At 43.4% G+C, this 144,179-nt stretch overlaps 1 protein-coding gene across 2 annotated transcripts; it reads right to left on the minus strand.

Moving 5' to 3' along the window:
* Positions 1-940: 940 nt before the first annotated feature.
* RXRG (retinoid X receptor gamma) lies at positions 941-61,059 on the minus strand. 2 transcript variants are annotated; one of them, XM_005890189.2, is made up of 10 exons: positions 60,678-61,059; positions 44,000-44,247; positions 22,479-22,623; positions 20,025-20,204; positions 11,198-11,358; positions 10,952-11,081; positions 9,560-9,692; positions 8,166-8,257; positions 6,521-6,626; positions 941-1,232 (listed from the first exon to the last, which is right to left on the minus strand). In XM_005890189.2, the coding sequence occupies exons 1-10, from the start codon at positions 60,724-60,726 to the stop codon at positions 1,085-1,087; spliced, it is 1,392 nt and encodes a 463-aa protein (XP_005890251.1). In that variant the 5' UTR covers positions 60,727-61,059; the 3' UTR covers positions 941-1,084. The 2 variants fall into 2 exon arrangements, with proteins under 2 accessions (XP_005890251.1, XP_070222796.1); XM_070366695.1 differs by lacking the exons at positions 44,000-44,247; positions 60,678-61,059 and adding an exon at positions 29,199-29,335.
* Between the last annotated feature and the right edge of the window lie 83,120 nt (positions 61,060-144,179).

Below are 144,179 nucleotides of genomic sequence, written 5' to 3' on the forward strand. Positions count from 1 at the left end.
AGTGTGTGTGTGCTCAGTTGTTCAGTCGTGTCTGACTCTACGACCCCATGGACCACAGCCCGTCAGGCTCCTCTGTCCATGGGGATTCTCTAGGCAAGAATACTGGAGTGGGTAGCCATGAGCAGGGATTGAATCCAGGTCCCCTGTATTGCAGGTGGATTCTTTACCATCTGAGCCACCAGGGAAGCCCGTTATTATTGCTAGTTAATGACAAAAATTCCATTCTTTTACCATTACCACCTCCCACGGACTCCCACGACCCAAGTATCTTCCCCCATCAAAAGAACATCTTCTCTGACCTAAATAGGAAAAGAATTTGAAGAATATATGTATGTATAACTGAATCACTTTGCTGTATACCTAAAACTAACATAACATTGTTAAAACAACTATGCTCCAATACAAAATATAAGTTGGAAATTAAAAAAGAACATCTTCTCTTGTCCTTATGCTCCATTGCCCCCAATCAGGACAAGGCTATTAGTACTCATTATTCTTAGGAGTGAAAAAGCAAAAATACAAAAAAACCAAGCTGACTCTGAAAGACAATGTTTCTTCCCAATCTCTCCAGAGGCTACCCCAGGGCAAAGCTGGTTGTGCCCAGCTTAGACTTGGGGCATCGAACTGTGAGATTTACGGTCTCAGGACCCCTGCCTCAACCCCTATTCATAACCTCCAATACCGTTCCTCCTGCATCTAAGATAACTTCCCTGCAGCATAATAATTCACCTTATGCTCCAAGCAGTGCCAACATCACATACGTTACTTTATTACGCATTCATTGGCTTTCCAAGGCAAGTGAAAAAATAATTTAAACCAATTATGTACAGAGGCTTGGTTAGTTTTCCCAGTAACTTCCAGAAAGATCCCCATCCCCTTAGATAGCAAAGAAGGGTTACGTTTAATATCTATACAAAACTCCACCTATAAAAGTCGCATGTGTAGAAAGGTTTCTTTATTATAAGCATCACGTCTGGGGAATGGGCAGGGATCAGGGTGGGAGGCGGAGGAGCATGTGCAGGGTGGGGTCCGCACACACCTGCCCGGGCTAGTCCTGTGCAGGGGGGCTGGGGGCTGGTGGGGCTCAGGTGGTCTGCAGTGGGGTCTCCAACATCTCCATGAGGAAGGTGTCAATGGGTGTGTCCCCGATGAGCTTGAAGAAGAAAAGGTGCTCCAGGCACTTCAAGCCGATAGAACGCAGGGCTGGGAGGCGCAGCAGCAGCTTGGCAAACCTGCAGGGAAGCGAGGAGACCTTAAGAACTGGGGGTTAGCTGCTGGCATGAGGCCTCTTGTTTGGTCTTCTTGACCAATCTATGGTTAGAAGAAAGAGCCTGAGAGAGGAATCGAACACAGCCGGAGAATCTCTAATCTGGGGGAGCTTCAGAAACAGGCTTGAGGTCTCATTTAGCTTCTTTAGATGGAGGTTGGATCCTGTGACCTCTTGAGGAACTCTTGACTTCTGTGGTCACATCCCAGAATTGCCCTCAGCGCCCCCATTCATGCCAAGTGAGAGCTAGTCTACTTGCGATGACTCACGGCACCAATCCTACCCACGAGATGTTCCTTACGTTCTTTGTGTTCAGAGGTTCCTGGGAAGATCTGCCCAAACACTTAGAACACAGCACACAGATGTGCTGAATCCACAGGGGTTGTCACCATCGGGGAAGGTGCTCCAGGCATTCAAGCATTAGAGCGCGGGGCTGGGAGGTGCAGCCACAGCTTGGTAAACCATGCATCAGGCACTGCAGTTGGCTCTGGGATCCAGGGTGAGCCCCTGCTCTCAGGACCAACAGTTCTGATCGCCTCACCAGACTATGCATTTCTTCACGACACACTTACCTTAAGCAATGTGACCTCAGTGTGCCTCAGTTACATTTTTGTTACCACTTTATAACCACTTTGTACATCAGCTTCTTAGTCTATTGCTTACCTTTGTTTTATTTTTTGCCTAAGAAATGTGGCTTTCTTTTTTAAATTAAAAAAAATTTTATTAAAATATAGTTGATGTACAATGTTGTGTTAGTTTCAGGTGTGTGCAGCAAAATTACGCAGTTATGCATATGTATATATACATGTATATTCTTTAGCTTATTTTTGTTATAGATTATTACAAGGTATTTAATATAGTTTCCTGTGCTACACAGTAGGTCCTTGTTGGTTATCTATTTTATATGCAGTAGTGCATATCTGTTAGTCCCAAACTCCTAATTTATCCCTCCTCCCCTTTCCCCTTTGACAACCATAAGTTTGTTTTCTACGTCTGTGCGTCTATTTCTCTTCTATAAGTTCATTGGTATCACTTTTTTAGATTCTACATATAAGCAGTATCATACGATATTTGCCATTCTCTGTCTGACTTACTTCACTTAGCATGATAATCTCCAGCCACCGTGGAGAACACCACGGAGGTTCCTTAAAACACTAAGAACAGAGTTACCATATGATCCAGCAATCCCACTCATGGGCATATATCCAGAGAAAACCATAATTCAAAGAGATACATGCACCCCAGTGTTCATAGCAGAACTATATACAATAGCCAAGACAACATAAATGTCCATCAGCGGAGGAATGGATAAAGAAGATGTGGTACCTATTTACAATGGGATATTACTCAGCCACAAAAAGAAGGAAATAATGCCATGTGCATCAGCATGGACGTGCTTACTAATTAGGAAGAGAGGGAGATAGGTAATAGTGGTCTCTGCCCCTTGTGGGCCCACAGTCTGTTAGGGGAGACAATACACACATGTACACCCACACACTTACTCACACATGCCTCCGTCACATGTGCACACACACACCCTCATCATTCTCACAGATGCGTACACACACACTCACTCACACTCTAACCCACCCTTGCACACAGAAGCTTGCACACACACATATTCTCCTCCATTCTCATCTGCATTCACACACTGTACAAACACTCAGGCACACAGACATGTGTAGACACACTCACACTTTTCTATAATTAAAGACCTTTAGTTGCAGGGCTCAACAAAGGGAGAGAGACTAGTGTGTGAAGAATTAGCCTCATTCCGACACGTCCCTCAATCAAGCCACATTTCCAACCTGCTTCTGTGGCCCTTCTTCATCTCTCAAAGTCCTTGTAGCCAATGAAGCTTACTTGTAATGTTATTTATGATAATGACCAGAAATTAAATAACTTTACTCACAACTTTCAATAAAAATTACAGGAACCAAAATCATGTTAGCCACTACAGCTTTAAATCAGCAACTTCTGGTTGGGCTGGGTCTTCCCTGGCAGTCACAACATTATTTCATGAGAAATTTTCAAATTGGAATTTTGATACTCCTTGAAAATGCATATAGGTCTATATTTGTGCCAAAAGAAGTTTTAAAGAAATGTGGCAATATAAGAAAAATAAAGTAGCACCATCTTAAGAGGTAAGAATTCCCTTTCTATATGGAAAAATTAAAGGTCTATATCAAGGCCAGCACACACCTTCAAAATGTTTGATTAGGAAGCTTCTGAGTGCATCTGAATGGTATCGCCAGGGTGTGAAGAGGCCATCAGATAAAGAACAAGGAGGCTGAGCCCCTGGTTGTGGCTCCGAATGGAAGTTTTATGGAATTAAGCAAAGGAAAAGGCTTTACACTTCTTTATAAAGTGTAAAATTAGACTGATTATTTCTGAAAATGTATTTTTTTTTTACTCTAAAAAGGCCAAAGTTTCACAATATGTAAAATACTAAGCATTTTAGATGCAAACTATTATACACAGAATGGATAAGCAACCTACTGATTAGCACAGGTAACTATATTCAATATCTTCTGATAAACCATAATGAAAAAGAATATATATATACAAACGTGTATAACTAAAATCACTGTGCTGTACGCAGAATTAACACAGCATTATCAATAAAATACATTTTTTAAAATGCTAACCATGCTGGAACACGGCTGTCTCTGCCTTCTGCCCCAGGTTTAGAAGCTGAGATCAAGCCTGGAGAAATAAGCACGCTCACTAATAGAGCCACCGGGTGGCAGTCGCATTTCTCTCTGACAAGTTTGGCAGCAAGGCCTTTGAGGGTCCCTGCTGTGCGAGAAAGAGAATGTTCCTGCAAGCTCTGCCCTTTCCTGAGTTTTGGTCTCTGCTTTCTGGCTAGAGCAAGCAGAACTCGGCCCTGCAAGGTGTACTTCTGAAAAGTCTCCACGGAGGGGCAGCCCTCCACCACCGAGAAAATGGCCGTGACAGGCCCTGCGTGCCAGGAACACCGTCTGCCATTTCACAAACCAGAGGTAAGCAGCCTTTGACACACTTCCTACCTGACTGAGCCAAGTAACATCCTGATGGACCTACTCGGTCTCAGGGCGGTCACTGTCTGTCCAGGCTGCACTGGACATACCAGAGGTACCCTCTGCACCCACTTCCTGAGCCCCCAGGCCCTGCTTCAGGCCAGGCAACAAGTGTTCTCACTCGTGCCTGGAGGCAACTCAAGCCCCTGGCAGTCCCTTTCCTGGGAAAACAGGCAAGTTCCAAAGTTTTCAAAGTGACATTCATCAGAAACAACAATATGTCAACCACAGGGTAAAGACTAGACACATTAGGGTCCATCTATCCTCTGAAATATTATAAATTCATTGAAAGCCAGAATTTTGTGCTAAGGGAAGAAAATAGTACACTGAACCAAACGATTTCAGATCTGTAACTATACATTTCTAAGTATACATATATGCATAAACAAAGCTACTAAAACTATACCTCTCAAATTTACAATCAATATTATCCACTTAATTTTTTAAATACATTCATTGTTAATAGAGTTAATGTATTTTTTAGATACATTCATTTTTAATAATAAAAATAAATACATTTAAAAATACATTTTAGATACATTCCTTATTCAAAAAAGCATGCTTGGCTTTTATAATAAGACAAAAAAAAAGAGTTTTGTTTTTTAAAGAGGAAAAGGATGAGTATGAGCTGTCCTAGTTCTAATGCCTGGCTCACAACATGTGCACACACAGAAAACCATGTGTGATGCTGCCTCACAGCTGGGAGACCCCGTGAGTGGCACCAGCATTCTGGTGAGTTTTCAGTCAGCTCCTAAGGGCCGGAGGCTGAGCTGATGTTGGCAGCCAGGCCCTGCTTGCTGGGTAGAGTTTTTTCAATCTTACCCACTTCAGGTATAGAAGAGACTGCCAGGCACCCACCAAAATCCACTCTCCCCTTCTTCCTTGGCATCCAGCTGCGTACATTCTCCAGATGAGCCATGTGACCGAGTGTTAGCCAATGGAAGTGAGTGAAGGGAGATGGGCCCTTTCCAGGTCAAGGCGTTGCTCATAGAGTCTCATCCCTGTGCCCCTCCTCCTCTGCCCCTCAACCATCAGCATACAAACACAACGTGACCAGGGGACCATGGAGCCCCAAAAAGGAGGAAACCTGGGTTCCCGAGTGATGGCGTGGAAAACAGTCAGTGCTCTAGACTGATTATCCAGCCAGGACTGATTTGTGAGGAGGAAACACATTTGTGTTCAACTACAGACATTGGGAAACCTGTTGTCACAATGTACTCTCCCTAACACACGAGGCCTGCACATTTATTGTGCCAACAGGCTGGATCCCACTCACTCAGATGCATTCATTTCCTTTGACAAAAAAGCAGAGCTCAGCCTCTTCTAGAAAACTGATAGGGGCTTATGATCCAGGACAAATGGGCTAATGGAAATTAGATTTCATAGGGGAATAAAAGTCATCAGTGGGAACTGGGAACACATATAATTATTCCTAAAAACAAACTAATGCCTTTAAAGGAGTTTATTTAGGTTTCGTTTTCAGTTTTCTGTGAGATTTGTGGATCTTTTTCTCTCTTTTTAACTAGAGTTAGCAGAGTAAGGAAACTTTTATTCAGTTGTACTTGGGGGGAAATGTTTGGGAAAGGTATTCAACGACTCAGGAATACTGGCAGATGGTCTGAGATCTTCTGACCCATGTTCTCCTTTTCAGACAAGAAGTTCAGGCCCAGCACCTTGCCAGAGCCTACAGATGGCACCCTCAGGGCCAGCGGTCACCCCTCTTGGCTGCCAAAGCCTGTACCTTCTACTGCAGTAGGGCTCCCATTGGGGCGAAGTGGAAAGCCGTGTAGTCACTTTGGAAAACACAGGCTCTTTGAAATCAAACACGCTTGTGTTCACATCTCACTACACCAGGCCCCAGCTCTGTGATCCCGGGCAAGTTCCTCATGCTTTCTGAGCCTTGAGACCTCTTTAGAAGTTAGAGATAAGGACTTCCACAATTATTCACTCATTTGCACGTTCACTCAACATTTAGAGATGAGTATTACTTGCCAAGAATGGTGATGGGCTCCAGAGTGCTAGAGTGATGCCACAGTGGTGAATGGTGGATACACAGGAGAGACAAGACCTCCAGTTTCATGAAGCTAATGTTTGAGTAGCTTTGCGCTGGTTGTGAAAAAATCTAGACAGAGCCTGCTGACCATCACCATCCATCAACAGCTATGTTGTTAACATTCTTTCAGGACTCCCTCACCTGCCTGGTTGTTCTGGATACTTTTGCTTGGTGTAGGCCTCAAGGGTGGCATAGACCTTCTCTCGTAGAGTCTCTACCTCAGACGGGTTGGAGAGACCCTTGGCATCTGAAAAAGACAGCTGGTTAAACCTCTGGTTACACACCTCTGTGGAACACCCTGTTACAGAGGCTGTCCCCATTCATATAGGCCACCTCCAGTAGAGTTACTAGAGACACAGTGGATGAGGGGCACTGTGAAATACACAGAGCTGGTGCTTTGTGTCTACCAATCTACCCAATAAACTCCTGAAGCAAAGGTACCCACCGCTGACTCCAAGGAGGAGAGTTTCCTTCTATCTGGGCCATTGTACATATACAACCTTTACACATTTATTGACTAAGTGCGGGCTGAATGAAAAGACAGGGAACAAAAACCAGACATACCTATGTCCTGCTTCAACTAACTGATCACCTAATTCAAGAGATGAAGTGCATCTAACTGATCACCTAATTCAAGAGATGAAGTGCATGCATCAGTTACTATGTAATTCTGAATACTCATCTTTCCTGACCCGTGGCAGCCTCTGGTGAAAGCTGAGTCTTGCTCCTCCTTGCAATGCTTGTCCTCCTTGAGCCCCCAGGACATCATTCTCCGGTTCTTCCCTGTCTCACCCACTGCTCCCTCGCAGGCACCTTTGCTGTTTCTTCCTTTCCTCCACAAATTCTAAATGCGGCCGTGCCCCAGGACTCAGTCCTCAGCCCTCTGCTCTGCCTCTGCTTACTCCCTGGATGAGTTCACGCCAGCCTCAGAGCTTTCCATGCTAGGTATAGGCTGACAGCTCTCAAATGTACATCTCTGGTCCTGCCTCTCCTCTGAACTCCAGAATCACGTGAATAATTGCTTCCTGGTCAGCCACTCTTGGACATCTACATCCATCTCAGAGTTTCACGTCCAAAGACCTGCTTCCTAGCCACCCACCCTTAGAACTTCCATTTCAGTCAATGAAAATTATTTTCCAGTTGTTCAGGAAACAAAAATATTTAATGCCTCTTTTCCATATCCTATGTACAATCCATCAGCAAAATCCCATAAGTTCTGCCAAAAAATATATGCAGAAACTAACTACTATTTTTTTTTTTTTTCATGGAAGTAGTTAACTTGAGGCAGTGACCCAGGGAAGAGGAGGGAGGGACTAAAAAAAGAAAAAGCAGGGAAAGAAGAAAAGCCAACACAAGAGTACATGATCGGACTGATCATGGCCATGGGCAGCTGGGACTCATTCTCACAGGGACCCTCTAAGGAGGTATGTGGAATGTACTGCAGAATTGTCCACCTAGGGAAGGAAGATGGAAGCACCTATTTACTCACTAGTTTCTGTCACCCCTGGAGAACCTGACCACATTTTACCACTTCCTTTACTATCCTAGGCCTCTGTGATCTCCCACCTTCCCCGCTGACCCCCAACATGTACACTTCATGCCCGTTTGAGACACTTTTCAAGATGGCTCAAGGAGCAGAGGCCATGCAGAGGTGACTCGGTCCTCCCCACTGACAGGTCTCCTGGCCCTGCCTTCTCCCCTCTCTGTCTCAGCTGAGCTAGAGGGCCAAAGAACATCAGCACACTGGGGGCTGACCAGGGAGGAGGGCTAAGCAAGACGCTGTCACCTGGGTTAAACAGCACGATGGCTCGCAGGCACCCCAGCTCTGACTTATCCATCTGCATGTCCTTCATTTTGGAGACCAGCTCAGTCAGAACTCTGTTCACAGGAAACAATGACAGGTAATGAGAAAATCATGAGCACCAGACCAAAGGCTGATAAAATGAATGCAATCAATATTTATTATGTACCCACACCCCCCCCACATTTTCCAGTCAATGTGCCAGGTACTAGGGGCACAGAGATGAATCAGACACAGTCCCTGATCTCAAGGAGCTCACAGTTTAATCAAAGCAACAGACACAGAAACAGCACAGAGCAGCAACACCAAGCCAGTGACTGACATAATCAAAGTCCCAGGAGGAAGCAGGGAACTCAGAGAGGGGGCTGGAAAAGCAGCCTAGAGGTTTTGGAAATTGGTAGAAATGCAACAGGCAAAGCAGGGCGAGGGCACTGCTTTTCTGGTGTTCACTGACACAGTAGAAATCTCCAGGCACCATCAAGAGGACTAAGTCCACTGAAGACCACGTGTGGAACTATTGTGGGAAAAGGCAGGGAAGGAGTAGAGACGTCTTAGATCGACATGCATATGGTCCTGGAAGACCATTTAGGGGTTGGAAAGGGACCACAGGTCCCCAGCACTGGGTAGAGACTATCTTCAAGCTCACCCTTCCCTTTCCTAGTGCATCTCCATCCTGTCACCCCAAGTCATTCATCTCTACCCATTTCTCATTTCCTTAAGTCACCTGGCTTAATTTCCCTGAGGGCACAGAATCCCAGACTGAGGCCATTGCTCCCTCAGCAGGCTTGCCCCAGAGAGATGCAGAGTCCAGCAAAAACCCTAGCTCATCTTTCCTGGACTCCTAAAGTCAGATTCTAAGCCTTCATTCCTGTCCCAGCCCTCTAAGATAAGCAGTTCAAACTCCCCACCCCTAATCATTCAGTCATGTCCAACTCCAGAGACGGTAGCCCGCCAGGCTCCTGTGTCCATGGGATTCTCCAGGCAAGACTACTGGAGTGGGTTGCCATTTCCTTCTCCAGGGGATCTTCCTGAGCCAGGAATAGAACTCAGATCTCCTGCATTGCAGGCAGATTCTTTACCGACTGAGCTATAAAGGAAGTCCAGTCTTACTAGGTAATGTTAGTAACACCGTCTCTTCCTTGGAAACCCACGGGTTTTCATCTGCCAGTAACTCTGTTGGCCTCTGACCAGCTCTGTCTCCTCGAATCAACATTTCTTTTAATCACTTTCTCATTCCCCAGGTTTATGCTTTCATGTGCTTAATGGTCTCTGCTTCCAACCATATATGTACAGCTGCTTGAGCTATCCATTCTAAACACACAGATGCACACATACACACACACACACACACACACATGCTGGAAGCAGAAGAGAAACACCTGTCAAAGATGGAGCCAACCCCAGCGCTGTGGGCACTGCTTCGGTGGACGTGTAATCCCGTGGCCAGAAGGATGCCATCCTGCACAGAAACCGAGCGATGGGAAAAGGAGGCGATCAGCAGCTCATTCCACCCTGCAAGGATAAGGAGGTGGCCTTGAGGGAAACCTGACCGCACTCTCGCTTCATGGATAGTCACCCAAGGCATGTATTATTATCCTTTGGAATAAAAGTAGAATCAGAAATCCAGTTCCAGACAATACTGCTAATTAGTGAAGAAACAAACGATAAGACTGGGGTGTCCTGACTTGGGGCTATGCCCATCCCCCAGTTTCCCCCATGCTGCCTAGAATGGTAGCTTGAGAACAAGGACTCTTTATCCCCCAGTCCATCAACAGATATGGATTGAACACTTAATGGGTTATAGTCACTATGTTAGCTGCCGTGGTGGATAAAGCAAGCATACCTTGCAGTCTCTGCCCCCAGGACCTGACAACCCAGTTTTATTTCTTTGGCGTTGTCTAGTATCACCCAGCATGGCATGAAGCTTTCCATCGACACTCAGGGAACACTCATTATTTGATAGGAATGAAATGAGTGCGCTGGCTTCCAAGGCTCAGCCAATCTTCATGAAATTTCTCTGTTGGCTCCGTGACAAAGAGGAGCTTTGGCATATGTCAACTGCAGTGTCCCAGAAATGGGAGGTGAGAGAGATTACAGCACATAGAATATTAAAATAGGAAGGGACCCTGGAATCCATCTAGTACCAGTCTGAGAAAAAATCTTTGGCTTCCCTCAGTTCATCTGTGAAATGGGAATATCTCTATTTTCCAATTTCATAATAATAATGAGGCAGAGCTTCAGACTGTCTTCAGTAAAAACTATTTAACTCTCTTCGAAAATTAAATGCAATTTATAAAGGCTATGTACAATTTGCATGGAAAAATAGTTCTTTCCTGGTTACTATAAGGATTCTAGGAAGCAGTTTAAGAAACCCAATAGACAGAAAAGTCTCTGCTTCTTACTAACTTTCCTCTTTTTGAATTTTTATGTGTGTGTTTAAAAGTTATTTTTCTCTGATAATAAAATGCATGTAGAAACTAATACGAATTTCACTGTGTAAAAAATGTTTTAATATCAAAAAAGAAAAAGTCTTATTCCTCCATTAACAAACTGTTTTGTTTGGGAATGAAAAGTTTGGGAGAGGGCCATCTAAATTTAAGAGATTGTAAGTAATATAAAAAAGAACAATCTCACATAGTATTATCCTGTCTCAACAAGATGCACCAGCTTGGATGGGTTCAACTCCACCAGGTCACTTGTTTTAGGACCCCAGGGGCAAAATGGCAACCCAGTGCTTGTCCCAAGAAGAAAGGATCTTTGGTATCACTTACCTGCCCGGAGCAGAATGACTTGGTCCTCCAAGGTGAGGTCAGAAAAGTGGGGAATACGCTTGGCCCATTCAACGAGAGTAAAAAGCTGCTTATCAGCAGCGTGGCATATATTGGTGACAGGGTCATTAGTCTAAAAAAGGAACAAAGTAATCTGAAGGGACAGATTCGAAGACTCAAACACGTCCCTTGCCCATGTCTAGCCCCATCTAAGATATGGCAGCTGGATGGAGATCTAAGACCACCTACCGAATTCTCCGTGTTCATGTCACCATAGGATTCTGTCTTTGGTTCAACAGCAAGTTCAGCTTCCAGAATCCTCTCCACGGGCATATCTTCATGGCCACTGTTGGCACACTCTGCCTCACTTTCAGCCCGCTCCCGGCTTCTCTGCCTTTCTTCCTGCACAGCTGGCAGGGACAAGGAAGTGCAGGTGTTACCATGTGCCCAGGACAACAGTGGGAAATTTAGTTACCTCCCTAAGCCTCCGTTTCCTCATCTATAAAATGGGCACCATTATGGCAGTGAATCAGGACATTGTCCTTTTAACAGATGAAACCAAGAAAGCAGAGCGTTTGCTTATGCCTGTGCAGAAGTGTGGATTTTTCAGTCCATGTTTTCCAGTTCATAATGGTGACCTCTCTAAGAAGTATGCACTTTAAGCTTTAATTACCTCCAATTCTGCCCTTTCTTTAAATGAACCACCATCTCCTTGCATGCTGTATGCCATGTCCTTTCTCCACCGGCTACCTCTAATAAACTATGAGCACGCAATAGTTAAGTAACAAGCACATTACTCTAAAAACTCCCTCTGTCAGATCCTATGCATCATCCTTGGCATTCACGTCCCATTAGGTCTGCCCCTAGTGCACCAGCCTGAACACAACATCACCTGATCTGACTTGTCAGGGAAGATCTTTAGGGAGCCACGCGGGCATTTAGTAAGCAGGAGGCTGGAGGAATGTCACCTAGATGACATTTCAGAATCAGTAGATGATTTAGGGGGTGAGGAAGGGTACACAGGCAGAGGGGGAGGCTGGAATTTTCTCAGATTGCCAAAACTTAGGGTTTTCATCTAGAACCTTCTGGGTCTGTGCATGAGAATGTCAGCCAGACCCCTTCCCCAATTCTGTCCTCTTCATTGGGAGGACAGTCTCTGTGAGGTTAGTTTCAATTCTCCCAAAAGCTTTAGTTTTCATCTTATTCCTAGTAGCAATAAACAGAATTCAATATTAGCACACATCTTTTTAAATCCCAAGAATCAAGAAAAGTATACTCTAAACAGTGGCTAAGCGGGACCTCAGTGATAACTACTGCATCAGAGACTTCTATGTCTCATCCCCTCTCCTTCCCTCCCCATCATGCACTTTCCCAGGCACCTCCTACTCTCTGAGGGCAGAGGGAGCTGCAGAGACTGCAGAATGAACTGGGACTGGATGCTGGACATTCAGTTTGTCACGCAAGGGATATTATCGATCTGTCAAAGTAGGTCAGAAAAGGGTCTGCCTCACAGACACAGCTGATACATCACAGTCTCAAATAGAGACGCACCAAGAAGCCTCAAGATGAGAATACTACTCAGGGGTTGAGAGGGAATGAGGGTAGGAAGGAAGGAGTAAAGGAAGAAAAGAGATTAAAGCAAGGGATTAAAAAAAGAAGAAACAGGAGAGAAAGAGAACAAAGATGAGAAAATAGCAGAAGAGCAAAAAATCATGTACTTGGAGTCAAATCTTTTTCAGAATGGGCCTGACCATTTCCTAGCTAGTAGCATCAGACATGCTACTCAGCCTACAAAGCCTCAGCCTCGCTATATGTAAGGTGGGGCTTGTAGTACTTAACCTAGATTGTTTTCTGTAGATTAAATGAAGTAATTTAAAAGTTAAAAAAGTAGCGTTTTTCCTCCCCTTGGTCTCTTTTTACACTCTTGGACTCTGCTCTGGTCCTCTCTCCATCCCCTCTTTAGACCTCCTCCTCTCTCTCCTTGTTTCTCTTTTCCCCTCATCCTTTCTTTCTGTCCATTCTGTGAGCCCTCATTCACTGACAACATACAGAAACTCTCATATGTGTTATTATATTCAGTTGGATTTGCTGGTTAAAGTTGAATGCTTCTTGTATTAATTTTTTAAGATAGGTTAATGGGCTTCTATTTGTCTTAATTTGAAAAGATGGGAAAGCAATATAAGTTCCTTTTGTGGTCCTCAATTGATTTCTTCTATAGATTTGTAACACTCAAGGAAAATAACTTTCAAGCTTCACAGAAAATAACCTTGGCTTCAGGGAATTAGATCCTAATCCCAATTCTGTCATTAATTGAGTGATCCTTTTCTAGTCACTTCTTTTTGTGTGTGTGCCATGAATCTTCCTGTCTTCAGTAGGAGTCCAGTATCTCTGGTTGGAGGAAATTCTCTGTGGACAGACATTTTGAGCTACTGCTACTCCATACATCAGGCTACATTTAGAGGACAGAGGGATCTAAAACAGGATTATTCTTTAGTCCAACATATATCTATTGGGATGTACTAAAATAGCCAAAATTTATCAAGCTCTTTCTCTGTGTTAGAATTGTGCTCAACATTTTTCATAGATTATATGTCATTTAACCCTCTGAAGAGCTATCAACCACAGAGAAGTTAGGTGACCTGCCTAAGGTCACAGAGCTAGAAAATGATGAAGTCAGCATTGTAGGTAGACCGAGGCTGGCTGGCTGAGCCTACCTCTAACCCCTCTTTACTACCTCCAAGGCTGTAGGCTGGTTGGATTAATAAATCCACAGGGATATCAAATGCTGCCTAAATTGCCTCAAAATAATCCATTATCTTACTACCCAAACCACATTATATGACCCAAAATTGTGGAAACAGACTGCCCCAGAACTCTGAGGATTGTTTGGTGGCCTGGATGCCAGAGGGTCTTAATCCTATAGCAGCTCTGACATTAGCTTGCTATGTAAGCTTAGGCAAGACTCTAGACTCTCAGAACTTCTTCTTCTTTCAGAAAATAAATGTGTTACATCAGACAACAGCAAATGTCCATTTCAGCTTCACCCCAATATGTACCCTGATCCCAGACAGGTGAGTTCTGAGCCCACCCCAGTTTTATCTCTTTCTATCTGTCCAACTCTCTAGTAATATAAATTCCATAGTATCACTCAGTTATCTGCTCCAGAATTTCATTATTCTTGTCCACAAGAAGGCGTATGAACTGAGCCCTAAATTTTGCAAATAAAGACCAGAAATTATAGTGGCAAAGGGAAAGCTGTCCAGTCACTTTTTTAAAGTGACATTTCATATAGTGAGATAAGGAATTGATTCATTTCCTCACCTTCTCTTTGTCAGGGTAAATAGTATGAATTTCCCGAACAGCCCTTTTCCACTCCTAATTGTTAATGATTCAGCTTTTCATCACTCTTGTTTCACCACATTATTTTTTTTTAATTTTATTTTATTTTTAAACTTTACATAATTGTATTAGTTTTGCCAAATATCAAAATGAATCCACCACAGGTATACATGTGTTCCCCATCCTGAACCCTCCTCCCTCCTCCCTCCCCATACCATCCCTCTGGGTCATCCCAGTGCTCTAGCCCCAAGCATCCAGTATCGTGCATCGAACCTGGACTGGCATCTCGTTTCATACATGATATTTCACATGTTTCAATGCCATTCTCCCAAATCTTCCCACCCTCTCCCTCTCCCACAGAGTCCATAAGACTGTTCTATACATTAGTGTCTCTTTTGCTGTCTATTACATAGGGTTATTGTTACCATCTTTCTAAATTCCATATATATGCGTTAGTATACTGTATTGGTGTTTTTCCTTCTGGCTTACTTCACTCTGTATAATAGGCTCCAGTTTCATCCACCTCATTAGAACTGATTCAAATGTATTCTTTTTAATGGCTGAGTAATACTCCATTGTGTATATGTACCACTGCTTTCTTATCCATTCATCTGCTGATGGACATCTAGGTTGCTTCCATGTCCTGGCTATTATAAACAGTGCTGCGATGAACATTGGGGTATACGTGTCTCTTTCCCTTCTGGTTGCCTCCCTTACATAGAAAACCCTAAAGACTCCACCAGAAAATTACTAGAACTAATCAATGACTATAGTAAAGTTGCAGGATATAAAATCAACACACAGAAATCCCTTGCATTCCTATACACTAACTATGAGAAAACAGAAAGAGAAATTAAGGAAACAATTCCACTCACCATTGCAACGGAAAGAATAAAATACTTAGGAATATATCTACCTAAAGAAACTAAAGACCCACATTATTTTTTTTTTAATTCAGGAACCAAAACTGGACCCAGCTTTCTAATAATGAATCAGAATACTAGGTTTAAAAGAATCTAGAGCCTATTATACGGAGTAAGTCAGAAAGAAAAGGACAAATACCATATATTAACACACATATATGGAATCTAGAAAGATGGTACCAACGATCCTATATGCAGGGCAGCAAAGGAGACACAGACATAAAGAACAGACTTTTGGACTCAGTAGGGGAAGAGCATGGAATGTGTTGAGAGAATAGCATTGAAACCATGCGAAAAACAGATGATCAGTGCAAGTTTGATGCATGAAACAGGGCATCCAAAGTCAGTGCTCTGGGATAACATAGAGGGGTAGGGTGGAGGCGGTGGGGGGGAGGTGGGAGGAGGGTTCAGGATCAGGAGGACACGTGTATACATATGGCCAATTCATGCTGATGTATGGCAAAAACCATCAAAATATTGGAAAGTAATTATCCTCCAATTAAAATAAATAATTTTTGTAGAAAAATGACAGCCCAGGCTGTTATAATCTACACGTCCTTGTTTGACTTACTTTTTTTAAAAAAATGAATCACATTTCCCATCGTTTTCTCCGTGAACCACTCTGACCCTAATTGAGCCGGAAATATTTAGGTTGAGTTTTGAGAGACAGAATTAGACTGTGAAGCAATAGAATCGAATATAGGTGATTCTCAGTCAGTAGCAATCACACTCTACGCTTATGCGAGACACACCTTGGGGTCATTAATTTAACGTTTTGACTATCACAGTGGTGGGAGCTACAAAAAGTGAGTATCAATTCTATGCTGGTGAAGAGAAGACCGTCTCTACCATCTGATTTTTCACATCACATGTTCCAGTCTAGAAAACTGTTGACCCCTCTACAGCAAATATGACACAAACATAAAGTAGACACCCAGTTAATACATGATGAATGAATGAATGAGCAAATGAATCATATAGAAGCATCTGAATTACTAAAACATCTGACTCCAATATTTAGTTTAAACCACTCATTGATTCTCTCAACAAATATTACCTAAATATCTACTATGTGCTAGTCACTGGTGATACAGCAGTGGGGGGTAGGGAGGCAGGAAAAATACCCCTGCCTTTTTGGAGACAGGTAGTAGACAAAATTTAAATATGTGTTCGGTTCAGTTCAGTTCAGTCGTGTCCAACTCTTTGCGACCCCATGAATCGCAGCACACCAGGCCTCCCTGTCCATCAAAAACTCCCGGAGTTCACTCAGACTCACATCCATCAAGTCAGTGATGCCATCCAGCCATCTCATCGTCTGTCGTCCCCTTCTCCTTCTGCCCCCAATCCCTCCCAGCATCAGAGTCTTTTCCAATGAATCAACTCTTTGCATGAGGTGGCCAAAGTACTGGAGTTTCAGCTTTAGCATCATTCCTTCCAAAGAAATCCCAGGGCTGATCTCCTTTAGAATGGACTGGTTGGATCTCCTTGCAGTCCAAGGGACTCCCAAGAGTCTTCTCCAACACCACAGTGCAAAAGCATCAATTCTTTGGTGCTCGGCTTTCTTCACAGTCCAACTCTCACATCCATACATGACCACAGGAAAAACCATAGCCTTGACTAGACGGACCTTTGTTGGCAAAGTAATGTCTCTGCTTTTGAATATGCTATCTAGGTTGGTCATAACTTTTCTTCCAAGGAGTAAGCATCTTTTAATTTCATGGCTGCAGTCACCATCTGCAGTGATTTTCGAGCCCCAAAAAATAAAGTCTGACACTGTTTTCACTGTTTCCGCATCTATTTCCCATAAAGTGATGGGACCAGATGCCATGATCTTCGTTTTCTAAATGTTGAGCTTTAAGCCAACTTTTTCACTCTCCACTTTCACTTTCATCAAGAGGCTTTTTAGTTCCTTTTCATTTTCTGCCATAAGGGTGGTGTCATCTGCATATCTGAGGTTATTGATATTTCTCCCGGCAATCTTGATTCTAGCTTGTGCTTCTTCCAGTCCAGCGTTTCTCATGATGTACTCTGCATATAAGTTAAATAAGCAGGGTGACAATATACAGCCTTGACATAATCCTTTTCCTATTTGGAAACAGTCTGTTGTTCCATGTCCATTTCTAACTGTTGCTTCCTGACCTGCATATAGGTTTCTCAAGAGGCAGGTCAGGTGGTCTGGTATTCCCATCCCTTTCAGAATTTTCCACAGTTTATTGTGATCCACACAGTCAAAGGCTTTGGCATAGTCAATAAAGCAGAAATAGATGTTTTTTCTGGAACTCTCTTGCTTTTTCCATGATCCAGCGGATGTTGGCAATTTGATCTCTGGTTCCTCTGCCTTTTCTAAAACTAGCTTGAACATCTGGAAGTTCACAGTTCACGTATTGCTGAAGCCTGGCTTGGAGAATTTTGAGCATTATTTTACTAGTGTGTGAGATGAGTGCAATTGTGCTGTAGTTTGAGCATTCTTTGGCATTACCTTTCTTTGGGATTGGAATGAAAACGGACATTTTCCAGTCCTGTGGCCACTGCTGAATTTTCCAAATTTGCTGGCATATTGAGTGCAGCACTTTCACAGCATCATCTTTCAGGATTTGAACTAGCTCAACTGGAATTCCATCACCTCCACTAGCTTTGTTCATAGTGATGCTTTCTAAGGCCCACTTGACTTCATATTCCAGGATGTCTGGCTCTAGGTGAGTGATCACACCATTGTGATTATCTTGGTTGTGAAGATCTTTTTTGTACAGTTCTTCTGTGTATTCCTGTCAGATAGTAATAAATGCTGTAGGAAATAAACTGGGAAGTATTAGGGGTGGTTGATGTGATTTGAGTCATTGTAGTCAGGCAAAACTTTAAGAAGTTGACAAGTAAAGATATGAAGGAGAAGTGAGCCAAAAAGACACCTGGGAGAGGGCAGTCTGAGCAGACAGAATAGTAAGTGTAAAGCCCTGAGGCTGGAGCAGAAAGACAGGGGGTAGCCAGACCATGTACAGACTTGACGTCATAACCAGGATTCTGCCTTTTTCTAAGTAAGAAGTGAAGGCACTAGAGCGTTTTGGCGAAAGAAAGGCTTCACCTGATCCACTTGTTCAAAGACTCGCTCTGGTTGCTTTGATAAGGAGAGACTGAAGGAAGATGAAGATGGAAGCAGGCAAACTTCTTAGGAGGCTATTTGTATTATTACAAAACAAACAAACAAACAAAAAAAAACAGTGGCTTGGCAATAACAGTAAAAATGGTGAGACACGGAAAGGTTCTTAACATATTTTGAGAAAGAGACAAGATTTCCTCACCCATTGAATGTGGTGCATGAAAAAAAAAAAGAGGTGTTCAATGGCTTTTGATCTGAGTAGCTGAAAAATGGCTATTTCCTAAAATGGGGAGAACCATATGATGAACAGGCTGAGAGGGCAGGTGTGGATCTGTCAATTTGAGATTCTTGACAGATATCAGAGTGAGATTCCCTCCTTCGTTCCATAGTGCCTTCTTGCCCTGGTAGGAGAAGAGATGTGAGATGAGCTCTGACCTGGAAGTAAGAAGTTCCAGTCTCTGTTTATCACCTGTCCTTGGGACCTTGGGAAACTCACTCCATCAATCCAAGTCTATTTCCTCAGCTACAGAATGGTTAGGTAAAGAAGCTGCCTTCAGTGCAGCAGACCCAGGTCCAATCCCTGTGTTGGGAAGATCCCCTGGAGAAGGGAATGGCTACCCACACCAGTATTCTTGCCTGGAGAATTTCATGGACAGAAGAGCCTGGTGGGCTACAGTCCATAGGGTCACAAAGAGTTGGATACAAGTCAGTGACTAACACTTTCACTTTCAGAATGGTTAGGGTTATTAAGTTATTCTTAAGGGCCACCTCCATCCCAAACATTGTAAGAGTGCCATTTTTTCCTTGCTGGTAGGATTCTTTCCTATAAGGGATCCAAACCCTTTTTTCACTGGATCTTTTAGCCAGCCTCCCCCCTCCCCATAGAAGAGAAGTTTTTTAAGAATAGAGAGTCACTTGGGAGAGACAAAAACATGCCTTGTTTCCATTTCTGAGAGGCTCTTGACTCTTGAATCTATTAAGATTTACCATTTACACCCTGTACCTCTTGAGTTCACTAGCTAATTAACTTGTTGATTTGATTTATTTGTGTTACTTAATGGAAAGACTTTTTGATCTTGTAAATAAACAGAAAGCATGTTCAGATTTTTTTCCCTACGACAACCCAGCTAACCTACCCTGTAAATTTGAAACATTTTAAAAGTACACAATGACGATCTCTCTGAATGAGAAGGCTGTCTGATTATTGGTAATGCCAATAATCCCCAAAGACTTTGGAATACACCAATCTCAGAGGATTTATAGCAGACCAAGGTTATAAAAGCCCAGAGAGATTAATCAAACCAGCAGGCTTCCCCAGGGTGAGGATTAGAGGGGACAGTCAGCTCTGCCCAGAAGGTCAGTCTGATGCTCCATGGTGGGCCAGCACCCTGAGACCTCAGCTCTAACACTGCCTGGATATTGGAAGAGGAAGAGAGTGGGTCCCATTTGGACCATCTTCTGAGGTCCAGGACAGGTGAGAATGGTGAAGGAAGATGTTCCTGCTCGCTTTGCTTAAGGATACACACTTACCAGGGCAGGAGGCATTCAATTGCAGCACTTGTGAAATCATGGCACCCAAAGTCATTCCCTCCTCTGCCTCAAACTTGTTCACATAGTCCAGCCTAGCAGGACTCTTTCCGATGTCCTGCACTTGCTTCCATTATGTATGTGCAAACTGCTCTCTCCCCTGAGTGGAGAGCAGGGTAGCAGGAAGCCTTACCTTCCCTCTTCATGCCCATGACCAGGCACTTCTGATAGCGGCAGTACTGACAGCGGTTGCGCTGGCGCTTGTCAATGAGGCAGTCTTTGTTATCCCGACAAGTGTAGATGAGGTCTTTCCTTATGGTTCTCTTGAAAAACCCTTTGCAGCCTTCACAACTGTACACACCGTAGTGCTTTCCTGGCCAAAGAGAAGGACATTCCATAAGTAGTTCTTGTGTTTGTCTGGATCTTTCATTCAAAAGAATCTCTTGGCTCTCTCCAGAAAAACTAGCACATCACCTTGGCGATGGGAACAAAAGCAAAGAAGAACTAGTGGAGAATGCAAGCTTGATGACAGGAACCAAACCAAGCCCAGAGTAAATATGCCCTTTCTTGTGTCTACCCTCTAGAAGCAATTCTCTGGAATCACTAATTCCAGAGAATGTTATTTTAAAAGTCCTAACCTAAGACTTCGCTTCCATTTATTTAACAGGGAAATTCTTATTTTTAGTTAAGCAAAATGTTCTGCGTTCATTCAAGACATTAGTGTACATAAAAAAAATTAAAATATCTTGGATTGTTGTTTATTATCTAGCAGGGAAACAACCTCAGTTTCACTCGTATTTCTCCATAACTGAAGTCCAAGGACTTAAGAATCTCACTTCGAACTATTATCCTTTATCATAAACTATGTACAAGAAACTAACATAAATTTTTCAAATATTATTGCCTATCAGAGGAATAAACTGTTATACGATCTTTACGGCATAACATGACGTGTAGTCTTGAGATGTGATGTAAAGATCTGATGGAAGGTGGTTTTACTTGATCCAGGATAATCTGTTACCTCTTTCATTGCCCTTATTACCTGTTCCACACATCCAGTTTTCCGTGACCCCAGCCAAGGATGGCTAATTTGTGTCAGGAGAGCCACCTCACACAGGACCACACAGGCATCAAGAATCAGTCACCACTGACTTCCTGGATGGTCCGGTGGCCTACGACTCTACTCCGAAAGCAAGGGGCTCGGGTTCAATATCTGGTCAGGAAGCTAGATCGCACACGCTGCAACTAAAAAAGATACTGCATACCACAACTAAAAGGATCCCACGTGCCCAATTAAGGCCCCGCACAACCAAAGAAATAAATATTTTTAAAAAGGAGTCTTTCTAGGTAGACGTCTTCCCAATACTACACACCAGGCAGCTGTGCTCAATTGGTTGAAATTGTGAGACTTGAACAATATAATGAGACAATTATGCAAAATAAATTTATGTCTGATTCTTGAGTGTGACATGAGATGCAGTTTAGCTATAGAGCTGATATGACTTTCTAATCTGGTGAGCTGAAGTCCCTGAGAGCTAACCAATGTTAATATCTGGATCCCAGGAGCTTATATTTCAGAGGAAGCCACTTTAAGGTGCAATGGTGGCTGGAGACAGCCTGCTTGATGAAGCATACTGAACTCACAGAATAGCAAATAGTGCTCTCAGCTCTGAAGTATTTGTCATTAAGAAACATGGGACCAACTTAACATCTCCATGGTTCTCCCATATATGAATGAACTGCCCAACTTCAATTAAACCATAGCAGAAAAAAACTCTCTATCAGGGTGTGGCTGGAATTCTGTTGCTATGGCAATGGCCAAATTTGCACAATTTGGGAACAACTGTTTGAGAACAAGCAAACACTCGCCATGTAGCTAAGTTCCAGCCACTGGGAACTTTCAGTGGAGTGACATTTTGCAGTGACTTTAGTGGCAATAAAAAGCAGAGAAAATATTGTCAGCCATCATAGAAATCTTCCTCATCTTCTCTTTCATCAAATCAGAGATTCAATTACCATCAAAATTGTTGAGATGGGGAATAAAGGGGCAAGAATTTTGGAGAGGTAGGGAAAGAAGTCATGAAAGAAATAATTTGGGCAAAAGTGGAAGAAAATAAAGAGAATGAAATCAGGGAAAACAATAATTCCCACCCAGGGAAACATGTTAAAAGCCTAGCAGGTTGTAGAAGGAAATTTGCTAAAATATCAAAGGATTTCTCTTTGTTGGGAACATTATAGATAACTTTTTTAGTTTTCACTGATAACTTTCTAGTTCTCCCATATTTCGTACATTAAGATATTATTTTTAGAATTATAAAAATAATTTTTTTAAATTAGAGAGACTCTAGATTGAAATACTTGCTCATCACAACCATTTCTTTATCCCAGATACACATGCAACACAGTAACTCCAAAGAAGCTTCCTGAAATGTTTCCTATAAATCTAACAGCCTAAAGTGAAATCATGCTTTAAATTCATCAGGACTGTGGTGACAGAAGTTTACAGTCTGGGCCCCAGCTTGGATCATCCTAAAGGACTCTTTTTCTTATTGGGTACAAAGGAGCCCAGTGGGAAGTAGAACAGGTGTCTTCTCTGGGATCCCCATTGCATGGGGCACTGGGGAGGGGTGTCTGCCTCTGTACATACCTGAGGATCTGTCCCCACAGATGGCACAGATGTGCTTAACCAGAGATCCCGGGCTGGTGGATGGGTAGTTCATGTTTCCAATGCCAGGAAGCCCTGGTAAGGGCTTGATGTCCTCTGAAATGCTGACACTGTTGACCACATTTAGCTTCATAAAAAAAAAATAATAAAGATACAATAAAACACAGAACCAGAGTAAACCCTAAACCCCAAGGCAGAAACTAACAAGGCCTTCCTTGAAGAAAAAAAGTAGGTTCTATTTCAAGAAGTAGTTTCCAAGTACAGTGTCTAAAATTGCCTATGAAGGATGTGAATTTAAGGGAGAAAAAGAATAACATAGAGGAACTAAGTCATTTCTAAATGCCAAAACCTAAACTGAAAATCACAACACATCTACATCAGAGCTCTCAACTTTAACTCATTTTACTCATGTATTATTTGAGCTAGAAATCCGCACTGAACAGCACACTTAGGACAAGTCTGTGTATTTCTAAATTTTTTATTAACTACCTCTTGCCTATTCAGCAGTGCTCCAAGAGGAGATATGGCCCTCGGGCAAAAGACTGAGACTCTGAGAGAACCAAGCAAAATATGCAAATCCATTTGTTTAGTGAATCAACAGACATTCACAAGCACTCATTATGTCAGGCACCAAGCCAGGCTCTGCAGTCCAAAGGTAAACAAAACGCACACTTAAGATGTTTGCAGTAAAATGAAAGAGGAGATAATGTGTGGTGGCCATCTCAGTGAACCTACTTAAGACACTAAGCCAAATGCCCAAATCATTGAAGTAGCACTAAAAATTAGCTTTAAAGCCCCTGATCATACTTTTGAACTTATCTATAAGGAAAAAAATAACCTCCATGGAAATATAAAATCTTTAGCACCAAAGACCAGCACTTCCCAGTACCTGTCATTAACCCAGCGGTAGTGCGGTAGGAGAAAGATGGGCCTCCAGGCTGGAGAGCTGGTGTTTGTCAAGGGGGGTAGAAATCAAGCATTGTTCTCACCCAGGCTCCAAGGACAAAGTTATGGCAACAGCTGAACTCTGCTACAGTAGAGAGGTAAGGTGCTCACTCTCGAGATCAAGGAAGACTTCCTTGTCTGCACATGTGCAGGAAGGCTCCTTGGGGTCAAAAAGGGAGGGGCTCCATGGGCCCCATGCCATAAAAAATGTGAACATGCACCCAACAGCCCTCTGCAATGGGATCCATCGTAGCAAAAACTTGCGAACACGTCTTAGGCGGGGGGAGGAGCGCGGGGGGGGGGGGGGGGGGGAGGAGCGAGGGGGGCGGGGCGGGGGGGTGAGCGAGGAGGGGGGGGGGTGAGCGCGGGGGGGGGGGGGGGTGGCGGGGGAGGGGGCGGGGGTGTCCTAGGAGCAGTCAGATATGAAGAAAGTAAGATAATTGGCCAGTGTAAACAAAGACAAGCTTCCCAGGCGGCGCTAGTGGTAAACAATCATCCTGCCAATGCAGGAGACAGGAGAGACATCGGTTCAATCCCTGGGACGGGAAGATCCCCTGGAGGAGGAAATGGCACCTCACTCCAGTATTCTTGCTAGAAGAATCACTTGAACAGAGGAGCCTAGCTAGCTACAGTCCAGGGGGTCGCAAAGAGTCAGACATGACCGAGCATCTGAGCACACGCACAAAGACCCAGAAGGACAGTCCTGCATAAGTGATTTAAATCACCTCTTTCCTGCTCTCCTCCTCATTCAGGACGCCCACACTCCTCTCCGGGTGTGTGTTTCTGCCTAGCTTCAGACTTCCTGTGCTCCTCCTCACTAGAGAGGACGCTCATACTCTTTCTTTCTGGGTGTGTATTTCTTCCTTACTTTTGTCTTAAATAAACTGTTTTTCTGTGTGCTCTCCCATACATGTTAGGCTGTGTCTCTAATAAACTTTGTAACTATTTTTACAGCTTTTGCCTCCATGAAACATTCTTGCTTTTCAACAGGGGAAAGAGCCAGGGCCACTTTGCTTCTAGCCTCTAGTCCCTGGTTAGCTAGGATTCCTGGTTTTCATCCAGGTGACCGGGTTCAATTCCTGGGCAGGGAGCTAAGATCTCTTTGCAGGATCGCTCCCCGCTGTCTCTCTGGGATCAGTAGGGAATTGGTAGAGCTGAATGGCTCAAAAAAGGAACATTGTGAGATGCCGTTCCTCACTGCTTAGCACAAGTTAACATTAGCTCCTCACCACCACCAGCTCCACGTCTCTTGGCGCTCTAATGGAGATGACCGACAAGCCACTGCTACCTGTTTTCTATTCATCAAAGAAAAGTTAAATAAACATAAGTCCGTCATCCAGTCAGCCGCATTTCTGTACCATGGGTACAGGTCAACATTCCAGACACTGTGAAGGGAGATATAAAATCTAGATCTGTCTCTCACTCTTCAAAAATGGTCACAATCTCAGTGAGGAGTCAGAACACACACAAACACTAAGAAGACTTCTGAGTAAATGCAAACAAACTGATGCTGAGTGCGCATGTGCTCAGGGGCCCAGCGGCAGCACCCGGGGAATGCCTGGGGGCTTTAGGGAGGGCCCACTGACTTCTGCATGGTCTATATGAATTCTGAGTCCCATTGCCCAACCGAAATGACTGCAACTCCCAAACTGAACCAAAGGTAGGATTGTCTTCTCTATTGAAGGCCTTTGAAACACAAGAAATGATCAATAAAACATAAAATATAACAGAGCCTGAGTTAGATTCCTTCAAAATTTACTATCTTTTCAATTCACTAAACAAATATTTATTGAGCAGGAGATGGGCAAAGGTTCTGGATTAAATGCTGTAAGGGATGCGAAAAAGAAAAGATAGCATTCAGGGCCTTGCTTTGAAATCAAAGTCACCAGGAATTTTTAAAAATTAATTTGTGTGAGAAATGAAAACACATATACAATGAGAGAATTCTCCCTCCTCTTCCTTCTCCTCCCTCCTTTTTGTACAAGGCTACCAGTCCATTCTAAAGGAGATAAGCCCTGGGTGTTCTTTGGAAGGAATGATGCTAAAGCTGAAACTCCAGTACTTTGGCCACCTCATGCGAAGAGTTGACTCATTGGAAAAGACTCTGATGCTGGGAGGGATTGGGGGCAGGAGGAGAAGGGGACGACAGAGGATGAGATGGCTGGATGGCATCACCGACTCGATGGACGTGAGTTTGTGTGAACTCTGGGAGATGGTGATGGACAGGGAGGCCTGGCGTGCTGTGATTCATGGGGTTGCAAAGAGTCAGACACGACTGAGCGACTGAACTGAACTGAACTGAATTTATTTAGAATTTATGTTTAGCATTTTTTTCTCTTTTGGTATAATACCGTGGTTCTCATTGCTGAATGTACTCCTGGGAGCTTTGGAAAAAAATTTAATTCCAAAGGCCCACACCAAGAAATGGTCTGAGGGTCATTGGTGCTGGCATTTCTTTAAGTTGATCAGATAATGCTAATGGCAGTCCAGGGGTCTGAAACACTGATGTAGAGGAGAAAACTTGCTTTGAAATCACACGGCCCTGGGATTGACTCCCCGTCTACCCTTATTAGCTGCATGACTTCAAAGCAGTCCTGGATCCCAGGTCAACATTACTCCTTATTTATCTTCCTCAACCTTCTGTCTCCTTGTCTGTAAAATGAACATAGTAATACCTAATTTACAGAGTCACTGGGAGGATTAGATGAGATGGTAATGTAAAATGCCTGTCACAATGCCTGGTACACAGTAGATGTTCCATAATTTGCAGCTCCTATCATCCCAATAAAATCCAGTTAATTCAGATTTTGAATGTTTATTATGAACCAACATTCTGCTATGTGCTAGGAATTCTGAGCATCTCATGGAAAGTTAGATCCATCCCACGAAAAAGAAATATTTTAGAGAACTCCCTAACTGACCTTTGTCTGCAAATCCTGAAATGAATAAGAAATATCATGGGAATAAGGAGGAAGACAGTATCACCTGGGGCTCAGGAGACCCTCACCCATCTTCCCTTCCCACTCCCATCTCCAGTAGGACCAGCTCCACCTTCTCCAGTCTGCAGTGATCACAGAACAGTAATTATTGTTCTTGCTACTCAGTGCTACCATCCAAGGAAAGTTTGCTCAGAGCCAATTAACTATTTTAATCCTCACAACAACCCTATGAGGTTTTCCTATTTTTCAGCTGAGGAAACTGAGCCATAAAGTGGTTCATTTATTCATTCATTCACAGGTCCTACTGGGATACAAAAGAGAAGATGCAGGCACTGCCTCAGGAAACTGGACATTGAGATAAAAAGCTGGTTGGGATAATTTAGGAAAGAAAGATCACAAGCGAGATTAGGGAAGATGTCTTGAAGGAAGGAGCATTTGATCTGGGACTTGACAATTTTAAAAAAAGAATGGTATTTGAATGAGCCAGTGGGTGAAAGGTTTTGACAACAAAGACCTGGAGAGAAACCCAACTATTTGTGTGGATGGATGGGAAATAAGATTGAGAGGTGGGCTGTAACCAAGCTGAGGCTTGATTACTCAGGGAAAGTGAATGGATTTAATCTGAGAGGCCATGAGGAGCCATGAGGTTTCCAGCAAAGGAAAAAAGCCCTTAAAGGATGAGGCAGCAGCACAAGAAAGAGAAGAGAGACAGCTGAGGCTATGGCAGCTGCCCATGCAGCAGGTTAGGCACCTTCCCAGATCTAACATGTTGGGGCTGGAACCCGGGCTTATGGATCCCAGCTTATCATTCTTCCTTCCCCACCTTGTCTGTCTTGTGTGGCAGGAGCCCCCAGACTGCCCCTGCCCTGGATGTTTCCAGCCCCCACCTTATAGGCAATGAGCCCCCAGAGGAGTAGACTGGGTCACTGTCTCCTGGCAGCCCCTCTCCAAAACCCTTCCTCTTCCTGGGTTGGATGGTGGTGGGAGGCGGTGGTGGGGACAGATGGGTTGATACCCTCTCCTCTGTCTGTCTTTTTGCTGGCTTGGGGTTTGTGGGGGCTAAGAGCATTGGTAGATGAGATTGAAGGCAGCCACCAGAGCTCAAACCCATTAGCTGCCTGATCCCAGTCCCACAGCTCCAGCTGTCTTGTTCCATTAGAAGCAGCTCTGCTGAAGTGAGCACTTCAGAGCTGGAATTTACCAGGCGGCTGGCTGCTCCTGAGAAAAAGGAGAGAAACACACTTGGCTGACCTGTCTTCCATTTGCAGACTCTCAGCCAAGGACTGAATGCATCCTAGATGCCCTGGAGCCATCACCAAACATCAGGTCCCACATTTCTGAGCTGCTTTCAGCCCAAATTATTCCATTCAAGGCAGATATGTTGCCAGCCAGGCAGGATTCAGGCAGGCACTCCTCTTCCAGTGGGTGGAGTCCTTAGAGTGGCATATCTTTAGTGGAGTGAGGGTCTTCACTGTGAAAAGTACAGAGCCTGGACTTGCCACTTCATTGCTGTGTGATCTTGACAGGATGACTTCACTCAGAGACTCCACTAACTTATGCACAGACTAAAGCAGTGGTTTTCAAGCTGAGAATATGTGTGGCAGGGGGTGGGGAGGTTGAGTAAGAAGTTTTCATATCTCCTACCTCGAGTTCACCAGACCTGTTTTTACTTAATGTGCAATGACTTCCAAACATGCTTTCACTTGAAGACTTTATGGCTTTTTAAAGATCATTAAACAAGATGGTATTCAAGATCTGTTCTAGCTCCAACATTTTTAAATCTTTATTTATATTTTTATTATTTTTTAATTTTTGGTCACGCCACACAGCTGTGAGATTTTATTTTCCCAATCAGGGATCAAACATGTGTTCCCTGCAGTGGGAGTGCAGAGTCTTAACCACTAGACCACTGGGGAAGTCTCACATTTGCAACTTTTATGATCAAAGTAATCTCTGTAAAAATGCAAACATCTGAAAGGGAAACAATTCAGTTATCAGTCACTACCTGGGCAGGAATTGTCAGTGACAGAACCCAGATCAGGCAGCAGGGTTGGGACAGGCAAATCAGGTGGGAGCCTTCCAAAGGCTTGCAGGTCCTGCTTCAGAGTCCAGTCAACAGACATCAAACTTACAAAAATACAGCATTATACACACACACACACTGGAAAATGTAATCTAGATCATCTGTCAGAAAGCTGCATAAATATCTCCTCAATTATATACATGTTGTTTGGGGAAACAGTTCACTCCACTTAGATCCTCCCCAGGCCAGGGACTGAGTCTTATACATTTTTAAAATCTCCAGTTCTTAGTGTAATGAATGCTTGTTGAAATGAACTTCTCTGGAACCTTTCAACAACAAAGAACACACACTTGGACTAATGATCACGTAGGTATATAATATTCATCACCTTGGTGCCTGATATGCCACCTGGGTATAATAATAATAATAGTAAAAATAATACCATGTTATGGCCATAGAGCATCATAAGTACTTAAGAAGGGATTTCTTAAGTCCACATCTTGTTTGATACATACAAAAAATCTCTGTCGGATAATCAGGGCAAAGTGTGTTATCCCACAATAGAGAAAAAGAAACTGAGATAAATATAAGTTCAAAGTGATGTTTTTGCAAAAGGTTACATGGTCCTTGCCTCCGGAGTAATCAGTTCACTTCTCTTTACTTCTCAAGACTGAAAATCCAACAAGAGCAAAAAGAGAAGCTCAAACACCAGAAAGGCAGAGCGCAGAACAGGACACCCCGCCTGCTCTCACCCCGAGCACCTCATTTCTCCCCTCACCCCTAAATCACACTCACCCGAGACTCAGGTCACAGAACACACATGTTCCCACATGAACTCCACTCAGCCTCAGTCCTGGGCAAGAAAGGCAGGCTGCATAGGAACCGTCTGTCTGGGACGTTCAGAGCCCGGCCCACGGTGGCTAACTCTGAAGGCACTGGGTGTCCCGTGTCACCTAGTTAATTGGGCAAAATGTCACTGCCCCGTGGCTCCAGAAACCAAGCCCCAAATGCCGCCCTGTGTCTGGGGCTGCTGAGCTCCCAGTGCTTGGCAAGCTTAATGCAGCTCTCTTAGCCAAACTTGGCTTTGGCCTCTGCACACAACCCAGTTGGCCAGGACCAGAGCTTCCAGCTGACCTTTCAACCCCAATCCCTCTGTACAGACATATGGTCCGGGAATAGCAGCCCTGCCACTCACACGGCTGTGGAGCTGAATTTATTGGCCAGATTTGGCTCACTGAGACTGGAGTGTGTCCAAAAGCAGGCTTGGAGGGCGGGTGGCTTGCCCCCTCCCCACCCACAAATCCTGTCACCGGTCATAACCTTACCCTGTTTTATATCTTCATGAATATAGTCATGGTCATTTGAAACTATCTGGTTCATTCATTTGGTTTTTGTCTGTCTTGCCTGCTGCAGTATAATTGCCATGAAAGTAAAGACTTATTCAGTGCTTATCCCTAGAACCTAGGACAGTGTCAAATAGTGACACAGATTAGGTCCTGCTAAATAGTTATTTGAATAAATGTGAGAGTCCTTTGCAAAATTTTACTTCCAGAACTTCAATCTCCCTCTCTGTCTCTAATCTATTGACTTTGACCTGCCCTCCTGAAATCCATTCACATGAATGAAAATGAATAAACAAATCTCTTCAAGATCCCACGTTCTAAAGGGTAGAGGATCACCAGCTCTGCTGATGACAGTGGGAGAGAGTGGCATAAATCCACGTCCCTTCCCACTGCCATCTGGTCTCCACTCCTCTGAGTGGTTGACACTCTCATGGAAAGTAAGACTGGAAGTTCTCAGGTCCCTTTTTTATGCTCCCTTCGGTTCTGTCCCTACACCTACACAATGTTGCAATTTATCTGCGTGATGTGCCACATGCCCCACAGGACTCCTTGGGATCACTGATTATTCATCTTTTAATCCTTGGCAGCCAACAGGAAGATCCTGGGGTCACTGTTTAAGATAGAAGACACCATAGGTGTGAGTAAATGCAGCATTGTGGAGATTGAGTGGGGTGTGGAGACTTGGGGTCTAACCCTGGCTCCGCTGTGACTAGCTGTGTGAAGCTGGGCACATCACCTGAGCCCACTGAGCCTATATCGGATGAGAAGCCTGGACAGAATTAGTGGTTCTCAGCTGGGCAGGGATGGGGCAGTTAGAATCCTCTGTGGGGCTTTTACAACTCACACAAAGGCCAAAATATGGGATGAGGGAGAAATGTGTATACTGAGAAAGATCCTACAGGTGAGGGCCATTAGTTTACAAATTAGGGTTAAAGGGACTGGCCAAATGGGACCCACAGAAGTACTCTCCTTGGCCATGAAATACTTCAAGTCTCTGAATTTGAATGGCTTCAAGTGGGGAGGGCAGCTCTCTACAACCCCCACCCATCTGATTCACCCCTCTGTGTTACCTGTCTGGCCCCTGGCTCCTATAATCCCTACACTACAGAACTGATAAGGTCTTCTCCAGTTTCTTTAATCCACACGTGAAAAACTTTCTGATGTCCTTACTGGCTATAAAATTCTATGACTCCACATGGCTTTGCTTTTAGACTCTGAGCACACACTCTCTGTCTAGGGAGAGTCTCTGCTCTTTGTAGCAGTAAGAAATGCTAAACCAATGGGGGCTTTGTCTCTTCTTCAAACTATAAATTCAAAAGAGACTATAAGACCTACTAATTCTACTGCTAGACGTGCTGGTAGTTGGGATGAGAAGGACCCTGACCCTAGTTGTGAGGTACCAGCACAGTGAGAGTGCGGTAGACAGGGTTATTATTCCTAATGCTTCACTCTTCCTAATTCTTCACAACCTTTGCAGCATGTCTTTGTAGTTTCTTACACTAAAACAGGCACAAATTATTCCCCTGTCCCACCAGTGTTGGAGTCAGTCATACAGTTTCCTTAGACCAATGGGATATCAATGGACATGATGTGAGCAGAGACGTCACTGTATTTTCCTGATTTGGTTTAGATTTTCGCAGTCTTGAGGGATACCTCGAGAAAAGAAGGTAGCTGCTCCTGTAGTCGGGATATGAAGAGCTGACTTGCACCCAGGCTGCAGCCTAGACCAACTCCCCCACCATCTGAAACAGAACCTTCCTCAGTTCAGTTCAGTCACTCAGTCATGTCCAACTCCTTGTGACCCCATGGACTGCAACACGCCAGTCTTCCCTGTCCACCACCAACTCCCAGAGCTTATTCAAACTCATGTCCATTGAGTTGGTGATGCCATCCAACCATCTCATCCTCTGTCATCCCCTTTTCCTCCTGCCTTCAATCTTTTCCAACATCAGGGTCTTTTCTGATGAGTCAGTTCTTCACAACAGGTGACCAAAGCATTGGAGCTTCAGCTTCAGCATCAGTCCTTCCAATGAATATTCAGGACTGATTTCCTTTAAGACTGACTGATTTGATCTCCTTTCAGTCCAAAGGACTCTCAAGAATCTTCTCCAACACCATAGTTCAAAAGCATCAATTCTTTGGCGCTCAGTTTTCTTTATGGTCCAACTCTCACATCCATACATGACTACTGGAGAAAATATAGCTTTGACTAGACAGACCTTTGTTGGCAAAGTAATGTCTCTGCTTTTTAATATGCTGTCTAGTTTGGTCATAGCTTTTCTTCCAAGGAGCAAGTGCCTTTTAATTTCATGGCTGCAGTCACCATCTGCAGTGATTTTGGAGCCCCAAAAATAAAGTCTGTCACTGTTTCCATTGTTTCCCCATCTATTTGCCATGAAGTGATAGGACCAGATGCCATGATCTTAGTTTTCTGATTGTTGAGTTTTAAGCAAACTTTTTCACTCTCCTCTTTCACTTTCTTTTTTTTTTAAATTTAAATTTATTTATTTTAATTGGAGGCTAATTACTTTACAATATTGTATTGGTTTTGCCACACATCAACATGAATCTGCCATGGGTGTACACGTGTTCCCCATCCTGAAGCCCCCTCCCACCTCCCTCCCGTACCATCCCTCTGGGTCATCCCAGTGCACCAGCCCCAAGCATCCTGTATCCTGCATCAAACCTGGACTGGCGATTCATTTCTTATATGATATTATATATACTTCAATGCCATTCTCCCAAATCATCCCACCCTTGCCCTCTCCCACAGAGTCCATAAGACTGTTCTATACATCTGTGTCTCTTTTGCTGTCTCACATACAGGGTTATCATTACCATCTTTCTAAATTCCATATACATGCATTAGTATACTGTACTGGTGTTTTTCTTTCTGGCTTACTTCACTCTGTATAGTAGGCTCCAGTTTCATCCACCTCATTAGAACTGATTCAAATATATTCTTTTTAACGGCTGAATAATACTCCATTGTGTATATGTACCACGGCTTTCTGATCCATTCATCTGCTGATGGACATCTAGGTTGCTTCCATGTCCTGGCTATTATAAACAGTGCTGCGATGAACATTGGGGTACACGTGTCTCTTTCAATTCTGGTTTCCTCAGTGTGTATGCCCAGCAGTGGGATTTCTGGGTCATAAGGCAGTTCTATTTCCAGTTTTTTAAAGGAATCTCCACACTGTTCTCCATAGTGGCTGTACTAGTTTGCATTCCCACCAACAGTGTAAGAGGGTTCCCTTTTCTCCACACCCTCTCCAGCATTTATTGCTTGTAGACTTTTGGATCACAGCCATTCTGACTGGCGTGAAATGGTACCTCACTGTGGTTTTGATTTGCATTTCTCTGATAATGAGTGATGTTGAGCATCTTTTCATGTGTTTGTTAGCCCTCTGTATGTCTTCTTTGGAGAAATGTCTATTTAGTTCTTTGGCCCATTTTTGATTGTGTCGTTTATTTTTCTGGAATTGAGCTGCAGGAGTTGCTTGTATATTTTTGAGATTAGCTGTTTGTCAGTTGCTTCATTTGCTATTATTTTCTCCCATTCTGAAGGCTGTCTTTTCACCTTGCTTATCATTTCCTTTGTTGTGCAGAAGCTTCTAAGTTTAATTAGGTCCCATTTGTTTATTTTTGCTTTTATTTCCAACATTCTGGGAGGTGGGTCATAGAGGATCCTGCTGTGACGTATGTCGGAGAGTGTACGTATGTCGGAGAGTGTTTTGCCTATGTTCTCCTCTAGGAGTTTTATAGTTTCTGGTCTTATGTTTAGATCTTTAATCCATTTTTAATTTATTTTTGTGTATGGTGTTAGAAAGTGTTCTAGTTTCATTCTTTTACAAGCGGTTGACCAGTTTTCCCAGCACAACTTGTTAAAGAGATTGTTTTTAATCCATTGTATATTCTTGCCTACTTTGTCAAAAATAAGTTGTCCATAGATGCGTGGATTTATCTCTGGGCTTTCTATTTTGTTCCATTGATCTGTATTTCTGTCTTTGTGCCAGTACCATACTGTCTTGATGACTGTGGCTTTGTAGTAGAGCCTAAAGTCAGGCAAGTTGATTCCTTCAGTTCCATTCTTCTTTTTCAAGATTGCTTTGGCTATTTGAGATTTTTTGTATTTCCATATAAATTGTGAAATTATTTGTTCTAGCTCTGTGAAAAATACCATTGGTAGCTTGATAGGGATTACATTGAATCTATAGATTGCTTTGGGTAGTATACTCATTTTCACTATATTGATTCTTCCGATCCATGAACATGGCATATTTCTCCATCTATTAGTGTCCTCTTTGATTTCTTTCACCAGTGTTTTATAGTTTTCTATATATAGGTCTTTAGTTGCTTTAGGTAGATATATTCCTAAGTATTTTATTCTTTTCATTGCAATGGTGAATGGAATTGTTTCCTTAATTTCTCTTTCTATTTTCTCATGATTAGTGTATAGGAATGCAAGGGATTTCTGTGTGTTGATTTTATATCCTGAAACTTTACTATTTTCACTGATTAGCTCTAGTAATTTTCTGGTGGAGTCTTTAGGGTTTTCTATGTAGAGGATTATGTCATCTGCAAACAGTGAGAGTTTTACTTCTTCTTTTCCAATTTGGATTCCTTTTATTTCTTTTTCTGCTCTGATTGCTGTGGCCAAAACTTCCAAAACTATGTTGAATAGTAGTGGTGAAAGTGGACATCCTTGTCTTGTTCCTGACTTTAGGGGAAATGCTTTCAATTTTTCACCTTTGAGGATAATGTTTGCTGTGGGTTTGTCATATATAGCTTTTATTATGTTGAGGTATGTTCCTTCTATTCCTGCTTTCTGGAGAGTGTTTATCATAAACGGATGTTGAATTTTGTCAAAGGTTTTCTCTGCATCTATTGAGATAATCATATGGCTTTCATTTTTCAATTTGTTAATGTGGTATATTACATTGATTGATTTGTGGATATGGAAGAATCCTTGCATCCCTGGGATAAAACCCACTTGGTCATGGTGTATGATCTTTTTAATGTGTTGTTGATTTCTGATTGCCAGAATTTTGTTAAGGACTTTTGCATTTATGTTCATCAGTGATATTGGCCTGTAGTTTTCTTTTTTTGTGGCATCTTTGTCAGGTTTTGGTATTAGGGTGATGGTGGCCTCAGAATGAGTTTGGAAGTTTACCTTCCTCTGCAATTTTCTGGAAGAGTTTGAGTAAGATCAGTGTTAGCTTTTCTCTAAATTTTTGGTAGAATTCAGCTGTGAAGCCATCTGGACCTGGGCTTTTGTTTGCTGGAAGATTTCTGATTACAGTTTCAATTTCCGTGCTTGTGATGGGTCTGTTAAGATTTTCTATTTCTTCCTGGTCCAGTTTTGGAAAGTTGCACTTTTCTAAGAATTTGTCCATTTCTTTCACGTTGTCCATTTTATTGGCATATAATTGCTGATAGTCTCTTTTGATCCTTTGTATTTCTGTGTTGTCTGTTGTGATCTCTCCATTTTCATTTCTAATTTTATTGATTTGATTTTTCTCCCTTTGTTTCTTGATGAGTCTGGCTAATGGTTTGTCAATTTTATTTATCCTTTCAAAGAATCAGCTTTTGGCTTTGTTGATTTTTGCTATGGTCTCTTTAGTTTCTTTTGCATTTATTTCTGCCCTAATTTTTAATATTTCTTTCCTTCTACTAACCCTGGGGTTCTTCATTTCTTCCTTTTCTAGTTGCTTTAGGTGTAAAGTTAGGTTATTTATTTGACTTTTTTCTTGTTTCTTGAGGTATGCCTGTATTGCTATGAACTTTCCCCTTAGCACTGCTTTTACAGTGTCCCACAGGTTTTGGGTTGTTGTGTTTTCATTTTCATTAGTTTTTATGCATATTTTGATTTCTTTTTTGATTTCTTCTGTGATTTGTTGGTTATTCAGCAGCATGTTGTTCAGCCTCCATATGTTGGAATTTTTAATGGTTTTTCTCCTGTAACTGAGATCTAATCTTACTGAATTGTGGTCAGAAAAGATGCTTGGAATGACTTCAATTTTTTTGAATTTACCAAGGCTAGATTTATGGCCCAGGATGTGATCTATCCTGGAGAAGGTTCCGTGTGCACTTGAGAAAAAGGTGAAATTCATTGTTTTGGGGTGAAATGTCCTATAGATATCAATTAGGTCTAACTGGTCTATTGTATCATTTAAAGTTTGTGTTTCCTTGTTAATTTTCTGTTTAGTTGATCTATGCATAGGTGTGAGTGGGGTATTAAAGTCTCCCACTATTATTGTGTTATTGTTAATTTCCCCTTTAATACTACTACTACTAAGTCGCTTCAGTTGTGTCTGACTCTGTGCAACCCCACAGATGGCAGCCCACCAGGATCCACCGTCCCTGGGATTCTCCAGGCAAGAACACTGGAGTAGGTTGCCATTTCCTTCTCCAATGCATGAAAGTGAAAAGTGAAAGTGAAGTTGCTCAGTCGTGTCCGACTCTTCGAGACCCCAGGGACTGCAGCCTACCAGGCTCCTCTGTCCATGGGATTTTCCAGGCAAGAGTACTGGAGTGGGTTGCCATTGCCTTCTCCATCCCCTTTCATACTTGTAGCATTTGTCTTACATAATGTGGTGCTCCTATGTTGAGTGCATATATATTTATAATTGTTACATCTTCTTCTTGGATTGATACTTTGATCATTATGTAGTGTCCTTCTTTGTCTCTTTTCTCAACCTTTGTTTTAAAGTCTATTTTATCTGATATGAGTATTGCTACCCCTGCTTTCTTTTGGTCTCTATTTGCATGGAATATCTTTTTCCAGCCCTTTACTTTCAGTCTGTATGTGTCCTTTGTTTTGGGGTGGGTCTCTTGTAGACAACATATATAGGGGTCTTGTTTTTGTATCCGTTCAGCCAGTCTTTGTCTTTTGGTTGGGGCATTCAACGCATTTATGTTTAAGGTAAGTATGATCCCATTGCCATTTACTTTATTGTTTTGAGTTCGAGTTTATACACCCTTTTTGTGTCTCCTGTCTAGAGAATATCCTTTAGCATTAGTAGGAGAGCTGGTTTGGTGGTGCTGAATTCTCTCAGTTTTTGCTTGTCTGTAAAGCTTTTGATTTCTCCTTGATATTTGAATGAGATCCTTGCTGGGTACAGTGATCTGGGCTGTAGGTTATTTACTTTCATCACTTTAAGTATGTCTTGCCATTCCCTCCTGGCCTGAAGAGTTTCTATTGAAAGATCAGCTGTTATCCTTATGGGAATCCCCTTGTGTGTTATTTGTTGTTTTTCCCTTGCTGCTTTTAATATTTGTGCTTTGTGTTTGATCTTTGTTAATTTGATTAATATGTGTCTTGGGGTGTTTCGCCTTGGGTTTATCCTGTTTGGGACTCTCTGGGTTTCTTGGACTTGAGTGATTATTTCCTTCCCCATTTTAGGGAACTTTTCAGCTATTATTTCCTTAAGTATTTTCTCATGGTCTTTCTTTTTGTCTTCTTCTTCTGGGACTCCTATGATTCGAATGTTGGGGTGTTTAATATTGTCCTGGAGGTCTCTGAGATTGTCCTCATTTCTTTTAATTCATTTTTTTTCCCTCTCTGATTCATTTATTTCTACCATTCTATCTTCTACTTCACTAATCCTGCCTTCTGCCTCTGTTATTCTACTATTTGTTGCCTCCAGAGTGTTTTTGATCTCATTTATTGCATTATTCACTGTATATTGACTCTTTTTTATTTCTTCTAGGTCCTTGTTAAACATCTATTGCATCTTCTCAATCCTTGTCTCCAGGCTATTTATCTGTGATTCCATTTTGATTTCAAGATTTTGGATCAATTGAAATCATCATTTCACTATCATTATTCAGAATTATTTATCAGGTAGATTCCCTATCTCTTCCTCTTTTGTTTGATTTGGAGGGCATTTATCCTGTTCCGTTACCTGCTGGGTATTCCTCTGTCTCTTCATCTTGTTTATATTGCTGAGTTTGGAGTGGCCTTTCTGTATTCTGGAAATTTGTGGAGTTCTCTTTATTGTGGAGTTTCCTCACTGTGGGTGAGGTTGTATGAGTGGCTTGTCAAGTTTCCTGGTTAGGGAAGCTTGTGTTGGTGTTCTGGTGGGTGGAGCTGGATTTCTTCTCTCTGGAGTGCAATGAAGTGTCCAGTAATGAGTTATGAGATGTCAGTGGGTTTGGAGTAACTTTGGGCAGCCTGTGTATTGAAGCTCAGAGCTGTGTTCATGTGTTGCTGGAGAATTTTTGTGGCATGTCTTGCTCTGGAACTTGTTAGCCCTTGGGTGGTGCTAGCCCTTCAGTGTAGGTATGGAGACGTTTGATGAGCTCCTGTCGATTAATGTTCCTTGGAGTCAGGAGTTCTCTGGTGTTCTCAGGATTTGGACTTAAGCCTCCTGCTTCTGTTTTCAGTCTTATTTTTACAGTAGTCTCAAGACTTCTCCTTCTATACAGCACCATTGATAAAACATCTATGTTAAAGATGAAAAGTTTCTCCACAGTGAGGGACACCCAGAGAGGTTGACAGAGTTACATGGAGAAGAGAAGAGGGAGGAGGGAGTTAGAGGTGACCTGAATTAGATGAGGTGGAATCAAAAGAGGAGAGAGCAAGCTAGCCAATAATCACTTCCTTATGTGCACTCCACAGTCTGGACCATTTAGAGATGCTCACGGAGTTATACAGAAAAGAGAAGAGGGAGGAAGGAGACAGGTGGCCAGGAGGATAAAAGGGGGGAATCAAAAGGAGCGAGACAGATCCAGCCAGTAATCAGTTCCCTAAGTGTACTCCACAGCCCAGAACACACAAAGAGATTCAGAGAGTTAGGTAGAGAAGAGAAGGGGGAGGGAGGAGACAGAGGAGACCTGGTGGAGAAAAATGAGAGTCCAAAGGGGGAGAGAGCAGTCAAGCCAGTAATCTCACTCCCAAGTAAAAATGTATACTGAAGATTGGGTTCTTAAAGGTACAAAATTGATAACAAATACCAAAAAGCAAAGATTAAAAATCTAGAGTAGAGGTTGGATTTTCAAAAATACAATAATAAAAAGAAAAAAAAAAAGTTACAAAAATTATAAAATATATATATATATGAAGTTTGCTTTAAAAAAGGGTCTTTTTGCAAGTAATAGTAATATTACTAAAGTAATAGTAGGTTATAAAATGAAAATTAAAGGAGTAATAGAGGACTTAAAAATTAAAAAAAAAAAAAAAGAATATCGTAAAAATAGTAAAAATAAATCTAGGACTTTCTCTGGTGTTGTTGTGGGCAGTATGGGGTCAGTTCATTTTTGGATAGTTCCTTGGTCCGGCTTATATTCTCAAGATCTATAGGCCCTTTCCATGTAGTTGGTACTAACTACAGGGTTTTAATCTATCGCACCTGTCACTTCCAAGGCGGTTCCCTCTGTTTTAGCTTCTTCTGTTTGCTGGTCTCTTCAGTGTCTGATTTCTGCCCTGACACAAGGGGGCGGTGGTGGACACTTTTTTAGGCTCACTTGTTCAGTCTCGCTGTGGGGAGGGAGGGACGCTGCAAACAAATAACACTGGCTTGTGCTCGCAGTGTCTCAGCCACACTGGGCCTGCCCCCACTCACGGCACGTGTGCCCTCCCTGCCCACACTGCTCAGGATCTAGGCTGCTCCGCCAGGAACCGTCCAAGGCTGGCCCTGGGCTGCGTGCACCTCCCAGGTCTAAGCCGCTCAGGTTCAGGCACTTGGGTAGTCCTCATTGGTGCAGACAAGGTTGGGCCTGCATTTTGTGCCCTTCCCAGGTCCGAGCAGCTCTGGTGACCAGGTGTTTGGTGAGCGCAGTCACTGCGACTTATTGCCTCCCTCGTCCCTGCTGTTCGGTTTTCTGGGTGTACAACTGGCGCACCTTCTCAGGTGGATGTTGACCGTCCAGAACCCCAAGAAGTCTTAGTTAGCAAAGAAGCCTCCTTGCAGTTTGGTAGATAATGTCTCTCTGGGGCTGCGATTGCCCCCTTCCGGCTCTGGCTGCCTGTCACCGGAGGAGGATGATCTGCAGCTGGCTAGCTCTGCTCAGTCCTTTGTTCTGTGCGCGGGCCTGGCGGTGTCTTAGGTTAGGGCTTTTCACGTGGTAGCTATCCCTCAGGCTGGTTTGCTAGCCCAAGTTAGTTCGTTCAGATTGCCCTTGGGGCATTCAGGCCTGGTCCTTACTCTAAGCAATGCAGCCTGCGCTTCCCTGCCCAGCCCCTGCTTGCTAGTGGCGGGTGCAGGCGTCTGTGCTGCTTCTCCACTGGGGGAGTTACCGTTGGGCTTGTAATCTGTGGGTTTTAATTATGTACTTATTTTTCCTTCGTTATGTTGCCCTCTGTGCTTCCAAGGCTCACCACAGACTCGGAAGTGAGAGTGTTTCCTGGCGTTCGGAAACTTCTCTCTTTTTAAGACTCCCTTCCCGGGACAGAGCTCCCTCCCTACTCTGTCCCTACCTCTTTTGTCTCTTTTTTTGTCTTTTATATTTTTTCCTACCTCCTTTCGAAGACAATGGGCTGCTTTTCTGGGTGCCTGATGTCCTCTGCCAGCATTCAGAAGTTGTTTTGTGGAATTTACTCAGCGTCTAAATGTTCTTTTGATGAATTTGTGGGGGAGAAAGTGGTCTCCCCGTCCTATTCCTCCGCCATCTTAGAACCGCCCCCCTCCTCTTTCACTTTCATCAAGAGGCTCTTTAGTTCTTGCTTTCTCCCGTAAGGGTGGTATCATCTGCATATCTGAAGTTATTGATATTTCTCCCAGCAATCTTGATTCCAGCTTGTGCGTCATCCAGCTGGGCATTTCGAATGATGTATTCTGCATATAAGCTAAATAAGCAGGGTGCCAATACACAGCCTTGATGTACTCCTTTCCCAATTAGGAGCCAGTCTGCTGTACCATGTCCAGTTCTAACTGTGGCTTCTTGACCTGTATACAGATTTCTCAGGAGGCACGTCAGGTGGTCTGGTATTCCCATCTCTTGAAGAATTTTCCACAGTTTTTTGTGATCCACACAGTCAAAGGATTTGGTGTAGTCAATAAAACAGAAGTAGATGTTTTTCTGGAGTTATCTTGCTTTTTCAGTGATCCAACAGATGCTGGAAATTTGATCTCTGGTTCCTCTACCTTTTCTAAATCCAGCTTAAACATCTGGAAGTTCACGGTTCATGTATTGTTGAAGCCTGGCTTGGAGAATTTTGAGCATTATTTTGCTAGTGTGTGAGATGAGTGAAATTGTGCAGTAGTTTGAACATTCTTTGGCATTGCCTTTCTTTGGGATTGCAATGAAAATTGACCTTTTCCAGTCCTGTGGCCACTGTTGACTTTTCCAAATTTGCTTGCATATTGAGTGCAGCACTTTCACAGCATCATCTTTTAGGATTTGAAATAGCTCAACTGGAATTCTGACACCTCTACTAGCTTTGTTCATAGTGATGCTTCCTAAGCCCCACTTAGCTTCATATTCCAGGATGTCTGGTTCTAGGTAACTGATCACACCATTGTAGTGTTACCTCGGTCATGAAGATCTTTTTTGTATAGTTTTCCTGTGTATTCTTGCCACCTCTTTTTAATATCTTCTGCTTCTGTTAGGTCCATACCATTTCTGTCCTTTATTGAACTCATTTTTTGCATGAAATGATCCCTTGGTATCTCTAATTTTATTGAGGAGATCTCTAGTCTTTCCCATTAATTGTTTTCCTCTATTTCTTTGCATTAATCACTGAGGAAGGCTCTCTTATCTCTCCTTGCTATTCTTTGGAACTCTGCATTCAAAGGGTATACCTTTCCTTTCTCCTTTGCCTTTAGCTTCTCTTTTCTCAGCTTTGTAAGGCCTCCTCAGACAACCATTTTGCATTTCTTTTTTGGGGGATGGTCTTGATCATGGCCTCCTGTACAATATCTCCTGTACAAAACCTCTGTCCATAGTTCTTCAGGCACTCTGTCTATCAGATCTAATCCCTTGAATCTATTTGTCACTTCCACTGTATAATCCTAAGGCATTTGATTTAGGTCATACCTGAATGGTCTAGTGGTTTTCCCTACTTTCTTAAATTTAAGTCTGAATTTGGTAATAAGGAGTTCATGATCTGAGCCACAGTCAGCTCCCAGTCTGGTTTTTGCTGACTATATAGAGCTTCTCCATCTTTGGCTGCAAAGCAAATAATCAATCTGATTTTGGTATTGACCATCTATTGATATCCATGTATAGAGTTTTCTCTTGTTTTGTTGGAAGAGGATGTTTGCTATGACCAGTGCATTCTCTTGGCAGTTCTCAAAGGCCAATTCTGTTAGCCTTTGCCCTGCTTCATTCTGTACTCCAAGGCCAATTTGCTTGTTATTCCAAATATCTCTTAACTTCCTACTTTTGCACTCCAGTCCCCTGTAATGAAAAGGACATCTTTTTTGGGTGTTAGTTCTAGAAGATCTTGTAGGTCTTCACACAACCATTCAACTTCAGTGAAGAAGCATTACTGGTTGGGGCAAAGACTTGGATTACTGTAATATTGAATGGTTTGCCTTAGAAATGAACAGAGATCATTTTGTCATTTTTAAGATTGCACCCAAGTACTGCATTTTGGACTCTTTTGTTGACCATGATAGCTACTCCATTTCTTCTAAGGGATTCTTGCCCACAGTAGTAGATATAAGTGTCATCTGAGTTAAATTCATCCATTCCACTCCATTTTAGTTCACTGATTCCTAAAATGTCGATGTTCACTCTTTCCATCTCCTGTTTTACCACTTCTAATTTACCTTGATTCATGTACCTAACATTCTAGGTTCCTATGTAATATCGTTCTTTACAGCATAGGACTTTACTTCCATGACCAGTCACATCCACAACTGGGTGTTGTTTTTACTTTGGCTCTGTCTCTTCATTCTTTCTGGAGTTATTTCTCCACTGTTCTTCAGTAGCATATTGGGCACCTATCAACCTGGGGAATTCATCTTTCAGTGTCCTATCTTTTTGCCTTTTCATACTGTTCATGGGGTTCTTAAGGCAAGAATACTGAATTGTTTTGCCATTCCCTTCTCCAGTGGACCACGTTTGGTCAGAACTTTCCACCATGACCTGTCCATCTGGGTGGCCCTACTCAGCATGGCTCATGGTTTCATTGAATTAGACAAGACTGTGGTCCATGTGATCAGTTTGATTAGTTTTCTATGATTGTGGTTTTCACTCCCATAGACTATACAATCCATGGAGTTCTACAGACCAGAATCCTGGAGAGGGTAGCCGTTCCCTTCTCCAGGGGAGTCTTCCCAACCCAGGGATCAAATCCAGGTCTCCTGTTTTGCAGGCAGATTCCTTACCAGTTGATCCACACAGGAAGCCCAAAAAGAAAATGAAGCAGCTCAGTCATGCCCAACTCTTTGTGACTCTATGGACTGTAGCCTGCCAGGCTCCTCCATCCATAGGATTTTCCAGGCAAGAATACTGGAGTGGATTGCCATTTCCTTCTCCAGGGTGTCTTTCTGACCCAGGGACTGAACCCAGGCCTCCTGCATTGCAGGCAGACTATTTACCTGAGCCACCAGGGGATCTAGAACTTTCCTAGACAACACATAAACTTGTAAGAAAATAATTGTATGTTTTTGTAAACCATGGCAATTTGGGGATTGTCTGTTATGCAGCATCATTGAAGCAATAGCTGAGCACTACAAGAAGTGAAAGTTGATGATCTCAGTGTAACATTGCTAGAAGGAAATAAACAGCATCTGGCCAAACTGTAGTTTTCCTATAGCAGCAAAGCAATGTCTACCATGCATACACATCCTTGCCTCTGTTGCAGCAAAAGGCACTAGGAACTAAAGTGAGGGTTTTATCCCCCTGAGTTTTTGCAATCTTTGCCTCTATCTCAGAGATAACATGTATGCAACACAGTCTGCCTTGTTTTAGATTTATCCATGTGCAACATCTGCTTCTCAATGGGGAGCAAAGACCACAAAGACCAAAGGACCAGGTAGTTCACTGACTTGAAAAATACGTAGTATTGAGTTGAGAAGGATCAAGGGGGTCCATCCCATGGAAGACAAACAGGCCTAAGAGCTGTTGAAATTACAGCCAGGACTGAACCATCAAAACTCCTGGACCATGAGGCATTGTCAGTTCTCTGCAGCTGCCTGAGGATACACTCAATGAAGGTCTTGCAGGAGGGAAGCCTACACAGACAACCCAATTCTTTCACCAGCATGCATTAAGCACCTACTGAGTGCTGGCTCAGCACCAGGATGAAACTATTAAAGATGTCTGGAAAGACATTGAAGAAAATGGATGCACACCTACCTGAGAGCTAGGCGGGGCAACCAGATTGATTCCTGGAGGGGCTGCCAGTGCTCCCGAGGGTGGGCCCATGGCAGAAGTGATGACTCGATATGGAGAGCCCAGGGCATTGAGGGGGGTCCCCACTGCACTCAGAGTTCGCGGGGCACTCACTGGGGTGTCAGTGTAGCTGGGGTGGCTGTCCATGGGCTTCCCTGTGGACAAGGCTGCCGATGGACTCATGGACGTGGAGCCAGTATGGCCGGGAGAACCTGTAAGGAGAAAAGAAATCAAAGGTGATGGGAGGCCAGGGGAGCACAGGGATGGTGTATGAGGAGAGAGTCCCCTCCTTTTGTCTCCTGTATCATTCCCCTTCTTCCAGCCATACCTGCACACCTGTGAACTCTCACAGCTGGTAGAATAAAGGCCAGCAAAGACCAGGAAGGAGAAAGGACTTGTTATAGGACAGGTTCTCTGGTGCGCCACATGGAATGTGCCTTGAATTGTATCAGAACAACAATCGGGGCCATGGGGACATAGTCCACAAGTCCCCAGGCCGGGGGGACTGTGACCTGAGCCAGTCAGACAGGGACGGTAAGTCCATACCAAACTCCCAGGTTGGGGATGGAGTGGGCAGGTGTCTGGGCTGCTCCCAGAATCCCCTGTTCAAACTCATTTTGCTATGAGAACAAGGGTAGGGCTGAAGCTCTATAGTCAGGAGAAATTCATTCATTCATATGTAATCATGAATTCATATGCACCATCTATTATGGTGCAGGTACCACATCAGATGCTAGCGACTACATCAGATGCTAGCAATTCAGAATTGAACAGAGAAGGCAATGGCACCCCACTCCAGTACTCTTGCCTGGCAAATCCCATGGACAGAGGAGCCTGGTAGGCTGCAATCCATGGGGTCGCAAAGAGTCGGATATGACTGAGCGACTTCACTTTCACTTTTCACTTTCATGCATTGGAGAAGGAAATGGCAATCCACTCCAGTGTTCTTGCCTGGAGAATCCCAGGGATGGGGGAGCCTGGTGGGCTGCCGTCCCTTGGGTCGCACAGAGTCAGACACGACTGAAATGACTTAGCAGCAGCAGCAGCAGCAGAATTGAAGGGAACACTGTGCCTGCTGTCAGGAACACATTCCATTATGATCATGGGGAAGGCAGAGGCTATTATCATGCCTTTCACTGTCTGTAGCTTTTGCAGTTTTAGTCCCATAAGGTTCTTATCCAATCTCTAGAGCGTAGGGTTAATCACTGCTTAGGGAAGAAGACTCAGGATGACTGGGCATGGCTCAGCAGCCACAGAGGCCCAGGAAGGCAAGTGCGACCAGGCCTGCCGAGACTGTTTCTTCTCTGGGGATAGGAAGCTTTGGCCACAAGTGTCTGTGAAATGGGCTCTGGTCAGATGACATCTGGTACCTTTTTCCTAGAAAAGTTGATCCCAAGTTCCCTCCTAGATGCAACTCAAGATAAAAGAAAAGAAGCATACCCAACTTCCATCTCAGAAGCCCAGCATGGAGCACTCTCTCCAGAAGAGAGGAGCTGTGAACTTTAGAGTCCACAGCAGCAGGGCAGAGACTCGGAGAACAGCAGAGCAGCCCACCAGGACTCACAGTGCCAGCTCCCTGTGTGGCTGGCATGCAAGAACAGATGCGGAATGAGCAGGTGCTAGGCTTCAGCACGGCACCCATGCTGTCCTCATGGATGGGACATGAGAGGGTTATGGGGAGAGGTGGTCAGTAAGCCCGGCCTGCCGGAGAAGTCATCCAACTCTCCACTTTCTCCTGGAGCCAAACTACAGGGGAGTCTTAAGCCTTTCAGAGACTTTTGTGGTACTTACATAGTACTAGGACTAGGATGCAGAGAGGGGGTACTCTCTTCACATTCTGGAGGGGAACATGGATCATCGGAGGTGTAACTGTGCAGCAATTCTTAAACATATTTTTCTCACTAGAAAAATGTCAACCTGGAGTTTCCCTTGGAGCTTCTCCTAGCTTTATTGCTGTTTCATTTCCAAGTGGTGTCCAACTCTCAAGACCCCATGGACTGTAGCCCGCCAGGCTCCTCTGTCCATGGGATTTACCAGGCAAGAATACTGGAGTGTGTTGCCATTTCCTTCTCCAGGGGATCTTCCTGACCCAGGGATCAAACCCGTGCATCCTGCCTTGGAAGGCAGATGCTTTACCTGCTGAGCCATCAGGGAAGCCCACTCTCCTAGCTTAGTTAAGGTCTACTTGTAGAGAGAACAGTCACTCCTGTGTCTGAGGAGGCCGGAACCGTCCAGGAGTTTCAGTCTATCAGGGACACTTGTCTCATAGACAGATGAATTCCAATTGCCATGTTCTAATTACCACAACTGAGGTGAACCACATGCTGTGGGTCCACAGAGAAGTGGCCAAAGGGTTCGAAGGGACAGGTGAGATACTTCTTGTGTGTCCTAAATAGCATCAGGCATTTTCCATACATTAACTTATTCTACCAATTTCCATACTTTAACTCATTATATCTTGACAATAGGGCTGTGAAGATCATCTCAGCCTTTTACAGATGAATGACAATTTAGGCTTAGCCTCACCCCCAGGCTGCTCCAAGTTCTGGGATGACTTGCTCCCACCTCCTTTGTCTAGAAGAAGTTTTTATTTCTCCTTCAAGGTCTAACTCAAGTATCACCTCCTCCAGGAAGTCTTCCCTGGTATTCTTAATCTGATTTGATGCCCTTTTCTGTTGTTTATTTCCTTGTATTTGCCATTAAACTGAGAGGGAGAATGGTGTCTGTTTTTGTATCCTCACCACTAGCACGTTTCCCGGCACTAGCCAGGTAGCGAGTGCCAGATCCTAGATTCAAACTGTCAATCTGAAGCCCATGCTGTCTCCTGTGTGCTCTGTCAAGGACAGCAGAGAAGATTTGGAGAGCCACCACATCACAAAGTACAAGTTGACTCAATGATGAAGTGATCTTGAGCTGAAAGTTCATCTGAAGGAGAGAGAAGGGGGCAACTTCCAAGAGCTCAAGCCAGAAAAACCAAAAATCTTCCCAGACGGTCACTGATCAGAAAGAAGAATTTTAGACTCTTCAGCAGCCCTGGAAGACTGTGACATTTAAAGAAGCCAATGTGTACCTTGAGCCTGCCACTAAGATAACATGTGACAGGTGAGTTAGGAGCCAGCCCAACTTGATGGGCGAGGAGCCGTGAACTTGGCTGGAATGACAGCTGTCTTTCCCAAGCCATCTGAGGGAAACCGACTTTTCCTTCCCTGTGTGGGCTTTCCAAAACTGACCCAAGGACCCTGCATATTCTACTTGAAATGGACCTCAGGGACTGTGCTTTTCATTTCTACGTCCCCAGGCTGATGTCCAGTGCTTCACACCAGCCCAGAGCTATGGGACAGAAGGGAACAAGATTTTCCTTCACACAGTTATCAATCTGAGAGTTACCAAGGTATGCAGCCTGTAACACTGGTGATATGGAACATCTAAAGTGGTGTTTTAAGTGATATGTAGGCAAACGTTTAAAATATATTAATTGTTTTATATTCATTTTTACTGTCTCCTTCTGTTTATAGCAAGTGACTCTGCTTCCATCTTTTATATAAAACTATCTTCCTAAAAATCACTATTTAAGTTTTCAAAAAAAAGTAAACTGACCTCAGAAAATTTCTATGTACAAGAACATGTGATATGTTGAATATCATGAAAACAGTATGCAAAGGAATGATGTTTAAGAAACATGAACTGTAATTTGCTGTAGATAAGGAGGGAGAAATGGAGGATAACACAAAATTTCCAGTTCTGTTTTGTTTTGTGTTCATGAATTAAGTTTACTCTTTTTAAATTTTATTTTATATTGAAGTATAGTTGATTTATAATGTTGTGTTTGTTTCAGATGTACAGCAAAGTGACTCAGTTATGTATAGACACTGATTTAATGTTTTGCAGCTATTATTATATGTGGTTATTTGTAACATCTAATACATATAGACAGGTATGGAATTTAGCTTTTATTCCACATATAAAAATAAAGTATTGACTAGCTTGATCATTTACTTTAAAAAAAAAAAACATGAGCTGTACAAAAAATATGAAAATATGGACTTGGGGAAACTCACAAATTGTTTACAGAATAAAATGAGAGGATGTGAGAGAGATTTGAAATTTAAACTACATTATTTTTATTGTATTTAATAATAATACAAATTAAGACAATCAGAATATTCCTTGATTACTCAGTGATGGCAATGGTACATTGAGACAGAATGCAACAACCAGTTAAAGTCAGGTTTACCATGGCCTTTAAAATGTCTGCTGAGTCAATGGCCTAGAAGAGATGGGCTATGTTATAACCATATTTTTATAAGAAAAATTCAAAAAGAAAAACACATCTTCACAAATTTTTATTCTTTGCCTCTCACAACGAATGACCACTGTTGCTTAGAAATAAATAGCTTTGCTTTTAGAAAAGGTGGAAAATAAAGATGAAAGTGTTGTTCAATGGAAAATGAATCCATTCTCCCAAATAGACACTAAAACATTCCTATCTAGGACATTTTTTATCAGTTTCTTCAGCTCTCACTTCTTTTTTTTTCCCCCCATGGCCATGTGGGAACTACAGCTAGTACACGTTTTCCAGAAGTTTGGTTTCTAGTCCAAATCCAAAGTCAAGGTTTTCTCTAATGCTTCTATTTGGCTCCTGTGCAGAGGCTGGGAGCCCAATTTTCCCAGCCTCCACAGCCTATCAGCTTTGTTTGCTCCCTGACCACATGCCCTCTAGATCCTCATCAGTCCCTCATATTGTGCCCACTCTCAGATGTTCATTCTCTTTGCACAGCAATAATTTTTATAGAAATTAATTCATCTGATGGGAGAGGGATAGTTGACTTTCTCTGGACCTTCTCTTCTCTCCTGGCAACATACCAAAGAAATGCCTTTCATCTTCCAGGGCTCACTCTCCCCAATAAGAAGGCAGCACCTAGTGGGTTCTAAGATCCCTCCCAATGCTGTTCCATGAACACTGAGGTGGGTAGGACATAGCTCACTGGCATCTAAAAGAAGGACGTGCAGGTGGTGGTGGTCTGGAATGGTCAAGCATAGGCCACTTGCCAAGGGGCCCCTGTCGTCATCAGCTGGACCGTGTTAACCCTTCAGGCTGTTCGGGATTCCAGATTGCAGTTTGAGGTGCTGACAGTGTCACCAGGAACCGAAGAGGTGATGGAATCTGCAAAGTGTTTGATTTTTGAAGTCCATGTGTACCTTGTATGGGCATCTGGAGTGACATCTGTGTGGAATACAAGACTCTGAAGCTGCCCAAATGTCCTAGGTTGGATGGAGGTTGCATCACTTTCCAGTCATGTAAACCTGGGCCAGGAACTTGACCTCTCTGATCTAGCTTCCTCAGCCATAAATGGAGGTATCCATACTCTAGCTCAGAGGTGCTAAAACCATTTGAGACCACTAACCCAGGGGTAGCAGTTACAATTACTTACCACACTATAAAGGTGGTGAGAGAGACCTATGTCTGGCTTGAATACCGTTGTAGAAGATTATGTAAATAGAGTTTAACCCAAGCCACACCAAGAGTAAATGTTCTATTAAGAACAGCTGCCATCAGCCACTAGTCCGAACATACCAGTTGTTTATAATATTAACCACTCCTCTGAGCCCAGAGTGCCCCTTCATCATCCCAGCAACCTCAATCCTCTGAGCCCAGAGTGCCCCTCCATCATCCCAGCAACCTCAATCCTTCCCCTTGGATCCTCCAGATCTCCCCATTATCCATCACAACATGGAGATTTCCTCCATGCTAACTTCCATTCTGAATGCCTGGTGCCCTACTGGCTATCACATATTTTAAATTTCACCACAATTATCATTGTGGTGTCTAGCACTGTGCCTGGAACACAGTAGATGCTCAAAAAATATTTGTTGACTGATCAATGAATGTGCTTCCCTAGTGGCTCAGATAGTAAAGAATCTGCCTACAGTGTGGCAGACGTAGATTCGATCCCTAGGTTGGGAATATCCCCTGGAGAAGGGAATGGCAACCCACTCCAGTATTCTTGCCTGGAGAATTCCATGGACAGAGGAGCCTAGCGAGCTATAGTTCATGGGGTCAAAGAGTGGGACACTACTGAGAGATTAAACACTTTCAATGAATGGAATAGTTCTTTTGTTAACTGATACAACCATATAGGGAGTTCATCAGTAGACATAATTTGCATGAGAAATCTATGTTCCTTATGTTTACCAAAATGAAAATCTCTGAAATCTCTAGATAACAAATTGCATCTGTGTGTTGAGGGGACACTTATTGAGAAAGAAAAGCCCAGGTACTTAGAACTACACAATTCAACCAAGGCAAGGAAGTTGCTTAGCAACCTCATCCTCAGCCAGTAAACATAAAATGTCAAGCATGAGTCTTTCTGATTGGCCGGACAAGGGAACAAATGGCTTGGCATTTCCACCCCTTAAACTCCTGTGCCTGGGTAGAGAGTTCACTGTCCCATCCTCAGGATGAAATGGAAATTTAGGATGAATCATCAATAATGGTAACACCCAGCCACAGGGAAGGGGACGGAGGTTAAAAAAAAAATAACTTGCTATTTCTAAGAGTCTGGACTCTCCATTAGAAACCAAGGGAACGTCACGGGGCCGTATCCCAATCTACTTTCTGTCATGGTGGACACAATCTCACAACCAACTTGCCTCCTTTTCGCTAATGGAGGGATGTGTTACATAAGCCTAACAATCGTAGAATATTCAGAAACCTGGCTTGTTCTTCCTAGTCAAAGGGAAACTTGTTCACACGTCTTTTCCCCACTTGGCTCATAATATACAGACAGGCTGCACGGGAGGTAGGGAGGCCTGCAATATGAAGACACTCGAGTGACACTTAAATGTCATCTCCCCCGCTAAGTAAAAACAACAGATAATATTTATTAAGCAATTGCCATGAGCCAGACATAGATCCAAACACTTTACATATACTGACTTAATTCATCCCTACAAACCCCGTTAAGGTTACCAACTTTCATCCCTATTGTACAAATGAAAAACTGGGGGACAGGGAAATTAAATAACTTGCCCGAGAGAACATGGCTAGTACATTATACAAGTAGCATCTGATTCTAGGGCAAAGGCAGCAGACCTGGATTTTAACCCCAGCTGCACCATATGCTATACTGGCTGCGTGGCTCCTTACAGCAGTTACTCAGGCGTGCTCCTTCCTCTAGCTTCCCCGGGCCCAATTTTTGTCCCCAGCTCTGCCCTTCCTAACCCAACTGTGGCCTCTCTCAGGATTCTGGCTTGGTATTCTCTGTTTTAGATTTTTATTAGAGTATAGTAGATTTACAATGCTTAGTTTCAATTGTATAGCAAAGTGATTCAACTATACATATATTCACTCTTTTTTAGATTCTTTCCCCATGTAGGCCATTACAGAGTACTGAGTAGAGTACCCTGTACTATACAGTAGGTCCTTATTAGTTACCTATTTTATATATAGTAGTGTGTACATGACCTGGTACTTTCTGACTAAGATCTATCCCTTCTGATTCTAGCCCCTCATATCAAACCCAAGCCCTGGTTTCCTTCATCAGGTAGGAAACCCAGACCTCAGTTCAACTCAGCTTTTTCCTCTCTCTTTCTTCCACAGAAGGGTCACTCAGATGCCCAGGATTGGCTGATATACATTTCTTATATTTACACTGCTGTGGCATTTTCAAAAGCACTTTCACATACTCGTCTGAGCTGTACCACCACTCTGAGACTGGACGGGAAAGTATTTTACAGGCACTGAACTCCACTTTTTAACAGATGTGGACATCACATTATTAGCTGAATTCTTACTGAGCGAGAAGCACAAGTAGAAACTGCATTTTTTAATGGGAAGCCTCTTCTGCTACCAACGTCCTTTCTGACTTTCTCAATGGGGGAAATGAAGACACATGATGGAGGTGGGAGCATGTGGGAGAAGAGACACTCCCTCGGCCCGTGTGGCTCAGCCTCCTTGGCCTCTCAGCAGGAATATGAGGACACAGGATGCAGCAGCTGATGAGCTGCGTGCAGCTCCAACCAGCCCGCCAGCCTGAGCCCACACAGCCTGACTCCTGCAGGCCCCACAGGAGGGCTGGCGGGCTGTTCGGGCTGGGGGTGGGGGCTTGCTTCTTCCAGTGCTTGGGTGAGGGCGAGGGAGAAATTGGCGGTCCCTCCTTCCTCTCTGCCTCCACTCTCCCCTCCAGCCCTCCTTCTCCCTCCATCCCCACCCCTTTCCCTAAAACCTGCAATGATGGAAGTAGTGAAAAGCAGCAAAGATTGATAATCAGCCTCATTATTACCAGCATTATATATAATTATAGCAAAACCTCACTCATTTGGATCAATTGAGAGAAAAATCAGTCTAAATTCGTGACAAGTTGTCAGATTACTTTTAAATTACAATTTTATTACTTCTAAGTAACACACGTGAAGAGTTTGTGTTTCAAGTACCACAAGCTAATGGTTATTAAGTGGGGATTTTATAAAATCTGCTTTAAAAGATTCTTTTGTAATTAACACCCCATTAATATGCTAATGAGATTTCTACTATGCTTTCTTTTTAAATTGCTTAGAAACCAATGAAACTTAAAGAGGCTCAAGACTTCCACAGTCTTACTTGCTTAACAAATCTTTTTTTGTTGTTATTTTTCATGAGTGTGCAAATACAGACTAGTTCCTGCCATGATCAATTTAATCACCATTCCAAATTAATAATATCACAAATTAGTACGGCCATGTTGTTTTAGGGTAGAAATCAGACTTTCAGGACTTGAGGAACCACTTCATTTTCTAGAGAAGTTGCATGACTTGGTCGTGCAGTCAGGGCAAAAACCCTGGGCCTTCTGCTCCCACGTCCAAGCTTATTCCATCCAGTACATACTGCCTTGCATTCGTAAAACTCTTTATAATTGTCTGCTGTGTATTCCCATATCAATTATTGGTTCTGTCAGTCAAAAAATGCTTGTTGAGGGCTCCTAACTGCGTACCAGTCTCCCTGCTACTGTTCAGTCACTCAGTCGTGTCCAGCTCTTTGCGACCCCATGGACTGCAGCACGCCAGGCTTCCCTGTCCTTCACCATGTCCCAGAGTTTGCTCAAACTCATGTCCATTGAGTCAATGATGCCATCCCACCATCTCGTCCTCCCTGCTAGGTGCTACAGATATAGCAGGTCCTTGGAGGCCACTGTCTGTTCCATCCAAGCTTCAGACTGACTCAGAGTACTTGGAAGGGAAGAAATTATCCTCATTAGACAGATTAGAAAACTGAGGTTTAGAATGATAATGGGACCCTTTCAAGTAGTTGTTGTGAATTATTAAAGACCTAGAATCTGAGTTTAGTCTGGCACAATTTCTGTCAGCCTCTCTGCACATAATTAATGGCATTTTGCTTACATACCACCCTTCCCACCCAGGACCAAATTTGAACCTTGCTGGTACATATGGATATTGTGCCATCCCCAACATATTGGAGGCACAAGGGGTTACTGGAGAGTAGGGGCTCCACCAAACAGGACCAGCTGTCTGTCCCTTTAAACCAAATCCATGCACTGGTACTGCATGTACCAGCCCATGAAGACAAAGGTCAGGAAGTGCTCCAGGCATTGACTTACAGTGCCCCCTCTAACCGCTTGTTCCTGAAGTCCTTGAACACCAATTCTGCCCACACCCACCTCTTGAATCCATGACTTCAATCTTTCTCTGTCTCTGTAGGCTTCTTGTTCACATTCTGAGGGGATCTTCCTTACCCAGGGATCAAACCCTGGTCTCCTGCATTGCAGGCAGATTCTTTACTGTCTGAGCCAAGAGGGAAGTCTCAAACAAATCATCAGTTCAGTGTGTCATTAGAGCATGCTTAGTTGCTCATTCATGTCCAACTTTTTGTGACCCTTTGGACTGTATCCTGCCAGGCTCCTCTGTCCATGGGATTTTTCAGGCAGGAATATTAGAGTAAGTTGCGATTTCCTCCTCCAGGGTATCCTCCTGACCCAGGGATCTAACCCGCATCTCCTGTGTCTCCTGCATTGCAGGCAGATTCCTTAACCACTTGGCCATTGTAAAGCCCATGCTCTCCCTAGCCTCTCGATATAAACTGTCTTCTAAAGATTGTAGTTATTTTAAATGTGGTGAACCATAGAGCAGAAATAGAGACATAGACACAGAAAACAAATGTATGGGTATCAAGGGGAAATGGGTGGGGTGGGAAGAATTGGGAGATTGGGATTGATTTACATGAACTATTGATACTGTGTATAAAACAGAAAACCAATGAGAACATACTGCCTGGCACAGGGAACTTGACTCAATGCACTGTGGGGACCTAAATGGGAAGGAAATCCAAAAAGAAGGGATATATGTTTATGGATAGCTGCTTCACTTTGTTGTACAGCAGAAACTAACACAGCATTATAAAGCAACTGTACTCCAATAAAAATTAATTTAAAAATACAGAGAACCATATCCTTGGTGCAACATTACCACTGGGTAATGGACATGGTATTATTTGTTCTCAGGTCCTAAATATCTAAATTCCTTGGACCATTCTCAACCTCAGCCCCAAAAAACATCTCCAGGAATAAATCATCTCCAACTGTCCTACAGACTTCAGAACTTGTAACTGGTTTATATACTCCTTCAGAACAGAGGATGAGTCTTAATTCTTGGTGTCCTACACAACCCTTGCATAAACCAGACGCTGAGCCAAGGTGTGCTACCTGAAAGATTGACAGGCCCTCCTGGAGCAGTCTGAAATATTCTTTCCCTCCTGGTGATCTCTAACTTTTGCTCTGTTCCCTATGTCACTGGGACTGAGAAAACACAGGTATCATGAGCCCCAAGCTTTCCAAGATTGCTTCCCCATGACATTAGGGACCAGCCAAAGGAGAGACAAAAGAGATGCTGAGTCACAGAAATGCAACCCAGGCAACCAGCCTAGAAGGAACATCCCAACATATTTATCAAGCACTTTCTTTACTGCTCCTCTGACTTCTTGTAAATGTATTTTGAGTAAAAGATCACAAGCTTTTCCATTTTTTAAGCTCAGATGCTGAATTCTAAAATCCCAATAGAAATTTGAGCTTGGTCTTGAACCTGCAGACTCTTGCCCTCTCCCTCGCTCCTTTCTCAGTTGCAGTATCTGATAAAAGGAGCCAGCAGGCCCAGGCTGTGCAATTTGAAGTTGAGGAAACTCAGGGGAATATGACTCACTAAGGACACTGGCCTGGGGTGAGGGTATCCTAGAGATTATAGGGATGGGAGGTCCCAGGTCACTGCCCTCTTTCTGCCAGATCTCATAAGTGTCTGTCCTGGAATGATTTGCTAAAATATAATTTTCTGTAACTGGCCCAGAATTGATGCCTTATTAACTTCACTTCAGCCTCTCATAGTGCACAGTCTGACACTTTAAGAACAGGCATGCCTCCTCTAAGAAAAACCTACATACAAAATTTAAGCTGAATATACTACCATAGTCTCCAAGTTTTCTGAAGTAGGAAAGAGAAACAAACTTTTATTGTGTGTTTACAATTTTCCAGCCTTTGTTTTAGTGAATCCCTACACCGTGGAATGTTAACCGTTGACCCTGTATAGTTGGTAGTATTGTTATTTCACCAAGACATGAGAGGAGGGCTTTCTATGGCTTAGCCTCCCTCCACATTTCTTTCTGCCACCCCAGGTGGCCCCCAAGGGCACTCAGGAGAACCCAGTTTGTAGAGCATAAGTAGCCACAGGTCCCAGGCAAGCCCCACCTGCATTCCCTGGTGTCCTCATCTGTAACTGATGGGTCCGTTCAGATGAGCTACAAGTCTTTTTCTGGCTTTAAAGATTCAGCTTTTGCAGGGAAGCTGAGGTGGGAGTAGGGGGTAGAGGAGGGTTGAAGAGAGCTGTTCAGAGCTTCAGAGCTAGTGTTGTTCTTCACTGCTAACTGGGACACAATCAAAATAGTACCAAAACTTCTCTGGAATGATTCCCTAGGAGTAGGCCAACATATTCAACACAGCACATCCCCATGCATTAGCTTATACATTTGACCACAGCCACTTCCCCATCACAACAGAAGAGCTGAGCAGTTGTGACAGAGGCCATAACCAGCCACTGAACCAAGACCTGGGTCAGTCTCAAGAAAGCCACCCAAACCCGGGCCTTCTAGAACAGTCGCATCTTAGATTCCCTGGGCCTCTGTGTTTTCTACTTTCCAATAAGAGAAAAAAATAGCAGCTTCCTCCGGGAGCCCCTGGCACCCCAGCCACCCAACTCTGGTGGCTAAGTTCTCTGCAGATACAGAAGCTACATAATGAGGGGAAGGAAGAGGTGGAGAATTTTGATTACTCTTTGCATAATTTCTTCCCCCAGTTGCTATTCAGCTCTCTATCTCTTGGTAAGATTGTAAATGTTTCAGAAAATAGTTTATACTAAATATACTCCTTCCTAAATCTCATAAACATTTATTCCTTCCTACATAAACCCTAACCACTTACCTCCATGGTAAGTCCCTATTAGCCACCCACACATTTGTGGAGGGGAAAAATATGTTCTGTCATACACATAAACACACACACACACCCTCCTCCCACATCCTCATATTGCCCTCCACACACACACACACACACACACACACACACACACACACACACCTCCAACTCAACCCCTCCTCTATGGCTATTCTTACATAAGAAGGGGACTATTCTACACAAGTGGTCAGACTCAGTAGAGTAGGGCTCTTACAAATCATTAGACCCCCAGGGAAAAAGTGAAAGTGTTAGTTGCTCAGTTGAGTCCAACTCTTTGCAACCCCTTGGACTGTAGCCCACCAGGCTCCTCTGTCCATGGGATTCTCCAGGCAAAAATACTGTAGTGGATAACCATGCCCTTCTCCAGGGGGTCTTCCTGACCCAGGGAAGATCTCTTGCATTTCAGCCGTATTCTTTACCATCTGAGCCACCAGGGAAGACCCAGGTCCCCAGAATAAGCCAGCAACTAATTCTCCAGAGGCCACCATTGCACCTGAGTGACTGCTAAGTTACCGTGTACTCAAGGCCAGGCTCCTATGTCTACAGCTGCTAGGCAGTGGCGTGACTGGCTTGGGGTTCCTCATCCCTTCAAGGGATGTCCTGCTGCTTAGCTTCCTGTGGCAACTCTGTGGCCCACAGAAGTTGTGAGAGGCAGCTCAGCACCGCTTGGACTCAGGACCAGACTGCCTGGGTTCAAAGCCTTGGCTGTGCCATTTTCCAACTCTGGGACCTTAAAATGAGTTATTGAAGCTTACCATGCCTCAGTTTCCTCGTCTATAAAAGGAGTGTAATAATGATGGTAATAATACCCACTCAAGGAGTTGTCATGAGGATTAAATAAGATGATAATGGTGAAGTGCTTACAATGGTAGTGGGCACTTAGTAAGTGCTACTGTGGGCTTGTTAAATGAAATGAGACAAGTCCCCTCCCCTGATCTCCTTTTCACCCTGAGGATTACTGCACAATTGGAAGGGGGATTACAGGATTTGTTCTGCCATCTTCTTAGAGGCTGCAACTGTCTCATCCAGGCAAACAAATCTCTTACTGGGCAGCTGGCAGAAAAAAAGAAGAGAAAGGTTCTTACCTCATCACATGGGAGAGACTAGAGCTAGGCAAGTGGGCACCTTGGTGGGGCCACTGCAACCCAGCTAGTCCCCACCCTGCAGCCAGTTTGCCCAGTGTCTTGTTCACTGATGGGAGGATGGTCTGATATCTGGTAAGCACAGCCCAGACACAAATCCCAGGTGTTATTTCCCAAGGGTGACATTGCTGCCCTAGAGATTCTCAGAAATCAAGGGAGCCCTCTGCGGTTCCGCTTGCTAATACATAAAAGGGCAGAGGTTATACACTAAATAATTTAATATGTGTGGTGCAACTTGCCTCATTGAGGCAAAAGGAGTGAGAGACTGTAGGCTATGTCTGCTTCAGACTTCAGGTCTCCCCAGCACCTGCAGGGATGTCCTTCTCCCTCCCACCTCCCCCCTCACCTCTGCAAGTTCTCAGGCAGACCTTCCTACAGATGGGGCCCTTACCTCTGCTCAATGTTTCTGCCTCTTAGCTGGCAAATACAAACACAATGGAAAACCTCAGTACAACTAAACCAAATAATTGTTCTCCTCCCTCAGGAATGGGGAGGAAAAGGAGCATCAGGGCAGACGTTTCAACAGCCTAATCCTTCCCCTTCCCCCCATGGTTATATCAGCCTACTCTTGCATGGCCCAGCCATTGTGTTTCCTTTTATCTGAAACCTAATTACACTAAATACCAGAGCCCCCACAATTATGAAAATTTAAACCAGCAACGTATGTGGGTCTTTACGAATTTAATTTTATTTCCCCAGATTCCTAATTCATTATTCTACAGTAATTTTTGATTTTTAAATTAATTTGCATGTTAGTACTTGGGCAGAATAGAGGGGACAAAAATATTAACTTTTATTAAACACAAAACATATAGACAACACTCTATATCTGCTTTTTCAAGCATTTGCACGTTTAATACTCACAACATGGTCTGAGATGGGATTTTAAACTACAATTTAGAGATGAGGCTCAGAGAGGTTCAATATCTTGCCTAAGGTCGCACAGCTAGTAAGTAAAAACCTGGGAACCAAACTCAGTTCTCTCTCTATACATAGATAGAGAGAGAGATAGATAAAGATAGATATCTTTCATGCTCTTTCCACTGCATCAGATAGAGGGAATGCTATTAGAAGTTTGACTCAGGGGCTTTTCTAGAAGGGCTGTCCTCCTCAACCCCATATAACCTTAGCCTGCTACTGCCTTCCTTGAGGCCTCAGTTTACACATCTATATTAGGAGAGGACTAAGGCACTCTTTGAGGTCTCAGGATATTACTATCCCAAGATTCCAGACAGCAGCTCCCAGAGAATTTTGGACTAGACCTTCTTTCCTCAGACTGTCTCTTCCTACACCTGTCCACCTTCAATCCTTTTATTCACCCCAACCATCTCAGAGGGTCTCCTTGGCAGTTAAGAAGCCATAACCTCACAGACCTCGAGGGTCCCAAGAATCTCATGGATAGGCATGTTCTTCAGACAACTGAACTCAGAAGGAAAAGGAAAAAGCGCTTCTCAGCTGAGAATGGGACCAAGATGGGAGTCAGGAAGGCTTTTCACAGTACCCAACTGTATACTGAAGATCAGAGGTCCACTTCACAGCCTTGGCCACCACACTCGCTGGGTCACATCACAAGACTGGCCCCAGGAACTTCAACATTGTCTCCCCCAGAACGTGTGGCCAGGGTCCCTCACCCATCGGATCCAAGCAGCAACCTCCTTCTGCATGCAATGGTGCACAAACCATGCCGTATTACAATGTGTCTGCGCAATGACAAGCTTGCCCAGTACAAATAGTACAGACTCTATCTCATGAACGTCTGTGTTACGAGCACCTAACTTCATGCTTGGTCCATAAAAACTGCCCAACGCATCCCGAATAAATAAGCAACCCCCTGGCTTAATGTCTCCAGGACAGGGACCCCATCTGCTTCCAGTGTCCCACCACACTTTATGGAGGAAAATGCCCAGTGGAATAGGCAAGCTTTGCTCCCAACCCTTCAGATGAATTGCCTATCTGTCCTCACAGGAGGTGGGGAGGGCAGGGACATTTCAGTCCTCAAGACCTAACAAGAATTTCTGCTTTGTCGTGCCTGCCAGTGTCTGCTCTCCCCTTTGGCTACTAAGAACCCAAACCTCCTGCCACCAGCTGACAAGTCAGAGGCAGTTGGTCAGCTGTTGGGCCCATTTACCCAAAGCTGGGCTACTGTGCTGCTTCTGTCACTGAGTCAAAGGAGCCTTGGGACCAAAGTGCCTGGGTGTGAGGGCGGCTCCTGGGAAGTGCCACCTGGCTGCCCTGCCTGGCTTGGCAACCTGGAGCTCCAGCTGCCCGTTCTCTGCTATGAGAGCCCAGATCCCCCTCCCACCACGCCCAGATCTCGACCCTCAGAGTGGAGGTGGTGGCAGTGACCCTGGAAGTGGAATTGGGGACAGCAGCAGGGGAGGACAAGAGGCTATTAGCAAATCAAAAGGGGAGAAAACAGAGGAAGGAAAACACGGTAGCAAATTAAAGCACTACGTTTTCTTTTTAAAAAATGCAATTCTAGGGAAATCTGCTTTTAAATGAAACAATCAGTCTGTTGTTATGAAGTATCTCAGGTACCCTTAATATTGACAAAACCTTTTCCGTCATTTTTTTTTTCTCACGGCAAGCTGGGTATTAGGTTCATCCCAGTAATTTCCTCTTACCTTTTCCATTCTTCACACCCCCACAAACCCGCCGAGTTAGAACAATGCTCTCAGTTTACCTTTGTCTCAGACATACTCCCAAGCATGTTGGTTCAGGCTCTCCTTAGAATATCCCCATATCCTCCCATCTGTTCACTCATTCGAATGTGCAAACAGATTCTCACCTACGGACCGTTCTCTCCCACTCTCCCTCCCTCCCTCTCCCCATCCGTGCCCCTCACTCCTGCCCGCGCGCTCACACACACACTCACACGGAAACACACTATAGACGCCGATAAACACACATGCCCTCCTTCCCAATTCAATCCTAATCCAGTTATCCGGATCTCCCCATCTCCGCTCGATCTCTCCAGACGGTCCCGGCGTTGAAGCCGTGTGAAATACTCACCTCCAAAGCCTGTGGGAAACTTCATGAAGTGAGAATAATTTCCATACATGTTGACTCTTCAGTTCATAGTCCTCCCGGGCGCGTCTGCTCAGTGGCTCGGCCTCTCCCTGCTCCCAGGCGCAGCCGGGCTCCCTTCAACTTGGGCTAACAAGAGTGGTCATCGCTTCCTAGCAGCCCGGGCAGCTCGGGCTGGGCCAGCCCTCTGGGATTAGTCAGGAATCTGCCTCTCGATCTGAGCGTCCACATCGTGCGTCGAGCCGGCGGTGGCGGCAGCAGCTGGTGCCTGTCAGTAATCACGCATAATGCCGCCGCCGCCGCTGCCACACTGCCACCGCCGCGCTGCCGCGGGAGGCAGATCCTGTTGCTAGTTTGATTAAGTCGGGGCAGGGCTGCTGCGTGCGACTCTTACAGCTCCCGGCTGGTCCCCAGAGGTCCCCACCGGTGGCACGATCTGTTATCTAGGAAGCCAATCGATGTGTGACTGACCCAGAGTAGGTCAGGACAGAGGAGGGGGAAGTGGGGAGGGACTCTTTAGATGTCTTTTCTTTGACTTGCACCCCCCAAATCAATGGGGTTTTATTAAAATGGGTTTCTTCCCTATGGCTTCTAGCTATCCAATGCACTTGGTGTTTGATCTGGGAAAGGAGGTGGGGATGGGGCGAAGAGGGAACAGACCCCTTCATAAACCCAAGATTGGCCAAGAGTGAGAGGTCTTCCCCAACTTGGGAAAAACTAATCCAGATTGGCCCTTAGACTTGGAGTAAGCACCCCCTGCTCTGGTAGCTGGAAGCATTAGTCTGTGCTCAAACGGTCGAAGCTTGAGAAGGGCAGTTAGGAGCCAGAGCTCACTCACACAGAACACAGTACAGGTAGGGAAGACAGGCAGGTGGTGCTCTGATATGTCACTGAAGGGAAGCATTCACCTTATATACCACTGTCATCAGGCTGCCTGTTCAAAAAGTGCCACTGAGTCCTCGCTGACACAGAGCTTCTTTGGTGGAACCGACCCACAGATCATAGAGTCTATGCATCCCTTTGATGTTTGGATCTGCTATATGGTTTTCCTGACAAGCCACTGCTCCACCTATATTTGAACACCTCCAGTAATGGGAAGCTCACTATCATTTCATTCCATTCCATTTCTGAACAGCTCACGAGAAAGTTTTCACTGAGCTAAAATCTGTCTCCTTCAGGATGGGGAACACAGGTATACCTGTGGCAGATTCATTTCGATATTTGGCAAAACTAATACAATATTGTAAAGTTTAAAAATAAAATAAAATTAAAAAAAAAAAAAGAAAACGAAGATCATGGCATCTGGTCCCATCACTTCATGGCAAATAGATGGGGAAACAGTGGAAACAGTGGCAGACTTTATTTTTGGGGGCTCCAAAATCACTGCAGATGGTGATTGCAGCCATGAAATTAAAAGATACTTACTCCTTGGAAGGAAAGTTATGACCAACCTAGATAGCATATTCAAAAGCAGAGACATTACTTTGCCAACAAAGGTCCGTCTAGTCAAGGCTATGGTTTTTCCTGTGGTCATGTATAGATGTGAGAGTTGAACTGTGAAGAAAGCTGAGGGCTGAAGAATTGATGCTTTTGAACTGTGATGTTGGAGAAGACTCCTGAGAGTCCCTTGGACTGCAAGGAGATCCAACCAGTCCATTCTAAAGGAGATCAGCCCTAGGTATTCTTTGGAAGGAATGATGCTAAAGCTGAAACTCCAGTACTTTGGCCACCTTGTACAAAGAGTTGACTCATTGGAAAAGACTCTGATGCTGGGAGGGATTGGGGGCAGGAGGAGAAGGGGACGACAGAGGATGAGATGGCTGGATGGCATCACCGACTCGATGGACGTGAGTTTGAGTGAACTCCAGGAGATGGTGATGGACAGGGAGGCCTAGCATGCTGCGATTCATGGTGTTGCAAAGAGTCGGACATGACTGAGCGACTGAACTGAACTGAACTGAAACCATTTATAAATGTCCCCCCCACATATCCCTGAAATTTTGCATTTTTTTCAATCACTTTTTTCACTCAGATGGATAATTTTTATGGTCTGTTTTCTGTAATTTTTCTTATGGTATCCAGGATGGCTGAGTCAAATAAAATCTTACTTTATCATGCAGAAGCAGAAAAAAATAAAAAATAAAAAAAAAGAATAAAATCTGTCTCCTCCCCACTGCTTCTGCCCACAGGTTCTAGGCTACTCCCTGGAGCCACACAGGAGAAGCCTGTGGGGTCTTTCACAATAGGATCATCTGCAAATTCGGAGATAAATCTCCCAAGGCCATAATCTACATTCTCTAGGCATTCTTGTCTTTTATTCATTTCACATATCACCAACTGTTCAAGTCTATTCACAATCTATCCTTCTTCTATGAATGTACTTCAATTTACATAGATACCCTTATGGTAGGGAAAGGGGTCAGCCAGACTTGGATGCAATACTCCATATATGGTCCAAATCTTCTCCTGGTGGTGCATGTATTGGGAGGGCAATGGGGGTGCTCTCAGCACACCCACCAGAGGTCAGGGTCATAATCTGAGCTCTGAGGGTTTTCTTCAGATGCAGCACTGCACATAGACAGTCACAGAGGCAGTCAAATCAGAGTCCCATGGTGGGGAAATAAAAAGCAAGGTTCACATGGTAGGAGAGCCCAGAACAAAAGCTAAGAATAAAAGGCTAGAGGCAGGAACAGAATCGTGATGGCAAGAGGGGAGGAGGCCAAGAGGGAGGGTCAGAGCAAAAGCAGGTCAGAAAGGAGGAAGAAAGATCAGGCCAGCACTGTGAAGAGTCTTGTTGCCCAGAGCTCCCCTAGCAGGCCTCTGGTCTCAGAACATCAGCTGAGACCCACATGGACGTGACCAGTGAGAAACATACATGGAATATCATTTGCTAAATTGCATTAGCTCTGGGCAGCCTCACATGCTTATTCATGTAGGAATTGATAAATCCCTCCCCCCAAGTTGTATTTTATGCACATCCCCCATTCCATTCTTGGGCAATTGGTTTGAGAATCAATAAGCAGTATCTTCCTATGTTCCTCTGAAATGAAAATGTTTAAATTCATCATCCCAGAATTTTTGAGATCCTGCTTCCTTTGTCCAGTGTATTTTTTAATCCTCTCCCCATATAATGACTTCTGAAGATCTGATGAACTGCTTTCCATATTTTATACAACTCATGGATAACAATATTGAAAAGGATATAACAAGGACATCTTACAGCCTACCACTAGAAAGTCCAATCATTAGTATCATTGACACTTTGTTCTGTCACTTGCTAGTTTTATGGCCTGGAGAAGCCATGCCTAAAAAGAAAGTACCAATTCAGGAGCCAGTCTTGCTGGGTACAAATCCCAGGTCCATTGCTTATAACCTCAAGATATTGGCAAGTTACTAAATCTCCCTGAGCCTCCATTACCACATAGGTTTGTTGTGAGGGTTAAACCAGCCATGCATGCGTGCTCAGTCACCCAGTCATGTCTGACTCTTTGCAACCCTATGGACTGTAGCCCTCCAGGCTCCTCTGTCCATGGGATTCTCCAGTCAAGAATACTGGAGTGAGTTGCCATTTCCTCCTCCAGGGGATCTTCCAGACCCAGGAATCGAACCCACGTCTCCTGCTTTGCAGGTGGATTCTTTACCACTGAGCCATCTGTCAAGCCAATACATATTAAACACTTAGAATATGCCAGAAACATAGTAAATGTGCAAGCTATGTGTGTAAACTATTTTGATGATGATAATGATAATGATGATTATGATGATGCTATAGCTCAAAGCAAGTCGATTAACCCTTTGTTTCCCTTTTCTCATCTGTAAAATAATGGAGCAGGGTTAGATATGTTTTAAAATTCCCTTCAACTTTAAAATTCAATACAAACTATAATATATACACACCACTATATTTAAAATAGATAACCAACAAGGATCTATTGTATAACACAGGGAACTACACTCAATACCTTTTAATAAACCATAGTAGAGAATAATCTGAAAAGAATATATGTGTGTGTGTGTGTGTGTGTGTGTGTGTGTATAACTGACTTACTTTATGGTACATCTGAACCTAATACAACATTGTATGGAGAAGGCAATGGCACCCCACTCCAGTACTCTTGCCTGGAAAATCCCATGGATGGAGGAGCCTGTTGGGCTGCAGTCCATGGGGTTGCTGAGTCGGACACGACTGAGTGACTTCACTTTCAATTTTCACTTTTCACTTTCCTGCATTGGAGAAGGAAATGGCAACCCACTCCAGGGTTCTTGCCTGGAGAATCCCAGGGATGGGGGAGCCTGGTGGGCTGCCATCTATGGGGTCCCACAAGAGTCGGACACAACTGAAGTGACTTAGCGGCAGCAGCAACAATATTGTAATTCAACTATACTTCAATAAAAAAAATAATAAATCTAATAAAATTTGTAAAATAAAGTAGAAAAATCCAATGCAAATTAATCCACTACCCATCCATTATTGTCCATTTTCTCCCGAGAGGTATCTGAAGGAAGCATCTCGCTGAAGTACCAACAACATTTTCTATGGTACTCCTGTCAGAGAAGAAAATGAGTTGCTCCAACATAATCGGCTTTTTGGTGAACAGGTGCTGGCAAGGGTTCTTCCAAGTCCTATAAAGCCATCCTTTAGCAAGCTCGCTGTAGAGCCTTGTCCAAGGTCAGTGTCAAGATGATCTGTTGGCAGTTGGTGGTGGACTCCGCTTTCTTCCCCTTGTGCTAAATTAGGTGTACTGTCTATTTCCTTTCCTCCCAGAATGAAGACCAGATTCCTTAGTCTGGCATGGAAAAACCTACCATGCCATCTCATCCTACCTTTTGAGCTTTACAGAGGGAAAGAGTGCTGGTTCAGTTATGTGAGGCCCCCACTGTCCAGCTGTGTGGTCTTGGGCAAGCTCATTTATTCTCTGGGAAAACACCCACACTGCCAACCTCACTGAGGTTTCTGGGTTTGGTTTTGTTTTATGGATCAAATGTGATGAGAGCTGTGCATGCATTTTGGTTTAGTTTGGGGTTTTGTCTGTTTGTTTTATACTAAGAAGTTCTATGCAAACAAGGGTGTCATATTTTCTTGCTTTTCTTTCTTCCCTTTCTCTGATGGTCCCTTCTGCTCTGGCTAACTTGCTTACTCACTGTGGGAGCCCAATATGCTCATTCCAACTTCTAGTTCATTGTTCATACCCAGTTACCCTCTCCCAACAAAATTTTTCCACATAAACACTAAAACACACAATAGGTGCTCAATAACTATTTTTGCATTAAAAAATGCTTGACATGATCAGATCAGATCAGATCAGTCGCTCAGTCGTGTCCGACTCTTTGCGACCCCATGAATCGCAGCACGCCAGGCCTCCCTGTCCATCACCAACTCCTGGAGTTCACTCAAACTCACGTCCATCGAGTCAGTGATGCCATCCAGCCATCTCATCCTCTGTCGTCCCCTTCTCCTCCTGCCCCCAATCCCTCCCAGCATCAGAGTCTTTTCCAATGAGTCAACTCTTCGCATGAGGTGGCCAAAGTCCTGGAGTTTCAGCTTTAGCATCATTCCTTCCAAAGAAATCCCAGGGCTAATCTCCTTCACAATGGACTGGTTGGATCTCCTTGCAGTCCAAGGGACTCTCAAGAGTCTTCTCCAATACCACAGTTCAAAATCATCAATTCTTCAGCGCTCAGCCTTCTTCACAGTCCAACTCTCACATCCATACATGACCACAGGAAAAACCATAGCCTTGACTAGACGAACCTTTGTTGGCAAAGTAATGTCTCTGCTTTTGAATATGCTATCTAGGTTGGTCATAACTTTCCTTCCAAGGAGTAAGCGTCTTTTAATTTCATGGCTGCAGTCACATGATTAGACCCCAAATATCCCAGCCTGCTGTCCTTATGGGTTACCTTCCATCTGGTTTAACATTCCATAACAAGCCATAAAGCACAAAAAATATGAATGTAGCTTTTCTTTCTAATCCACATTTTTTGCTTGGCACCACTGTGCCTTGTTTAAGATCGTTATTGATATAACAACTTTATCCTGAGCTAAGCCCTTCTCAGATAACCCTGTGTCTCACTCACTCCAGTGTCTCCAGCTGGTCCTGAATTTTCACTAGGATGTCAAACTAAAAACCAAACACTCAGTGTCCATACTGGGAATCACCAAATCCATTCATGAGAATTCTGAGCTTACTTCTTGTTAAGGCTAATAAATTTTTCTCCTTAAACAATATGTTCTGCTTTTATGAAAGCCATTTGTGCCTTTGGATAAATGAAAAGGGCATGTGTTTTCACTAGTATGTTCAACACAGACTCAATTTAACATCTTATATTCACTCTGGTAATGAAAGGATATAGATTTAACATTGGTCTTTCTTTTTCTTTCTTTTTTTTTTTTCTTTTTTTTCCTTTGGAGTAAATGGTGATAGAAATAATAATTTGCAGTGAACACAAATGAAAAGCCAAAGTTACTTATTTGCCAATTGCCGGCATTAAATATAAGATTTAGACACAAATATCTCCACACTGAGGTTATGGATTAATATTTTTATATTTGTGTAGTACTTTACCTACATGACTGTATATTGTTTCAGTTATTTTCCTCAATACTGAAGATAAATAGGGCAAGTGGTATTATCCCAGTTTTATAAATGAGGAATTTGAGACTAAGGCTGTGACAGCAGAGAAGGAAAAATAGCTACTCTAACAAATTGGATTTTGGATGTGGTCTCACAGTTAGGTAGTGACAGAAATGAGTGTAAACACTGGGCCCCAACTCTCACTCGTAGCCAATGTATCTTGCAGCAGACCATAATCTTTCTCTTATTAATGATATGTTTCTATTTTATGTGTCTTTCTGTGTGTGTAAGGGGATTTCCATATATATTGTTTTTTTCTCTTTGCTGTCCCTCATTCATTTGCTTATCATTTAGCCAACACTTATCGAGACCTTTTTGCCTGTCACTCACTGGGGATATACTAAGGGACAAGATAGATAAAGTCCCTGACCTCATGGAGCTTATGCCAGCTGATGGGAGAGGTGGATGCCAAACAAATGGTCACAGACATAAATATATCATTATAATCTGTGATAAGTACAAGGAAGGAAAATAATTGGATGAGATGAGAGACTATAGCAGAGGAATCTAATTTCAGTTGAAAGGTCAGGGCAGACTTCTTTGAGAAAATGACAGTTATACTCAGACCTGAAGGATGAGTAGGATTCAGCCAAGGTGAAAAAAAAAAGCAGTGGGTGGGGAGGGTGTACCAGACAGACTCTAAGAGCCTAAGAGACTCTAAGAGCCCTGACAAGGGAGTGAGCTTGGTGCATTCGAGAAGCTAAGAAATGAGAACGTTCAGGTCTCACCTTTAGATGACCTAGCCGTCAAGATTTCCATCATCCCATTGTCCTACCACAATCCGATGTTGGACACGCCATGTCAGCTGTGTACTACTGACAGCCTCCCTTCTTTTCTCTCCTCCACATGCTGGTCAAATTCAGATGACTTGCCGTTTCCCCAAGGCACCACCCCAGTAATCCATCTTTGTTCTGCTTCTCTGCGCAGAACAGCCTTCCCCTCTTTCTGTTCTCCATCCAAATACCACCCATTCCCCCAGGCCATTTTCATGGCGCCTTTTGGGTGCTCTTTGGTTGAACCTCTCTCTGTCCTAGACTCCTGTAGTCTATGGTTGGGTTGGGACCACTCTTGTGTCACCAGACATTGTTATTAACTCCTCATGTTATTTTAATCATGAATGCAGCTGAAAACCTGTCCTACTAGAAGCAAAGCTTAAATAACTGTCAACTTGGTCTGAGTCATTCTTGAAGCCCCATAAGCCTTTACAACAGAGTCTAACACATAATAGAAATCTAGTACATGTGAGACTAGTGAATAATTAAGTTCACTGATTACGCTGAGATCTCCAGGGCATTGGACAAAAGGGGGCCAGTGTTCCTACCCCAACAGTCTTTACAGCCCACATTTCATTTTCATGAGTTCCCTTTTCTGGAATCACAGGCTCTTGTGTGGACAGGCTCCATAATGGCATAGTACAGGACATCAGTCCTGATGACTGAGATTCTTTGAGGAGAGAAATGAGGTATCTAATTCAGAAAGAGTGATGATTAGCTTTAAATTAGAACTATATCAGTTATCATAAAAAACTGGGCCATAAGGCCTGAAATGTGTCCAATAGTACACACTCTATTTACAAGATGTCACCCATGGCTCTGCAACCAGCCACTTTATATTGTAGCTAACTGCTCGAATCATTGATAAAACCAGCTGACTGAATTAAGTGTGCCTTAAGGGAGGTATTCCCAAACTTGTCTGTACATTGGACTCACCCAGGAAGCTTGAAAAATTCGAAAATTAGATACTTGGACAATCTACCTCCAGAGATTATTTAGTTGGTCTGGGGTTATGGTCTGTGCTTTAGAACTATTAAAAGGATGCCAGGAGATTCTAACACGCAGACGAGCTTGGGAACTACTGACTTAAGGAAAGAGAACCGTTCCACGATGAGAGGAAGGACCCATCAGCAGAAAATGAGAAACCACTTCCCAAGATAGTTCCCAGGAACCGATAAGATCCACTTTGCCCATCTGCTAGTACATACAATTGGGGCTTATGAACCCAAGGAGCGCTTGCTTAGCAGGAGATGTGGTGGCTGAGGCCATCTGCTGTGTAGACTTGCATATACTGACTTGAGGTTTGCTGGCACTGTGTTCTCAGCATGACATGCTCACACCCCACCCTGTCTGCTGTCAAAATCTTACTTGTTAAAGGCACTATCTAAAGGCCGTTTTCTCTGTCAATCTTCCTTTGCAAATAGTACTTCCACTGCTTTCCAAAAAAACTTGCTTAAATATTTATTACAGCACTAGTTGAATTTCCTTTCATATCATAACTCGTTAAACTGGAATCTTCTTCCTGAGTGTAGGGAGAACCTCTTATTCATCTTTATATTATCAAAGAATCTAGCATTTTACTTTGTACACAGTAAGGGTTTGATAAATGCTTATTGAATGGATGCTGAGATTATAACCGTGAACATAACAGGCTCTCTCCCTGCTTGCATGGAGCTATGAGCTGAGAGTTTAAGGGTAACTTATAATGGCCCTTAACTCCAAACTAAATAACATTGTCATAAAAATTTCAAGGTAGAAGGCACATTTATGGATATGCCTCCATCTCTTGGTTCCCAGTCAAATGATGATCATAAAACCCTCCCTGTCATAAACAACTCAACCACAGCTGCAAAGCACATGGGAGCTCTCAGGATACAGAACAACTGTGATCCTGCTGAGAGAAGAATAGGGCTGAGACCAGAGGGAAACATCTGGTCCCTAGCAGAGTGAGGCCAGCCATGCAAATATGGGACACTCTAATCCAGACTGGGTCCAGATCCAAGGAGTCCCAGCCAAAGAGGTGGACGTCAGCCTCAGACCTCAGAAAGGCCTGTTTAAGTCCCTTTCAGGGAGGAAAAATACTCACCCAGAGCCCAACCCCCAAGACCAGGCCACTGTCTCTTGGATTCTATTGAACCCATGTGGTTTGAGCTGGCTACCACCTACGCTTATTCAGGTATAGAGCTGGAGGCTGCAACCCAATCACACACAAGCCAAGCAATCTATTTTCAGATCACACTTACTCTCGGGGAAGAGGCTCTAAATATACCGTCCAGTGACTGCTGGAGGCAGACGATCACTGCTAGCAGCTGAGCAGGGCGGGGCAGGGACGTTAGGGAGCTCACCATTAACCTTGGCACAGCCCAAAGGCCCCACCACTTGTAGAGCTATATTTACAGAAGGGCAAGTGCCTGTTATATTTGACTGGGTTTTCATTTAGGAGTGCCTAGGCATAGATTTGGAGAAGGCAATGGCACCCCACTCCAGTACTCCTGCCTGGAAAATCCCATGAGTGGAGGAGCCTGGTAGGCTGCAGTCCATGGGGTCGCTAAGAGTCGGACATGACTGTGTGACTTCACTTTCCCTTTTTGCCTTCATGCATTGGAGAAGGAAATGGCAACCCACTCCAGTATTCTTGCCTGGAGAATCCCAAGGACGGGGGAGCCTGGTGGGCTGCCATCTATGGGGTCACACAGAGTTGGACACAACTGAAGCGACTTAGCAGCAGAAGTAGGCATAGGTTTGGTACGGCAGTAAAAATCTCTATTTTGCCCTCTCCAAGATCCACTGAACAAAACGTATAAGATGCAGCAAAGGAGGGTTTAGGTGAAACTGACCCTGTTCTGTTCAGGCATTCATATCATAGGAGGGTCTTACAATTATATAGGTAGTAGTAATGAAATTTCCCATGGGTATAACACCTCATACTCTATAATGTGTTTTTATAGCTTATTTAAAAACAAGCACAAAATATTATTAAAAGCAAAATCCAAGGGAACTGCAGCCAGAAAGAATGTTGGATATTAAAACATGAGAATGCATCTTGCTGTAATGATTTTCTCCAGAGTGGGGAAGGTCTTCTGAGTTAGTGGTCAGCTGAGAAGTAGTCCTCTTCCTGCCAAAAGCCAAACACACTGTAACCACCTTTATTTCCCGGCAGCTGTTCCCCAAAAGCCAGAAAGAATTTAGTTTCAGAAGGAATTGTATGAGAACTGCATTAACCCCCAGCATTCAGGTAACTCTGTTCAGTAGCAAAAATGAATAGAAACAGCTAAAGACAGAAAGATGTTTGACTGGGGTTGGGAGCAGGGAGGGTCCTGGATTGTGGCACAAGGAAGGTCTTAAAGTCAGAGTGTTTAGCAATATCAGACGGAATTTGAGTAATTGCTGTATTTAGTGTATCATGTTAGCCTTACGGGCTTCCCTGGTGGCTCAGATGGTAAAAAATCTGCCTGCAGTGTGAAAGACCTGGGTTCGATCCCTGAGTTGGGAAGATCCCCTGGAGGACAGCATGCCAACCTCCTCCAGTATTCTTGTCTGGAGAATCCCCATGAACAGAAGAGCCTGGCAAGCTACAGTTCATGGGGTCGCAAAGAGTCAGACATGACTGAGCAACTCAGTACACACACACATTAGCCTTATAGGAGACTGTTGTGCCAGTTTCACTAGTATCAACCATGGAACTCCCAGGAGAGAAGAAGCTGTTGCAGGGTTGCTCAGAGGATCCAGGCACATCTGCATCGGATTCATATGGGGTGGCAGGGAGGCAGTCTGTTGAATACAGAGACTTCTGAGCCCTGCTTGGGCTCTCTGAATTAGAATCTTTGGGACCTGGACATGTGTCTCTCTTTTAAAAAAAAATACTATGTATTTTTTAATTCTCTTTTTGTATTTATTTATTTATAGGAAAAGGAGTACATCAAGTCTGTATATTGTCACCCTGCTTATTTAACTTATATGCAGAGTACATCATGAGAAACACTGGGCTGGAAGAAGCACAAGCTGGAATCAAGATTGCCAGGAGAAATATCAATAACCTCAGATATGCAGATCACACCACCCTTATGGCAGAAAGTGAAGAGGAACTAAAGAGCCTCTTGATGAAAGTGAAAGAAGAGAGTGAAAAAGTTGGCTTAAAACTCAACATTCAGAAAACTAAGATCATGGCAACTGGTCCCATCACTTCATGGGAAATAGATGGGAAAACAGTGGAAACAGTGTCAGACTTTATTTTTCTGGGCTCAAAAATCACTGCAGATGGTGATTACAGCCATGAAATTAAAAGACGCTTACTCCTTGGAAGGAAAGTTATGACCAACCTAGACAGCATATTAGAAAGCAGAGACATTACTTTGCCAACAAAGGTCCGTCTAGTCAAGGCTATGGTTTCTCCAGTGGTCATGTATGAATGTGAGAGTTGGACTATAAAGAAAGCTGAGTGCCAAAGAATTGATGCTTTTGAACTGTGGTGTTGGAGAAGACTCTTGAGAGTCCCTTGGACTGCAAGGAGATCCAACCAGTCCATCCTAAAGGAGATCAGTCCTGGGTGTTCATTGGAAGGACTGATGTTGAAGCTGAAACTCCAATACTTTAACCACCTGATGCAAAGAGCCGACTCATTTGAAAAGACCCTGATGCTGGGAAAGATTGAGGGCAGGAGGAAAAGGGGACGACAGAGGATGAGATGGTTGGATGGCATCACCAACTCAATGGACATGGGTTTGGGTGGACTCCAGGAGCTGGTGATGGACAGGGAGGCCTGGCGTGCTGCGGTTCATGGGGTCGCAAAGAGTCAGACATGACTGAGCAACTGAACTGAACTGACTTATTTATTTATCTATGTATTTATTTATTCTCTTTTTGGCCATGCAGCATGCAGGATCCTAGTTTCCTGACCAGGGATCAAACCCATGCCTCCTGCAGTGGAAGCACAGAGTCTTATCTGTTGGACTGCTAGGGAAGACCTGGACACGTGTCTCTTTAACAAGATTCACAAGTGAGTCCTATGAGCAGTGAAATTTGAGAATCACAGCCTTACAGAATGGTGTTGAAGAAGGGCGAATCTGGACCGGGTGTGTGTGCCACCTTTTAGCATTAGAGATTATTCATGCACCCCTCCTGGTTACTTCATAGGCCAGCATGATTGCCTTTTCACAACCTAACTGATTTCCTAAAGACACAGTCTTTAAATACTGGAATCAAACTCGAGAACCAATTCTTTTGATTCTAAATTCTGTGCATGTTCCCCCTATGCTTCACTTCACCTTTGGATGCAACTCTTGAACTGTCCCAACTTCTGTCCCTGGCAAGCAGGAAGTCCAGCCTCTGGTCAGAGAAAGGTTCTGAAAAATAGGTTGTGTGTGGGAGTGAGGTGGTGCTGGCCTGCAGCTACAGGTCTTAGAAAAACTTGGTTGGGAGAAATAAGCCCAAGAGACAAGAAATATTTTGAAGCATTTATTATACAGAGAGCAGTCCCCAAAGATCTCCAGTTAAAGAGACTTAGAGAACTGAAGGGTTGGCAGGGACTGCGGACAGATAGAGAAGCAGTTTGCTGATGCAATGGCATGCAAAGTGGAAGGCTATGCTGGCTGCCTATGACTTCGTCCATGAGCAGCTGTTAAGGATGCAATGCTATTTCTGAAATCACCCAAACATCAATGACTCCCAAGGTGGAATTTCAGCACCATCAGCAGCCTGGGGCACAGACATTTAGGGACTGGAGCCTTTCTGATGCCAAGTCAAGACCTATGTGTGAGCTGCTATCGTCCCTTCCCCCTTTGGCCTGGGGTGATGCACTGGGTCTATCTAGCCCTTTGCTGGCCTCCGCCAGCCAAGACTGGACGGACTGTGAAATCAGAGACAGAGAAGGCAGCTGCAGCAGAGAGGACTTCCCCTTGACATCCTGGCAGGTAAAAATAACTCCCAAGGACTTCAAGCCAGAAAAAGCAAAATCAAAAAAGGAGGAAACTCAATAAATCCAACAAGTAGTTCTTGAACATCCATTATTTCCCCAGCTGTTTGAAGGCCAGTGATATACCCTCTCAGTACTTCAGGGAGGGATCTGTCATGCCTGGCAATTAAGAAAAGCAATCATGATGAGTGCTAAAAATGAATCACCCTTTTCCCATTGGAGGGTAGGCAGAGGACTGCTTTAAAACTTCCATTTATTGATCAGTTTGCCAGGGTAGACCAGGAAGACACTGTGAGTGAGGTGGAGAGGAAGCTCCCACCCCCCTCCACCCCCGTCCATCCATCCTGTGCTCTCCTGGCAGATTAATCATCCTAATGCACAGTGCCAAGGTGACTCCTCAGACCGAACACTCTAAACAGCTCCACGTTGCCCACAAAGGTATCTACACTGAGTCCGATCCCACCTCCCCAGCACCTCCAGCCTCCTCTTGCCTGAGCACATGCCAGACTCTGGAAATACACACAGCGAACTCTTTCCTCAAACACACCTTGCATGCTCCTTTGCCCCCAGACTTTTGCTGAGGCTGCTTCACTCTCTGGGATAACATCGTCTCTACTGCCTATCCCCTTTAGCTGAATCCTAGCTTATCCTAAATGCTGCCTCTTGCTGATCCTCCCAGCTCGTGGTCTCTCCCCCTCTTCTCTGTGGCTCTCTGTAGCTCTTTCTCTCTCTCCCTGCCCTTGAAACGTCCACCTCCCACCCCCACCTCCCAGCCTTTTGGATTTCTCGGTTCTGATCCATAACCAGCTCAGTCATGTGACCTCTGAATCTTCTCGGTGTGAGGCATTCCTACCAACTGATATCATGGAACTTGCTGCTACTAAAAACCCATCCCTCCTGCCCTTTGCTTTCACCTTTTTAGTTCACGCTGTCTCCTGAGCCTCCACCACGGACTCAGCCTAATTTTGATGAGACCAGGATCTCACTTTTCTTTCAGGGCAGAGATGGGGCAGGGGCAAGACATAACATCCCACCTCTTTGGGTCGAATTCTTTTCCTGAGGAAGTTTCCCATGTGGCAACCCCCAGTTCTTCCATCCAGCCAAGTCAGAGCCTCATTTCTATGCTCTTACTGTGCACCCAGTCTTCCTCTCCAGCACATATCACGATTATCATTAAATAATTGCATAAATGTTTGTTTAACACCTGCTCTCTTCACAGACAGAAGCTCCAAGAAGGCAAGGCCCACATCTGTTTTTTTTTATTTTTTTTTATTTTTAAACTTTACAATATTGTATTGGTTTTGCCAAATATCAAAATGAATCGCCACAGGTATACATGTGTTTCCCATCCTGAACCCTCCTCCCTCCTCCCTCCCCATACCATCCCTCTGGGTCATCCCAGTGCACAAGCCCCAAGCATCCAGTATCGTGCATCGAACCTGGACTGGCGACTCGTTTCATACATGATATTATACATGTTTCAATGCCATTCTCCCAAATCTTCCCACCCTCTCCCTCTCCAAAAGAGTCCATAAGACTGTTTTTGTTTTCTCACCAGTGAACTCTAGGACAAAGTTGGTAGTCAAAAAATAGCTGGTGAATGGATGAATGGCATTTATTACAAGCTATGCTGGATGACAACACTTCGCATCTCCTCTTCACTGTCTAAGAATAAGGAGATGAAGGACACTGTTTGTCCTTCCCCAACACTTCCACCAGTGCCTTGTTCATAGAATGTGCCAAAAAAAGGAAGGGAAAGGGATAAAGATGGGAGGGGAAAGGAAGGAATGGAAGGGAAGGGAGAGGAGGAGAGGAAAGGAAAGGAGAGGAAGCTAAAGGGGATGTTACTGATGGTGGGTCAGTAACATCACATTTGAATCAAAAGCAAACACATTAGTCAAAAAATCAACAAATAATTGCTAAGCATCCTTTCTGCAAAAAGGCTTAGAATATTTGTCTATCTGCTGATCCCCTAGAAGAGAAGTCGTTGTAGAGACAGCAAAGAATCAGGTTTTGAGTCCTCGCTTTCCCCTGAGAGTCTGTACAAACTGCATCAGTCAGACTGCCCTGAAATGTCAGTTTCCAGTACCCTCAGCCTTCAAAAGACTTCCCAGGTGGCTCAGTGGTAAAGAATCTGCCTGCCAATGCAGGAGATGTGGGTTCAGTCCCTGGGTTGGGAAGATCCCCTGGAGAAGGAAATGGCAACCCACTCCTGTATTCTTGCCTGGGAAATCCCATGGACAGAGGAGCCTGGCAGGCTACAGTCCATCGGGTGGCAAAGAGTCAAACATGATTTAGCAACTGAGCATCCATGCACAGCCTTTAAAAATGAACACAAAATTCTTAGCTCACAGAGATATTGTGAAGATTGAAAGAAGGGATGTGTTTGAAAGCCTTTTGTAAAATGTGACATGTGATAACATGTATAATTATTATAAGTGCATGATGAAAAGGAAAAGGCAATGAAATGAGACTTGGCTGGGAGCATCTCTAGACAGCAGAGTACAAGCCAAGAGAAGGGCGTAAGGTCTGAGCTCTCTGGGCCCCTCTGTCCTGCCCCCTGACAAACCCTTAAGCCTCCTGAGACACAGGTCCATCATCTTGTCAAATGGGCTCCAAGGTGCCCGGCTTCCAGGGAGGAGCAGGCTTACTAATAAAGAGATTGTTTTAATAATGTGAGGTACTGGGTGCTATGGTAACGGGCATTACATGATCTGGAGAAGTGGAATAGCTTTTGATAAGAATAGGGAGCCTGCAGTTGCGAACCAGGGTGCGGGGGGATGCACACAGTATGGGGGTGGAGGTAAATGCAAATGTAGACAGACACAGAGTAGGCACCAAAGGGAAGGAACAAACTGTGTTGGGGTTCCTGCCTCTCAGGCAGCTTCTCCTGTCTGGGCCCTGCTAGCTGAAGAGTATCTTGAGCATCTCCAGATTTTCTGCTCATATTGCAGTTTAGGATCTCCCCATGTACTTAAGCTGGTAGCCCCAACAGTTTTTAAAAAGATATAAATACATGCGTAAGTGCAAATAAAATCAGACTTTTGGTGATTTTTACCAAAAAATAGAAACATGAGTTTTTTGTTTGGGGTTGTTTTTAATTCACCAACAGATGGCTTTAAGAAGTTTTCTTATAACTCTGTTTGGCATGACCTCTTGGTTGTTGATGTTCTCCATGAGTCCTAGCAACTTGGGGGGCTAGAAAGCTTGTACACTGTTAATAGGTCAATTGCAATGCTGAAGTCCAAATCATCAAACTTAATTACCCTGTCCATCAGGACTCTGCACAGCATGGAAGGCTGCCAGCGCAATGGAGAGCATATTAGATGGGCAAGGAAGGAGATTCATGCCTAATGAGTCGTCTATGCTGCAGGCACTGGACAGGATACTTTATCCGCACTAGCTTCCGCCAGGGAGTCTGATATCTCGGGTTCTGGGCCCAGCTTGGCACTAGCCAGCTGTGAGATCGTTGGGTTTTCTCAAAGAGAAGAACATCTGCTCACGGACACTTTTATGATCTCGTTATTAAATGAGCTTCCTCTTCCGGTGGTCCCTAAATGTCTGCGATTTAACCTTGCTTTCTCCTTACCTCTTGCTAGTTCCTCACTTATAACTGAGATCCTGAGACAGTCACGATGGTGAAGAGAGCTTAGTCCCTTCTTGATTTTATCTCATCTTATGGCTGAAATATTAGCCGCCTCAATGGTAAACTGAGTGTTGCTATTTTTGTGTTTACATAGATGTTTGTATTGTTGCCAGGACTAAAGGAGATGGGTAGGAGAAAGAGGAGAGATTTAGATTGGGAACCTGAAAGAGCTCCCTGGCTACTGGGATGTAGAATGTGGGGTCCACAGGAATGGTACCAGGGCCCCAGTAGCATGGCTGGCTAAGAACATTCTTTTCTATGAATTTTTAAGAAAAACTAGGCTTCCTGTCCTGCAGTAGTATAAGATCAAATGTGCCTGCAGGAAAAAGAAGGAACTGCCTACTGGTTTCTTTAAAGATTTTATATGAATTTAAAAGAGCTTTGGATTTTTACAAAAATATTCTTTAGCCTGAAATAGAGCAGAATTTGAACAATGATTAGCTTTGGATCATGGAATTTTGAGATGACTTCTATTTTCTTCCACAAACCTATTAACCTTGCCTATTACCTATTATATCTACAATGAGAAAAATAATTAAAATATTTAACATTTTGAACAAAAATATTCTCCAGTCTTCAGAATTGCTTGCTTTTGCCATTGGTATGTAACAAATCACAGCCTCTTTCCTCCTTACATTTGATTTCATAAGGCAAATAGCTAAGAAACAACAGAACAAATAAACAAAAGGAGCCTGAAAGCCTTACCTTCCTAAAAAAGCCACAAGGTTGGAGACAAAAAGCAACATTTTATGAGCATCCCCTTGGCACAGCCTCTCAGGGTCCCCTCACCTGAATTACATTAGACTATCTCATCCCATTAATGAATCAATCTCTTCAGTTGCCCCTCCCCCTTCTCTCTTCCACTCTCCCCCCATCCATGATTATTTAATTACCATCTGTTTTTCATGTCCCTCGAAAGTCAACTAAAAGATACACCAGCAAGATTCATGGACGATTAAAACCCATCTCATTCCTTTTCTATCCTGCTGATTTTCCATATGCCTTTATAAGGTGTGTGTCTTACGAAATCAGAAGACCTAGGTTCAAATCCTAAATTTGCTGTATGATCTTAGAAAATACACTTACTCTGTCTGAGTCTTCCTGTTCTTATCCATGAAAGGTAAAGGATAGTTGTGAGAATAAGAGAGTCATGAAATGATGAGAGGACTTATGAGAACACAGGGCACAGTAACCGTCATGTAGCAGGCACTCAGTACCAATGACGGGGCCCTGTTCTTATCCTGAGAGGACCATTCAACTCCAAATCCAGTGCCTGGGGTTACCCAGCAGGCCCGCCAGATTTTTTTCATCTTTTCCAAGTATTAATAGAAGCTTCAGCAGCTTAATCCCCAAGAGACCAGGCTGACAAAGACAATTTACACAAGTCATAGCTATCAACGGTCTGCTTTATGTGGACCTGGGGTCAGTCTCAGCAACAGTACTGGGGGCTAAGCACTGAGCCAGTTCTGCCTTCCATGAAACAGTAGAATGGCTCTCTTTTTTACTTTTTAAATTTTTATTCAATTTTAAAAAGTTACTTTCCATTTACAATTACTATAAAATAGTGGCTATATTCCCCGTGTTGTACAATACATCCTTAAGCCTATCTTATACCCAACTTGTGCCTCTCACTCCCCTACCCATGTATTCCTCCTCCCCTGCCCACTGGTAACCACTCATTTGTTCTCTTTATCTGTGAGTCTGCTTCTGTTATATTCACTAGTTCATTGTATTTTTTAGGTTGCCCATATAAGCAATATCATAAAGTATTTACCTTTCTCTGTCTGACATTTCATCAACATAGTGCCCTCCGAGTCCATCCGTGTTGCTGCAAATGGCAAAATGTTGTTTCTTTTTTATGGCTGAGTAGTATTCCGTTGTATGTATGTACCACATCTTCTTCATTCATCTGTTGATGGACACAGGTTGTTTCAGAGTGGTTCTTCTTATAAAGTCTTTGTATATTCTAGTAGATTTGATAGACTTGGTTTGATAACTACCATGTTCCACTATTGGGAGAGAGGAGAGAAAGAAGTATAAGAAGAAACTGCCCCTGCCCTTCTAGAGTTCACAGTCTACTGATGCGGAAACACGTATTACACTGCATCCCTTTAGCTGTTGTCCTCTCTTACCCATCACAGCCAGTCTCCTCCAAGGGGTTGTCTAAGCATCCCTCCTTCACTCCCACCCTTGTCTGTCTGCTCTCCTTCACTTGCTTCTCAATCCACATGAGTCTGGCCACCCCTCTAACAAGATCACTCTTTCTAAGGTCATCAAAAATCTCTGTTTCAAGCTTGAACTAGCATGTCTCAGCTGTTTCTTGGTGAGCACGAAAGCACTCTATGTGCGGACCTTTCTCTTCCCTTCTTGAAGCATGCTCTTTGGGCCTCCATGGTACCGTTTTCTCCAGATTCAAGTATTCAGAAGCCTACTGGACATCTACACTTGGATATCTCACAACCATCTCACACCTGACATAACCCAACTAACCTCATGATCTTCTCTCCAAATGTGCCTCTCTCCCAGGGTCTTCCTTCCCACACAGCATCTCTATGTACCACTTTGCTAATGCCAGAAGTCCACCAGTCATCCACGACTGCTTCCCTCCTTGCTCCTTATTGCTCTTTCACCATCTAACCCTGTCAGTTTTTCCTCCTCATCTCTAAAGTACCCATGGTGGTCTCCATCTCCTTCTGCCTGGACCACTACAAAAATGTCCTTATTCTTCCCCTGTTTCCACTGTTAGCCCCTCTATTCCATTAGCCACACAACAGCCAGGATGTTTTTAACACGAGCCTGATCATATTACTACCATGCCTAAACTCATTCAGTGATTTATCATTGCACTGAAAAATAACCTCCCACTATAACTTGATCTTCAAGGTCCCATGACCAAGCCTCTGGCTACTTCTTTACCCTTAAATAATGGATTCCTGCCATTGATCGCTGTGTGTGTCATAGATATACAGCTCTCCTTTCAATGCTTAAAATATGCCATATCTGTTCCTGTTCCCAGGGCCTTTAAACATGCTGTTTCCTCTGCTTGGAAGGCTCTTATATCCACTCTGCCTGGCTAAAACTCCAATTCACATTTCAGAGCCCAGTATGGATGTTACCTCCTCAAAAAAGCCTTCCCTAAAACTTTTCCAACCTAAATTAGATCTGCCAGCTATGCTCCTTCACCCTGTTATTCTCATCAAATATTATAAAAAAGTTATATTGACTTATCTCATTATGTATATGATGATATATAATCCCTTCCCTGGTGGCTCAGACGGTAAAGCGTCTGCTTGCAATGCAGGAGACCTGGGTTCGATTCCTGAGTCAGGAAGATCCCCTGGAGAAGGAAACGGCAATCCACTCCAGCACTCTTGCCTGGAGAATCCCATGGACGGAGGAGCCTGGTAGGCTACAGTCCATGGGGTCGCAAAGAGTCGGACACGACTGAGCGACTTCACTAATCCCTAAGGTGACAACTAACATGAGGGCAGCACTTGGTCTCTGGCCTTAATTGTTCTCTGTTTAAGAAAGAGCCCTGATAAGAAAACAGGATCCTACATTCACCAAGGAAATTCATACTGGCTTCAGAAATTAAATGTATTCTTTCATTCAAAAAATATGAGTAGACTTCCAAGGATCACTAGATATTTGAAAAAACCAGTATCACAAAAGAATCTTGATAAATTAAAAACCCCAGAGGAAATAAAATAGAAACTTGTAAAACAATTCTAGCTAGTGTGTTTAGAGAGACTCAGGAAGATATTATTCATAAAGCAAAAACGGTTCCTATAAAAATAAAACCTTCACAGAGCAAGAGATAGTTATTGGAAATTAAAGACAATTGCTAAAGAGAAAAGGTCAATAGAGTAGGTGGAAGACAAATTCAAAGAAATCCTGTAGGCCATAGATTTAAAAAGACAGAGATGGAAGATATCAGAGAAAAATCAAGGGACTTTGTCACTCAATCCAGTAAGAAAACCATCCATTTGGTGAGCACTCCAGAAAATGAATACAGAGAAAATAGAACGGAAAAAATAGTAAAAGAAAGAAAAGAGGACAAATGCCTGAAGCTTTCAAAAACCACAAACTAGATCCACCGCCCAGATATGTCCCAGTCAAAATTTAGAAATTCCAAGGACAAAAAAGATCCTAATAGGTTAGGAAAAAATAAAATCGGTTATCTATAGAACAACACGTAACAGCTTGTCATCACTAAAATTGTGTACTAGAGGTTAAAGCAGAGAGAAAAATCATCTTAAACCTAGAACTCTAGCCAAACAAATTAGGGACTGGGGTGGCGGTGGTGGGACAAACAGAAACTCAGAAAGCTGGCATCCGGTGCAGCTTTCTGTAACAATCATTTGAAAGCATACTTCAGCCAAGCAGAACGGACATCTAAGAGTGGTGAACGTGGGACCCAGAAAGAGTGGACATAAAATGGGAAATGAAATGAAACCCTAGACTGACAGTTCTTCAGAGGATCTAGAAAGTAATGAAGCACATTAGAAAAGAAGGACAGAGCTTTGGAAATACCTTAAAGAATCAAAGAAATGTCCTGTAACAAGTCATTGGCATTAGAAGCTGGATGATCTTATTGAGAAGGTAAGAGAATATCACTGAACAATAAGAAATGTAATTAGAAATGCCAGAAAAAATAAAATTAGCAAAAAGAGCTGTCTAAGAAAGTCACAATCCAAATATACAGAAATGAAGATGTTATGATTCTGAGCACGGATAGAACGTATGAAAACAGGAACTTCTCTGGTGGCCCAGTGACGGGGACTCTGGGCTCCCAATGCAGGGAGGCTGGGTTTGATCCCTGATTGGGAACTAGACCTCACAAGCTGCAACGCAGTGCTTACATACCACCACTAAAAAAGATCCCACATGCTGCAACTAAGGCCTGGCACACCCACATATGTATGTGTGCTTAATTGCTCAGTTAGTGCCCGACTCTCTGTGATTCCATGGACTGCAGCACACCAGGCTCCTCTGTCTACGAGATTCTCCAGGAAAGAATACTGGAGTGGGTAGCCACTCCCTTCTCTAGGGATCTTCCCGACCCAGGGATCGAACCCCGATCTCATGCATCACAGGTGGGTCCTTAAATAAAAAATTAACTTTTTAAAAAAGAATGTATGAAAACAGAATGCATCTGTCAGTCTTTTGAATGGAGGAGTTTCAATAACACAGTGTTAAAAAGATGAACTGAGGCACGGTAAATTTTTGAAGAGTTTATTTGAGCAAATATAAATTTGAATCAGGCAGAGATAAACTGAGAATGGTCAGGGTGCAGGGCCGACAGGAACTATGGGAAAGGCTTTTATAGGGCAGACACAGAAGCAAGGAAATGATTTAACTGGCTAAGGCTTGAATGGTTGACTTATTTGGGAAAGCCTAGGTAACTGTGATTATTGTCCTTGACTTTCACTTTCTCAGATATAAGCACACTTACAGGGGTTGACTCTAGCTTAATCTTGGTTTGTTTAGTAGGCTGCCAAAGCATTAAGGTCACCTCAGTCAAATGCCTCTTTGTTCAATTACTTCAACAATAGATAGAACTGTATCTTTTCTATGGATCCAATCACAAATAACTGATTCTGAAGAAAATAATAATTACATACTCATCATGGAATGAGCTTCCCAGGTGGCTTAGTGGTAAAGAATCTGCCTGCCAATGCAGGAGATGTAAGAGATGAGGTTCTGTCTGTGGGTTGGGAAGATACCCTGGAGAAGGAAATGGCAACTCGATCCAGTATTCCTGCCTGAAAAATTCCATGGAATGTGGAGCCTGGTGGGCTACACAGTCCATGGAGTCACAAAGAGTCAGACACAACTGAGCACCCATGCAAATTACCATGGAAATATTAGTTGATTTTAATTTATGAAATCAACATATAAACATAACACAGAGGCCCTAATGGTAGTTACAGAACAATGTAAATATTTCATGTCAGCAATGTAAAAGTGATAAAACACAGAAGTTAGAATGTGGCGGGCACTGAAGTTGGTCTGAAATTGAGATATACTGAATCATAATCTTTTAAAAACATAAACTTAAATTATTTCAAATTACATAAGAACAACAAAAAAGCAAAATTTGGAAGAGAGATACAGTTACTACAAATGAGTTGTGTTTTTCCTCTATCATAGTGAAAAATCAGTAAATATCATTTCAAGTTGAAAAAGAAAACAAGAAAAAGACATAAAAAGCATTAAAATTTGGAAATAGTCACGAGAAGAACTAGACACAAATAATTAAGTGTAGGCATAAGTGAGGGAGGGGGAGGAACACGTTCACTCTTCGTTTTCAGGTGTTCTATATTGCTCGAGTGTTTATTTCTCTGCATGTATATTAGTGGGTGAAGAATGTGCAAAACTAAACAAATAGGACTTCTGGGGGAAGGCATATTGAATAGAGCAGTCTTATGAGTAATGAGCCACCTAGGGAGCACCTTTAGGCTCCTCCCAGTATGAGCACCCCTCCAGCTGTGCCCTTCTTACATCTGAAATACAAACGTCTTGCAAATTTGGCATTGCGGGAGAATAAGGCCTAATGATTTTAGCCAGCCACAGATAAAGAGGAACCAATCGTGAAAAGTGGCTCTAAGCTGAAGACGCTAAAGCAATGGCAGGCTGGGTGTAGCCCATGTGATTTAGTGGTCACAATGTTGGGAAGCGATTATCCTCCAATTAAAAACATATCCTATGATAAACCATAATGGGAAAAATATTAAATATATATATATAACTGAATCACTTTACTGTGTAACAGGAATTAACAACATTATAAATCAACTATGTGTGTGTATGTGTTAGTTGCTCAGTCATGTCTGACTCTTTTCGACCTCATGAGCTCTAAGCCACCAGGCTCCTCTGTCCACGGAATTCTCTAGGCAAGAATACTGGAGTGGGTTGGCATTTTCTTCTTCAGGGGATCTTCCCGAACCAAGGATCAAACCTGGGTCTCTCGCACTGCAGGCAAATTCTTTACCATCTAAACTATCTGGGAAGCCTGCCAAATGAACTATACTCCAAAAAAATTTTTAAATAAGAAAAAAAAAATGCCAAATGAACTATACTCCAAAAAAAATTTTTAAATAAGAAAAAAAAATTAGAGACACCCTTATCTGGACTGTCGCTTACTAGCTGTGTGACTTCACACAAGTGATGAAAATAATTATATCCATTCCCTACAGTTTTGTGTGGCTAAAATGGGCTCATTCAGCTTAAAATGAGTGTTAGCTGCTACTATTATAAAGAGATGCGGATTCTAGCTTAAGGGAAACCCTTATGTTGATAATGAATATTTTGGTGATTCTCTTAGGTAATGATTCCCTATAGCTTTTTCCCTCCCAAACTACCACAGGGACAACTTGATTTTAGCCTAGGAAAAGAGAATGCCAATCTTGGGAATGACAAACTGTTAGTACTAATAAAAGCTAACATTTATCGAGCTGAGTGTATACTCTGTGCCAGGAAAGCACTTTATACACATCATCTTGGTCCATCTTCACCACCATCAGGTGAGGCAGACTTTATTATCTGTTTTTTTTTAATTTATTTTTAATTGGAAGATAATTGCTTTACAATGTTGAGTTGGTTTCCGCCATACAACATAAATCAGCCATAAGTATACATATGTCCCCTCCCTCTTGAACCTCCCTCCCACTCCCCACCCCCACCCCACCCATCCCTCTAGGTTGTTACAGAGCACAGGTCATCGTATGTAAAATAGATAGCTAGTGGGATGTTTCTGGATTTTTTTTTTTTTTGGCAGTAAAATACACATTAACAAAATACACCACTTCAAGTGTACAGCCTGGCCGTGTTGTGCAGTGTTAAAAACAAGACAACAGGCCTTAAATGAAGTTGCTAATGCTAAGCCTCGTGTCCACCAAACCCAGACTTTATTCGGTTACAGTTCCCACTCTCCCAGAAATGGAATCTTAACCCATCCAACCTGATTAGCATTAAGTAGGTAATCTGCCTTATGAAATCCTGCCACCCCCTGTAGGGAAAGTAACCTCACCATAATCAGTCTGCTTTCTGCCTAATATAACTTTCTCACTCCTGTCCCCTTCCACCTATAAAGTCTTTCACCTTGTACAGCAGCTCAGAACTCCTTTCTGTCTGCTAAACTGGATGCTGCCTGATTCATGAATCACTGAATAAAGCCAATAAGATCTTTAAAACTTACTCTGTTGAAGTTTGTCTAACAGGAATTTAGAAAGATGGTAACAATAACCCTGTATACGAGACAGCAAAAGAGACACTGATGTATAGAACAGTCTTTTGGACTCTGTGGGAGAGGGAGAGGGTGGGATGATTTGGGAGAATGGCATTGAAACATGTGTAATATCATATATGAAACGAGTCGCCAGTCCAGGTTTGATGTACAATACTGGATGCTTGGGGCTGGTGCACTGGGACGACCCAGAGGGATGGTATGGGGAGGGAGGAGGGTTCAGGATGGGGAACACATGTATACCTGTGGCAGATTCATTTTGATATATGGCAAAACCAATACAATATTGCAAAGTTAAATAAAATTAAAAAAAAAAAAAAACCAGTACATTCACATTGTCAGGCAACTAATCTCTGGAACTCTTCTCATTTTGTAAAATTGAAACCCTACACTCACTAAACAACAATTCCTTCATCATCTCCATTGTGGAGAAGAAACTCAGAGGACTTGTTATGTCAAATCGTGTGAAAATGCTGGTATCCCATCACTTTTTACCTATGAGTCAAGGGCAATTTAGGATAATTCCATTTAAGAGGTCAGTAGCCCAAGCCAGCTATGAGAAGAGCCAGCTTTCTAGGCTGACTTTGAAGTCCTGATGTCTTCCAAGCTGATAAGAATACTTCTTGAGGGATGACGGAGGAGAGCACTCAGGGCAATGAACCAAGTTATACAGGAGAAAATACAGGAAATACATGGACTCGGACTGTTCACGTCATTGACATTGACATTGACATTGAAGTCGCTCAGTTGTGTCCGACTCTTTGCGACCCCATGGACTGTAGCCCACCAGGCTCCTCCGTCCATGGAATTTTCCAGGCAAAAGTACTGGAGTGGGGTGCCATTTCCTTGAGGCATTAACAGCATTCTAAATTATTCTAAGGCAGAGATCCATGTTTGCAGGACCTGATGCTGATTCAGTTGAGGGAACCATCTTTTTATTTTTTAATATAAACAAAAAGATTCATTTATTAAGTGATTCAGATATTCAAGGACATTATAGAAACCACACTATACTTTTTTTCTGTTTTCCAACTCCCATCAACATGCTTACTGTTCTGTACTTAGAATCTACCTCAGCAGGAACAGAACTGGGCTTGAGTGATCCCCCCATGGGCCGTGAACTGGCATGTTGATCTCATTCGCTGTGTTTCATTTGCTCCAGCTGGGAAAAAATGACAAAAATAAATAATTAAATGTACAAATATAGTATTTTCCATTTCTTTCCTTCGAACTCATCTCTGCATATGACTTTATAGATGCCTGATCACCATGGGTGCCCTCCTCAGAATTTTTATGAGCATGACATGCGTCAGGAGGCAGAAGAATAAAGGGGGTCGAAACTGCATGCCTGTCAGGGCAGGGGGACACTCATGCCTCACCCTGAAGCAGAGACGAGCTCAGAGCCCTGACTCCCTTGGCCTCTGTCCTCCTGCAGCAAGGCGGTGGCCTCAGTAGAAACCCTAATGTTTTATTTCCCCGTGTGCACCTCCCCTGAACACTGATACACAATGGAAGCTCCCTTCAGCCATCAGTGTGTTCACTCAGGGATGTCTTTTAGCTTCACCTTCTCCTTACCTGCCTGGCCTCACCTTCTCCCCGCCATCCCTCTTCTCTCATCACCTCTCAATACATCTCTGCTCCCTGAACCCTTCAGCACAGACTCAGGCTTCCTCTTCTTATTACTTTCAGAAAATTCTGTAGGTGGAAAGAAATTTAATCAGTAATAATAAGGCTTTCTAATTTTAGAGCTTCTGCCTTCTGAGCAACCCGAAGAATGCCTGCAGCATAACCGAATCGGTTAAAGGGTTGAAAGGGTCTTCTAAAGGTCTTTTAGGGAAATCCCCTGCCGGGAGGCAAAACTTTCCTTAATCATACCTTGCTGCTGCTGCTGCTGCTAAGTCGCTTCAGTCATGTCCAACTCTGTGCGACCCCGTAGATGGCAGCCCACCAGGCTCCCCCGCCCCTGGGATTCTCCAGGCAAGAACACTGGAGTGGGTTGCCATTTCCTTCTCCAGTGCATGAAAGTGAAAAGTCAAAGTGAAGTCTACTCTTAGCGACTCTGTGGACTGCAGCCTAACAGGCTCCTCCGTCCATGGGATTTTCCAAGCAAGAGTACTGGAATGGGTTGCCATTGCCTTCTCCGACCTTGCGGCTGACCTCCCCTAATTAGACCCTGGCATCAAACTCAGCTGCACATCTGGCGGTCTTGACCCCCAGACCCTGTCCCCAAGACCAGCCAGAATCCTTCTTTGCATCACCACCTTAGTTTCTCTCTAGAATGGTTAAAGCGACTCCTAATGTTCTCTGAGGCTTTCGTCTCTCATCCAACCCATCTCTATGCCACCAATTTAGTGACTGTTCTAAAATGCAGCTCTGGTCATGCTTAGAATGCAAAAGTTAGATGTGCAAAGTGTTCTGGGAAGACAGGGTGATGGAGGTTAGGGAAAATGTCACAAATTGGGACACAGGCGATCATAGGAGGTCACCCCAGTGTCCCAGCCTCTTCAGCACTAAAATACAACAGACGTACCTCCTTCCTGGCATGGCTAAGAAGGTCATAGAAAATGATGTATGTGAGATACTTAGGACACACAGAGCCCAGTAAATGCAATTTCAATATACGTTTTGCTGTTTTCTTTGGGGGTCCTCTCTAAAATTCCCCCAGAGCACTCGCAAGTCCTGTGTTCCCAGACTTTCAGGGAGATGTGCACAACTCCAGTTAACCTGAAGCTGTGTGGAGCGCCCCCAGAAGTGCACTCTCTGGACTGGGTTAGAAGAGGCTGACACAGAGTGGGCTTACAGGGTGATCAGAGTGTGTGTGTGTGTGTGTGTGTGCAGGTGAATCTGTGTATGTCTGTCCTGCTGGTGATACAAGGGAAAGAGAATAAAAAAGGCAACAAACACAAAGCAGTGGTGCCCAAGCCAGCTGTTCAAGAAGAGAGCTAACAACGCAGCTAAGAGGCTGGAGGTCCCAGGAGAGGGCACTGGGGTCCAGCTTGCTCGGTCCTCCATTCCACAGACCTGGGCGGGCATACGCGGGGAGTGGAGAAGATGGCAGAGCAGCAGGCCCCTCAGTGGACTATCCCACTCCAGCCACTCTGGGAGTGTGTCCCTGGGGCACTGCCTCCAAGCTGCAGAAGTTCTCCAGGGCCCGGGGCTGGGGGTTGGGCAGATAGGGATCGCCCAACAGTTTCCAGCACTCCTTCCGAAGACAGACTCTCTTGGCCACATGCTTTTCCGTGACATCACTGTCAGTGACCTTTGGAGGCCAGCAGGGTGGAGTCCAAGGGGACGGGTACAGGCCACGATTCTCTGGTGGTCACAAAGGTTGGGATTGTGAGCCGCCCAGAGCTGGAGAGGCGCCTCAATGGGGACAATGTCTGTGGCTGCACTGGGAATGGTTCCCCTGCCCTGGGATATTGCAGGACTATAGTGGACCTGTTGTCTCTGCTACTTTTCTAGACTAAAAAGCACATTGTTGACTACAGAGGCTGTGTGTGCATGTGTATGTGTGTGTGCACAGAAGTGTAAAGACTCTCAGAAAATTGCATTTTGCTTTTAGAACAAATGATGATGATGTGGAGTGGAAAACTTGCAGCCCAGCCAGCAGAGAGAAGCGTGCTTTTGCTTTTAAGAAGCCTTGGGAGGGAGAGAAGGGTGGAGGAGAGGTGGAGGGGGAGAGTTTCGCCGATGTTTTAAGAACACCAGATAGTGCTGGATGATCAATATGCCCAATGAGTCCACAGCTGATTACAGCAAACACAACCAATGGCCCTGTGTCCACTCAAAGTAATAGCCTTAAACACTTGACGGAAATAACTCAGTTACCTTATTGATTGGGGATTTCAGTCACCTCCTCCAACATACGACACACATGAACACTACCACAGACCCATGCGTCTTATTTGTTTTCTCTTTGCTTCCTTTTAAAACCTCATGCATTTGGCATGACCTGTACCACCAGCTTGGAAAATAAAGTTACATCTGGTTCCTATCTGCACATACATCGCTGAGGTCCCCACCTACCCAAATTGAAGGAAGGCCAATAGCATCTCTCTTGGGACCCCCTCCCCCACCCAAACTAAAGAGCCCAGGTGCTCACTAAGCCCGAACTGGTTAGTGTAAAGGAGTAATTGAGAAACCTGATCAGTTCCCCAGCCCCCTCCCCACCTCATTTCCTGCTGCTGTCACTTCAAGCCCCTGCCACATGGTGCTGTGATGAAATCACGCAGCACAGATGGACGCTGCTGTGCCAGCGCTGGGCTAGCCCAGACCGCACGGAGGCGGCAGGGTTTCCTGAGGAAGACAAGCCTGTACGCGCCCACTCGCTGGTCCATTTACACTCACGTGTGGATCGCTGTCCCCAAGCCCTGTCCTCCACAGCAGGATAGGAAGAGGCTTCCACTGACAGCCAGAGCAGCTCTGCCTGAAGATTTTCCCCTGGAGTCCCTGATGCTTTCTCTTGCCAGCAGACCTCAGCCAGGCCACTCAACCCAGCAGAAGCAACTATACCATTGTCTCACAGTGCTCAGTGGGCTACAGAGCCCCTCACACATCATCCAACCCACCAACCAACTCATATGAGGAAAATGAGCATGGTCAGGTCACTTCCAACCGCACACCTCCAGTGTGGAGAATGCGCGTTTGTTGGGGTGGAGCTGACACGGGGTGTGGTCTGGGTTCACATCCTGTTGGGCTCTTAGTAACCTGTTCTTAGTCTGCAACAAAGCCACTCTTGGCCACTGCCTGGCCAGCCCTGCTGGACATCCTGGAAGAAGTCCCTGTTTGCTTCTTCCCACAGCCCAGGACACCCCTTCATCCTGGACAAATTGGGGTTGGGATCAGCCTGGACTCTGCTCTAGTTAGTAGTCTCTTTTTTTGCCTGTGTTTCTGTCTTTTCAAACTCTCCCTCTCTACCAGTTCAAACCCTCCTCAGATCTAATAAAACCAAAAAGTCCTCTGTGCCCACATTTCTCTCTTCCTTCCTTGCCTTCCCCCTTTGTCCTCCCTGTGGTTTTGCCTTTCCCTCACCTTTCTGTTCTGTCTTCTCCCACTTTCTTTGTCTCAAAAAAAATTTTTAATGAACACTCTCTCCCACACTCATTCTCACACCCATATCCATACTTCTTGTGCCTACACTGGGCAAGAACGGTCACAGCTTTCATGGTTTCCTCTGGGCCCACTGTGCTGACCGTGACTAAGACAGACCCAGGAAGGGTGAAGTCTGGCGCTCACTAGGCAGTGGGAAGACAGAGGCGGGCATGGGGCGGGGTGGGGGGAGGGCAAGACCAGGCTCCTGTCCCTAGAAATGCCACTCTCCTGTTGCCAGGTGGGTACAGTCCAGACTTGGCCTATGACCCGGAGATCCCAAGTGACCAGCTGCTGAGGCAGAGGATAACCCCAAACCAATTCGTTAGATGCAAGTGGGGCATTTGTTCTGCTGCTTCAGATGAACAGGTCACCAGCACCTGCCCCTCCCCAGCATCCACTGATCGTCCTCTTTCTGCAGGAAGGGTTTTATAGTGTAGGAGCCTCTTCTTGATATGTGCCTGTTTGGACCTTCCTGTCATCGCAGGAGCTTTCTTAGAGGTTAAAAAGAGCCTTTATCTTCCTGACTCGGAGACCGACAACATGCTATTTACTGAGAAAGGGAAAGAAAAGAAACCAGAATTGACTAAACATCTACTGGGTGCCAGGCGTTTACCTATGAGTTAGGGACACAATGGTGAATGAGACTGACACTGCCCTCATGGGGCTTACGTTCTACCAGGGAAGCAGACACTATCTGTGCATGTACACAAATAAAATCGCTGTAGATGGAAGACGGTCTAGGAAGGTAATTAACAGGGTGCCATGGTTTATGACAAGACCAGAGCTTTCTTTGGGGTATAGGGAAACTCTCTCTAAGAAGGGGTCATTGAAGCAGAGCCCCGAACAATGGCATTGAAGAGAGAACTCAAGATGGAATTTAAAGCCATGCTTACTACAACCTAGGAATGTCTGGGTTATTGTCATCCACAATATACACAATATTTCTTGATTAAGAAATCAAGGCTCTAAGAGCATACCCAGTGGCGTGTTTGACACCAGAGCCATACTTTCTCTGTTGCCGCCCCTCTTTTGGGATACTTGTGCCTTCATTCTGAATAATAAAAGGCACCTGGGAAACTCTGGAATCTAGGTGTGAAGATTTCAACTAACTCTTCTTCTTTGAGATCAATATTCAGTCCTGGTAAAGTATAATAAGCAGCTACTACATGCCCATGGATGATCACGGCTGCTCTACTCAAGGTTTTTGGAAGATAAGCCAAAACATAACCCAGCGCTCAGATATGGCCTGGAAAGGAGTGCAGAGTAGGGCAGATGACTTGGACAGAGTCCTGGGTAAGGAGTTCTGCTGGGGGTTGGCCCTGCAAGAACAGAGTGGTCTGGCCAGACAGAAGTGGGGTGGTGACAGCTCCAGGCAAGCATGGTGTGAGCGCTCCCGGAAAACAGCTGGGAGCTGCAGGAGGATGACTGGAAGAGCTGCCAGACCTTCCCATGACCTGTCACAACAAGAGAAAATAGAGGCATGGGTCCAGTGCCCTGGATCAGTCCATCAGTCAACATTTTCTGAGTGTAGCACTCGTGGGTCCTGAGTCCTGCATAAGGCACTGTGAGGACAAAGAACACAGAACCATTATCTCTGCCTGCAAGACTCCAAAACTTCCTTGAAGAGAAGTGCTTGAGCTTATGAAATGACTGAAGAGCACTTACACCCAGCAGCCAGCAGCATGTTGGAATCCACATGGCATGGCCAGGTGAGGCTGCAAAGGAGAGTTTCCTGGAGGAGGCAAACACATTTTAAAGGTGGGGAAAGAGCCAGATTGGCAGAGAGGTGGCAGGGAGGACATTTCAGATAATGAATGTGCCATTTACAAGATCAAAAACAAGGCTAGCTGGAGAGGGCAGTAATAACAGATAACACAAAAGATGGATCTTGGGAGGCCAGAGTCTTCATTTGGGCCAGGGACGAGTAACTCACTGAAAGTTCTTGACCAAGGGAGTCACAGGAGGAAGACAATACCTTCTAAACTGTAACAGTAATTCCTCGCTTGCATGGAACAACCGGCAATACTCAGATCACTCCACATATATTATTTCACTTGAATCTCACAACTTCCAATGAGGGATAGAGTCATCATTGCCTTCTGTGGCTGAGAAAACAGACAGGAGAGGTTTAAATGACTTGCCTAAGAGCATACATCTAAGGCAAGGAGCTAAAGCTAGAGCCCCATCCACTGCTCTGTCATGTCATGGAAAGGGTATGGCTTTTTAAACTGGGTAGATCTGAGTTCCAGTGCTGGTTCCACCAGTTACTAGTAAGCTGTGTGGCCTGGAACAGGTTATTAACTTCTCTGAACCTTAGTTTTCCCCTTTCTAAAATAAGAATAACATACCTTAGAGAGATACAAGTAAGTCATGGGGCCTAAAGTAATGATGGTCCAAAGTAAGGAAGACCTAAAGAGAAGTCTTACCAATATGAGTTTCCTTCCTCTTTTCTACTGCTGCCCACTCAGATCCTGAACAAATCAAGTTATTGACCCAACGTCCCTCTGTCTCCTAGTGGGGCCAGTGAAGCTCTGGAGGCAAGTGATTTCAACCTCATGACCAAGGGGTGTGGATCCCCATCACAGCCATGCAAGGGGTCATGCCAGCTGGAGGGTGCTCTGCCAAACAGCATGTCCCACCTGCGAGCAAGCTGCTTCAGAAGAGAAGGGCCGAGTTGCAGAGAGACTAGTGATGGCCTGAAGCTGTGCAGCACACTTCCACCCTTCATTGACAGGGCGATGTGGAGTGTTTTTTATTTAAAAAAATAAATAAATAAACAGAACTTAAAATAACAGCCCACACAAATGACTTATTAGAAATCTCACTCTTGACTTATCATTTGGAATAAAACAATTTTGTATCCTGGCAAAGCTCTTTATTCTTTTTGGAACATTTTCATATACATTATTTCACTTGATCCTCAGATGCTGAAAGGGAGACAGGCAGGCTTTCCTGTTCCCTTTGAACAGATGGAAAATCCATGGCTTAGAAGTGGGGTTGAGGGGCCCCAGAGCTCTCCCGCCTTTCCTCTTTGCTCCATTCAGAGCCCAGACCCACCCTCGGACAAGCTCAGCTCTGATGTTTTAAATCCTCCCCCACACTGCTCAGCCACTGAATCATCAGGGATGCCCCCCAGAGACTCATGCAACTAGTGGGCATGGATGGGGGCTGGGCTTTGAAAAGAGAGAGCTACCCTGGGCACATCCTACAGATGTGATGAACTCAGGGCAAGCAGGGGTCCCTAAACCACCAACCCACCCAGGAGCCCTTCCGCTGCTCCAACCACCGTTCCCACCAGCCCTCTTTCAACCTGGGGGCCTCAGAAAAGAGAAAGGTTCATATGGCATCAGCTCACCTGAGGTCCATACTGAGCTGAGCCTTCAACTTCAGCTTGAGAATTTGGGGAAGTCAGTTCACTCCTGGAACCTACCTCAAAGGAAGCAGGGGGCTGCAACCCAGACCACCGATGGGCTCCTCCATCAGCAGATCTTCTCTGCTGTGCCATCCAGCCACAGAGAGGGGCAGAGGGTGAGAAGAGCAAACGAATACTTATCTGCAACCAAGAAGTGCTCTGGGCACCTGGATTCCTCGTGAACACAACTGAGAGAGGCACTTGCTTTCTTCTGGCTTATATTTCTGGTCAAGGAAGACAGAAAAGCAAGAGTGGACATAATCAAGGGGTAGGGGCTTCCCTGGTGGTCCAGTGGTTAAGACACTGTGCTTTCACCACAGGGGACACAGGTCCAATCCCTGGTCCAGGAGCTAAGATCTCGCAGGCTATATGGCACAGCCAAAAGAATAAATAAAGATAATATTTTTTAAAATAAGAAATAAACGAAGAGATAGGGTGGGTGATGAGTGTGAAAAGAGTATTGCAGGGTATCGGGGACAGAGCACGGTGGGCGAAGACAGGGAGGTGTGTGGTTCCTATTTTAAATATAGGATTGTCACAAGCTTTGTTGAGAAGTTGACATTTGAGCAAAGGTTTGAAGGAATGAGGGAGTTAACATAGTGCTATCTGGAGGAAACGCTTTCCAGCCAGAGGAAAGGCTCTAGGGAACAGGGGAGGCCCAAGTGGCTGGAGCAGAGGGCAAGAAGGGTAAGAGGAGACGAAGTCAGAGAGGAAACAGAAGCCCGGTCCTGGGCTCACAAACAGTCTTGTAGGACATTTGAGGGACCCTGAACTTTACTCTGAGAGAAATGGGGGCATTTGAAGAATTGTAAGTGAAGACTGAAATGATCTAACTTTTAGCATTATGCCCTACTGGGGACAGACTGTATGGGGTGGGAGGGAGTGGCAGGAGCAGAAGCTGAGAGACCAGAGAGGCTATGGCAGTAATTCAGGTGAAAAGCGGAATTCCCCAACCAGGGTCAGTAGTGGAGGTGGTAACAAGTGGTTGATACTGGCTGCATTCTAAAGGGAGAGGCAATAGGATCTTCTGAGAAGTTGGATGGCAGAATAGGAGCTGAGAGAAGAAGAGAGGAGTCAAGGCAACTTGCAAGATTTGGGCTTGAGCAACTGGAAGAATGGAGATGCCATAGCCTGAAGGTGGAGCTGGTGGGTGTGGAGTTCAAGAGCTCAGGTTTGAATGTACCGAGTTTAGAGGTTTGTTACATGTCCAGGTGGAGATGTTGAGGTAGCAAGCCACCCAAGCCAGCTGGGGTATCCTTGTCAATGCCTGCCAGGCCACAGAAACAGTGCCACTCTCATTACCCAGCCCCCGGAGTAGATGACCCAGGAGGAGGGGCTACCCAGCAGCCTTCTGCTACAGTCACTGCGTACCCAGCTGCCTAGGCCCTGCCCCATGTCCCACTCTGTCTACAATATGACTGAAGGCTGCAAGGCTCACACACAAAAAGCAGCCTCAGGGAAGCATTTTCAAACTGATGCCATTGGTGCCTTGTAAATCACCAAGGGCTGGTCAAGTTCCTATGCACTCCTTGATCCAACTGCTGCCCAGCAAAACCAGGTCCCAGCCTTAAGACAATTAGTGCTTCAGACTCCGCCAACACTGATTGAGTAGCCACTACATGACGGGCACTCTGTGGAGCACTTTCCCTTATATTCTCCATTTGATTCTATCACAGCTGTAGATATTATCCCCGTTTTGAAGACAAGGCAACTAAGGCTGAGAACGCTTTAAACGTGCCCACAGTCATAGAACTATCAAGTGTAGACACTAAATACTAGTGTTCCAAACCCATCGCCATCACTGCATGTAATATTTTCTGATGACTTGTGTTTCAAGGCCAAGGGCAAATCATACCTCTTCCATGGAATCTCTCCAACTCTCCAGTCGAATTGTCCCCGCTCTAGCATTTTGTTTACATCTCCTCCATGGAAACTATGAGCATGGGAACCGCTGTTGCCACTGCATGTACTGCAACTTCCTGCTGGGTCACAACTTTCTTGAGAGCAGAAGCCATATCTTTCCATCCTTATTCCTATAAAATGTATATGATTTCACACTTTTTATACACTCTTACATAGAATATTACATTTGACTCTCATACAGTTTGTTTAGTCACTAAGTCGTGTCCAACTCTTTTGACCCCATGGACTGCAGTATGCCAGGCTCCTCTGTCCATGGGATTTCCCAGGCAAGAATACTGGAGTGGGTTGCCGTTTCCTTTTCCAGGGGACCTTCTTAACATAGGGATCAAACCCAAGTCTCCTGCATTGGCAGAGGGATTCCTTACCACTAAGCCACCAGGTATTAGACACTCAAGTACTACTAGTCTCATTTATGGTTAAGAATATCTAGAGTCAGAGAAGTTGGAGAACTTGTCCAAGGCCATACAGCTGGATGGTGGGATGGGAAGCAGGTTCCAAGCTTGTGACACTCAACTCAATGCCCATTGCAAGTCCAGGTGGTCACTTTTGTCCTAAAGTTCCTGGGGCATACCCCAGCCTTGGGTGGAATCTTAGAAGTATGTTGTCTCTTTCTTTGACTTTCCCTGGCTTCTCTTGTTTTGTCTCCTCATCACTGTATCCTTCCTCCTCATCTCTGATTATCATCCCATTGTCCTTTCCCCGCCCAGGTCCCCAAATCCTGAGCAAGAGGAGGAGATAAACCCCAATCCAGAGGGCAGCTCTGAGGAGACAGAACCCTGCAGCACACCTGGATACAGGGTGAGAGGTTAGACATCTTGTTATAATCTCCTCTTATTTGCCCCGTTGGTAAGGCGGGGAGTCCACCCTGGGTTACAGGGATGACTGAACATATGACAACTGATACTGGGCAGACAGCTTATTAATCACATACACGCACAGTTCTGGAAGGAAGGACACCACATACCACAAAGTACCACACGGGAGTTGCACTTGGGAACTCAGGAGGAAGCAGGAAGTGTACCTTGTTTATTGGATAAGGAGGGTGGTTTGGTTATGAGACCTTATCTGTGGGAGCAGAGTGGGGAGGGGAACTTGCAGTTAGGCCATTTAAGACTCAACCAGTTTCACCTGATGTCAAGGTAACACATAATACTGGGCCTTAATTTGGGGGACGTAACTTCCCTGGTGGCTCAGATGGTAAAGCATCTGTCTACAATGCAGGAGACCTGGGTTCGATCCCTCGGTCGGGAAGATCTTCTGGAGAAGGAAATGGCAATCCACTCTAGTACTATTGCCTGGAAAATCCCATGGACAGAGGAGCTTGGTAGGCTACACTCCATGGGGTCGCAAAGAGTCAGACACGATTGAGCGACTTCACTCACTTAACACCACACACTTTCACCAAGCTATCTTTATTTTTCCATACATTTTTAATCTGAATAATTTTAGACTTTCTTATTATTATTAGACTTATTATTATTATTTAGACTATTATCACAATAGTAGAACAGAGAGTTCCTGTATACCCTTCACTTGGCCTCTCCCAATATTAACATCTTATATAACCTAGTGCATTTATCAAAACCAAGAAATTAGTATTGATACAACACTATTATCACACTTCAATTTTATTGGGATTTTACCAGCTTTTCCATTTATGATTCCTTTCTAGCCCAGGATCCAACCCAGGATATCACACTGTATTTAGTCATCATGCCCCCTTAGTCCCACCCGTCTCTGACAGTTTCTCAGTCTTTCATTATTCTTTGTGACCTTGACACTTTCAAGGAGTACTGGTCAGATACTTCATAGAATATCCTCTATTGTGGGTCTGTCTGATGGGTTTTCATGCCTAGACTGGGATTTGGGGGAATTGGAAATAATACTACAGAGGAGTGGTGGCTTCTCATTATCATACCAAAGGCATGCGATACCCATCACTAATGATGTTAACTCTCCTCACTTGGTGTCTGCAAGATTTCTCCACAAAGTTACTATTGTTTTATTTTATCTTTTTTTTTTTTTTTGCTTAAGTTTTTCTAGATCTAGCCCTTGGAGCTCTTTCAGGTTGGCTCCTGTGTCATTTTGACATGCACTTTCCCCCCTCTTTCTGCAGTGATGGAAATATCCTGTATCTGCACTGTTCAGGGTGGTAGCCTCTAGCCATAGCTGGTTTCTGAGGACTTGAAATGTGGCACAACTAATAAACTAAGTTTTTCACTTTATTTTAATTAATGTAAATAGCCACATGAGGCTGGTGGCTACCATTTTGGATCCCATAGTTCAAGATGATGTTCGCCACTCCTCCCTTAACCCTTAAAGGACTAGTGCCCATGTCTCTAACCTTCCTTCTCTTCATGATAAGAAATAGACCTCTCCTCAGTTCTCTCACAGTCCTTTATACTTATTTCTAATATCTCAGTATACAGGAACAATGTGGTTGTATTTCTAGTCCCTAATAGATTGTGAGCTTCTTGTAGAATGGGATTGTGACTTTCTCATCTCTGTAATTCAGATGACCATTATATCTACTAATGTGGGCAATAATCCCTCAGCAGAAATGGAGTAGCCCTCATAGTCAACAAAAGAGTCCAAAATACAGTACTTGGGAGCAATCTCAAAAATGACAGAATGATCTTGGTTTGTTTCCAAGGCAAATCAGTCATGCTGAAGAAGCTGAAGTTGAATGGTTCTATGAAGACCTACAAGACCTTCTAGAACTAACACCAAAAAAGATGTCCTTTTCATCATAGGGGACTGGAATGCAAAAGTAGAAAATCAAGAGATACCCGAAATAAGAGGCAAGTTTGGGCTTGGAGTACAGAATGAAGCAGGGCAGACGCTAACAGAGTTTTGCCAAGAGGGTCATAGCAAACACCGTCTTCCAACAACACAAGAGATGACTCTACACATGGCCATCACCAAATGGTCAATACTGAAATCAGATTGATTATATTTTTTGCAGCCAAAGATGGAGAAGCTCTATATAGTCAGCAAAAACAAGACTGAGAGTTGACTGTGGCTCACATCATGAACTTCTTATTGCAAAATTCAGACTTATACTGAGGAAAGTAGGCAAAACCACTAGGCAACTCAGGTATGACCTAAATCAAATCCCTTACAATTATACAGTAGAAGTGAGAAATAGATTCAGGGATTAGATCTGATAGACAGAGTGCCTGAACAACTATGGACAGAGGTTCATAACAGTGTACAGGAGGCAGTGATCAAAACCATCCCCAAGAAAAAGAAAGGCAAAATGGTTGTCTAAGGAGGCCTTACAAATAAATCAGAAAAGAAGAGAAGGAAGAGGCAAAGGAGAAAAGGAAAGATATACCCATCTGAATGCAGAGTTCCAAAGAATAGCAAGGGGAGATAAGAAAGCCTTCTTCAGCAATCAATGCAAAGAAATACAGGAAAACAATAGAATGGGAAAGACAAGCGATCTCTTCGAGAAAACTAAAGATACCAAGGGAATATTTCATACAAAGATGGGCACAATAAAGGACAGAAATGGTATGGACCTAACAGAAGCAGAAGATATTAAGAAGAGGTGGCAAGAATACACAGATTTTGTTGTTGCTGTTGTTGTTGTGAGTCACTCAGTTGTGTCTGACTCTTTGTGACCCTATGGACTGTAGCCTTCCATGCTCCTCTGTCCATGGGATTCTTCAGGCAAGAAGAGTGGAGTGGATTGCCATTTCCTTCTCTAGAATACACAGAGGATCTATATAAAAAAGATATTAATGACCTGGATAACCACCATGGTGTGATCACACACCTAGAGCCAGACATCTTGGAATGCAAAGTCAAGTGGGCCTTAGGAAGTGTCACTACAAACAAAGCTAGTGGAGGTGATGGAATTCCGGCTGAGCTATTTCAAATCCTCAAAGATGATGCTGTTAAAGTGCTGCACTCAATATGCCAGCAACTTTGGAAAACTCAGCAGTGGCCACAGGACCAGAAAAGGTCAGTTTTCATTCCAATCACAAAGAATGGCAATGCCAAACAATGTTCAAACTACCACAGAATTGCACTCATTTCACATGCTAGCAAGGTCATACTCAAAATCCTCCAAGCTAGAATTCAACAATACATGAGCCAAGAATTTCCAGATGTACAAACTGGATTTAGAAAAGTCAGAAGAACCAGAGATCAAACTGCCAACATCTGTTGAAGCACAGAAAAAGCAAGAGAATTCCAGAAAAACATCTAGTTCTGCTTCACTGACTACACTAAAGCCTTTGACTGTGTGGATCACAAAAAACTGTGGAAACTTCTTAAAGAGATAGGAATACCAGACCACCTTACCCGTCTTCTGAGAAACCTGTATGCAGGTCAAGAAGCAACAGTTAGAACCAGACATGGAAAACAGACTGGCTCAAAACTGGGAACGGAATGCATCAAGGCTGTATATTGCTACCCTGTTTATTTAACTTCTATGCAGAGTACCTCATGCGAAATTTGGGCTGGATGAATCACAAGCTGGAATCAAGATGGCGGGGAGAAATATCAATAACCTCAGAAATGCAGATGACACCACCTTTATGGCAGAACAAGAAGAGGAGCTAAAGAGCCTCTTGATGAAGGTGAAAGAGGAGAGCCAAAAAGCTGGTTTAAAACTCAACATTCAAAAGACTAAGATCATGGCATCCAGTCCCATCACTTCATGGCAGATAGATGGGGAAACAGTGGAAACAGTGAGAGACTTTATTTTGGGGGGCTCCAAAATCACTGCTGAGGGTGACTACAGCCATGAAATTAAAAGACGCTTGCTCCTTGGAAGAAAAGCCATGACAAACTTAGACAGCTATTAAAAGGCAGAGACATTACTCTGCTGACAAAGGTCCGTATAGTCAAAGCTATGGTTTTTCCAGTAATCATGTGTGGATATGAAAGTTGGACCATAAAAATGGCTGAGCACTGAAGAATTGATGCTTTCTAACTGTGGTGTTGGAGAAGACTCTTGAGAGTCCCTTGGACTGCAAGGAGATCAAACCAGTCAATCCTAAAGGAAATCAACCCTGAATATTCATTTTAAAGACTGAAGCTCCAATACTTGGGCCACCTGATGTGAAGACCCAAATCATTGGAAAAGACTCTGATTCTGGGAAAGACAGAAGGCAGGAGGAGAAGGGGGTGACAGAGGACAAGATGGTTGGATGGCATCACTGACTCAATGGACATGAGTCTGAGCAAGCTCCGAGAGATGGTGAAGGACAAGGAAGCCTCGTGTGCTGCAGTCCATTGGGTCACAAGAGTCAGACACAACTGAGCAACTGAACAACAACATCTCTGTAGTTCCTGCACCTGGGAAAATGTCTGGCACATAGTAGGTGTTTAGTATTTGTTGAATGAATGGATGAATGAATGAGTACATATTTAGGACTTATGCCCAATTTTTCTTATTTCTACTAGTAGGGAGAAGCATAGAAAAGGTCAGATATGGGAGACTGTTATCCATCTGTTCTTGTCATTACTCTCTTCTTCCTCTGATGGCAAAGAGAGGGAGGAAAAAGAACAAGTAAGATTAGGACAAGGATCAGAGACCACTGCACCATTTGTTTAGGAAGGCTTGGAGGTATTAACTTCAACAAAACTTCACAGACTTTAAAATCAGAGCAAGCACATAAGAAAGAATTTCTAACTTTGAAGCCACAAGAGGGGGGAAATTTTTTTTTATGCAAAAACACAGCAAAATTATATCTTGTCAATAAGCTATTGCATTTTTACCTAGGCATTCACATCTATGAAAACTACTCTTTATGATGGTCTGTTTTATATGTTTGTATCAAAAGAAGTTATAATTACTGTTTGGTTGTCTGTTTTTTTAAATAAACAACACCTTTGGCTAAGTTCAGTCATTTAAATTGCATCACTGAAGTAGCTAACACCCCACTCATGGTTTAGAAAGCCCACTGAGGAGCTTAACAATTTTCTTTAAAGATGCTGTAGGCCTAAACCTCTTAGAGGATAATATTATGCTTAAAAGGTTTATTGCTTTCTTCCAAAGTGTTTGGAGTATTCCTACGTGTAAAGAATTGTACTAAGGGTCATGGACAGTACAATATGGTCCCCATTCATGAGAAGTTAATAATCTAGGCAAGAATTACAAGAAAACAGGAATGTGATTGGGCTTAAGCACTTTGATATAACTGTTAATTTGGTAAATACTCATTTTTTGATGGGTCAGACATTCACTGATAAGACTCATTGTCTTCAGACCAGATTCCCAAACTAAGCCTTGAAAGGGATAAGATTGAGAATATGGAGTGTTGGGGGAGATTACTTGGGGAATAAGCAATAAAATGGAGAAAGAGTACGAGAAAGAGAGAGAGAGGAGAGGAGAGTTTTGGACCAAGATGCCTCTGGCTGTGGTTATTTTTTGCGCTCCAAACAACTGGCCGGGTGTACTGAGTATGGAATGACTCATAATGTAGAAGGAGCACCAAGAAGAGAGGATGCACAGAGGAGGGGAGCCCCCTGCACTCCCAGGGCTGTGGCTCTAGCATTGTCTCATGGACTCACACAGGCCAGCTGACAGCATGGCCTTTTGTGCTAAAGAGGCCACTTCATGGGGTAGTTTTAAGACTTCCCCTATCCCCAACCAAATCCCCAGGGACTCACCCAAGAACCAGGGACTTTGGTGTCCTTGCTTATGAACCTGAGCAACCACAGATGAAGAATCTCTGCAAAGGAGAAGTATTCACTTTTCAGAACAGAGGTGCTAGCTTGAGTTTTCCTTCCAAGAAGAAGGGAGGGAGGGAGAAGAGGAGGGAAGATTGATCTTAAGCATAAAACCTCATTGCAGAGCTAGACTGCAAAGCCCTGCATGGCCCTGTGATGTGCACTCCTCCTGCAGGCTCAGTGAGTTTCTGGGAGTTGTGGACTGAACTCTGTCTAGGTTGAAGTCCTAACCCCAATACCCCAGAGAGTGACTGTGGAGATGGGGTCTTTAAGGAAATGACTTAGTTAATCCAATCTGACCATGTCCTTCTAAGAGGAAGAGATTAGGACACACCAGGGTACATGTGCATAGGGAGATGGCCAGGAGAAGCAGCAGCAAGAGGGGAGCCATGTGCAAGTCAAGTGGAGAGGCCTCAGACCTACCCTGCCAGCACTGTAATCTTGGGCTTTGAGCCTCCAGAACCATGAGAAAATAGGTTTCTGCTGTTTGGGCTACTCAATCTGTGATGTTTTGTCACGGCAGCCCCAACAAACTAATACAGAGAGGAAAGACACTCATCACAGGGTCCAAATGAGATGACTTAGTAGCTCAGTTGATAAAGAATCCACCTGCAATGCAGGAGATCCCGGTTTGATTCCTGGGTTGGGGAAATGCCCTGGAGAAGGGATAGGCTACCCACTTCAGTATTGTTGGGCTTTTCTGGTGGCTCAGATGGTAAAGAATCCACCTGCAATGCAGGAGACCTGGGTTCGATCCCTGGATTGGGAAGATTCCCTGGAGGAGGGCATGGCAACCCACTCCAGTATTATTGCCTGGAAAACCCCCATGGACAAGAAGTCTGGTGGGCTACAGTCTACTGAGTCACAAAGAGTCAGACGTGACTGAGCGACTAAGCACAGCACAGGAGGTTCTCAGCTGTAGCTGCCCTGAGTCCCTACTGCTTTGTTGCTGTCAGCTCTGACCACAGATGCCATTACAAGAAACAGACCTTGGAGTTTTTCCCACATATAAGACGCTTTCTCATCTATTACCTCACTTAATTATTTCTTTAATAATTTTATTTGTTTATTGTTGACCATGCTAGGTCTTTGTTGCTTTTCTCTAGTGGTGGCGACAGGGGCTACTCTAGTTATAGTAGGCAAACTTCTCATTGCAGTGACTTCTCTTGCAGAGTGTGGGCTGGACGGCGTGCAGAGTTCAGTAGTTATGGCACGTGGGCTCAACAGTGGCAGTATATGGATTTAGTTGCTCCACAGCATGTGGGATCTTCCCAGATCAGGGATCAAACCCATGTCTTCTGCATTGGCAAGTGGATTCTTTACTACTGAGCCACCTGGAAAGCCCTGCCTCACTTAAATGTTAATGCAAACCTGAGCCTCAGAAGTTCATTGGTTTCCCCAAGGTCACCCAGTTGGGACATGCTGGGCCCAGGTGAGAAGCCGAGGTCCAATGTTTCTGATGTCAGGTCCAGAGTTCCCTCTGTCCCACACACAAAGGGCTCCCTTAGAGCTTTTAAAGACCAACAATGTTAGGGATTGCACCCCATTCTCTCTTTCAAAAGGCAGCCTGGTCCTCCCAGAAACAGTCACTCCTAACCCTTCACTGGGGTTTCTGTATAAGTCCTATGACTTAGAGAAGAAAAATATTTATTAAGTCTTAATTCTATTTTTACTGAACTTTTCAACCTGAATACTTCCCTGACCACTGTACATTATGTAGTAGCTAATTAAGAGTTTTGCTCCTGCTGCTGCTGCTAAGTTGCTTCAGTCGTGTCTGACTCTGTGCGACCCCAGAGATAGCAGCCCACCAGGCTCCCCCATCCCTGAGATTCTCCAGGCAAGAACACTGGAGTGGGTTGACATTTCCTTCTCCAATGCATGAAAGTGAAAAGTGAAAGTGAAGTCGATCAGTCGTGTCCAACTCTTAGCGACCCCATGGACTGCAGCCACCAGGCTCCTCTGTCCATGGGATTTTCTAGGCAAGAGTACTGGAGTGGGGTGCCATCACCTTTCCTGAATTAAGAGCCTTATGCTACCCCAAAGATATTACTAAGGAATCATCTAAGAAAGAATGGTTGCTTTCTGGATAATACACTACTTTCCACCCTCCATCCCAGCTCAGTTTACTGAGCACAACTCTGGCTGAGGCTCCTTGTTGATATCTATTTTTAATGGGATATATTTATAATTGGATACATGTATCACCTCTTCCTCATGGGCACTTGCTTTCTTTCTGGAATCACAGAGGCATCTTAATAGATTGGCTGTGACAGCAAAGAAGTGACTAGAAACAGGTTGGGCCTGGTTGTCTATGGAGCCTGAGAATCCTGACTGTTCCTATGCCAGGCCCTTGAAATACTTTATGAAGACATCTGCTCCAGTTCTTACTTTTACAAGAGAGACAGACCCTTCCACAGAGAGACAGGACATCCAGGTGATTAAAAGGTTTACTGACTGCTAAGAGAAACCTTCAGTGGAAATCCCTATGATTTAATACTGTTTGACAAATATTTATTGTGTATCTATTACACGCTAAGCACAGATCCATTGCTTGAGACATGGTGTTTTTCAGCAAAATTATTGAACACAATTGTCCAGAGCTGGAAGAAATTTTAGAGATTGTGTGGTCTGATCCCCTCACTTTAGAAATGAGGAACAGTTTGTCTAGTCAGGGAAAATGACTCGTCCAAGGTCAAACCATGGGTTCTTGGCAGGCAGGGGACTAGGGTTTCCCTGATTTCTAGTTCAGTGGCTCCAACACCCCGGGGAGAGTCAGACCCTTAGGAGAGTCTTGTGTCCAAGTTGGTTTTTACCACATTGTGAAAACCGTGTGCACATCTGGAAAGGATCCATTAAAAATAACTGAAATGGACAGGGAATGGAAAATAGGCTTTTAAATTAAGTAGCAAAGATTCCAGCTGGACATGAGGAAGGACTTTTTTTGCTGCCAGTGTGATAAAATATAAAAATGAGCAAATCAAAGGAAAGGAAAGCACACTCAGAAATTCTCAAGAGGACAGGAGACAAGCATCTGGCTTTGATCACTGGAGGGTTATCTGCCCCAAAACAGGGAGCTGCAGCAAATAATCTCTCTGTTTCACCCTCCTCAACTAGAATTTGGTTGTGATTCCAGTGCCTTCTGTAAGACTCTGGCCAAACAAACTGCTATTACTGAGTCCTGCATCAATGATCCTATAATTTGTTTGAAATTTCCTCTCAAATGCACTTCTTTGCCTTCTGGTTGTGTGTGTGTGTTTTTAAGGCCTTCTTTTTAAACACCTTTGTAAGTGGCCAGAGAAAAATCTGGGACAGCGAATCTCAGAATTTAGGGATTTTTTTTTTTTTTTTTTGGCCAGAGGTGACATGCTTGAGGAATCAGAATCTTGGCGGTAACCACAGGTCTGGGCAAGCAAAAGGTCAAGTGCAGGACAAAGTTAGTTGACAGACACCATAGATCTTGACAGGCAGGGTCCCAGAGATCAAAGCAGTGTTATCAAGCAGGAACAAACTCTGACCTCAGTGCAAAAAGGCCTTTGCTTTTAACTTTTTTACATAATCTAAATATAGGTCACCTGAAGTTCAGGATATATATCAGAAGCAGAACAAAGTCATAAGCTTGACACCAGGAGGGTCAGAGATGCTAGGAGGACCTTGAAAGGGGTGGTCACTGTTCATCTCCCATTGCCTGTGGGGCCACTGTAACACCCCAGAGTCACCCTGGGTACACTCAGAAAGAAAGCTTGCGATATTTAGGGGGTATCCACCCACAGTTATGAGATACCCATGTGTATATAGGAAATGACCTAATAGCAAACCCCCAGGTTGTAAAGGGGTCTGTCCCTACTCCTTCCCAATGTCTTTCAAATATCTCCTCAAAAAGCAACTCTGCAATGACCCTAAACAAAAGTCAGAAACCACCTCAGTCCCTCTCCCCTGTTTCTCCCTCTGGGACCCAGCTCAGTCAGTCTCTGGTTCCCAATGAGATTGAATAAGAAGACAGTTACTGCTGGGGCATCTACTCCCCATGATACTGTTCTCACCTTATAAAAACTAGCTTTAGCCAACTAACCTGCCCCTTGCACCTGTAACTGTTGCTCTGTTCAGAATGAATTTCCATGGCTGCCAAATATAAGAACGACAGACCCTGACATCTCAGCTAAAGGTCACTTAGCAAAAGTCAGGACTAAAAGCATGTAAGTTATGACAGAGAAAGAGAGGAGCATATTAACCTCTTAGGCTTCCGAATGTGGAAAACACTTGCCTCCTCCTGGGCTTTCCATTAGCTTTTGGCCTTCAAAGATTTCAGCAAAAGTCCTGGATGTTAGTAAAGCGAGGTCAATCTAACAAGAAACCCCAGATGCTAAACCCATTTGTTGCCAGGTTCCCTCAAACGATGCAGGGGGACTCGCATGAAAACAGGCCCATGTTCCAAGAAGTCATGAAGTTTAATTCATCTCAGTGGACTCTAGGACTCGTCCTGAAACCTTACATCTTGTTGGCATCACTTAGCTTTAAGCCAGAAGAGAGTAGATAGTTTAGACCTGATGAATTTTCCTTCCCTTACAGACTGTGAGCTGTCTTTGATTTTTGCTTATGTTTCACTAGGAAACATTAGGGAAAGCTATCAGCTCTCCTCCTTCCTCCCCCTTTAATCTCGGGAGATAATTCTTTCTATATGAAGAATGTGTGTGCAGGCATGCACGGATGTGCACAAATGCACAAAGAGCACACAGTCACAAACACTCGGGCTAGAACTTGGCAGGTGGTCAATGCCTTTTCTTTAAAATAACTGAACCACATTCAAGGGATTCCAAAAGAATAACTCCACAACCTCCAGGTAGATGGTATCACTGTTTAGTTACCTGTCTGAGCTCACTTGAATCTCCATGACACCCCGGTCTCTGTGAAGGCAAGGATTCAGTCATTATTTGGGGACCCCTGCCACCTGTGTCTGCACAAGATGGGCATACAATAAAAGGATATGTGAATGAATGAAGATCTCCTTATTCTGGAGACCATCCCTGGCTGCTAGGAAAGGCCTCTTTGCTTCTCCTGAATTTCTTCAGTGGCATCTTTCTTTCAACAGTGCCCAAGTCACATCTCTACACCTAGGGCAATAAAAACTGAAATTTCTACCGAGGCACAGATGTGGAGAACAAACAGATGGATACCAAGGGAGGAGGAGGGAGTGAGATGAATTGAAAGATTGGGATTAACACGTATACATTGGGATTGATACATATATGTATAAAGTAGATAATTAATGAGAACCTACTGTAAAGCACAGGGAACTCTACTCAGGGCTCTATGGTGACCTAAATGGGAAGGAAATCCAAGGAAGAGGGGATGTGTGCTGAGTCACTAAATCTGCTGATTTAGTACTGCAGAAACTAATGCAACATTATAAAGCAATTATACTCCAATAAAAATTAATTTAAAATAACAGAAATTTCTAAAATAACATTAGGGGCTCTGCGGCTGTGCATGCTAAGTCACTTCAGTTGTATCTAACTCTTTTCAACCATTGCCCACCAGGCTCCTCTGTCCATAGGATCCTCCAGGCAAAAATACTAGTGTGGGTTGCCATGCCCTCTTCCAGGGGATCTTCCCGACCCAGGGATCGAACCCACATCTCTTATGTCTCCTACATTGGTAGACGGGTTCTTTACCACTAGTACCACCTGGGAAGCTCTGTGCCTAGTTCATGTCAAAGCCAAATTCTTATTCAGTGTTGTTTTCCCACACGAAGCTGCTTCTCTTTATTGTGGCTTTACCATAAATGAAAAGCAGTATTCAAAATGTAAGTTTACAAAATATCTTTATGAAATGGACTCAAAGCGCTTATCTAATCACAGATGCACTGATGCTCCTCTCTTTGACCCGCGGCAGGTGTGAATGGCTACTGTGTTTGGGGCCAGCTGACTCAAACATGGATCCTTTGCTGCTTCTTCGTGGCTGATCTAGACCCCGTTGCAAGCAGTCAGTCTCTAATACCCTGGAACAGTACCTGGCACTTGATAGCCACTTAGTATTTGTTGATTTAACAAAATGAATAAATGTATATATGGACGAATGGATGATGTTTTGACATCTTCTATGTTGTTTCTAGAAGCTCCAGCCCTGGTGAGCCTTGTAGGCTGAGTCCCAAGAGAGTGAGGCAGTCGCTGTTACGCTGTCAGCTTTCCCAGGCAGAAGTAGGGGCACCTCATCACTCTCCACTCCATGGATCCAGTCTCAAAATGTCGTGTGTCTCCTTACTCCCAGTAACAGTTTCTGTATTACTTAGAACTCTTGGCCCCATGAGACAGGAATTCAGCTAGAATTATCTCATATGGAAAGGGTCTCTACGAGACTTGCAGTTTCCTTCTTGAAAAGTTTACTCCTTTGCCAGGCAGCCCTCTAGGTACAGCTAGTCTGACCAGCCCCTGCAGCCCTGGGAGGATGACGGCTTCCACTGCTAGCAGCCAGCCCGAGGAGTCTATGCCTTTCCTGGCTGCTTTCCCTAAACCGTGCCCATGGGCTTCCCAGGTGGCACGAGTGTAAAGAACCTGCCCTCTAATGCAGGAGACACATAAGAGACGCAGGTTTGATCCCTGGGTCGGGAAGATCCCCTCAAGGAGGGTATGGCAACCCACTTCAGTATTCCTGCCTGGAGAATCCCATGGACAGAGGAGCCTGGTGGGCTACAGCCCATAGGGTTGCAGAGAGTCGGACATAACTGAAGCGACTTAAAAGGCACACATGCACAAACCCTGCCCATAACATGATAAACATTCCCTTTATTAAATCCTACTCAGTTATCCAGTTGAATGTGTCATCTCTCTCCTTCTGCGACCCAGACACATAGTCCACCCTCAACTCCTTTCTGATTCAAAGTAACAAAAAGTTCCTGGAGGGTTCAGTTCAGTTCAGTTGCTCAGTCGTGTCCGACTCTTTTCAACCCCATGAACTGCAGCCCATCAGGCCTCCCTGTCCATCACCAGCTCCCAGAGTCCACCCAAACCCATGTCCATTGAGTCAGTGATGCTGTCCAGCCATCTCATCCTCTGTCGTCCCCTTCTCCTCCTGCCCTCAATCTTTCCCAGCATTAGGGTCTTTCCAAAAAAGTCAGCTCTTCACATCAGGTGGCCAAAGTATTGGAGTTTCAGCTTCAACATCAGTCCTTTCAATGAACACCCAGAACTGATCTCCTTTAGGATGGACTGGTTGGATCTCCTTGCAGTCCAAGGGACTCTCAAGAGTCTTCTCCAACACCACAGTTCAAAGCATCAATTCTTCAGCACTCAGCCTTCTTCACAGTCCAACTCTCACATCCATACATGACCACAGGAAAAACCAGAGCCTTGACTAGACGGACCCTTGTTGGCAAAGGTCTCTGCTTTTGAATATGCTATCTAGGTTGGTCATAACTTTCCTTCCAAGGAGTAAGCGTCTTTTAATTTCATGGCTGCAGTCACCATCTGCAGTGATTCTGGAGCCCAGAAAAATAAAGTCAGCCACTGTTTCCACTGTTATGGGTGGTGGGTTATAATCACAATTTCCTTACACAGAGTAACTGCTCAATAAATATTTATTTGTTAAATCATAAATCATATTGTCAATAATAAAACTAACCTCCATTACTTCCAATTATAGATAAGTAGACACTTTCCCTTGAATTTCAAAAGCTTACATTAAAATATGCAAGATCCATGGATTAAAGACAATCTCTTTAACAAGTGGTGCTGGGAAAACTGGTCAACCACTTGTAAAAGAATGAAACTAGAACACTTCCTAACACCATACACAAAAATAAACTCAAAATGGATTAAAGATCTAAACGTAAGACCAGAAACTATAAAACTCCTAGAGGAGAACATAGGCAAAACACTCTCCGACATACATCACAGCAGGATCCTCTATGACCCACCTCCCAGAATATTGGAAATAAAAGCAAAAATAAACAAATGGGACCTAATTAAACTTCAAAGCTTCTGCACAACAAAGCAAACTATTAGCAAGGTGAAAAGGCAGCCTTCAGAATGGGAGAAAATAATAGCAAATGAAGCAACGGACAAACAACTAATCTCAAAAATATACAAGCAACTCCTACAGCTCAACTCCAGAAAAATAAATGACCCAATCAAAAAGTGGGCCAAAGAACTAAATAGACATTTCTCCAAAGAAGACATGCAGATGGCTAACAAACACATGAAAAGATGCTCAACATCACTCATTATCAGAGAAATGCAAATCAAAACCACTATGAGGTACCATTTCATGCCAGTCAGAATGGCTGCAATCCATAAGTCTACAAGCAATAAATGCTGGAGAGGGTGTGGAGAAAAGGGAACCCTCTTACATTGTTGGTGGGAATGCAAACTAGTACAGCCACTATGGAGAACAGTGTGGAGATTCCTTAAAAAACTGGAAATAGAACTGCCTTATGATCCAGCAATCCCACTGCTGGGCATACACACTGAGGAAACCAGAAGGGAAAGAGACACGTGTACCCCAATGTTCATCGCAGCACTGTTTATAATAGCCAGGACATGGAAGCAACCTAGATGCCCATCAGCAGATGAATGGATAAGAAAGCAGTGGTACATATACACAATGGAGTATTACTCAGCCATTAAAAAGAATACATTTGAATCAGTTCTAATGAGATGGATGAAACTGGAACCTATTATACAGAGTGAAGTAAGCCAGAAAGAAAAACACCAATACAGTATACTAATGCATATATGGAATTTAGAAAGATGGTAACAATAACCCTGTGTACGAGACAGCAAAAGAGACACTGATGTATAGATCAGTCTTATGGACTCTGTGGGAGAGGGAGAGGGTGGGGAGATTTGGGAGAATAGCATTGAAACATGTATAATATCATGTATGAAACGAGTCGCCAGTCCAAGTTCGATGCACGATACTGGATGCTTGGGGCTGGTGCACTGGGGACGACCCAGAGGGATGGTATGGGGGGGGGGGGGGAGGAGGGTTCAGGAGGGGGAGCACATGTATACCTGTGATGGATTCATTTTGATGTTTGGCAAAACTAATACAATTATGTAAAGTTTAAAAATAAAATTAAATTAAAAATTAAAAAATAAATAAATTAAAATTAAATTAAATTTAAAATAAAATATGCAAGATCTTAAGAAACAAGAACCTCATTTTATGTTGACATGTCATCCATTTCTTACTAGAGCCATAGGTCTCAACTTTGTGTAACAAAAAACTACTATGCCTGGGGTACGTTTATAGTATTCCCTGGGCCCATTCCCCCAAACTCTGATTTAATTAGTCTGGAGTGGCCAGGCACTGGCAATTTTTTAAAGCTTCCCAGGAGGTTCTAAAGGACATCTCGGTTTGCAAACCACCATTCTTGGCAGCACCTACCTTCTCCTTCCCAGGGGTGATCAATCTCTGCTTTAGCCATAAGGAGGCTGCAAAGGTGAAAAAAAAGTATAAGGATTTTTGGAGAAAAAGATACTTATGGAAAGTAGTGCAAAATTACTTTCCCTCTTGAACGTAAATTTGTTGAAAAAATAAAATGAGATGTGATTCCTATAGTACTAAGGCCAGAATGAAAATTCAGAGCTCAGAGCCCTCTTTAATAACCAGGTACAGTGGTTCTCAACCCAACATGTACAAGAGACTCAGCTAAGGAGCATTTGAAAATGTTCATGCTTTGGTCCCACCTCAGACTAACTATATCAGGGGTGGGGCCCAAACAATGTTATATTTTTAAAGCCCCACAGGAGTCTGATGTAGCCAGGATTGAAGACTGTTAGTCTAGATAAGGCAATTTCTCTAAATGCCTTGAAATTTACATCATCAGTTTTTCCATTTTTTGACACAAGAAGAAATTCAAATGTTTTGTGTAGAGACCAGAACACCTTGAAGTCTTAGCTATAAAATGAAATTAAATGGTATCATTGGTAAGCCTGGTTATGAATTTTCATTTCAATGGGCAAATATGGTGGGCTGGACAAAAATTAGTACGTTTCCAGGGCTGGCTGCTGACATCCAATTCAGTTATTTAGTTGGTAACCAGATGTCTCATAGAATAGCAATGGCACATGTGCTAATGGTGCCTTAGCCAGAAATATTAGCTCTTCTGGACACATGGTCCCCAAATGAAGTGAGTTCTGTGGAAAAATGTTTCCTTGGTATATCCATATCACCAGCTAGAGGTTCATGGAGAGTGTTTTCTATTAACAAAGGGAATCAAAGGAGTTGCAAGAGTTCCAGAGAAGAAACAGAGTGCCAGAGTGCTGAGCCTGCAATGGAGAAGCAGTCAAGGAGCCAATATTTGACTCACTGGCCCCAAATACAATGAACAGTCACATCTGTCAAGGGATCATCACATAGCAAAGCATGAGTGCACTGGTGAGTCAATGGTTGTTTGCCTTAAAGGGAAATCCATTTCTTAAAGTTACTTTAGAAACTTACATTTTGAAGTGTGCTTTTAATTTATCATGAAACCACAATAAAGAGAAGCAACTTAATGTGACATAAGAGTGTTAGATAAAAATCTGGTTTTGACAATAACTAGCTACATGATTTGGGCAAGATATTCCATCTCCCTGAGCCTCGAGTTCATATGTAAAATTCAACTAGCTTGGCGTTTCTCAACCTCAGCTGCACAGCAGAATGCTTAGGGAGGTGTTAAAACATACCTATGTCAGAAGGGTTCCCCTAGACATTCTGATTTCATTGGTCTGAAATGGGACCCAGACTCCAGTAGGTTTACAATATCCTCACGTGATTCCAATGTGGGATCATGTTAAGGACCGCTGCAATGGATTGATCCCAATGATTCCTTTCTAGTTTCAGCCTTCACTTGGGCTTAAGGGGCCTCACTTCCAGGAGTGCCTGAGCTATTAGAAAAGGTAAATAATCAATGACCAATATATCCCATGTGTGCATGTGGTAAGTTGTTACCATCGTATCGGACTCTTTGCAACCCTATGGACTGTAGCCCACCAGGCTTCTCTGTCCATGGGATTCTCCAAGCAAGAATACTGGAGTGGGTTACCATGCCTCTTCCAGGGGATCTTCCTCACCCAGAGATTGAACCCATGTCTCTTACAATATATCCCACAAGAGTACTCAATGCTAGCTACTTTGCCTCATCAAAGGGTCACCATTCCTTTTTTGAAAAATGAATATAACTCAGGGAACTCTGCTCAGTGTTATGTGGCAGCCTGGATGGGAGGGCACTTTGGGGGAGAATGGATACGTGTATATGTATATGGCTGAGTCCCTTTGCTGTCCGCCTGAAACTATGACAGCATTGTTAATTGGCTATACTCCAATATGAGAAAAAGTTTGAAAAAAATAAAAGTAGTTAGGACTGCCAAGAAAAAAAAAATCTGCAACATCTTTTACAACAGGCTCCTGGAATACTGTGCCCCTGTCATTGTTCATGGGCCTGAAAAGACATTCAGTGGCCCTTCCCATATTCCAGGCTTAGTGCATAAAGAAATGCCAGTTGAATAAGCGGTGTTTTCAGTGTGCGGCTAAAAGTTTTTTTGATCCCGCTTCCTCCCTTCCCAATGTCCTTTAGGCATCTGGGCTGGGCTGTGGGCCCACGTACATTTTCACAGTCGGCCTTAAAGAGCAGACTCCTATTTCAGTTTGGATTTGTTGCCAGGTGGCCCCGCCCAAGTCCAGTTTCCCATGGGCTGGCTGAACCCCTAGCATGAAAGATCACGATAAAATTCCAGAGTTGGGGCTCCTCCAGCCACATGAAGTCGGAAGAACTGAGTCCATCTCAGCCTCCCAGGGTCACTGGACTCCCACGGCCAGAGCCATCCTGGAAGCCTGCAATGGATGGCTCTGGCATCTCATTTCAACACTCTCCAGCCCCTGGTTCCAGCTGTGGCGAACATACCAAAGAGAGAGAAAAAGAAGTGAAGGAAGCACTAATTCAAGGCCAGTTTCAAAAAGCAAGTAGTTAAATAAATCTCTGAAATAAAGCAAATTTCTGGACACTGATAAACTACAAAATTAAAACCAGGATCAACGTAGCTTTGTCTAGACTACTCCGGGCAGTGAAGTTCCAAGTTTGCAGACTGAACTGCCCAGTTAATTGCTCTGACCTGCACCTCCTTTTGGCTTATAGAGACATGGCTTCTCAATATTAAAACCTATAAACAATTGCTTTCCCACCTGAAGGCTGAAATGACAATGGAAAACCACATCTGGCAAAGAGTTTGATCTTTGGCTCAAGGGATTAGATTGAGTCTAGTGGAGTAAATTTTACAGCCTAGAGAATTATGTATTTTCAAATCGCTCCAGCTTTGTAAAGCTGCAATCTCCACCAAGATTCTCTGTGTGTGAAAGAGCAAGAAAGGCCACCTGGGTCTTTACATGGGATTCACCTGGAGTTTTTACCTGCCCACATAATTCCCATTTTCAAGATAAAAAGTCGACCTAATAAGAACATTTCTTGCCTTTTATCATTATTCATCATTAAATTGGTCTAGACCCTTCACACCGGAAGTAGAAACAAGATAAGATGGAGGCAGAGAGCCTGGGGAAAGGTCAGGGACAGGTTTAAATATGTCCCACTAAGCAAGGCAGTCAGTGTTCCTGCTATCAAGCTATTCAGTACTATGCCAGCTGTCACCCACTACGGCATTACCCTGGCTGCACCCTTCTTCTGCTCAGGGAAAAGGTCCAAAGGAATCTTCAACCCTACAGAAGAGTGAGAAGACTTCTGGGACAGGTCGACCCTGGTAACACAGGATGTGAAACCCCCGCTAGAAATACGGAGGCCAGGAATGAGCACTAGGTCACATTAGGGGAGCGTGAGCTGATGATTTTACAAACCAGATTAAAACGTCGGACGCCTGCAGACGGCGTACTGCCCCGCTTTGTAGCTCACCTGGGATCTCAGACTAACCTTGGTTCAGCTCCTGAGTCCTCTGCCCTCTCATTAAGCAAGTTACACAACTTTCTGATTCTCAGTTTCTTCCTCTGTAAGATGTGGAAGGTCCACCAACCTTATAGACTATGCTGAAATATAGGAGGGTCTTGAGAAACTATTGGGGCTTCCCTGGTGGCTCAGACAATAAAGCGTCTGTCTGCAATGCTGGAGACCCGGGTTCGATCCCTGGGTTGGGAAGATCCCCTGGAGAAGGAAATGACAACCCACTCCAGTACTCTTGCCTGGAAAATCCCATCGACAGAGGAGCCTGATAGGCTACAGTCCATAGGGTCGCAAAGAGTCGGACACGACTGAGCAACTTTACTTTACTTTACTTGAGAAACTATCGTTCTTTTTATTAGGGTCGCAAAGAGTCGGACATGACTGAGCAACTTTTTACTTGAGAAACTATAGTTCTTTTTATTATCATTATAGTTATCTAGAAAGATGCAACCATCATCTAATCTGTCCCTCCAATAGAAGTTTCCTCAGAGCCTGATTTTCTGGGCTGGCTTAATTTTTCACTAAAGAGATTTTCGCGTTTCAAATGGTACACCAAAGCACGCATGCGCCACAAAGCAGTGCCTGCTAACGCGAGCATGGAAATTGCCTGGGAAACAAGTAGGAGACAGAGCTTTGAATGGCACTTCAGCCTGAGTCACATACTTACTGGGTAAGGCCGAGTGGCTCTGTTAAACAACCTAGCTGAGAATCTGGTGAAAGTTTTACAACTTTGATACAAACAAGAAAGGACATCGGGTTAAGAAAATGTTATGTAATAGTTTTTTTTTTGGAGGTTGCCTTAGGGGTTACACTGAACTTGTGGTCAGCATATTCGTTCTTAATGCATGAGAGTTTCCAACACGTTAGAATAGATTGATAAAGGTTATACGTAAGTATTTTAAAGCTTTAAATAAAAACATCCAGTTGATGATATGTCTGAGCCTCATAAGCTCTTGCTGCCTAGACAGAGTAAAGAACTCCAGTTCTTGACCAAATTAACACTTATATTCCTTGTAAAACGGGGATAGTAAATTCACTTTCCTGAAAGGACTGAGATGAGAATGAAGATTGATGAGGCCTGTGGAGCATTTAGGAGAGCATCTCAGCACAGAATAAATGCTCCAATCAAGGGTAAATGTTGATTTGTGCTTGCAGTAGCTGTGACTTCGTTGCTGCTGTTATTCAGTCACTCAATAGACTACACTGCACCTGTACCAGACACAGTGACTTCAGAGAAGACACCTGAAGTCCTGTCCCTCAAGACTCCGGGAGAGATGACATGTGACTGCGTTCTCATACAAAGTGCCAACTTCTTTAGGCCTAGACAAAAGCACCCAGAGGGGAGCCAAAGAAGGTTTCCAAGAGGAGGCAGTCTCTTACAGGCTTAGTTGTGATCATGAGGGCGGAGCCCCCCTCCCCCACCATGGAATTAGTGCCCTTCTAAGAAGAGGAAGAGATATCAGAGATACAAGGAGGAGGCAGACACCTGCAATCCAGGAAGAGAGCTCTCACCAAGAAATGAATACTTGCACCTTGATCTTGGACTTCCAAGCCTATGGTATTTTATTACAGCAGCTCATGAAGACTAATCCAAAAGGCATGGTGGTCTGGAGAAATGGTGGTGAGTGCCGGATGACTGAAGCAGAGGTCACCCAGGAAGTGTGAGGAGAAGGGGCTGGAGAGTAGCTGGGGGCCAGACTGCAAGACCTAGAAGAGCAAGCCAAGGATTTGGAGCTGCTCTTACAGACCTCCAGAACCAACCGACTTGGGTGGGAGATAATATGAATTTATTTTTTATGAAGATACATCTGGTGCCAATGGAGGAAGAGACAGACTGGAGTTTAAAGACATAGGAGGAAGGGCCTAAGGAGTGGAGCAGGGAAAAGCCATTCACAATTTAATGGGGACACAGCTGGAACTCACAGTTGTTATCTTCCCCTCTTAAAGGGGAACTTGAGCCGTTTAAAATAGGTTTCTGACTTCCTAAGGTCTACTTCTTAGTCTTTAACTCCTTGCTATTTTCATCAGGGTAGAGGCCACAAAGTAAATATGATGGGTTCAAGAGCCAGGAACACATTTTCCCAATACTGCAGCCTGCATGGATCCCATAATCTCTAACACATACAACCCACATCTTGTGATTCCTGCAAATGGTTCCCATTTGCAATGAGGCCTTGGTGAGGATGAATGAGAAGAAATTCACATGGGTGAAGGCTGTAACTTCATCACACATCTTACTGTTGGCACCCATCATTAGTATATCTTAAAATTTTTTTGTTGTTCAGTTGCTCTGTTGAGTTCAACTCTTTGTGTTTCCATGGACTGCAGCATGCCAGGCATCCTTGTCCTTCACTATCTCCTGGAGCTAGGTCAAACTCATCTCCATTGAGTCGGTGATGCCATGCAACCAACTCTTCCTCAGTTATCCCCTTCTCCTTCTGCCTTCTATCCTTCCCAGCATCAGGGTCTTTTCCACTGAGTTGGTTCTTCACGTTAGGTGGCCAAAGTATTGGAGCTTCGATATCAGTCCTTCCAATGAGCACTGAGTTGATTTTCTTTAGAATTGACTGGTTTGATCTCCTTGCAGTCCAAGGGACTCACAAGAGTCTTCTCCAACACCACAGTTAAAAAGCATCAATTCTTCAGCACTCAGCCTTTTTTATGGTCCAACTCACATGCATATAAGACTACTGGTAAAGCCATAGCTTTGACCACAGGTAGGGCTTCCCTTGTGCCTCAGCTGGTAAAGAATCTGCCTGAAATGTGGGAGACCTGAGTTGGGTTGGGAAGATCCCCTGGAGAAGGGAAAGGCTACCCACTCCAGTATTCTGGCCTAGAAAATTCCATGGACTGAATAGTCCATGGGGTCACAAAGAGTCAGACATGACTGAGGGACTTTCACTTTCACTTTGACTACACAGACCTTTGTTGGCAAAGTGATGTCTCCACTTTTTAATACACTGTCTAGGTTTGTCATAGATTTTCTTTCAAGGGGCAAGCGTCTTTTGATTTTTATGGCTGTGGTCACCCTCAGCAGTGATTTTGGAGCCCTAGAAAATAAAATCTTTCACTGTTTCCATTATTTCCCCATTTATATGCCATGAAGTGATGGGATTGGATGGCATGATCTTAGTTTTTTGAATGTTGAGCTTCAAGCCAGCCTTTTCACTCTCCTCTTTCACTTCCATCAAGAGGCTCTTCAGTTCCTCTTCTTTTTCTGCCATAAGGGTGGTGTTATCTGCATACCTGAGGTTATTGCTGTTTCTCCCAGCAATCTTGATTCCAGGTTGTGCTTCATCCAGCCTGGCATTTCACATGATGTACTCTGCAGAGAAGTTAAATAAACATGGTGATAATATACAACTTAGACACACTCCTTTCCCAATGTTGAACCAGTCTGTTGTTCCCTGTCCAGTTTTGTTGATTCTTGACCTGCATACGGATTTCTCAGGAGGCAGGTAAGATGGTCTGGTATTCCCATCTCTTGAAGAATTTTCCAGTTTGTTGTGATCCACACAGTCAAAGGCTTTGGTATAGCCAATGAAGCAGAAGTAGTTGTTTTTCTGCAATTTTCTTGCTTTGTCTAAGATCCAACGGATGTTTTTGGCAATTTGATCTCTGGTTCCTTTGCCTTTTATAAATCAGCTTGTACATCTGGAAGTTCTTGATTCATGTACTATTGAAGCCTAGCTTGGAGGATTTTGAGCATGACCTTGCCAGCATGTGAAATGAATGCAATTGTGTGGTAGTTTGAAATTTCTTTGGGATTGCCTTTCTTTGTGATTGGAATGAAAACTGACCTTTTCCAGTCCTGTGGCCACTGCTGAGTTTTCCCAATTTGCTGGCATATTGAGTGCAGCACTTTAACAGCATCATCTTTTAGGATTCGAAATAGCTCAGCTGGAATTCCATCACCTCCACTATCTTTGTTCATAGTGATGATTCCTAAGGCCCATTTGACTTTACACTCCAGTATGTCTGCCTCTAGGTGAGTGATCATATCATCATGGTTATCCAGGTCATTAATATCTTATCTGTATAGGTCTTCTATGTATTCTTGCCACCTATTCTTAATATCTTCTGCTTCTGTTAGGTCCATACCATTTCTGTTCTTTCTTGTGTCTATCTTTGCATGATATACTCCCTTGGTATCTCTAATTTTCTTGAAGAGATCTCTAGTCTTTCCCATTATATTATTTTCCTCTATATCTCTGCATTCAACATCCACATTAAAACTGCCTCTTCCATAGTCTTCCCAAAACATCTTTTCTTTACGTTTTACTGGAGTGTGATTGATTTACAATGTTGTGTTGGCTTCAGGTGTACACCAAGGTAAATGTGCTATATGCATACATATTGGAATTGACATATACACACTACTATATATAAAATATTCAAAAGCAGAGACATTACTTTGCCAACAAAGGTTCGTCTAGTCAAGGCTATGGTTTTTCCAGTGGTCATGTATGGATGTGAGAGTTGGACTGTGAAGAAAGCTGAGCACCAAAGAATTGATGCTTTTGAACTGTGGTGTTGGAGAAGACTCCTGAGAGTCCCTTGGACTGCAAGGAGATCCAACCAGTCCATTCTAAAGGAGATCTGTTCTTGGGGTTCTTTGGAAGGACTGATGCTAAAGCTGAAATTCCAGTACTTTGGTCACCTCACTGGAAAAGACTGATGCTGGGAGGGATTGGGGGCAGGAGGAGAAGGGGACGACAGAGGATGAGATGGCTGGATGGCATCACTGACTCGATGGACGTGAGTTTGAGTGAACTCTGGGAGTTGGTGATGGACAGGGAGGCCTGGTGTGCTGCAATTCATGGGGTCACAAAGAGTCAGACACGACTAAGTGACTGAGCTGAACTGATATATAAAATAGATAATTAATAAGGATCTACTGTATAGAACAGGGAACTCTACTCAATACTCCCTAATGGCCTATATGTGAAAATAATCTAAGAAAAGAGTGGCTATAGGTATATGTATTAGTACTTTTTTATAGTTGGTATTTAACACATATGTGTTTGACAGAGTAAAGGAGTGAATGAATAAGAGCAAAATAGCAACACATCAAACAAAGGTGATACTTTTGGCCAGAAAAAAAAAACTTGGTGGAGAGTAACAGCCCCTTTTACTTCTCTGCAAACCGGGAGTTAGTGCAATGGCTGTGCTCAGATCTGGTCAGCTTCCACCAGGGCCTCCTGGCCTCTAAGTCATTCTGGAGAGGAGAAGGCTTGGGGGATGAGAACAGGATTTTGGTTTGATCCTCTTTACAGGGCCTAAGCTGAAGACAGCTGCAATGTTTAAGAACAAAGCCAGAAATCAGAATACATCCTTCTCTCCAATAAGAAGGGACCTTCATGTCCTGGAAATGCCCAGGCTGTGCATATTTGGATGAATAAGAAGAGAAGATGGCATGTGAGGGCTTCCCGGTCATATTCCCAACCTTACATTCAGATCTGTTGCCTTGATTTATGCATTTTGTTTTCACTTCTGATATATACCTGGGGAATCATGTTTGGAAGCTGATCTGCAGAAAAGGAATTCAATTAGAAACAAAGACCATCATGGCCAACTGCCCTAGTTCACCCTACTAAAAAGTCCCCCATCCTGAGAGCCCCTCAGTCCCAGGCCAACCAGGACTGTGGGTTTCCCTAAAGAGACATAATAAAATGCTACAAAAGACTGCGAGTCAACATTTATGAATTTCATAGCAGATAGATATGATTTTTAACTAGGAGAAAATGAGGTGATGATTTTTCTTCTATGTAATTTTAGGGTACCATACATGAGGCAACATATAATGCATGTTTCCTTTAATAAAGCCCAACATGTTGACCTGTGAAAGACAAAAGGCAGGAAATTAATAAAAATAGTAACAACTAACATATTGGGCTTTATCATAGGCTGGACACTGTTCTAAAAGCTCTGTGTGTGTGTGTGTGTGTGTGTGTGTGTGCGCGCGCGCACACGCTCACTAAAAGCTTTACGAAAATTAAATCATTCAATCCTCAAAACACCCTTATTACAATCATCCACATTTTACAAATGAGAAAATGGAGACATAGGTCATATACAAAAGAAATGGAACTGGGATTTGAACTCAAGCAGCCTGGGTTCATAGTCCATGCTTTCAAGTGTTTCCTACATATAATTACTCATATCTACTAAGTGCCTACTAGGTGCTGGTCATTGTGCTAAGTATGCTTTCCATAAAGTATCTCATTTATCCTAACAATTGTCTGTCTGGATTTAGACAGGTTATTCACTTACTCATTTTTTTCAACTAACATTTGTTGAGGTTATGCTTGTTTGAGAATTATAGTACTTTACAGGTGAGAATTTAGACCAAAGTAGCAGCAGTGAATGTGGAAAATGGAAATGAAAAGCAGGATTCAAGAAAAAAAATTTTGCAGTAAAGATATAAGAACCTGTGATTGATTGGATATGGTGCATGTGGGAAAAGAAATAGACAAGGATGACTCTGAGATGGTCTAATGAAGGAATAAGATGGATGGTAATCCACCAATCAAAAGCAAGACTACACGATCTACTTTGAGGGGGAAGGTAAGGAGTTCTTTTTGGACTGTGTTAAGTTTCAGCTCCCAGGGAGCATACAAGGAGATATGGCCAGAGAGTCCTGGAAAATTGCCTTGAGCTTAGTAGCAGTGGTTGGGAGCTCATGGCCTAGACTTGGTGCTTAAGGTCACAGGTGTAAATAAGATTATCCATAAAAGAGCACAAAACACGTGATAGAATCCTAGGAAAAGTCAACATTTCAGGGGAAAGCAGAGTAACTGCCAAGGAGGCTGTGAAGACTCGAGGAGAAGTGGGAAGAGGACCAGGAAACAAGTGGTTGCCTGGAAACCAAAGGAGGGACAGGCAATGACCAGTAGAACCAGGGCTGCAGAGAGAACAAACAGGAAGAGGACTAAAGCAGATTATTAGGACCCGTTTGGTACCGAGAGCGTAGGTCAGAATGTGATCAGACAAGGGACATTGGATTCCACCTCAGGACTGGAATAAAATCAGCCTCAAAGCTTAAGGTAACTCCTCTGCCCCTGAGGAGTTAAGAGACTCCTGCTGCTGAATCTGAAAATGAAAAAAGCAGGGGGCCAGGCATACAGGTCACTGCTAGTTACACATTCACTTCCAGGTACTCTTTCAGGTCAGAGGCCTAGCTCTGAAGAGCCACAAAACCAAAACACAAAGCAAAAGCCAACAACTTTTTTTAATCCTTTCTGTAGCAAAGAAAAAGAAGGAGTGAGAAATAGAAAGTAACTGCCTGAATGAAATTCCCTGTGCAGATTTACAACTGCCTGACCTCTGACCACAGGCTGGAGAATGACTGAATCTTACAAAACATAAGCAAAATATGAGTGAAGAGAGGGATAAGCTTTCCAAGGGTTTCATTCCATTTCCAAACCCAGATAGCTCGCAACTGACCTTGAAACCGTGGAAGATATTTTTCTCGTCAAGATGAGAGAGCAAAGACCAGGTTGTAAGAGTTCTGAATGGGAACCATCACATTCATGGGAAGCAGCTCTGTTTTTAATACACCCTGGGGAGAAAACAGGGAAAGTTATGAGCTGAGTTAAGGAGAGATAAGTGAATGCAAATCTTACCCTCATTCAACTCTAGGCAATTCAACTCAGAAAGGAAACATGTTATCTGAAGTCAGATGTTTGACCCTTTTATGGGAGTTGCCCATTATTTATCTCTACACCCTTGAACTGGTATTGCCTGGGTATTTCTTAGACTCTGAAACCAGGCTCCGCATCTAAGTCTGTGTGATCATCCAAGCATAACAAGGTCTCTCCCCTCTAGTCCACCACACTTCATTTTTCATGTGGCAAAAGGATCAAGCAGAACATTCCAGAGGGGAGAGACACCGCCTGGGCCTCCCCCACTCTCTTTCCTTCAGGCTGATAAGCCCCTATCATAAATTTTGCCATGACTCGAGGTTTCAACCTGTTGCCATCAATATGCTTTTCTCTTGGCAAGACACCAGCTCAATCCCCCGAGATCCATCCATTATTTGCAGAGTCCTAGCAGCTTGCAAGGGGCAGGGGAAGGAATAAGAAAAGCCCCTCCAGCTCAGGGCAAGTCACCCTCGGTTGCTGACTGCAATCCTCAGGCGTCTCCTGGCTGTCATCCTGTCTGGGTCTCAGCAGCAGGCCTGCCCTAGAGTGATGCGGTATTTTCCAGTCCTTCAATTTGCCCTCCCCCACCTTCACGTCCCAACTGTTGTCAAAGCAACAGGCTAATTTACTGGGAAGTTCAATGAGAAGAGATGGCGAGGTGGGAGGGATGGGCTGGGAGAAAAATGCACTCAGTTAAGAAAAGCACTTATCCTCGCAGAAGGAACACGTGGAGGATGCTCAGCTGTCTCCCCCAAGGTACATGCTTCCACTTGGGCTATTGCACAAAGGACAGAGCTTTAAAATTCATTCTCTTTGGCCTCTCAAATTTCTCAGGCTTGGCACATGAGAAAAAGAGAGTGGTGTTAGAATTTCCGGTTGGTCTCCACAATACTGGTTTGCACACTTCGGACTACTCTCCACATTCATCCAAAAATACAAATTGGCTCCAAAGACCTTGACCTTCTCTGTGTCCTCTCCTTCTATCCTCCCAACAAGGAACAAGAAAGAAAGCTGCCTGATCCCTGAGGCTGCTAAGACAGAGCAGGAACCTCGGTGCTCCTGAGCTTAATCCCAGCTTGTTCCAATTCCAACCATTTTCCCCAAACAAATCACTTTTTTTCTGGTCATGTCAGCAACTGCTTTTGCATGATGGAGTGGGTCAGCCATACTGATGAGCCAGCTTGGCTGTTGGGCCTGCCAGAAGAAAAAAAACCCAGTTAATCTGGTGTTTTTCATCTTATTGACAACAGTTTAATTCAGTCAAGATGCATTTCATCTTGGGCAAGTTTCTGACTTTGGAAGAAGGGGAATCTCAGTTGCCCACCTCAACTGGAAACTGAGTCCTGAGGCCATGTTGATGAGTGTGTCTGCAGTAACTTTGGGGGAAAGAATCCATTTCAATGTTGTAACAGTCACCCCCAAATTTTGGAAGGGGTTAAGGGCTTCCCTGGTGGCTCAGATGGCAAAGAATCTGCCTGTAATGCAGGAGACCAGGTTCAAGCCCTGGGTCAGGAAGATCCCCTGGAGAAGGGAATGGTAACCCAGCTCCAGTATTCTTGTCTGGAGAATTCCATGGACTGAGGAGCCTGGCGAGCTCAGTCAAGTCCATGGGCTGTAAAGAGTCAGACACAACTGAGCAACTAACAGCATTAAATAGCCATTTGGTTCTATCTGGACTCTTCCCCCACATGCATAATTTTAGAGAATCCTGCAAAGCTAAAATTTGTTTTTAAACATTTAAAGTTAATTTTAGATTATTCTGAGATTGTTGTGTGAGCTTCACAGTATTTCTGTGTTCCCCTAGACACTTGTGGTGTCTCCCAAAAACTAACTGAGGAATTAAATTCCTGCTGCCTGGGTCAGGGATGGATCTTACCAATGCTAAGGAGGACAGCTAAGTCATCCATAACTCAGGGTTATCGCTAGGGTAACAAGTATGATACGTGTAGATGGGGTCTTGAATATATCTTCTGTTCTACCCTATCCCAGCAACTCTGGCCTGAAGCTGCTCTTCAGGGATGCCTGCACTAGAAAGATACATGAGGTTTTTATGGAAAAAGAGGCAGGAGAGAGAAATCCCCCTATTTTCCATGACAATATGTCTCCTGACAATCTGCTAACATTTATTGAGCTTTTATTATGTGCCAGGTACTATTCTAAGTATCAATACTAATTTAAACCTTATAACAACTTAAAAAAGGTAGTACTGTAATTGTGTCCATTTTACAGATGGGGAAACTAAAGCATAGAGAGATCAAGCAATTGGCCCAGAGCTACAGCTTACAGCTATAGTAAGTGATAGTGTCAGGGTTCTAGCAAAGGAAGTCTGACTCCAGAGTTCCTACTCTTTACCTCTACAACCCTCTTCATACCTGAACATGAAGAAGCATCTAGAGATCCTGTGGAAACACAGACTGCTGGGCCACACTCCCAGGGTTTCTGATTAAGTAGTTCTGTGTGGGGCCAGAGGACTTACATTTCTAGCACATTCCCAGATGAGAGTGATGGTATCGGACCACCCATTGAGAATCATGGGTCTAGCTATTCAGGCTCTAGAGAAAACTCTTGATAGAACTTTCTCTTCTTCCCCACATACCCCTCCAATCTGAAAAAAATGCTCAATAAAAGCATTAGTTATACTGAGCAATCTCATGAGATCAATCAACCAGCCATGCTTTCGGGAAGCCACGGCAATTCCTCAGCACTGACAGGCTTCCAGGAGCAGAATCACAGTTTTTTCTCTGGAGCTTTTCTGGGCCATTGACTGGAAATGTAGGAAATGTGGGAAATGTGGGAAATGACCAACCAGGCCTAGATCCTCTTCTTTTTCTCTATTTATACTTGCTCTTTTATTAATAACACATTTTTTCCAAGCAAATGAGTATCATTAAATAAAAACTAAATTGCATCCATTTGTTAAAACTTCCTTTGTAGGTGTTGGTAAAGTTATATCTCCCCAAGTTAATTTATAGGTGCATTCTGTTCACTTTAAGGTCACTTCAGGAATAAGTACAACACAGAATACACTCATGTAAGTGAGGAAAATCAAAACAAAGATGAAATAAAAACCAAGCAATTCTGCAAGAGACAGAATTTTACTTATACTTTAATATTACTCTGCAAGATAAAAGAACTCTTTCATTTTTAGGGTAAAGACCATACACAGAAATGTAAACAACTTTGGCTGATTCATGTTGATGTAAGGCATAAACCAACACAATGCTGAAAAGCCATTATCCTCCAATTAAAAATAACTCTAAAAAAGAAATGTAAACCATAAGAAGAATGACAAAGAAGAAAACAAAACAGGCTCTGAGATGTATAGTTTCTGAGACATTTTTCAACACACTGAGATCTAAAAGCTATTTCTATCATTAAAAAGGGATCTAACGGTGTCTGAGTTTTGCAATAAGGACTTCATGATCTGAGCCACAGTCACCTCCAGGTCTTACTTTTGCCGCCTGTATAGAGCTTCTCCAACTTTGGCTGCAAATCAATCTGCTTCTGGTATTGACTGTCTGGTGATGTCCATGTGTAGAGTCATCCTTTGTGTTGTTGGAAGAGGTTGTTTGCTATAACCAGTGTGTTCTCTTGGCAAATCTCTGTTAGCCTTTTCCCTGCTTCATTTTGAACCCCAAGGCCAAACTTGCCTGATACTCCAGGTATCTCTTCATTTCTTACTTTTGTATTCCAGTCCCCTATGATGAAAAGAACATCTTTTTGGGGTATTAGTTCTAGAAGGTCTTGTAGGTCTTCATAGAACCATTCAGTTTCAGCTCCCTTGGCATAGTGGTTGAGGCATAGGCTTGGATTACTACGATATTGAATGGTTTGCCTTGGAAATGAGCTGAAATCATTCTCTTGTTATTGCAAAATCCAGACTCAAATTGAATGTGGTAGGAAAAACCACCGGACCATTCATGTATGACCTAAATCAAATCCCTTATGAATATACAGTGGACGTGACAAATAGATTCAAGGAGTTACATCTGATAGACAGAGTGCCTGGAGAACTTTGGACAGAGGTCTGTGACATTGTACAGGAAATAGTGATCAAAACAATCCCCAAGAAAAAGAAATGCAAAAAGGCAAAATGGTTGTCAGAGAAGGCCTTACAGATAGCTGAGAAAAGAAAAGAAGAAAAAGGCAAAGGAGAAAAGGACAGATATACCCATCTGAATGCAGAGTTCCAAAGAACAGCAAGGAGAGATAAGAAAGCCTTCCTCAGCAATCAGTGCAAAGAAATAGAGGAAAACAATAGAATGGGAAAGACTAGAAATTTCTTCAAGAAAATTAGAGATACAAAGGGAACATTTCATGCAAAGATGGGCACAATAAAGGAGAGAAACAGTATGGACCTAACAGAAGCAGAAGATATTAAGAAGAGGGGGCAAGGATACACACAAGAACCATATAAAAAATACATTAGTGACCCAGATAACTGTTATGGTGTGATCACTCACCTAGAGCCAGACATCTTAGCATGCAAAGTCAAGTGGGCCTTAGGAAGCATCACTACGAACAAAGCTAGAGGAGGTGATGGAATTCAAGCTGAGCAATTTCAAATCCTAAAAGATGGTGCTGTTAAAGTGCTGCACTCAATATGCCAACAAATATGGAAAACTCAGCATGGGCCACAGGACTGGAAAAGTCAGTTTTCATTCCAATCATAAAGAAGGGCAATGCCAAAGAATTTTCAAACTACTACACAATTACATTAATTTCACATGCTAGCAAGACCATGCTCAAAATCCTCCAAGATAGGCTTCAACAGTACATGAACTGAAAACTTCCAGATGTACAAGTTGGATTTAGGAAAGGCAGAGGAACCAGAGATCAAATTGCCAACATCTGTTGGATCATAGAAAAAGCAAGAAAATTGCAGAAAAACAACCTCTTCTGCTTCATTGACTATGCTAAAGCCTTTGACTGTGTGGATCACAAAAAACTATGGAAAATTATTCAAGAGATGGGAATACCGGACTGTCTTACCTGCCTCTTGAGAAACCTGTATGCAGGTCAAGAAGCAACAGTTAGGACCGAACATGGAACAACAGACTGATTTAAAATTGGGAAAGGAGTGTGTTAAGGTTGTATATTGTCACCCTGTTACTTTCACTTCTATGCAGAGTACATCATACGAAATGCCAGGCTGGATGACTCATAGGCTGGAATCAAGATGGTGGGGAGAAATATTAATAAATTCAGATATGCAAATGACACCACCCTTATGGCAGAAAGAGAAGAGGAGCTAAAGAGCCTCTTGATGAAAGTGAAAGAGCAGAGTGAAAAAGCTGGCTTAAAACTCAACATTCAGAAACGTAAGAGCATGGCATCCAATCTGGCTTAAAACTCAACATTCAGAAACATAAGAGCATGGCATCCAATCCCATCACTTCAAGGCAAGGAGATGGGAAAACAATAGAAACAGTGAAAGACTTTATTCTGGGGGCTCCAAAATCACGGCAGACAGTGACTGCAGCCATGAAATTAAGAGAAACCTGCTCCTTGGAAGAAAAGCTATTACAAACCTAGACAGCATATTAAAAAGCAGAGACATCAGTTTGCCATCAAAGGTCTCTATACTCAAAGCTGTGGTTTTTCCAGTGGTCATGTAGGGATGTGAGAGCTGGACCATAAAGAAAGCTGAGTGCGGAGGAATTAATGCTTTCAAACTGGTGGTGCTGGAGCAGACTCTTGAGAGTCCCTTCAACTGCAAGGAAATCAAACCAGTCATTCCTAAAAGAAACCAACCTTGAATATTCACTGGAAGGACTATGCTGAAGCTGAAGCTCCAATACTTTGGCCACCTGATGTGAAGAGCCAATTCATTGAAAAATACCCTGATTCTGGGGAAGACAGAAGGCAGGAGGGGAAGGGGATGACAGAGGATGAGATGGTTAGATAGCATCACCAACTCAATGGACATGAGTTCGAGCAAACTCCAGGAGATGGTGACGGACAGGGAAGCCTGGCGTGCTGCAGTCCATGGGATCGGAAAGAGTCAGACATGACTGAGTGACTGAACAACAGCATGATGTGGCCCATAATGTTCTCCGTAACATCTCCACATTAAATACAAAATGTTTCCCAGAGCCTTTCTTGGAGGAGTGCTCAAAGGATACTTCAGGCTGCACTGTTCTACAAACTGTGGATGCTACAGGGTCTCACATGTCAAGGCAAATGTCTTGCCCACGGTAGGTTTGCAATAAATACCTCAAGAATGAAAACACTCTTAGCAGTTTACATCATCACTATCTATACTTTGAAATACACATTAAGAGACAGTACTACAACTGCACTTCTTTCTAAATACCCTGTAATTCTGATTCTTTTGCCACTATCCAACTTGCTAAGTTGCATTTAATTTTCTAACACTTGAAGACGTATTAGATAATTATGGTGAGAGTTACTGCACTTTGTCTTTTTAAAAAAAATAAAGTCTAGTTTTTCTTTAAAGATTTATGCTTACTCACATCAGATAATCTACTAACTAATCTTAGTCTGTACACTCTCCATTCTGACATTTTTCAGTACCATTTGTAGCAGAACGAAAACCATTCAGACCAAGGGTCCAAAGACTGACGCTCCAGTCCTGTCCCCATAGCTCAGTGACAGTGTGGCCTTCCTTCCCTCAGTCTTTGTTTTCTCATTTGTTAAATGGGAGAAAAGAAAACTTACCACATAAATACTCTCAAGCCCTAAGGGACAAATGTTAACTCTTATCATTAAGAATTGAAATTACAAGAATGGTTCCACCTAATGGTCATTGACTTGTTTTCCTCTGGGGGGAGTGATGATCTTCTCCAGTGTGGAACAATGGGTGTGTGATCCCTACCATGGCCACTGGACGGTAGGGAGAGCCTCATTCCAAGGGGTAGTGAGAGGACAGGAGTGTTTCAGCACAGCTCAGCCAAGATTGCTCAGATCCAGAGAGTGAATGCAACAAACATGTCTACATTAACCGCTGGAGCAGAGGCCTGGTGCACAGCAGAGCCAAGATATAAAGAAAAAGGGTTGGATGGAAAACAAGGGATATGAGAAGAAAAATAGAGAGCTGAAACCGGAAAACAGGAGACAGTCTGAAAAGAATTGTGAAGGTGGAAAGCCAGTCTCTATAGCTGGACTTTAAAGATTTTACACATTCTATTTGAGGCTGCTGCTGCTGCTGCTGCTAAATCGCTTCAGTTGTGTCCGACTCTGTGCAACCCCATAGATGGCAGCCCACCAGGCTCTCCCGTCCCTGGGGTTCTCCAGGCAAGAACACTGGAGTGGGTTGCCATTTCCTTCTCCAATGCAGGAAAGTAAAAAGTGAAAGTGAAGTCGCTGAGCCGTGTCCGACTCTTCACGTCCCCAAGGACTGCAGCCTACCAGGCTCTTCCGTCCATGGGATTTTCCAGGCAAGAGTACTGGAGTGGGGTGCCATCGCCTTCTCCATTCTATTTGCTGGGGGCAGCCAAATCTGTCTAAAAGGACAGGAGCCAATCACACAGATGGTCTTCCCAGGTTTATCTTATAATAGTGCATGTGCTCAGTCACTCAGTGTCCAACTTTTGCAACCCCCACGGACTGCAGCCCACCAGGTGCCTCATTTCCTACTCCAGGGGGTCTTCCTGACCCAGGGATTAAACTCACATCTCTTGTGTCTCCTGCACTGGCAGGCAGATTCTTTACCACTGCGCCACCTGGGGAATCCCATTAGTGGCATACATTTGCAAGCCTAGCATGAAACAAGGAAAAACTAATTGACCAGCTCAGGTTTCAAACTTGGATTCACTAAGTCTCCTCACCGAGGCCCTCCATCTCCAGGTGAAGATGCTAGCATCTTGCAAGATATTTATTACTAGTAATAGGTAATGTCCTATAGTTTGCAAGTGTCCTGCCTATTGATATGTGTGCTTTACCTATTTATATAAATATGAATAAAACAGAGTTTCTCTATACAGTGACCCTTCTTTCACTCACTGATATTCCAATATGTTTCTTGAATAAAAAGGGAGGGTGGGTTAACAGCCAGCGGTCTGAGGATTGCCCATAAGGTATGGCCTTAGGGAACATTGTCAGAGGAAATGCCTGGAAACCATGGCTCAAGACAAGTGAGCTGAGTAGCCTCACGGAGATAAGAGCTGGCATGGGTATTTGCTGAAGGCCTGTACTGCAGAGGATCTGGACAGAGTACCAAGACCCAGGGCTCTATGCTCACAATGGCAAAGCATGGAATTAAGCTGATTATTAGATGGTCTTCCATAACCCTGGGCCATAAGATGCTAATCATAAACTTTTCTCCCTAAAAGAGTTCAAATTTATAACTGGCTTCACTCATTTGGAATTTTTTTAAATAACAGTAGTAGTCAGATGTTGATTCTAGAATAGAAAGTTATTCAATCCAATTCTTTTTTTTTAAATGATTTATTTGAAATATATGTATTATTACCTTGTAGTATCCAGCCTCTAAGATAACTCACAGTGATCCCCACATCCTGGTATTCACACCCTTGGGTAGCACTTTCCTATGTGGCATCAGGGTTGGTCAGTGTGGCCAATAAAATAAAGCATAATTGATGTGTGACTACACAAGGTCATAAAAGACACTGCTGCTTCTGCCATACCCTCTTCAATCCTTGTTCTGAGAGAAGCTAGCTGCCATGCTGGGAGGACATTCAAGCAGATCTATGGAGAATCCCATAGGAAGAGGGATTGAGGCACCAACTTTCTAGGCATGTAACTGTGCCATCTTGAAAGCAGATTTTTGAGCCCCAGTCAAGCCTTCAGATGACTGCAGACTCAGCTGACATCTTGACTACAATTCACGAGAGTTTCTGAGTCAGAACCACTCAGCTAATCCATTTGCAAAAACTGTGTAAAATAATAAATATTTATTGTTATTTTAAGCCATTATGTTTGAGAATAATTTGCCATGTAGCAATAGACAACAAATATATAACTGATACGCTAATTACAAATTGTTTGTGTGTATTCAGTCGCCAAGTCATGTCCGACTCTTTGCAACCCCATAGACTGTGACACACTAGCCTCCCTGCCCCTCACCATCTCCCAGAGCTTTCCAAGTTCATGTCTATTGAATTGGTGATGCCATCTAACCATCTCATCCTCTATCACTCTCTTCTCCTTTGGCATTCAATCTTTGCCAGCATTAGGGTATTTTCCAATGAGTCGGCTCTGGCTCCTCACATCAGGTGGCCAAAGTATTGTATCTTCAGCATCAGTCCTTCCAATGAGTATTCAGGGTTGATTTCCTTTAGGATTGGCCGATTTGATCTCCTTGCTGTCCGAGGGACCCTCAAGAGTCCTCTCCAGCACCTCAGTTCAAAAGCATCAATTCTTCAGTGCTCTGCCTTCTTTCTGGTCCAGCTCTCACATCCATACATGACTACTGAAAAGACCATAGCCAGACCTTTGTCAGTACTCTAGGTTTGTCATAGCTTTCCTGCCAAGAAGCAATCATTTTCTAATTTCATGGCTGCAGTCACTATCTGCATTGATTTTAGAGCCCAAGAAGAGGAAATCTGTCACAGATTCCACCTTTTCCCCTTCTATTACCTTGAAGTAATGGGACTGGATGCCATAATCTTAGTTCTTTTAATATTGAGTTTTAAGTCAGCTTTTTCATTCTCCTCTTTCACCCTCATCAACAGGCTCTTTGGTTCCTCTGCTTTCTGCCATTAGAGTGATATCATCTGCATACCTGAGGTTGTTGATATTTCTCCCAGAAATCTTGATTCCAACTTGTAACTCATCCAGCCCAGCATTTCACATGATATGCCCTGCATATAAGTTAAATAGGATGACAATAAATAGCCTTGTTATACTCCTTTCTCAATTTTGAACCAGTCAGTTGTTCCATATAAGGTCCTAACTGTTGCTTCTTGACCCACATACAGGTTTCTCAGGAAAAAGGTAAGGCGGTCTGGTATTCCCATCTCCTTAAGTGTTTTCTACAGTTTGTTATGATCCACACAGTCAAAGGCTTTAGTGTAGTCAGTGAAACAGAAATGTATGTTTTTCTGGAATTCCCTTGCTTTCTCTATGATCCAGCAAATGCTCGCAATTTGATCTTTGGTTTCCTGCCTTTTCTAAACCCAGACTGACAATCAGGAAGTTCTCAGTTCACATACTGCTGAAGTCTCATTTGAAGGATTTTGAGCATAATTTTACTAGCATGGGAGATGAGTACAATTGTCCAGTAGTTTGAACATTCTTTAGTACTAAATTGGGAATTGGGATGAATATTGACCTTTCCCAGTCCTGTGGCCACTGCTGGGTTTTCCAAATTTACTGACATATTAAGTGCAGCATTTGAATAGCATAATCTTTCAGGATTTTAAATAGCTTTGCTGGAATTCCATCATCTCCATTAGCTTTATTGGCAGCAGTGCTTCCTAAGGCCCACTTGACTTCACACTCCAAAATGTCTGGCTCTGGGTGAGTGGCCACACTATCATGGTTATCTGGGTCATTAAGATCTTTATTTTACAGTTCTTCTGTGTATTCTTGCCATCTTTTCTTGATCTCTTTTGCTTCTATTACCATTTCTTTACCGTTTCTGTCCTTTACTGTGCCCATTCATGCATGAAATGTTCCTTTGCTATCACCAATTTTATTGAAGAGAGAGAAATTATACATTACTTTTTATCATTCATTCAAACCAGATACTCAAAAATCTTTGTTTTCCCAAACCTCTAAAAAATTTGATAAAGACTTGTTGCTAATTCTCCCATGAGTAGCCCAAATGAGTTTTCTGTTTTATTGTACTTATGTGAATCTGTTTCTTACTCTGACCAACTGATAACATTATTTATTTGAGATTAGAGTCTTGTCTCCATTGTGGCCCCTCATCTAGGGAGAAGGAATAATATATGCACACTACTCTATATAAAATGGGCTTCCTTGGTGGCTCAGTGGTAAAGAATTTGCCTGCCAATGCAGGAATATTGGTTTGATCTCCCTAAGCCAGGAAGATCCCCTGGAGGAGGAAATGGCAACCCACTCCAGTATTCTTGCCTGGGAAATCCCATGGACAGAGGAGCCTGGCAGGCTACAGTCCATGAGGTTGCAAAGAGTCAGACATGACTTAGTAACTAAAAAATAACAGCATATATAAAATAGATAACCAACAAGGACCTGCTGTATAGCACAGGGAACTACACTTAATATTTTATAATAACCTATAAGAGAAACTAATCTGAAAAAAATAGATACAAAAAAAGAAATAAGTCGTCTAAAGTCTGGTCTATGTTTGTTTAGATTTTATGATGATATCTGGGCTATCTGCAGCATGAACTAATAATTATTTGTGCTAATTTTAAAAGTCACAGAGTTTCATCAAAAGAATTGATCTTATCAGAAGAGTTTATTTTCCTTCCACGAATTCAGCAAAAATCGTTATGGTACCAAGAGTGAATGGGCAGCATAGGTGATCTCTGAGTATCTTTGCCACCTCTAAAATAAATCCAAGGTTCAGAATTATTCATCCTGTTTATCAAAAATCAGAAAACCTAAAACCCAAATAATTCTGTCTCACCACAGGAAAGGTGTGAACCAGAGCACTTTCAAGAGAAAAGTGTCCTGCTTAGGACAATGCATCATCCTGAAAGTTTATAGACTGCATTTCCTAGGGCTTCCTGACTTAGTTGAATGTGAACTTTCTGAGAACATCAGACACAGAAACATCTGGAAATCAAGAGAAAAAACATTACAAAGTCAATATAAACTCTGCTTAGATTGTTGCCATCCTGAATTATATGTTCCCCTTTAATTAGTGCAAATAATCAAAAGCTAGCAATATTTACAAAAGTCTTAGCTATGATTTATTTTCCTCAATGAAGAATTACACCCACCAACTGCAAATTGGGAAATAAAAGAAATCAGACTCTAATCAAGACTATAGCCTAAAGGCCTCAGAAAACTAGGCCATCCAGAAGATAATTCCTAAATATTCTAGCATGGTATTTTTCTCCAAATACATCTAACATACCATATTACCTGATGAGAATTTCTTCATTTTTCATTTGTATAACTCCAGGAAGCATTCCTGATTCCTTGACTGTGTGAAGGACCCCTCCTCTGTGCACCCCCTCCATATAGTAAACAGGCTCGATTTCTCTTTAAATAGTTTTAAGTCCCCACTGCCTAGCACAGAGCCTGGCACACAGTAGGAACAAGTAATACATATTGACGAGTGTTCACTGGACCCATAATTTTCATCATAACATTTTGCTCTTCCTCATACTGTTTATTGTTGTTGTTTAGTCACCAAGTCATGTTCAATTTTTTGTGACCCCATGGACCAAAGCCCACCGGGCTCTTCTGTCCATGGGATTTCCCAGGCAAGAATACTGGAGTGGGTTGCCATTTCCCTCTCCAGGGGATCTTTCCAATCCAAGGATCAAACTTGCATTTCCTTCAATGGCAGGCAAATTCTTTACAACTGAGCCACCAGGGAAGCTCCATTTTGTTATTAAACAGTACTTTTTGATTTGTTTTCTCTGCCTACTGCCCTTTATAATCCTTATTTTAAAAGTCTATGTTTCACTAAGTTTCAATCAACTGAAGGCAAAAAATAGAATAAAAGTCTCCACATTTTCACTTAGACTATGAGAATACTTGTTGTTCAGTCGCTGTCGTGTCCGACTCTTTGCGACCTCATAGACTATAGAATGCTAGGCTCCTCTGTCTTCCACTGCCTCCTGGAGTTTGCTCAAATTCACGTCCACTGAGTCAGTGATGCTATCTAACAATCTCCTCCTTTACCACCCGCTTCTCCTTTTGACTTCTATCTTCCCCAGCATCAAGGTCTTTTCCAATGAATTGGCTCTTCGCATCAGGTAGTTAAAGTATTGGAGTTTCAGCTTCAGCAACAGACCTTCCAATGGATATTCAGGGCTGATTTCCTTTAGGATTGACTGGCTTGATCTCCACGCAGTCTAAGGGACTCTCAAGACTTTTCTCCAGCACCACGATTTGAAAGCATCAGTACTTCAGTATTCTTTATGGTCCAGCTCTCACATTCATACATGACTACTGGAAAAACCATAGCTTTGACAATATGGGCCTTTGTCAGCAAACTGATATCTCTGCTTTTTAATACACTGTCTAGGTTTGTCATAGCTTTCCTTCCAAGGAGCAAGCATCTTCTTTTAATTTCATGGTTGTAGTAACTACAGCCAAGGAAAAAAAAAAAAAACCTATCATGTAACTTTGCTTCCACTAGGAAGGCTATAAGCAAAATAGAAATTAAGAAGTGTTGTTGAGGATGTTGACAAATGAGTACTCTCATATATTACCGATGAGAATGAAAAATGGCTCAGCAACAATGGAGAACAATATTGTGATTCCTCAAAATAGTAAATATAAAAGTACTGAATGACACAACAATTCCTGCTGTACTTACTCAGAAGCAGGGAGAATAAAAGCAGTTTTCAAATAAAAGCTCACACAAGAGCAGCAGTATTCACAATACCCAAAAGGTGGGAATAATACAAATGTGCTTTAACTAGTGAATGGACATACAAAATTTGGTATTCCATATAATGGAATACTATTTGGCCATAAAGAGGACTGAAGTAGTGATGTATACCACAGTGTGGGCAAGCCTTAAAAACAGTATGCTAAGAGACAAAAGCCAGTCACAAAAGACCACATGTCATATAATTCCATTTATATGAAATTTCCAGAACAGGCAAACCCATAAGGACAGAATGCAGATTAATTGCTGCTTAGGGCTGGGAAAGGGCTTCCCCAGTGGCTCAGTGATAAGGAATTCACCTGCGAGGCAGAAGATGCAGGAGACACCACAGATTCATTCCCTGGATGGGGAAGATCCTCTCGAGCAGGGCATAGCAACCCATTCCAGTATTCTTGCCTTGGATAATCCCATGGACAGAGGAGACTAGCAGGCTACAGTCTATAGGGCCGCCCAGAGTTGGACACAACTGAAGCAACTGATAGAAAAGAAGGATAGGTGGATGACAGCTAAAGGGCAAGGGGAGGTCTCTTTGTGGTTATGAAAATGTTCTAAAATTGACTAGTGATAGTTGCACAAATCTGTGAGAAAACATTACATTGCACACTTTCAATGTATGGTAAGTGATATATTCAATAAAAGATATTTAAAAGCTGTTTTACAAAAATTATATGTAACTCTGGAATTCACTGAGATGTTGGAATTGTTTTGTATCCTATTTTTGGCACTTGTTACAAGACTCTACACATATGTTACAATCTATAGAACCTTATATTCCAAAAATGTGAATTTTAGTGCATATAAATTGAAGGGAAAAAACCACCATGTGCTTAGTTCGAATTATTAGCTGGGACCCATGGTCAACTTCAATTGAGCGTGGTGCAGCTAATTAAAACTTCCTGTGTATGTGCAAAGGAACACTCAGACCCTAAGAGCCAAGTCTGAACCGAGTTCCTAGGGCTACATTCTGCAGTTGAAATCCAGACAAGTACAGAATCACTTCTGAGAGATTATCACCCATGTAGTCTTATCTCAATGCTTAAGGCAGAGCTGTTGATTCTGTGGTCCAAGGTTTCCTTCCAGGTCCCAGAATAACCCCTGGGATTGTTCTGAATTCTCCATTTCACATGTACCAGAAACTAAACTGGGACCCAAAATGTAGAGGGCCAGATGGGATAGGAGAAATTTAATCAGGTCATCATTAACATCTCATGAGTGCTAACGATGTCTTGTTCTAATCATCAAAATACCCACTGAGCCCTTTTATAGTTCCAGGCATCAGCTCCAATCTTCTGTGACTGTGCCCCGAGAGTGATAAACTCTGTGGTAGGGACATGTATGTACCTTTCCAAGCCAGACTACACTGCATCAGGAGACATGAAGTTTCTTGACAAAAGGGACCACCTTATCAACTGGGATTAGATATGCAGCATGTAATGGAAAGCTACAAATAACTGGGACTTAAACACAAAAAACGTTATTCTCCCACATAAGAGGCCTGTGAGGGGGCAGGCTAGGATTGATTTGAAATCAACAAGAACTAAGATTCCTTCCAGCTTCCTGCTCCATCATCCTCAGTGGGTGGCTTCCACACTTATGGTCCAGAATGACCACTGAAGCATCAGATTCCACATGCAAATTCCAGGCAGCAGGAGGGTAAAGGCAAGAAATGAAAAAAGGGCACATGGCCCAGCTGAATCAGCTACCTTTAAATAGCCCTCTTGGAGATACATGCAAAGGTTACATTTGGATTTCAATGATTAGAGCATGGTCACAAGGCTATATACATAGGTGCAAGGAAAGCTTAAAAATGCATTTAACTGGGCACATGGCTGCCCTCGGTGACACATCTCTATTCCTTAGGAAAAAGAGGGAATGAATGCTGGGTAGACCATCTGCGGTGTCAGCTACGCCAGTCTTGTAATTGTCTGGAGGAACTCACTAAATGTTATCAGTTTGATCTGCTTGTCAGCAGTCACGAGGTCTGATCTAGAAGTGACTTTGCTATCTGCACAAACAAGCTTTCTCTAGTCTGCTCCACAGGTGGAGGGGCTAAGCAAACAGGCATGCTTTTTTCCAGTTTTTGTGAATTAAGAATTGGTCAGAAACACTGATATTTTCTTGTGGAAACCACAACTATATGTGAAAATGAAAGAAAGGCATTTCAATTTTCTAAACCACCAAGACTTTTCAGTTAGGTTAGAAATGAAAACTGTGTCCTTCTCTGTCCTCAGACTCACCCCACAATTCTCCCACCCACAGAGTCACACCAACTGATGGAAAGCAGTTTAATCTGATGAACTATGAGGTTGAGGATAGGTACTTGACATATCCATTCTCTCCTAAGGGAAAGTCCTGCATACATATTTAGGAGCAGAAACAGAAATTCATGATTGAGCTCCCCTTGTCCAATTTTTGTATTTATAAAGCCTCCTTGCCCATAAGGCAAGGAAAACAAGATACAAAATGAGTTACTTGACTTGTTCTTCTAGAGGTAGGGCTAGGATTAAAATTGGGGCCTCACACTGATGGAAGAAATCAAAGATGACACAAACAGATGAAGAGATATACCATGCTCTTGGATTGGAAGAACCAATGTTGTGAAAATGACTATACTACCCAAAGCAATCTACAGATTCAATGCAATCTCTATCAAACTACCAATGGCATTTTTCACAGAACAAAAAGTTCACTAGAACAAAAAGTTTTACAATTTGTATTTAAACACAAAAGACCCCAAACAGCCAAAGCAATCTTGAGAAACAAAAAAGGAGCTGGAGGAATCTACCTTCCTGACTTAAGACTATACTACAAAGCTACAATCATCAAGACAGTATGGTACTGGCTCAAAAACAGAAATATAGACAAATGGAACAAGATAGAAAGTCCAAAGATAAAACTCACCTGTGGGTACCTTGGGCTTCTCTGGTAGCTCAGAGGGTAAATAATCCACCTGCAATGCAGAAGACCTATGTTCAGTCTCTGGGTTGAGAAGATTCCCTGGAGGAGGGTATGGCAACCCACTCCAGTATTCTTGCCTGGAGAATCCCCATGGACAGAGGAGCCTGGTGGGCTACAGTCCATGGGATCGCAAAGAGTCAGACATGGCTGAGCAACTAAGCACATGGGTACCTTATTTTTGACAAAGGAGTCAAGAATATACAATGGAGAAAAGACAATCTCTTCAATCAGTGGTGCTGGGAAAACCAGACAGCTGCTTGTAAAAGAATGAAACTGGAGCACTTGCTAATACCATACATAAAAAAAAAAAACTCAAAATGGATTAAAGACTTAAATGTAAGGCTAGAAACTATAAAGCTATTAGAGGAAAACATAGGCAATACAAGTCTTTGATATAAATCACAGTGATCTTTGACCCACCTGCTGCTGCTGCTGCTGCTGCTGCTAAGTCCTTTCGGTCGTGTCCGACTCTGTGCAACCCCATAGACGGCAGCCCACCAGGCTCTGCTGTCCCTGGGATTCTCCAGGCAAGAACACTGGAGTGGGTTGCCATTTCCTTCTCCAATGCATGAAAGTGAAAAGTGAAAATGAAGTAAGTCGCTCAGTTGTGTCCGACTCTTCGCGACCCCATGGACTGCAGCCTACCAGGCTCCTCCATCCATGGGATTTTCCAGGCAAGAGTATTGGAGTGGGATGCCATTGCTTAGTGATGGAAATAAAAACAAAAATAAACAAGTGGGACCTAATTAAAAGCTTTTGCCACAGCAAAGGAAACAATAAACAAGATTAAAAGACAACCCTCAGAATGGGAGAAAATAATTGCAAATGAAATGACTGACAAAGAATTATCTCCAAAATATATAAGCAGCTTTTGAAAACTAGGAATAAATCTACCATATGACCCAACAATCCCACTACTGGGCATATACCCTGAGGAAGCCACAATTCTAAAAGACACGTGTCCCAGTGTTCATCACAGTATTATTTACAATAGCTAGGACATGGATGCAACCTACATGTCCACTGATAAATGAACAGATACAGAAGATGCAGTATATATACACAATGGAATACTGCTCAGCCACAAAAACAAGCAAATTCAAGTCAGTTCTAGCGAGGAAGATGAACCTAGAGCTTGTTATACAGAGTGAAACAAATCAGAAAGAGAAGAACAAATATTGAATATTAATGAATATATATGGAATCTAGAAAATGGTATTGATGAATCTATTGGCCGGGAAGGAATGGAGATGCAGATGTAGAGAATGGACTTGTAGATACAGTGAGAGAAGGAGACAAATGCAGTAAATAGCAGTGACATATATACACTATCATGTGTAACATAAATAGCTGGTGAGAAGTTGCTATGTAACAGGGAACCCAGCCTGGCACTCTGTGATGACCTAGGGAGGTGGGATGGGGAGAGGGGAGGGAGGCTCTAAAGGGAGATGAAGTGACAGTAAAGAATCCACCTGCAATGCAGGAGACCTGGGTTCAATCCCTGGGTTGTGATGATCTCCTGGAGGAGGACATAGCAACCCACTCCAGTATTCTTGCCTGGAGAATCCCTATGGACAGAGGAGCCTGGCGGGCTATGGTCCATGGGATTGCAAAGAGTCGGACATGACTGAGCGACTAAGCACAGCACAGCACATGGTTGATTCACGTTGGTGTACAACAGAAACCAACACAACATTGTAAATCGATTTTCCTCCAATTAAAAGTAAAAAAAAAAACAAAAAACAAAAAAAACAAACTCCCAGTGCACTGCTCAAATCAACAGGACTCAAGATATTATTTTTAAAAAATCTACCACTGAGAACCAAATGCTTGAGATTCTAAATATCTTGAATTGCTGTCTACACTGCTCTAGTTATCCAGATAAGAGTCTGATTCTTGATTTCATCTTTCCCAAATTGTGGATTGGCTCAGTCTCTTATGAAGTCATCAGTTTAATTCAATCATTGTTTATTGAAAGCTTACTCGGCCATCAGCAATCTGTTATGAGGGTAAACTGAAGGACCGTAATATACAGCCTTATCATGTTATTGTATTACTAAGACATATGACTGTGAATTAATGAGGTTAATTTTTAAATAAACACACACTAAAGACTATATCGTTCTGAGTGGCATCTTAACTTAGCAAGCCTTTAGTCCAACAATGGTGTCATTGCTCAAAATATTTTTAGAATTCACAGTGGGAATTCTTTTCAATAGATGAACCGAATTATATTAAATGTCCATAATGGCCATTGGGGTTTTTTAAGAGTAGTATTTATTTTTTGAGAAAAGCCAAAGTGATTCTGAGCCAAGTCTGGTAAAGCAGGTGAATGATCAGTTTGTGTTTCTGGTGACATTCTATCAGCCCAGGGTGGAATTCCTCCAGACTCCTTTTTCCATGATAGAATCATCTTTGTGTGTTATGGGTCAGGGGTTATGAAAACTCAGCATGCATCAGAATCACCCCCAAGACCTTGTTAGACCTTAGATTGTTGGCCCCAGTTTCCAATTCTTCGGGTAGAGGTGAGTCCTAAGAATTTGCATTTCTAAAAGACACCCAAATGATGCTGATGTTACTGGTCGAGGAACACTGGAGAACCACAGCTTTAAGACAGTTATTTTAGAGTTCCTTTATATAGCAATACTTTATCTGATATAAATTTTCCTTGTTCTCAGGGAACTCTTTTGCTGCCTCTCAGGCTAGGTCTTGGGTACTCTGGGGCCTTGCACATCCTGGGGATGCAGCTAGACATGTCTCATGGTCCCTCCCAAGAATTTTATATCACTTTTCACCCAGAGCCACAGAGGATGGAGCTAATATCTGTGACTGGAAGGGCTCACAAGCTTTTCTATGATTAGAACTTGCCCAGCATCCAAGAAAGTCACAAAAGATTAGGACTAGACAAGAGGTTAATTATCATCTAGTTTAATTCCCTCCACCCCCACTCCTCTCATTTTAGAGCTGAGGAAATGCCTAGAGATGCCAGCTGACATGTTTAAAGTCACCCAATAAGTAACAGGACAGTTATAGGATCCATAAGAAAGTATCACAGTCCCCTTCCACCTAGAGAGGACAGGACCATTATCTCACCCAATTAGGATCAAATGCAACATGAGGTAGGTCTAATGTGATACGTGCATCCCCCAGAGAACAAATAGTGCAAACTAGACTGCATATTTCTATCTTCCACCTTATAGTACCTGGGGCTGGAACATCACTATGTGTGCCCTCTGCAGTAAGATATTCCTTATACTTAGGGCATAACAGTTTGCTCCATCACCAAAAATAAACCCGCATTTGTAGGAAATGGCAGGGGGAGGTGAAGTGAAAGTTAGCTAGAACTCACATCCTCCTACTTCTTTAGTGTAAATATTCACTATGTTTACATGTCAGCAGAAAAATGGTCAAGAAACCACAATTCATCTGGCTGATCCCCAATAGCGCCTTAACCATTAATGCAAAGTCAATATCTGGTCTCAACCTCTTTTCAATTTGGCACCAATTGATGGAAAGGCTCTGGTGTTTTCGAAGTTACATGCAAGGAAGAGGCTGCCATGGAAAGTACATGGAAACTGTACATGGAAGAAAGGTTGGAAAGTCAAGGGAACCTGGGGAAGTCTGGTTTCTCTTTTGTTGTCTGCCTACACTGGAATCAGCCAAGTTGCTGATGATGGATTAGGGCTGCAAACCTCAGCCATGTGGCCGCCGATGCCCTATTACATGCACTCTGCCTCACAATACCCCCACCCATGCCCCTGGAAAAACGCATAACCTTTCTAAAGAACTATTAATATCCCCCTTTTTCACCACCATCAAGCTTTGCCCCTTTCCACCCTCAGAATCCTGCTGGAAACTTGCCTTCTCCAGAAAATGCTCTCTGGCTAAACTGCCTGCCATCCCTGAGCAAACTTTTAAGCATAACTGCCTACAATGGGTTGAGTGATTCTTGAATATGAGCATTTCATCTTCTGATTTCAGTGATTAAAGCAGGTCTTTTACTTCTTTAGTGAGCTTTTGCTTATGTTGTCCCCATCACTTTCCCAGTTCTTCCAGGTGGAAAGAACTGCTTATCCCATGAGATGCTGATTATATAGGTACCAGGAAAAAGCAGGCAGGTCAGTACTCCGGAGCCGCTCCTTCCTGTTAGGG

This window comes from Bos mutus, chromosome 3 (genome assembly GCF_027580195.1).
Source record: "Bos mutus isolate GX-2022 chromosome 3, NWIPB_WYAK_1.1, whole genome shotgun sequence".
Classification (NCBI taxonomy): Eukaryota; Metazoa; Chordata; class Mammalia; order Artiodactyla; family Bovidae; genus Bos; species Bos mutus.

Bases quoted from the DNA above. Each gene is read 5' to 3' on its own strand.
- RXRG (XM_005890189.2), bottom strand. From the start codon at position 60,726: ATGTATGGAAATTATTCTCACTTCATGAAGTTTCCCACAGGCTTTGGA. The intron at 22,624-43,999 runs GTAGGTGTGCAT...TTTTTTATGAAG, and splicing joins TTGCCCCGCCTAGCTCTCAG to CTAAATGTGGTCAACAGTGT. The intron at 9,693-10,951 runs GTAAGTGATACC...TTATCCTTGCAG, and splicing joins AGTCATTCTGCTCCGGGCAG to GGTGGAATGAGCTGCTGATC.